The 144,179-nt window shown below is 46.2% G+C and overlaps 1 protein-coding gene across 8 annotated transcripts; it reads right to left on the reverse strand.

The window, feature by feature from the left end:
- Positions 1 to 10,666: 10,666 nt before the first annotated feature.
- PAX2 (paired box 2) lies at positions 10,667 to 94,877 on the reverse strand. Of its 8 annotated transcripts, none has more exons than XM_005153879.1 (11): positions 94,705 to 94,747; positions 90,783 to 90,951; positions 89,363 to 89,560; positions 60,807 to 60,892; positions 58,592 to 58,711; positions 48,467 to 48,500; positions 36,596 to 36,812; positions 34,652 to 34,778; positions 18,323 to 18,424; positions 12,334 to 12,420; positions 10,667 to 10,788 (listed from the first exon to the last, which is right to left on the reverse strand). In XM_005153879.1, the coding sequence occupies exons 1-11, from the start codon at positions 94,745 to 94,747 to the stop codon at positions 10,667 to 10,669; spliced, it is 1,305 nt and encodes a 434-aa protein (XP_005153936.1). The 8 variants fall into 8 exon arrangements, with proteins under 8 accessions (XP_005153936.1, XP_005153938.1, XP_005153937.1 ...); XM_005153880.1 differs by having other exon boundaries at positions 10,731 to 10,807; XM_005153881.2 differs by lacking the exon at positions 48,467 to 48,500 and having other exon boundaries at positions 36,596 to 36,771; positions 94,705 to 94,877.
- Positions 94,878 to 144,179: the final 49,302 nt, after the last annotated feature.

Consider the following 144,179-nt stretch of genomic DNA (forward strand, 5'->3'; position numbering starts at 1 on the left):
ATGATGATTTGACTTTCATGTATGAGTCTGAAAAGTGTGTATGTGGAAACTGCCTTATTAGCTAGGCGCTATAACTAACCATTGCTGGTGTATTAAGGAGGTGCCAAATGCAGGTCTGTAGCTAAAACTGCAGGCTGATGGAGGCTGACATGGAAAATGCTTTCTTCTGTACACAGAATTTCACTTTGTTTGAAATTTCACACCGTGCAGTCTTATACCCTTTGTGTTTTCTGCATAGGTTTTTTTGTCTTCCTTTCAGAAGCATTCAACAGGGTGTGTTTGAAGTTGGTCTCAGGCTGAAAGTCATCATAGAGTCATAAAATGGTTTGGGTTGGAAAGGACCTTAAAGTTCATCTAGTTCCACCCCCACCTGCCACAGGCAGGGACACCTTCCACTAGACCAAGTTGCTCAAAGCCCTGTCCAGCCTGGCCTTGAACACTTCCAGGGATGGAGCATCCACAGCTTCTTTAGGCAACCTGTGCCAGTGTCTCATCACACTCACAGTAAAGAACTTCATAATATCTAATCTAAATCTACCCTCTTCTACTTTAGAGCCATTCCCCCTTGTTCCATCTCTATAGGCCCTTGTAAGAAGTCCTTCTCCAGCTTTCCTATTGGCTTTCTTTAGGTATTGGAAGGCTGCTGTAAAGTCTCTTCGAAGCCTTCTCTTCTCCAGGCTGAAGAAGCCAAACTCTCCCAGTCTGCCTTCAGAGGAGAGGTACTCCAGCCCTCTGATCATGTTTGTGGCCCTCCTATAGACTTGCTCTAGCAGGCCCACATTCTTCTTATGTTGAGGGACCCCAAGCTGAACGCAGGACTGCAGGTGGGGTCTCACAAGAGCAGAGGAGCACAATCACCTCCCTCGACCTGCTGGTTACACTTCTTTTGATGTAGCCTAGGATGCAGTTGGCTTTCTGGGCTGTGAGTGTACACAGAAGCTGGTTCATGTTGGGCTTGTTGTCAACCAGCACAAGAACCAAAACACAAGACTTTGAACCCAAAATGCAGAAACATGCTTTGTATGGGCAGGTTCCACCAAAATGTCGCACAGCAGAAGGCAGTCTTTGACAACTTTGTTATTTGTTTGTATATTTTGTGTTTGTAAAGCTCTGTCAGCCTTGACAGGAGTTACAGGGCCATTTCCAGGTCTTGTGGCATTTGGGCTGCTTCCAAAAGCACTGCACCACAGGGTCCCTGTGATGCAGCGAGATGCTCACTTTTCACTGCAAGAAATGAATTTCTGACTCTCACAGTGGAAGGCGCACAATTCATAATGTAGCTATAGATGTCTGGAGAACATTAAAGTTAGAAGTCAAATGAAAGTTCTTCTGTTTTTATTTTATATACATGTATATAGATATGCATATATACAAAGTGGTTTCTGGCATTATGTACCAATTACATTATTTCCAGTCAGCATTGTGATTTTTGTGTGTACTTGGTTCATGGTTTTCAAGTACAAGGAGATGGGAATACTTATTATTATATGCAATACTTAGAGTACAAGGCTTTAACAAACTTCCTTTGCTTTGCTGCAGACAGCTCCTGAATCACTAAAGTCAACTGTCCTGAGAGTATTGCCAGCTTTTTTTCTAAAGCAGACAAGAATTTATGTACAGACTGTTTATTATGCATATCTTCACTAACTGCTACCTATTTAGTGAGCTAATCCTTTCCTTAATATTTTAAAGTATTTTCTTTTGGATACAAGCAGCACTGTGTAGATTTACTAGATGATAATTTTAAGGGTATTTTTTTCCTTGAAAGTACTGGTGTCATGTTTGCTGTTCCTCAATTTTCGTCATTCCCCAGGTCCTTACAATTTTTCAGTACTGATTGTGTGTCCAGCAAATTCATCTAGTACCTCAGTTATACCTTCAGGTGTGTATTGCCTTTTCTTGCCTACACCTCATTAAAGAATGTATTTATTTTTAAAGAAGGTTGTCCTAATCTCAGAATGTTCAAACTTCTCTTTATTTGTCTTGTTAGAGTAATAATACAGATTTCTTTACTTAGTGTTGCATAATCTCTTACAATGTCATTTTGCTCATTAGGAGACAGACTGTGGTGCTCTTTTTAGTTTTATCACGTAACATTTTCACACTGAGAACTCCCATTAATTATGCAGGATAATTAAAGGAACATAATTCTAGCTGGAATGGTAGAAATGGCTCTTTCATGCAAGTTTTTATTTTTGCAAGATATGTAAGTCCTTGGAAGTTGAAAAAGGTTTGCTATAGTTCCACTATTAGTTAAGGAGACCTACACAGGAGTGCCAGGGTGCATTTCTCTGGGCTGTATTAAGTGTGATGCAAATGAAAGAGACCATCTTAAAAACCTGAACGTACACAAGTCCATGGGACCTGATGAAATCCATCCGCGGGTCCTGAAGGAGCTGGAGAATGAAGTTGCAAAGCCACTGGCCATCATATTTGAAAAATCATGGCAGTCAGGTGAAGTTCCTGATGTCCGCAAAAAGGGAAATATAACTCCCATTTTCAAGAAGGGGAAAATGGATGACCCAGGGAATTACAGACCAGTCAGTCTCACCTCTGTGCTTGGCAAAATCTTGGAGCAGATTCTCCTGAAAGCCATGCTAAGGCACATGAAAAACAACGAGGTGGTTGGTGACAGCCAGCATGGCTTCACTAAGGGGAAATCCTGCCTGACCAATTTGGTGGCCTTCTATGACGGGGCTACGGAACTGATGGACAGGGGTAGAGCAGCTGATGTCATCTGCCTGGACTTCTGCAGAGTATTTGACACTGTCCCACACAACATCCTTGTCTCTAAAGTGGAGACGCATCAATTTGATAGGTGGACCACTCGGTGGGTAAAAAACTGGCTGGATGGATGCATGCAAAGAGTTGTAGTCAATGACTCAGTGTCTGGCTGGAGACCTGTAACGAGTGGTGTCCTTCAGGGATTGGTGTTGGGACCGGTCTTGTTCAACGTCTTTGTCAGTGACATGGACAGTGGGATTGAGTGCACCCTCAGCAAGTTTTCTGATGTCACCAAGCTGTGTGGTTTGGTTGATATGCTGGAGGGTAGGAATGCCATCCAGAGGGACCTTGACATGCTTGTGAGGTGGGCTGATGCCAACCTCATGAAGTTTAACCATGCCAAGTGCAAGGTCCTACAGCTGGGTCAGACCAATCCTAGGAACAGCTACAGGTTGGGCAGAGAAGAGATTCAGAGCAGCCTGTGGAGAAGGACTTGGGGGTGTTGGTTGGTGAGCAGCTTAACATGAGCCAGCAGTGTGCGCTCACAGCCAAGAAGGCCAACCATATCCTGAGCTGCATCAAAAGGAGTCTGACCAGCAGGTCGAAGGAGGTGATCCTGCCCCTCTACTCTGCTCTCATGAGACCTCACTTGGAGTATTGTGTGCAGTTCTGGTGTCCTCAACATAGAAAGGACATGGAACTGTTAGAACAAGTCCAGAGGAGGGCCACAAGGATGATCAGGGGACTGGAGCACCTCCCATATGAAGACAGGCTGAGAAAGTTGGGGCTGTTCAGCCTGGAGAAGAGAAGCTGCATGGAGACCTCATAGCAGCCTTCCAGTATCTGAAGGGGGCCTATAGGGATGCTGGGGAGGGACTCTTCACTAGGGACTGTAGTGACAGGACAAGGGGTAACGGGTTAAAACTTAAACAGGGGAGGTTTAGATTGGGTATAAGGAAGAAATTAGTTACTGTGAGGGTGGTGAGGTACTGGAATGGGTTGCCCAGAGATGTTGTGAATGCTCCATCCCTGGAGGTGTTCAAGGCCAGGTTGGACGAAGCCTTGGGTGACATGGTTTAGTGTGAGGTGTCCCTGCCAATGGCAGGGGGGTTGGGACTCGATGATCTTTAGGTCCTTTCCAACCCTAACTATTCTATGATTCTATGATTATGCTATCTTCTAAATCATTCTCCTAATTGTATTTAACCACGACGAATTTTGAACATCCATTTTGCTTTCTTCTGGCACTTATGTCTGTTTGTCTTAGTCTGTCTTTCACCTCTCACAGAGAATATACATTAGTTATTTCATTTGATTCCAGTCAGTTTAACATCCAGGATCTCATCTACGACTGTCCCGTAGATCATGGTTCAAAAACCATGTAGATGAAGTTCTTAGTAACACGGTTTAGTAATGGACTTGGCAGGCCTGAGGTAGTGGTTGGATTGATGATCTTAAAAGTGTTTTCCAGCCTAGTGGGTTCTGTGATTCTGTTAATCCACTGTTTCATTCTTATCACCTAAATTGGTAGAGAAAGATAATTCTGATACACAAGACTTAAGAATTTTCGAATCCAGTTTTGTTCTGATTTTGAGTGCAAGCCTATCCCTGCGTCACACCCCAGGCCTGTCTCTCTCACAGGCAGCAGACCCTGGAAACCGGAGGCCTCCTACTTCAAGATAGTTGCCAGGCAGTTTTGCTGTGGTGTTGTGAAAATTAAATTGCTTCTACAGACTGCTTGGATTTCAACAAATTGACTTTCACTTTTGGAAAAAGCCCTGTTGGAGGATATTCAGCCTATTCTGTTAGTACTACAAAGGAAAGATATAAACTGAAACAAAAAGAAATGTTTCAACTTTCTTGATGAACAAAAGCTTCATAAAAAGATTTGATTTCATGACAGCACTTCTGCTCAAGCTTTGCTTAAGATATACACACACCAGCAGAAAATGTGGACCACTGGCTTTCATGAGCTGTTGTGAAAGTATTTTTAAATTACTAAAAATTGTAGAAGCAAAATTGATTTAGCCTAGCCTGACTCCTTACTTTGTTTTTACTTCACCTCTATGACCTTAAACTGCATCTGACTTCATAGATAACTAATGCTTAACTGAGAAAAACTCGACTGAATACCTCAGTATTTGGTATGTTTATAGCATAACTTAATATAATGCCTCGCTCTTCATTAGGTGGACGATAAATAACTTGGAAAATGGGTTATAAATTACTTAGCATTTGGTTTTGCCCCCCACTTGACCAAGGCAGATTAAGAGAGAGCAAGTCATAATAAAACATCAGGCTGACACTTCCTTCTGTGAAACTGAAACTGGGGAGCAGAGAAGTGGGGGTAAGAGCTGTCAGCCACCCTTCCCTCACTGAGACCTCGCATGGTGCTCTGATGGGGCATCAGGGCAGAGTTGGGAAGATTTAGAATCCTCCCAGAGGTGCACTGATGTTATTTGTGCCCAGCTGGGGCTATGAGGAAGCATGCACAGAGGGGAAGGGACTCCGGATTATCCCATGTCTTTCTGATGTGGCTACCCAACAGCATTTTGATTTTCTGAACTACCTGGGGACACCTGATGTGTTATGGATCATTGGGAGTCAGTTGAGTGAGATCAATAGAAGAGGGAGTCCTGCTGGCAATGAATAAGAGTGGTGGCTAGTGGGGGCTCAGAGGCTGGATTGCGCTGTACAGTGTTGCAGCTTGTGCAGTGCCTTCCATCACACAGTGTGGTGGTTGTTAGCAATCATAGTGTTGTTTACATGGTGCCCAAAGGGTGCTAGGTGTAGCAAATATAACATCCTGGAGACCTGGAGGGGAATCCACTGGAGAGATAAGAGCTGAAGTGGGGGGGAGAGAGGAAAGAAAAACAAGCCGGAAGCCACAAAAATGACATACAAAAAAAAATTGGTTTTATTTCTTATGTGCACAAAAAGAGAAAAGAAAAAAGTCAAACAGAACTGAAGCAATGAGGAAAAGCCAAGAGTGGCTGCAGCAGCATAGAATGGATGTGACCCTGCACCTGGCACTGGCCCCCTCCCATCCACACTCTCACATCTAAGTTAGCCTGAAGAGCATGAGCAGAGCTGCTTAGGGTTTGAGTTGTCATCAGTTCTGTAATTGTCATTGTTTGGTCCCTCCTTCTGCCTTGCAAGTTTGCCACTGTCCTGGGCTCAGACAAGAAGCACACTGTGGTATTTGTGGGGTCCCTTTGAAGCCCTCATTCTGTCAGTGCCAAAGGGGGCATCTATGATTCTATTTTTTTTTTCCCAGAGGGCTGCTTTTCCTTAGGGATGAGAGGGTGAGGGATTTCCAACAGTTCAGCAAACCAAAAATTCCTTTAGGAAAATGTTTATGTGCATGTATAATACTCAAAAGGAGAAAGAGGTGCAGGGTTTTTTGTTTTCCTTTTGTTGTTTGTTCAACATCCTCACATTCGTGTTGTGATTAATTCTGAAGTCTTACTCTGAGTTTGAAGCATGCAGACTTCTCTCTGTTTCCACAGTAGGGCTCATTGCCACCAACCCTCCCCAACAGATTTACAGGTTACAAGGATGTCAGCTTTAATGCATCTATCCCGTGCAACCCTCCCCACATCCCATTGGGCCAAAAGGAGCTTCAGAGAACAGGACTCAAAAGTGTTGCCCAGTTTTAAATGCTGTGATCCCTGTTGCTTCCAGTGAAGCATGACGTGAGAGATCACAAGATTCTTCCCCTGCAAAGAAATTATGACAGAAGGAGATCCAGTCACACAACATTTCTGCTTGGTCCTTTAGATAAAGCAAACATAGCAGCAAAGCTATGAATGATAGGAGGAGAAAGAAGTGAAGGGAGAGCTAAGAAAGAAGAATAAAGAAATGAAAAATGATTTGAGAGAAAAAGGAAAAAAAAGAAATGTAATAGAAACATTAATTATTATTCAGAATAATACTTAACACTTTGATAGAATTTTCTTTCAGGATCTCAAAGCACTGAGCCAGTGCTAATTAATTCAGCTGCACAATCCCCCTGTGAACTAGGAACTACTGTTATCCCCCTTTACAGAAGATTGGAATTGAGGCATAGGGGGGAAATTGAACTTGACAAAGGTTCTCTAGAGCCACAAGGAGAACTGGGGAGTTTGAGGTCCCAGATACCTGCTCTCGTATCAGTAATGCTGTTCCCTCTCTGGATGGAAAAGTGCATTGGGAATGAACAATAATAAAAGAGAGGGATAGAAACTGAGTGGAAAGAGAGTGTGAGAAAGAAATGGGAGAGAGGGAAGAGGCAGCAGAACAGAGGAGAGATGTGAGTCACAGACTTCACTGGATTTTGCATAGTGATTTTTTCCTTCAATTCTTTTTCATCTTTTCCTGTGAAACCTTTTTAAAAAAAAAATTAAAAAATAAACAATTCCACCTACAAGAAAGCAACTGTTGGCCTATTGGGGAAGGGGTCTTTCCGAGTTTTGGCTGTTCCCTCAGGTTCTGGATTTGTGCTGTGCTTTATTGAACACATTGTTTTGTTTTCAGTGAGCACAACAAGACTTGCACAGTACAGACAGCGTGTTCCTTATCTACAGGATGAGGCGAGGCTGTTTTAATAACTACCATGATGAAGATGGAGATGAACTTATTTACAAGAGGAATTGCCTTCACATTACACACATTATCTTCCTACAAAGCAGCAATTGTTTTTGCAAATAACATAATATTAAATAATTGGTAGAATTTTTGCGTTTCCTGCATAGTCCAGTCTAATGGAATCTATATGAATATTGATGGTTTTCTTCTGCATAATATCACCACATAAATCCCTGTGTCAGCTACTAGACTTTAGCTATAATACTGCTTTACAATGCATCCACCGACTGTAAATCAAAACAACCAACACAAGAAACTCTTTGGCAAATGTAATTCAGTACATTCGCATGGGGGTCTACAGATGGTGGTGGAAGAGGATTAGACTGCCCAGTCCTTTGCATAATTCTGCTTTCCTTTTCATTTTTCTGGTCAAACTACTTGCCGTACTTAAGAACTTTCCAGACCAATCATGCCTGATGGAAATCCTCTTTTACCAATGGAGTTACTGATAAAAGTAACATTCCACCAATGGAATTGGCCCTCCGAGGGTCAAATCAAACCAGCCATGAGTAAGCCAACCATATCCTGCTTTCATACCGGAGCTCATGTCTCAAGTTTAATGAAACACCATTATAAAAATAAGCATTTCTGAGCTGCTAGCTTCTCTTGAGGTGGCCTCTGGACTGCAGTTGTCAAATGTGAGATGTGACAGTCTTCTCTAGCCTCCTCATGAGGTTCTGTTTCCTCATCCTGGGATTTAGTGCCTCTGCTCTGACCACCTGCTGAGTGAAACTTGGTGGTGCACATGTAGAGCAAAGACTGTACTGAGAGACTAAGAGGGAGACTTTAGTAACAGGGTCCAGCATCTATCTGTTGTCTGTGGAGGAAAACAGAAGGAGTGGTGAAAGTGATTTTTAGAATTTATTCAGAATTTTCTTCTCATATAAGATGAGACAACAGGCCAAATTCAGGTCTTAGTGACTGCTCTTTGCAGCAGGTTACTCAGAGGTAATATGTGCAGAATGACACTTTCAATAGATTAGGAGTAACCTTTTTGATTTTCTTCTATACAGGAACAGATTTTAGTTCTATATCTTCTATGTAAACATCTCCCCAAACACCATTATCATTTGGGCACCCCATTAAAGAAGACACAGACCTATAATCGGCTAAAGCCATGCAAGGGCTAAAAGTGTTAGGTGAAGGGGGCCTTTGGGATCAACACAGCTGTTTACTGATGATGGATTTAATACATACAAGTTAAACTTGGAGACAGAATACCGAGTCCACAACCACATCTCCTCTGAGGCTTGGAACTTTGGATTTTATACATAATGTTAGCTGTACAGATTACTCCGCTGTTCACTTTTATGCCCTTCGGGGGGGGTTTGATTCTCAATCCTGTCTTTGTCCATGGACAGTAGCCCATGAGTTTTATCTGAAACCTCTCTAAAACAGCAAGGATCTACTTTGGCAGACTTGATGTCCTGGGGACAGGCTATAGCTGCCTTCATGTTTTCTTTGAGTAGTTTTTAGGAAGTGTCAGTGCAAGGAACAGTTTATGAGTTTGCTGACAATACAGGAGTAATAAGCATTTCTATTGACAGTTAGCCTTTTTCAGAACAGTGTTTGCCAGTCACTTGGGAACCAAAAAGAGTAGAGAATCCCTAGAGAATCATCAGGTGAGCATTTGGGATAAGGGGTAAATATTAGGACACACAATATAGGATTGAAGATGAAAAGATGGGGCTGTATGTTGGGACTGGCAGGTGGGATGCAGGCATACGGCTTTGAATGGAAGCCGATAAATTAGTAGGTGTATGAGCAGATGGACTGGGAAACGAAGGGGGCCCATATAGCAAGGCTATAGTGGTTAGGAAATTAGGTGTTGGGCACAGAATAATGAGGCTGTTATCACCAGCAGTGGGGATCTGGAGAATGGGTGTTGGGCATGTCTAAAATTGCGAAAGTCAGGATGTGGATGAACTGAAGTCGTCACGGGTACAGGGGTTAAGGTAAAAGGAGTGGAGACTAAGGGCTAGGGAACCAAGCAATAATCCCAGCCAATCCTGAATTTGTCCATCTCAGTCTCAGCTGTCCAGAGGGCAATCAGATGGGCCCATGTGAAGCCCCACACTTTCCACCACAGCGCAGCTAGAGCGCAGCTGGGCTTGTTTTCTTTGTTTGCCAGCCAGTGACATGGAAAACGTTTGTTGACTCAGAGTGCTTTTTTGTTGACTGATGTGTTTGGTAACTTTGTCAGATGTGACTTGTCCATACTGCTCCCCAGAGACAGGATTTGGGAAAGGGGGAGGAGGAGGAGGCAACAGGGGTGGAGCTGGCATCCAATCCTCTCCAATACCACCATCCCATTGTAGTGCAAAACAGAAAGGAAACAAAACCCTAGAGTGAAAGAGGAGCATCAGACGTCAGAGGAACTTGTCTGCCATTCAGGTGGCGGGGAGGGATGGGACTTGGAGTTTTATTTTTGTAGGTTTTTTTTAATTATTATTTTGGTTTTTTTGTTGGTTTTGTTTGCTTGGGTTTTTTAGAAAATTGGGGATTTGTTCTTTTTTTTTTCCTTTTTACAGACCTTCATGACAAAGCATAAAAACACAGTTATATTTATATATCTATTTATATATTTCTTCATTTCGTCGGTTGGTTTGTGAATGTTGCTCCATCCTCCTGTCTGAGCTGATTGTGTGTCACAGAAATTGTGGGTGTATGTGTGAGGTTCCTCCCAACTCTGGCCTGCGAAGTCACCATGTGTGAGGTGCAGCCAACTATGGGGGAAGCCATGCTGGAGAGCGGAGATGAGGTGCACAGAGAACCCCTCATGGGGTGCAGATAGGTACTTGGTCCTTTTCTTCATTGCCAGGTGGGCCAGGTCTCTGTACTGCCATCTCTGCTCTAGCCAGACTGTTCCCTCCGTCCTGGGAAACAGGGTGAGCATCACGCGTTGCACACGTTGAAGAGTCCACCACAGAAGAGCGTATCTTTGGGGAACAGTGTTTCGTGAGCGGTGTTCTCCCCTGCCTCCCACAGCCCTCACCACTCCTGGAAGGGGGTGCTGTAAGGCGATGGTTGCCAGCTGCATTGCTTCCCAGTCCCCCTGAAGTCCTGGAAGCCAAGGGGCCTTTGTGAGGCTGCACTCTGCCCAGGAGCCGTGGAGAGCTCCCACAGGAGAAGCCACTTGGCCGCAGGGTATTCCCGGCGTGGGGGGAGCAGAGGGGCGGAGGGCAAGGGGAGGGTGAGGGTCTCAGTCTCATGTGGTGAGCACTTGGTCCGGTGCCTTCGTGGCGAAGAGGAAGGAACTGGACTGTGGGGAGGAATGGAGGAAGTCTTCACCCTTCCCAGGGATGGAGGGAGGTGATCAGACAGGTACAATGTGGAGGCCTAAGCTGTCGCCCTGCAGTTTCATGTGGTTTCCATGGTAACTAGTGGCGGTCATAGGCAGCGGCAGCAGTGGGAGGTGCGGAGCCCCGGGATGTGGCACTATAATAATAAGGGGAACCTGAAAGTTAACACAGGAGAAGAATGGACTGGTTGAAAGGACAAACAGTAAAAAAAAAAAAAATAAATAAAACAAAAAGAATTAAACGAAGAAAAGAAACAAAGGAGAGAGGAAAGGAAAGGAGAGAGGAAAGGAAAGGGAAAGGGAAAGGGAAAGGGAAAGGGAAAGGGAAAGGGAAAGGGAAAGGGAAAGGGAAAGGGAAAGGGAAAGGGAAAGGGAAAGGGAAAGGGAAAGGGAAAGGGAAAGGGAAAGGGAAAGGGAAAGGGAAAGGGAAAGGGAAAGGAAAGGAAAGGAAAGGAAAGGAAAGGAAAGGAAAGGAAAGGAAAGGAAAGGAAAGGAAAGGAAAGGAAAGGAAAGGAAAGGAACAAACCTGGGGGCTCAGCTCTTAATGGGATTAGAGAAATGCAGTAAATGGAGGCAGCTGAGGGTTGCATTTCAGTGGAGAGATGCTACTGCAGCCACTGACTCTGAAGCCCCTCAGTGGGAAGGAAATCTTTCTTCTTCTGACTGTCAATAAGTTATGACCATCAATAAGTTACTGAGAGGGAAGCCTATGAGCATTGCAGCACAAATACTCCACACCTCATCTGCAGCCACAATGAAAGTGTCAGGGCCAGATGTTCTGAGCATACCTGACAACATCTAATTGGGTCACTTATAAAACCAGGACGGGAGAAGTGAAACAAAATTACAGTGTTTTATTGTGTAGGATTTTGGTCACATTTGGCATGGAAGCTCTCTACATGGTTATTGAATGTGTGTTAAATAGTGATTGATTATTAAGATCACATTTACTGAGGTTTAACAGCACCGGAATAAAATGTGCATCTATTCAGCTGTTAAACCTCAGTAAATACGTAGGTAATAATCACAGTTGATTTATTTTACATGTAATGAATCTCTTCCTATTCCCTTCCAAATAAATGTTGTGTTAGAAGTTCCGGACTTATCGGAGGCTTTTTCCCCTCTGAAAAAAACCCTAACTATTTCTAGGCATATTAGGGATGGATATATCCCTTCTAGAAAACTCCACTGTCTATTACCAATCTAGTTATAAAGCCCATCTCCCACCCTTGACACAGTTCCAACTGGTCCAATAGGAAGAATTTCTGTGGGATTTCCAGATCCCCAGGAATTGACTCTGGGTTTAGCTTGAGAGAGGAGTGAAACCTCATCTGGAATTTTAATCATACTTTGAATAGATGTGGATGGCAGCCTGAGAGAATAGCAGAACCTGAGTTTAACTTTTGATATAATCTGCAATAAACTGTGGATGTAGTTCATGAAGAAGCCCATGCTGAACTGGAATTCTGAACCATCACAGGAAAGAGGAATCAGCTTCAGAACAAAAGACACATGAGGTATACACCCATCTACACACTGGACTGGAGAGTGAGGAAAAAGGCCTCTCACATGCCTGAATACTTCAAAGCCCTCTTCAGAAACAAATAAAAAAGAAAATAAAGCAAAGAGACAAACAGAAGGAGCGCGAGGCTGGGGGTGTGCTGTGGGAAAGAGATACTCACTTAGTAATGCAGGGTTGCTGAACCGCCAGGCTTCATTGTAGGTTGTGTACTGAGGGTGGCTGTAGGGGTTGCCTGAGAACTCGCTCCCTGGAAGAAACCAAGGAAGGTGTGAAATACAGTTAAGAGATTTATGTCTACTATTCCATCAAGCTAGCATTGAAGCTGAATTGTATGCCAGCAAAAAAACTAGTGTGTGTAGCTTCCTTGGCTCAGCTGGGATTGTGCCCTTCAGGACACCGTAGTATTTGTTCAGTGCAATGCTGCTTTCCCATACAATTAAAAAAATCATAAGATTGGCCTCTTCAGACTCAAGAAATTAGTTTTAAATAATGAAATTCAATAATACAAATAAATAATTAAAGTGATTTATTTTTTGTTGCCTTCCAACTTCTATTTCCGAGGTTGCAGAAAGATGGCAAAGCACATGCAAGCTTTTTTTCTGCAATTAACCATCAGCTTTCTTTTACATAAAGAGTAAGATTCTGCAGTAAAGTCAAGACAGCAGGCATTGGAGCTTGATGGGACAAGCTCACAATAAACTCACTGGAACTAGAAGGGCTGTTGATGGCAATATGTATTGCTAAGTTTTGTTTGTAGGATACTGCAGGTGATGATGTATTTGTGGAGAAGAGTAATTTCTCCACGAATACAGTGAGAGTAGGGTGGGCTTAAATATAAATCAAAATGAAAAACATATTAATCTTTCCTACTCTCTATATAGATGTTGCTAGGCAGAAAACTGATTCATGTATTGTTAACCCCACCTTTGTGCTTAGTGAGTTACAGAGAAAAGTTGCTGTATTCCAGTTCCAGAAAACACTTTTCTGATGATTACTGCTTTAGGTACTATTCTGAATCTGAAAGGCAAGCTGAGCTTTTTCACATTCACGAAAATGGACCCAAGCCAAAATACTTGTGATCTAACAAGACTCTGACCCCAGATTTGAATGTTGTAGGGTCTTAAATATTCAGTTCTATTGTGCATAAGGTGCTGAGTCTCCTTGTTTTATAGAGGGCTGTGCAGGTCTAAGGAATTATATTTGGTAACTGAGGAGGTGTGGTGCTGCATTCAAAATAAATAAATCTCCCAAAACTTAAAAATTTATTATTTGCTAAATAAAAACATGTCATTATCTGATCATAACTTGATCGTAATTTAATCTAGTACCAAGAGACTGGGACAATTACTGTGATCTGAATGGCATTATGCACTTAAAAGGCAGTGAACAGCATGACTATTAGCTTCTGGTCTGCCCTGAGCAAGGGGTGGAGTTTTTACAACAGAAGTGTTTGGAAAGCACCTGGGGTTCCTGCTGCATACCATGGAATAAGGAAAGAAGGCAATGCAAGACCCACTGGATGCCTGTGATACAATTACTGAAGAAATGTCAATTAATTATACTGTAATCTCTGCAAATCTCCCCTCACTTGAGAGTTAAAGCCAAACCACAGGTTCTCAGATGGTGGAAATGAAGTCTGTTGAAGTCAGGGGATTTGCACTGCTTTAAACTTGAGAAGAATCTGTCCAACAAGATTTTTAAAGATACTCAGGGTAATAGCCGAAGTAGTCAGTATGAAAAGTTACATGTATCAAAAACCAATCACTATCCAAAGTATTTTGGTCGCAGCAGTTTTTAGCTTCAGTATAAAACCTCATTTTGTGTGATAGACCTTGCTAAATACTATTTTAGTGATAATAACTCAGCATATTTCCATATCTAGAAACATCCTGCACTGAAAATTTTGACAGCTTGCTGGGAAGGAATAGGTGAAACCTGCCAAGGTGACCAAGACACTGTGGGATAGGATACAAAGGCAAAAAGCAATGTGTAATCCTAATTAATCTCTACTGAAGTGACTTGCTTGTGAGATACAAAGGAATGAGTTTGCCCCCAATAAGAAGGAAAAAAAAAAGCATCCGAATGAGAATTTCTGCTTTGAAATGCCTCATATAAACACCTTTTCACTGCACAGAGGGAAGAAGTTCTGACATTTCAAGGCTTCTCTCCCACCATCTTCTGAGTTGTCACCCTAAACTGTTTCTAGTGTTCGTAAAGCGTGGGTTAAGGAGAGGAGAAGGAGCCCCAGCTATGGAGAGCTGGGGAGGAGGGAGGGCAGCCACTGGAAACAGTGTTTATTGACGAGGAGTGAAAGCATGCATGCAGCAGGATAATGAGCTTTTGAGCTCAACTGTGACCAAGAGGAACTGAGCTATCGCTTTCCTCGATCACTAATGAAACAAGTGTAATTTCCTCATCAACATTGGATTCTGTTTAACGACTCCCTGCCGTTGCCATCAGCAGCCCTCTGCAGGCTCTATGCTGCTCTGGGTAAACTGCACTTCGCTTTTAGCGGATGCTCACTTCTCCAAAACAGTTTGCAGAAACTTGATGGTCTTTCTGGGAAAGAGGAAGAATAGAGACAGGGAGCAAAGGTGCTCTGTAACCTGTGCAGGAAACCTCACTCAGACACACAGGTTAAGTGTGTAGCACAGTACCTGATTAATCCTTCTCTGAGTGACTAACCCCTGCTTTTTCAAGTGTGTGCTCAGGGACTAGTGGCTTTCATCCATGTCTACAGTCTGGGACCTGCAGTTACAGGCAAGGGCAGATGCAGGATATGTATCTTACCACATCATAAAACATAAACCTCAGAGATACTTGCATGCGTGACTGGCCATGTTGCATGAATGTGCTGCTACTGGAGACAAGCTCTTCTCTAGATTACACAAGTAGAAGCCTAGTGAAAGGTTGTCACTGATAGAGCGGAGCAGCTTTGGTTAGCATTGGTCAAACAATCTTCTCAGAAACAGTTTTCCACTGGAAAATACTGTCTCATCGAAATGAAAATGTTTTGCACAAGCTTGTCAGCTTAAATGGAGTTTTGGGAAGAAAAGTCCTGAAATGATTGCAAATTGAAACAAAGTATTGTGTTTCAACTTTCTTGTTTTGTTTCATTTTGCCTTTCTCATCTCATTTAATTTCCTTTCAATTCTTTCATTATTTTAATATGTCTTGACATCTAGAACATGTTGATATTATTGAAATGTTTCATCCTGATGTCGGCAAATTGAACTATTTCAAGATTCTGACTCCTCATACCAATGCAAGATGAAAACAAATGTCAAAGAATTAGAGTCTTGTATGGATTGGAAATTCTGGTTTCTGACCAGTTCTATTTTTAGCTCTGCACCTTTATCTAGGGAAAACGGAAGCTCTTTCTCATATGCACTCACATCTGGACAATAAGGTTTGTTTGCATGTGAGTATGTTTCTTAAAGATACTCCCTGAATGGTCATCTTGCTGATTTCTTGTTGCCAGTGTAGTTAAAGCACTGGCCTGTGATCTTTCTTAGCCTGGGGGCATGTGACAAACCATTGGCAACATCATATTTGTTTTCTCTATTCAACCTGGAGTTTTAACAGACATTGCAAGCAAGCACAGGGGATTGATCTCATGAGGCCTATATTCAGTGCAATCCGTGCTCTAGAAACCTTTACTAGCAGTATTTCTTGGTATCTGTATTTAAATCTTGGCACGTTTAGTCTTGTAATACAGAAACCATGAGGCATGAAGTGAGCCTAGCAGGTGGCAGGTTCAGAACAAATAAGGGAGGTAGTTTTCACACAGTATGTAGTTAAGCTACAGAACTTCTTGCCATGGGTTGCTACAGATGTTAAAGGCTTATATGGGTTCAAGAGACACCGTTCAAGTTTGTGGAGGTGAAACCTATTGAGGGTGTGTGATAATTAAATAGAAATATGCTAAGTGTCTCTTAGGAAGTCTCTGAGATGCAACTTGTTGGAGGCTGGGAAATCTTTTGGTAAAGTACCAATACATGTTTGCTCTGTTCTTACACCCTTCCTCAGACATTAATTTTTGGCCTGTAGCTGAGGAGATCTGCAGCATGACCCATTAAAGTCAAGTCTTCTGTTCCTTCTCATGATGCCTCTATCTCTCCAGCTTGTTGGCTTCAGTCACATTAGAAGACAGGAATAGAAGGGCTTTGTGGAAAGATGCAGTAACTACTGCAGGATACCCAAGTAGACCACTGGAAAAACTTCTAATTGCATGTTGACATCAGATTTAATGTAAAGGCACCCATTTGACCTGAATCTTTTTTTCTTTGAAGTGTAACTCAAGTTTTTTCTTTATCATCCTATTCCTTTTCTTTTTGGGGGCATCTTTGGGGTTTCAGGGACACTGCCATTTTACAAATAAGTAGCCTCCACCAAGGAGATGAAATACCCTATTCTTGGATAACTGACCCTTGTGATTAGTGGCCTTTTTTGTTCTAGTTTAGATTTCAGTATTATCCTTGTGATGATGATGTTAAACTTGCATAGCAGTCACTGAACAGTTGAGAACAGTCAGAAGTTGGGAAGAGCCTGTTTTTTAGAAGTGCCTATTCAAAGAGTTGGCTACTTTGATGTTATTAATAATTTCTGTATGCTGTGATTTTCTCTAAGTTTTGACATACAATTGACTTAAATATTGACAACTGAGTCTACCTACTGTTACTGTGTGGGGTTTTTAAACTGATCTATATTGTCTTACTGCTTCTGTGATTCTGCAGCCAAACCATCTACCTGAAAAATTTAATGTAGAAGGAGATGCCCTGAAATTTGCCACCTCTGCACCACCCCAGTTCAGCAAGCTGGTCAGCTATACCAAAGGACTAAAGTGGAGATGAGGAAAGGATCAATCCACTATCTTTTCCTGATCTGGAGATCAATCACATCATCTTCGCAGCATAGCCTGAGATTTTGTTGTGCCTTAGGATCGTAAGCAGTAGGTAGCTTGTTAGTTGCGGAATGTGACCATGGGCAATAGCCAGTACTTCGTGGTATATGAACAGTGATTTGTCATTTAAAGACGTTAAGACTTCAACCTGCAAACATTTCTGTCAGTGATATTTTCAGTTGTGTTGCTGCAGTGTATGTTCATATAGCTAGCTGTTATAAGATTTGGATGAGGGTGTTTAGGCTTTTCACTTCTAAGCCCTGGCAAATCATATTGTAGTGATTTAAGAGCTTTCTGTCCTCAGCTTTCTGCTGCTTTGGTTCTGGAGTCATCCCTTCAGTAGCAGAGGTTGCAGAATGGACTGTGTACCTGCTCAATAGCCATCACGACTCACAACCCAAGGCAGTAACAGAAGCAGAAGTCAGTGGTAGATGAAGTTCTGAGTTCTGAGCTACCATGGCTGAGAAACAAAAATCCTGCCTCTTCGTTTATCTGGTGGTGATAACTGTCATCTGAGGAATGGGGAATAGAGCCTGGGGTAATAAACTCTTCAATTGCCCTAGGGTAAATGGTCTTCTCCCTAAGAAGAGGGAGAAGATATTTCTCCAGAGAAATCAGGTAGCAAAGGAACAGTTTGCCTTTAGGTGCAGGATTAGGTAGATAGTTTCTTGGATTGGAGGCACAGTCGTACAAAGAGGAGGCAGATAGGTAGCTGGTTGTTAAAAGGGAATAGTTAAGTTTCTTCTGAAATGCTGTTAATCATTGCTGAGTTCTTAGCTAGTTTAGGCTATGGACAGTGGGTCTCAAAAAATTGCAGGTATTAAATTACCATTGATGATTTTCAGTTTGATGCCTTGGCTTTAGATGGAAGGTAAATTGTTACCCTAAGTTAGTAGATAGATGAATATCCTGAGCCATGAGCAGTACTTAATAATCTGCACGGATTGTTGGAAAATAATTACATTAGTTAATGAATACTAAGGTTAATTAATTACCAGTTAATTGTCACAGGTTATAGATAGCTAGTTGCCCACAGCAGCAGTGAATCAGTTACTAGGGGGAAAGAGACATATTACAAAAAGTGTCATTAGCTGCAATGGTTATAGGCACCTGATGATTTCTTTATGAAAAGAATAGTCCTTTATATCAGCAAAGCAACAGAAAAGCCAACTGTGAAAGCTCTTACAATACTAGTATACTGTTTAAACACGTGTGCAGCATTACTGAAGTCTGGGGGTTTACTTACCAGGAACCATTCCTGCAAGAGTTGAGGTTGGGTAGCTGCCTTGTCCAGTTGGGGGAACATGGGGTGGGTAGCCAGGCAAAGTGGTGCTTGCCATATCACGACCTGGAAAGGGAAAGAATCAGGACAGGGGGTCAATAGGGACAAGGTCTTTCAATATTGATTTGATATCACCTTTTTTCCCAATGTCACATGACTAGCAGCTTGATAAGCAAATGCTGTGCAGACTTCTTTTGCATAAGTGCTGTTCATCCACTGAAAATTCTGGGGGAAGATTGTGGCATTTTCGATCTCACACTGTAAGGATGGATGTTAAAACTTAGCTTTGTGAGGCTGCAAAGAATTTGTTTCATTGTAGATTTTTCATTTATTTTAACTGAATAAAAATGGCCCTGAGCTGCAAAGAGAACGGTGGCATATTCTTTGCCAGAGTAGCTGAAGTCCTGTCTATCTGCAGTGGATGCAGTTCCAAAACTGGATGTTGCTTTAGGGCATGAACAATGTGCAAGGCATTGGAGAGTGATCCAAGAGTTTTCTGTGCCTGTCTCTCTTCCCACCTCTGCCATTCACCTGATGATGATTTTAGGCAAGTCGCTTCACCTCTCTGTGCTGCTTCTTATGCTGCAAACTCTTTGGTGCAAGGGCACACTTAATACATTTTCGCAGTGCTTAGCATTAGATCAATACTAGTTGGACTCCTTCCAGGTGCTAGTGTAATATATACTGTAATAGAATCATGCAAATTAGTTTGAGTCCCACTTCATTTTTATCGCAGGTACAAGTGATATCTTTTCTCCACCAAGGGAGAGAAGGGTGTGGACTGGGTGGATGGTTGTAGTTTATTTTTCATCTCTTAGGAAGTGCAGCTGGAGGCTTCTTGGTTGGTGCCAGAGGCATTTCCTCATTTGGACTTGTTAGCCTGAAAATGGGCCAGCCAGAAGGGCATTTGCTGTTAGTGCTTATTGCATTTAAATGAACTAAAATAATCTCAGAAGCTGCTGGGAGTTGCAAGCCAAAACAAAACCAAACCAAAACCAAAACAAACGAAAACCAAAACAAACCAACCAACCAAACAAACGAAAAAAAGGCTACATAAATTAAGATAATTTTTCTTCCGCAGCTGCTGAGAGATTTATAACTCAACCTCCAATGCTACCTACTGAGATCTCAGCCTATCACAGGCATCCAAAGCTTTCACATTCCCTAGTGACCTGTAGCTCATCAAGAAGTTTGTGCCATTTGTTGTTCCTTTGTTAAATTTGGTCTCTCCTGTCTGTTCTAACTGGAGGACTGGAGTGTGATCACCTTTAGAAGTGACAGGTTAAGTATTAAGACCACTAGAGTCACTTGTAGTATGCTTGGATATGCCAGTGAAAGAAGAGTAAGAGTTGGTTTAGCTCTACTAATGGCAGAGTGATAACTGATAAAGCAGGCTTTGCAGCAAGCATGAACCTTCGCTGGGCAATCAGAAATAAGTAACAGTTACACAGCAAAGCAAAAACGGATCAACATGGAGCATTAACATGAAGGGAGGAAGTTACTCTGGGATGACATAGGCTAACTACCTCATTGCTTTCATAGGTCTTGACTAAAGATTACTGAGGGGATTTGCTCAAGAAAAAAGAAATGCAAATTCATTCTTCCTCCTTGAAGAGTTCCTAATCAGTGGCTGATGTTCCTGTCTCACCTGTGCTTTGATAATGGGACAGAACTACCAGGCAAGGCTCATGAATGAGCCATTTTTCAGCCACTCCCCAATATTGATAAAAATAAATATATAATGCCTCAGGGATTTATATTCTGCACTCTTCTACTCTTTTATCACCTTCATTTCTTTAGTGATTGGTAGCTGTGTGTTAAACTGGATGATTAACACCTCTTACATGTAGGTTATGGTTTTTTTCCCTTCACATTCTTTAAAGGTGAGAAAGTTTTATGCTTAAAATTCATGTTCTTTAGGTTTCATTTATTGACTAGCCTGAGAAATAACAACAGGAGATGAGTGAGAAAACAGTGTTACTGAAAAGTTAGAGAGAACATTACATAGCAGCAGGCAAAATTAATTCATTTTGACACTTCAGTTCAGGTGGGAACACATACACACTCACTCTGCTGCCCGATCTCTGCACACGTGCCCCTGTGTTTTTATTCAGACATGAGCACACAGAGGCTGATGTTCAAAATTCAGTGTAGAAAATTCACTGGAAAGTGATCATCTGTCAAAATCCCAATCTTGAGAAGGAAGATAACAAACAAGTACGGTATCAGCAACATGAATGAGTCTCACAGAGAGACTCTCAAAATGCTGTTACATGCAGGCAGGCCCCTTTCATTACCTCCTGTCATTCATTACCAACAGGTGACAGGATTATTAAATTCTTGTACTCCAGAGCTATGACAAAACTAGCACCTATCCTGCTTATAACATGCTTCCAACTCCAGCCATTCTCTCCTCCCCAAGAGCCTTCCAAGTGAGAAACAGCACCTTCATCTCTATGACATTGTTTGAGCTTTTGAATACTTTCTCCCATGTCTGATTCTCCATAAGGGTCCTAAGGCAGATGCCTCTCCTGAACACAGTGCCTTCTAGCCTAGAGGGTGGTCATATATGACTGCATCCCCAGAGAAATATATTGTTGGAGAGAGTCTGCTATTGTTGGAGGGAGTCTGCTATTAAACAACTTGGCTTAGGAAGTGCCTAGAGCTCAGAGACTCTTACTGGCTGCAGTACAATAGACCAAGACAGTGTAATGAACACAAAAGTCTTCTCTGCTGTTACCTGCTGCTTTCCTACAGGGAGATTCAGAAATGCAAATCTCAACTGACAAGACAAAGGGAGGACATCAGGTCAAAAGAGAAAAATAATATAGGAACATGAAGGAGGCAAAGGTAAGATGTGTTTCTTGAGCATTAGGAACTGTGATCTGCACTAAGACTATCTGTTCTGAAAAAGCCCAAATTATATTCTTTTACAATGAAGTGACAACAGCCTCAATGGTCACCTAAAATGATACCCACCATTTTATCCAAGCCACACCTGAGCTTCTGCTGCAATGTGGCTTCAGTCACCTTGCACATGTTTTTCCCCTAATACCTACCTGAAACCTGTCCTCGCTGCCCACCCTCCCCTCCAGCCTGCTGCTCCTAAATGCTGCGATCTTCTGCAACTCATTTCATCATTTGTCTCCTTCCCTTAAAGGCCACCTACTCTGGGCATGTATTCCTTTGGCTGTAGGGCATTATAGTCTCTTACCTACTCTTCCTGGCCCTGATGTTCAGATGTGATGCCCTTTTCCTTAGCTCCCTGGTCTGCTGTGTGAAGGCACCAGCTCACATTGACACTCTCACTCGCAAGCCAGGTGACTCAAATACTGCTCACAACATACCTATGACAGTGCTCACCAACTGCAGGTGTATTTGTCTCGCTTAGTAGTTTGTACAACCCATGCTGAATGTCCCTGGCAATCCTAGAACTGGCTAGGTTACTCAAGCTGCTATCATCTACCTTAGACTAGCACACAGTACCCTTGCTAACCCTGCAGTACTCAGGGGCATTTTGGCTTTTGAGGCAACACAGGATTTTGCTGTATGAGTATTTCTATAGTAAGTCCCAGACCCATACAACTGAGGCATCCTTCTAAGTAGTTAAAGCTTCTTTTCCCATTTTATTCTGAAAAATTAAGGACTGGCATGAAAACTTTCTGTGACTCTCCATGGAGCTGAGCACACATGCTGCATACCCAGAACTGGAACATGGCTGCTCTGGTTCCCACTTGCACTCAAAGAGCTTGCAGCATTTCCTGGTCTCCCCATTAGGCGAAACTGAACCCCTTTCCTGCAGCATCCCCACTGAGTTTGTGGCCAAGGCCGGTTACCTGCTATCAGAGGCTGGCTGCTGGACTGCCCAAAGTGGGCACCATGATGAAGGAAGGCACTGTAGCAAGGCGTGGACGCATCGTCTGAAAGGGCCATGTGGAAGGGCTGAAGATCAGCCTGCCCAGAGCCGACCGGCGTGGTGGGGGTGAAAGGGGTGAGAGAGGCTCCATGAGGCTCTTGCTTTATACTGAGGGGAGAGGAGAGGTTTTCTGTGGTAGGGTAAGGGATGGACACAGACAGACAAAGGGAACAGGGGGAGGAAGAGGAGGGTGGGGAAGGGAGGAGAGGAAGAACAAAATGGGTAAATGAAAATGGAGTGGTTAAAATCTACAGGGAAATTAATTTAAAAAACAAAATAAAAATAAAAAGGTTAGGAGTAGATCAGAGGAGCCAGTGCTGAGACAACAGCAGTAAATGCACCCGGGGGCTAGGCTCTGATTGCAGGGGCAGCAGGAGATGAGGAGAATGGAGTGCACTGGCAGATGGGAGGAATGGGATGCAGGAAAAGGAGAGCTGAGGGAGGGGACATGCAGGAGAGGAGGGACAGGAGGAAGCATAGGGCTGGGAAGGAGAGGAATGCTCAGAAGCTTCTGTGCTCCCTTTCCTGCTGCTTTCTCTCGTGGGCCAAGGGCATGTGAAGATGCTGCACTTGCACAGTTTGACCTAGGGAATTATACTGCTTTGTCTCTTCCAGCCCAGGGTAACCTTCCCCAGGAGAGCTCCATTATTATGAGCATCTATTAAACAGGATGCCCAGGGTAATGGCCAAAGCTTCTCAAGCCAAACTCCGTAAAAGCTTTGACAAAAAAGGTTGAGGTGGTTAAAGTAAGAATGTGACTGTGTAACTAATAGGTGGGTAGACAGATCAATCAATCTTGTTCACAGTGACACACTTTGGAGCTTTAACCATAAAAACTGTCAGTACTGACTCTGGTTGTTCCCACAGTATAGTGTTGCCAGACAGGTATCTTGAGAGAGAGATATAATGGAAGAGAGGAAATGTGTGAGATGTATAAAAGGTCTTATTTATATTGTTGTTTGCATTGGACCTCCATATTTGACGTACAGATTTGAATAGGCACAATAGATACAGGTTTGCAACTGCTCCTAACTTGGCAGCCAAGGAAGAGGCTTAGGAATTGGAGAGCTCGGTGACCTAAAGCATGGGTACTCCAGAACACCCACTATGGTTGGGTCAGCAGTTATGTAGTCCTATATTTGAACACCTGAACACAAAGTATGGATGATATGATCAGATCCCATCCAAATTGTCTAGCAAACCCTCCACCCTCAGGTAAACAAATTACAACCAATAAAGGAAAGTCATCTCTCTGCCGTGATGACAAGTGTTGCCAATGGCCTATGAAATAAGTTAGTTCTGGTGGTTTTGATTTATACAGAGAAATATAAATGTGACATATAATTAGATCATAAATCTGACTTCATTAATGTAGAACTGGCTTAATTAACTCTAGGCACCTTGTTGCGAGACTGTAGTGCTCACCTAGACAATAAAGGGCTGGGCAGTTTCTATCTGCAGATGCTCTTTATCCTGAGGCATTTGTTTCCTAAAGGTTTGCTACCTGGCAAAAATGATAGTTTGCCATCTGTGTTCTTCGCCAAGTACCTCTTAACCAGGATGGCTAGCAAAGGTCTCTGATTATTGAGATGCCTTTGCAGCAGAGACATATGTTCATGGTTCAGATGATTGGGAAGGATGAGTCCTCATGAAAAGGTGTACAGTTCCTCTTTATTTAGTTCACTTACATGAAGTCTCTGGTATGCTAAGTAAGCATTGTAATTTCTTTTCCTTTTTTGCTGTAGGAAGCTCTGTTTGGCAAAGACCTTTTGTGGTGGATATGGGGAATAGAAACTGGAGTATCTGGTTCTTGTTGCACAGTTAATTAAAACCGCCAAACAGCACATTGGCACCCAGCTTCTGCTTTTTACACCAATATACTCTCCTACAGCCCTACCAGTGAGGCTTCACAAGCTGGTCTCTGTAGATGGAGAGCCCACAGGGCTATTTTTCTCCTGCATTCTGTCATCAGATGGCAAGGAGTGCACGGATTTACCTTAAGGACAGACAGGCAGAGTCACCACCAGCAGCCTAGGAGTGCTGAAGCCTTTATCCAAATAATGTTGATACTAGATAATTTGGATTAATGGATCTATCTGCAGGCAGGGGGGCAGAAGTTCCCCTGGCTTTCAGGGGTTGCAAGTGGAGTGGTATTTTTCAAGGACTATTTTAGTCATAGCTAAATAAACTAGGGATACTCTGGTTCTGGGTATTTTCCAGACTCCTTTTTCATCTCTCTGTGTTGTGCAAGAGGGCAAAGGTGTGGGAGCCGCTGGGCAGGAAAGGGCAAGGAAGGGGATGGACACAGGAAGCATGGGTGGGCAGAAGCAAGAGTGCTATGGGCAGAGGTTAATCCTGTTTGCACAGCCCTCGGGCACACTGGGTTTCCTAGTCCCTCCCCTGCTTTATTTCTCTTTTAAAGCATGGAATTTTCAGCTATAATCCTTCCTAAACCACAGCATTTTTCAGGCGCTCTGTGTAAGTGAAACCATAATCTCTGGTAAAACAGACTGCTTAAGCTGCTGTAGCATTAGGCCAATCTGATCCAGCCCCTGGATTTCCGTTCTGCCCAGCCACCACAGAGAGGATTTCAGCCTGAAAGACTTTCTAAAGCCCTTGCAATGGGAACAACAGTGCTAGGCCTTGCCTTGCAAAGCTGAGAAGGGTTAAGGGACCAGGAGCTATTTGTCCCAGTGTTGTGAGGCTCTTAAAGCCCCTGTCAGGCTCATGGCAGAGATGAGCCCAGCCCTCTCTTGAACACATCAAGGCTTATGAAGAAAAATTCCTTGCACCTTCCACAGGCAGCACCACTTACTCAGTGCGGGGGGATAAAGAAGTGAACAGTAACATGGCAAAGAGCCTGGGACACAGTAATGCTAAACTCTCTTCCCTCTAAGAGTAGTGGAGAGTAGGGGAGGATAAGGTCAGACAGCGAATGATTGCACAACCAAAACTCAGGCTTTTATGTGTCTATTTGTCTATCTGTCCATCTTTCCCTCTGTGCTCTGCAACTGCACAGTCATAACTTATATCCCATGTATCTTTACTGGGGAATGACATTTACCATTTTTTACTCCTTTGTTGTCCAACTCTCCCCTGACTAAAAGCCCCTGAATTCTGTCTCCCATATAGCTCCTGCCACTGCTATGTTGGAATAATTGCCCCAGCAGTGAATTATAGCTCCAAAGTGTGTCAGTGTAGACGACATCAATTGATTGATCTATCTATCCACCTGGGAATGGCACAGTCCCATTTTTCATTTTAACCACCTCAGACTTCAGCTGCACCTTTTTTGTTTTCACCTCTGTTTTTCTCCATTCTCTAATACTTTCATACTTTTAAACTTGCCCTTTATTCTCCCAAGTCTTGCTGGTTCTAGCAAGCTGTGGAGCACTGCTGTACTGGCTTGTCTGTGTCTTGAGGGGCATCCCTCAGTAAGGCTGCATCAGGGAACCCCAGAGTATCTGTCAGTGTCTTATTCTTAAGGCTGGAATACCAATCTGTAATATAATGAGGATGGAATGAGTTTGCAACCCCTTTCCAAAGCAGCAGAAATCTATTCCTATCCCAGGTTCCTTTCTTCTTCTAAATGGCAAACAATATCCTTGTATATAATTGACAATAAAATACCACTCAATGTCATGGGGGGGGAAATTTGAAAAGGGCAGGAGGGTGGGGATATAGCTGGAAACATAGCAGAGGACTATGTTTTGTGCATCTCCTATTCCTCTCTTTCTGACTGTACTTGGGGAGTTATGGCTGTTTTCCTTCCTTTCTAACCCTCTCCTTTTTTATTCTGGTGGAGAGCTAGAACTGGTGATCTCTGGCCTAAATTCCCCCTGCAAATGAAGGGATTTTGGCCAGACAGACTGAGAGGAAGATTCACAGCTTTGGGTTCCTGGAGAGACTCATCTGAGCTTTTATTGTGCTCTCCGCTGCTCAAGGGAAGGGAATTGAAGCAGGGGGTTTGCAGGACTAGATAAGCTGCTTGTTTTTCATTGATGGCTTCCTGGATGATAAGCTACCTGCATCCAGTAAACCTGCATCTTTCAGTAAACAAAGAATATCAAGATGGCACATCCCTGCATAAGGGATGGCTTGTACACACCCACTTAACAACACTGCTCACCATCTTGACAGTGGTTAGCATTCTTCAACTTTTCCTGGTGTAGCTATCAACTATTTGCATGCGCCAGCACCTCACTCTTTAGAACACTTATCCATACAGCATCCCGTAAGCATCAGTTTTATCCATGAGGAAGTGAACCCAGAGAAGATGTACCTATGTTCATGTAGGAACCCTGTGCCAAAGCTGAATCTTATCTCAGGTGTTTTGAATCCCATGCTTGTAGCCACCAATGAAACATCTTTCTCCATATTTGCATTCTCCATTTCTTAGAAAAATTTCATTAGGGCAAACAGAATATGACTGTCTCTTTAACATTCATAAAGTGGTGAGTTTACGCTAGAGCCAGTGGAGCCATATCACTTTATCCCACATGAGAATCTTGTCTCAAATCCGAGATGGCATGCAAAAGACCACGACCACGGACCGACACAGCATATCTTTCACTTTTGCTTTCTGTCATGTCAGAAGAACCACTTTTTCTCTCCTTTCTTAGTTTTCTAGCTTTTGCAAAAGCATTATGCAAGTGGCACTGAAGATAAAGATCATCCTGCTTTTTTACCTTTCTCTGTGATCATAACAGAACTTTGCTAGAACTGAAAAGTGTATAAAGACTAATCTGCTTCTCATTGTACCTTTCTTGTCTTCTTTGTATTCCTGCTGACTGAAGAATGAGTCTTGCATGTTCAGGTTTATTTCGTCTTTCTGTACAGATCCATCCATGTTCTTAGCCCAATATTTTACTTGTGGGTCGTTGAAGGATGTGTTTAAAGAAACAACCTTGGATTGCTTTCCCCTGAGAGTCAAAAGTGTTGTGACCCCACTGATGGCAAGTTCTGAAATCTCTTTGCCCCATTTTTATACAACTGAATTTATAAACCTAGATTTTGTGTCTGATATAACTTAAGGTCAGATCTGTCTTAACTGCTGCTCTCCAGGTAAACTGACCTGCTAAGTCTGTGTGCTACTTTAGAGAGAAAAACTTTATACTCTTTGTACAGAGTAAAACATGGAGCTTCCAGTAGACTTGTAGTCTGGGCTCATTCTTTGAGGCTGAGTGCTGTTAATCACTTGAGAACTCCACTGAAATCAGCTTCAAGTGGCTCTAAGTACCTTTCTTTGAAATGGAACTAATGAAGAAAGATGTACTTTAAAGTTGGGGGATTGGGGATGTGCAATTTGTGTAGCTGGCAGAGAGGTTCAGCCGAGTTCATTTTGTTGTCCTCTTTCTTGAATCCCAGCCTATTAGGTTGGGCAACTACTTCCTGCCTTAAACTGTAGCATACGCTTACTCCTTGGTGGGTTGGAACTTGAATGTTACTTCTTAAAGAAGCTGCTTTTGAAATATATGCTGGGAAATGTAGTTAGAATACAGTAGTTTTTCACACAGTCCTCATTACAGGTATATCTCCAAGGATTCATCACAATGATATTCCACTGATCATAAGGTAGGATAGATCTTGCCAGTTAGCCCATAGTAATCCTAAATCTACAAAGAAGGGCCAAAGATTGCCACAAGGTCTCCATTTCTCTGAAAGGCTGCAGTGGGCAGTTTCAATGGTACAAGCAGCTGGCCTGATTATATCCAATATAGCTGATGGAGATCAAGAGTTATTAACATCTGCTGACAGGTGCTGCTTAGCTCAGATATAAAGCACAGTCTTTTCTCTCAGTGGGCAAAATTCTACATCACACAAATTTTCATCACAGCCATACTCACTGGATCCCTCATTTAGCCTCAAAAGAAAAAGGCAAAAACTGAATTGTTGGGAAGATGATAAAGTTATTTTCTCTAAAAGAGTTGCTTTTGTCTGGCAGCAGAATGTGTGGCAGCCTGCAGTCCTGTCCCTGTGCTAAGGGAAATCAGACTGGGAATGCCAATTCACTGCTATTGTCATTACATGACATTATTGTAATTCACTGCTATTGTTCACTTAAATGCTAATTTAAGGAAGGTGAAGACATTATTTCTTTCAGGCCCATCCATTTCTGGGTTCCTCATTTCGATATGCCTTTGAAACCAGTAAACTGCCTTCTTCAGCGTCATAAAGTTATTTATCAGTGAAACTTCCACTGGATGCATGGAAATAGTTTATGTGATTCCTCCCCCCCCCCCCCCCGCTATTCCTGTTTGTTCTAGGGATCGTTCATCTAATCATCTATCACCCTCAGCCATTTGGTCTTTGGGAAGAGTAGTAACACCTTTTGCCTTTCCAAATTCCAAGACTAGATAAGAAGATACTATCTCTTCTTAGGGGTGGGAAACAGTTGATGAAATATGGAGGTCCTGCAGACTTCTACTTTTGTCAGTTCCTTGTCTTAACTAGGGGAGAGGCTTGCTCACAGAAAATAACCTCCTTCATTTTGATGAGGCAGGACAGTAACAGCCTTGTAGCAACCACAAGAACTATTATCATACTTCACAAGAACTCATATCATACTCATATCGTTTTCACAGCACTGGGGCATCCAGAGACATTCTCAGCAGGCTGTTGGACTGCTGGCAGCAACAGGTCTGCATCTGCAGGATTTGCCATCACCAAAGCCAATCTGCGGCCCATAGCAGTTTATTAAAGGGACTTTCTTAAGCCAGCTCAGTCAAGCCCTGACCAGAGCCGTTGCTCACTGATGTCAGAAGCTAAACTAGATTGGAGCGAGACAGCATAGTGATATAAGTACAACTGAGTGTAATGATCAATTTTAATCATGATTTAAAACAGCAAGCTGGATCAAGTTGGTTTATCTTTGCTCTGTGAGGCTGTTTTCTAAAAGGGTGAATTTTATGGGTGGTAACATATTTTTGACAAATACAAACTTTACACAACATGGTTATTTCAGTTTATGCTAAGTAGATGAACTGCATCTGTGCACGTTTATTCAAGCAATTATGTTGCTTAATATAATTTGTCTTTACATATTATAATATGAGAAAATAGTGAATGATGAGTTCATATTATTATTATTTTATTAGATTACTAACTTTTTACTTGTGATCTGTTTCAAGTTATATTTGGATGGAAATTAGAATTAAATTTAAAACAGTATTTGTAATTATTCATGCCAGTTAAATAAAATGACCACAAGTTCCTGACTTCCTAAACATACTGGAACAGAAAAAGCAAGCTTTTCTAAGAAGGTTGCTTTAAAAATGACTTATTAAATGAAGGAAAGGGGAATATATAAAGAGGAATTTGAACTGATTTCAAAATCCGATTTTAGAACTAATAGATCTCATCCTTTCACACCAAGCTTAATTCAGTCACTGGCAGAGGAAACAAATGCTCCTGCTTTTCCAAATCCTAGTTTGTTTCTTACTTTTGAATGACCTGGTTATTGAACTGAACAAAATTCTCTTTGTTCATTCACTAAGCTGAAATGAAGGAAGTAATATATTTTCACCTTGCAGGAGGCTGGAGTTCTCCAAAGATTGTTTATCATTTCAGAAAAACTTTGGATCCATGTTTGGAGCCAGTGATTTCCCCATCCTTAGCATCACAACTTTCATAGAAATCAGATGCTGATTAAGTACTATTTTTGTCTGTCTTTCATACATAAAGTAGCCTTTATGTCAGTAATTCTGAGGGGGGTATTTTTGCATACATTCAGGGATGAATTAAAAAAGTTAACTTAAACTGAAAAAAATCTGACCTCATGCCAGAGAGGGGAGGTCTGGAGGAAAGTGAGATTGATGGGGTTTGTGCTTTGTTGGTGCCTTTTTTTGGTGTATTGTGAGTTGTCACCAAGACCCTGAATGATATTCATTGCTTTAGGGAAAAATTTGTTTCCCAAAAGGAAAGAAATATTTTTTATACAAGACATGGTAGCTGCTCTGGTGGGTGGTGATGATTTTTAAAGTAACCTATTCCTGTTAATAGGTGCTAACCATAGAACAGAAGCACTCAGAAATCTCCTCACAGGAGGAGAAGGGGACACCAACTCCATTTCAGTCTATGGTGGAAGTTCCTGAAGTGCTTTGTCTGCACTGTTTTTCTTGGGCTTGTCTTTTACCTTATCTTTGTAGATCTCACTGACTGTAGTGGGCTGGCAAGTTCTGTTCAGTCATAAGTGCTAGGATTCAATTAAGGGAAGTTTTTCTTTAAGTTTTTGTAATTTTACAATCCACCTAGTATGTAAATCCTCCCCTATAGTAATCTGTTAATAAGCAAGTTTCAAACAGTACATTAAAAGTCAATTGTGTTTTATTTCCCATAGTTGCTCTCTGTTGAGCAACTTCTGGGCTAGATAATTAATTTAGAACTCTGCTGTCAAACTTTTAATCTAAATCCCTGGAACTCAGAACCTGTTCTGAACACACCTCACTTCTTCCATGCACACCTATTCCAAAATATGTGACTTCTGATGGTGCTTATAGAAGGAACTTAACCTTTGTTCTCAAAGGATTCAAAGCTTCTGTGAACAACCTTGTGCCTTTAGAGGACTCCTGTTGCCAGTGTCAAAATCTTAAGGTTCTCCTCCTCTCACCTCTTGGGTGTTAGCTACTGAGTACCTTCCAGACTCAAAGATCTGTGGAAACTGCTGAATAAAAAGAAAGCTATTGAAGTTTTCTGTATTTACTTAGCCCTGTGTAGGTGTTTGTATTTGGGCCTGGGCTGTTCACCTTCAATAGAAATAATTGAAGAAGGACATCTCTGAACAACAGAGTTCTTGTCTTGGTGTTCAACTGCATGTACTCGCCTTATCTTGGAATGTTCAGGCTTGGATTTTTGCTTCTAGGAAATCTGATTGGTGTCCAAAGATGCTGTCCGAGAAACTTTCAAGGATCTACACTGTCTATCTATAATGGCTGTACAACATCAAGGCAAGATGTAGCTGGTCTACTGGGCTTTGTGTGAAAGAAGAAGTGAGGTGGTGCTCTCAGGCAGCTCTTAAGAGCTTTCTCTCTTTGATACTTAACAAGGAAGTTGAAAATTTGTACATTGTTCTGTATGAAGTACAGCGGGAACATGTTTCCTAGCCTAGTGCCCAGCTAGGCCCTAAGTGTCATCTTGTTCATGGAAATTCCTTGCAGATACTTAATGGGGAGAAATAAGGATGACCTGTCTGCTCCATAATAAACAAATGTTTTTGTTTACTTGCTTTAGGAGGTGTGAGTAATAAATGGACCATCTAAGGTGCATTAGAATAATCATTTGAAAGGGAGTATTTGATATTGGCAGCACTGGGCAAGGCCATGCTGTATTTAAGTGTGGTGCTAAGCTGCGCATTGAATCGATGCCAGGACTTTGAGGAAGACCTTCCTGCACATTGGGGAAGTGGCTGCCTATTTTGCAGCATTTCTAGCTCATCAGTTCTAGGGAGCTCACAGACAGATCAAGGGACTTCAGCAACATCTGCACTTAACTATCTCACTGCATTCTAAGATTTTAAGGAAGGACTTTCTCTGAAGGCTTCACAGAGGGCAAGAACCCAGTGCCAGACAGCTTTGGTTTGGAAAGAGCTAGTGATGCTTTTTTTCTGTCTGGGAAGACTGACCTGAGAAGACTTTCTTATAGACTGGGCTAAATTCGCATCCTGAAGTGACTGCACATGGAGTTTGTATTCTGCATGGGCAGACTTGTTTCACATTTGTTTCAGATACCACCTGGGTTCACAGACTGCTCTAGGACAAGAACAAAGAGGCATTTCAAAGATGATACTATAGCAGCAAAACAGACAGCCAGCAGTTCAGTACTAGCTATTGCTCCAATAACCCTTCCTGGGAGAGGGATCTGGGTGACAGCAAAGAAACCTGCCTGCTCCCAGCCTCTTCCTGAATTTCCTGGCTAGGGTAGATCAGGAGGCAGCACTGGGTTCCTCAGCTCTCTGGTCCTGAAAGCATTATCCAGCCCCACAGAAAACATACCATGAATCATTCATCTTTAATAGATTATGCAAATTGAGGATATCAGATCGATGAAGATCAATAACTGCAACCATTTAATTGCCAGCAAAAACATTTTAAGAATGAGCATTATCTGAAGTCCTTTCTTGGGTAATGGCACCATTAATCCAAACATTGGATCCTGGCCTAAGTGTAAAGGAAAAAATCTCTGTCCCTCTTCCCCTTCTGCCTTCCAGGGTGTTGAGAGTTTTTTTTCCCCTTTCCATTTCCAGTTTCTGAGTTTCCCCATCATTACCACCAGTGAACAGCTCCTGATGCTAATAGTTCTGCTTTTGTTACTCTGCACTGATTGAAATGTCTCATACAGATTGAGATGTTAGTGCTAAGTTGCCACCTGGGAATGTCAAGCTGGGTCTGAAATGAACTTTTCTCACTCTTGGATCCAGATGGATCAGATGGGGATGTTCTTGAGCTGAGCTGGGAGTGTTGCAGGAAACAGAGTGGGAAAGGCACAGGGTGGGAGGACATGAGAAGATTTTCTGTCTCAGCCCACAGCGTCTTCTGTGAGGCCCAATCTGTCTCCTGCTGTCCCCTTGTGAGAGTCTTGTCCAGTGTCCCAGGCCTTCAGGAATTCTGCTCCTATTATTAACAGGCTAGAATGCACCATCTTCACTTAGGCAGAAGGACTAAAAAGAATTATTTTAATGCCCCTCTGAATCTTAAATTGATTTTAGGCACCTCACCTTCACATCCAGCTATGGGGATCTTCCTGCCATGAAGGAAAGACAGTACTGCTCTCCTACTGGCTTTGCCCTCCATAGACCATAAAGTATTTCCTGTAAGAGATGGAGATCTACTAAATAGTAGATGGGTGCCAGCTGAGTTTTGTCTTGCATATGCAAATGCAAATATAATGGAAGGTGAAACAATTTTGCCACAGCTGAGTCATTTTTTTTCTGGTTGGCTACAAGGATCCTGGATCAAGTCTGATAGCAGGAAAAGCCATGAAAGCCTGGGGATGTCACACTTTCTGAACACTCCCTAAATATGCAGTTCACCTTCCCATGGTTCTCCATGATATTTTGCAGACCACACACTTGATCTTCCCTGTATTTGGGGTAACTGTTGCTGATGCCCAGTCCCAAAGTTCCTGGTAGCCAAAAGTTGCATGCAACAATATGCCTTTGTTAAGTGTTTGTTGAACTATGAATGACTGCCTGCCTTGGCCATGAACTGCTTTGACCAGAGGAGCTATTAGCTGGGGCTTTTGCAAGAAAATGTTGAGATACAAACTCCAGTGCTCTTGATTCTTTGCCATCAGAGAACAGCTTTTTGGCCAAGAGGCAACAGCTCATTCCCTTGCTTACAGGACTTTTGCCTCTTTGTCATGAGTTATTTGTCAGCTTACACCATGAGTTTTCCAAAGGGGCCAAAGCAGCTGTAGGAAACAGAGGATATACGAAGGAGGGACAAGTCACTCAGGCTTCACCAGCTGCTTTAGCTATCCAGGAGGAGATGTGCACTATATGGTAACTGTGTGAGCAGGGACCAGTGGCAATTAAAGTCTCAGAAGGAGGTCTGTGGCACCAGAATGTCTCCTCAGAGCTGTAAACATGTACAGGGCAGGCAGTCTAACACCTGTACCAGGATGGCATGCTTGTGGCCTCAGGACAGCCCTGTGCTGCCCAGGCCTTGCATGTGACCGCAGAAAAGAGCAGCCGCTGCAGAAATTGCTTTCTCCTTCTGTGTATCCAATTCCTCTGCTGTCATGCACTCGCTCTCATTTCCTACTCTTCCAGGCACACCTGAGTTTAATGTCCCCACATGTGAGGGAAGGGGGGAAGGTTGTGAACGGCTGCTGTTGGCAAAAGAAATTTGTATGCCCCTTACATATAACATCCCCTGAGGTATATGGGGGATGAGAAACTCGTGGGCTTGAGGAAGAGGGAGTTTAGCAGTCACCATTCAGCAGACTTCAGTATGTAGTTTTCAAATGCCCCTTCCCAATGCCAGTGCTGAATAAAACTTAAGTTATTATTTCTTCCAAAACCAAGTTCAGATCACGGGTAAGCCACGACCCTCTTGTTCTCAGACACAAAGGAAAAATTCACAGTGCTTATTTGGATATATTTGTCCTCCACCAACATCCATCCCTAAGGCCCATCTGGGTACACAAGTTCCCGATGCACGCCTGGGTTTGCCTGCCTTTGGGTCACACCTCTGGGTGTACTCAAAACTGCCAATACTCTGAATGTCAAGCTCCTCTTTAGCCCTTACGTCCTCCACAGTCTTTCTGTCTATTTCCATGTTTGCCACAGAGGGATATCTTGCATTAGCAGAAAAAGCAGAAGCTAATGGTGATGAGGGAAATTAAAAAGCTTGGTTCTGCTGTTTGGTCAGGCAGCTTACCGGTCACCACAGGGTACGTCTGGGGTCCTGACACATTTGTCCCCAGGTCTGGGTTAGCAGAGGTGGATAGACTTGATTTGACTTCATCGAGACCAGGGGTCAGAGCTGGGAGGGAGTACTCATTACCCTGGGGAAGAGAGGAGAAAGACAGCTCGCTGTTGATGCACCGGGAGAATGGGAAGGGTGTACAGATGGGGGGGAGGAAGAGGAGAGATGCAAACCCCTGCACAGATGGAAGAGGAGGAGGAGGAGGAAACAGAGAAGACAAAGTGACAAGAGGGTTGTGAGGGGCTCTTGGGATGAACTATCCCACCCGTCAGTGTGCTGCTGTGAAGGGGAACAGGAGTGAGGGCTCCTGCTTGTTAAGTGTGGGATGACCAAGCCCACATTCAGTGCCTAGGAGATGGCTGCCTGTGCCAGTCCAGGGGAGAAAAAAGGGGAAATCCATGTCCCTTCCTCTTGGCTGAGCCGGGAGGTGTTTGCCCTGATGACAAGAACTGCAGTGACATGACTGGAGCAGGCAGCCTGTAAGAAGCAGCCAGTGTTGGCCCACTGTAGCCAGGCTGTCTGCAGAGTCCTCTGCCTCCCCTCCACTGATACCTCTGTCCTAGCTCTTTAAAAACAAACAAAGAAGCCTCATCCCCTGCCTCTGTCACTCTGTGCATTGGGGTATGAAATTGGGGAGGGGGGAGCCACATGGCTAACAGAAGGGTGGGAGGGGGAGAGCCATTGAATCTGAAAGGGTGTCCTGTCCGAAAGGCTCTGGTAATTGCCTTTTTATTGTGGCAGCCTCCGGACCAGACGCAGGAGCTGGGGAGACCAGGAAGGCTACAAAACAGCAGGAAAAGTTGCTCTGATTAATATTACGTTAAATTAAATCTGATTTTCTGCTCTTTCTGCTCTGTTTTTTTCCATGCGCTTCCCCAGCACCCTCCCCACATCTCCCCCTCCTCCAGCGGGCTCCCCACATGCTGCCCCCTCCCCGCCCCTGTCCCTGCTTGGCTAGGACTGCCTAGTCATTTCCAATTCCTTCTTGTATTGATCTTCCTGTAGAAATCAGTTTTGTAATTAGCTGCAAATTAGGCCTTCTACTGGGGGTGAGCCTGCCCCCTGATTTATCACCAGAGTAATTCGCTGTGATCGGAGAGAAATTAAAATGAACTCAATTAGGCTTCGGATTTGCTTTATGGGCCCTGCTCAGAGTTTCAGGGGGAAAAATGACTGTGCTGGTGCTTAATAGTCTAATGAAAGTAAATAAAGGTTATTCATTGTAATAAACCCAGGGACTCTGGGATGAAGGGAGTCCACAGCCAGCCTCTCCTTCTCTTCCTTTGTTGGTTTATGGCTTGGGGCGGTTTAAAAAGACTTTTGATTTTCATTTTATTAAGACAAACAGCTTTTGGGATAAAAGGCCAAGGAGAGCGGGGGAGTAAGGGAAAGGGGGGCAGAGCTGCAGAAGTGCAGAAAACTAGGTTGGAGATGGGATCAGTCTCAGCTCTGGGCCATAAAGGAAAATGCTCCATTGAAGCCCAACCCTGCAGCTCACTGGTCCCCCATGTGATATGAGAGTGCAGGAGTTTCCAAGCAGGGCTTTGTGCCAGTGAACATGCATGGCAGTGTTTGCATGGTCATGGCAAGAACACACCTGCACACCTCCAGGTGTGTGCGCAGAGGGAAAGGTAGACATGGGGATTTAGGGAGAGCACAGTGTGCACGTATATGGCAAGCTCACAAGGGGAGACAGAGCTCATATATACACATGAATCAGCACAGTGATATATTTAGAACTAGGAGGTGCTGTAAAATGTAAATGTGATGTATGTGCAATTACAGGTTAGGGTGAGAACAAGGGGTGAAGAGGGAGAGAGTGATTTTGGTGAGGGAAATCTCCCTGCCATCATCCTATGGGTGCCTCTTGGTCCCCATACCAGGCTAGGCCCTCACCTGCTCAGATTTGATGTGTTCTGATGTTTGAAAGACGTCAGGGTAAGAAGGACGCTCAAAAACTCGATCTAAAGCTTCCAGCTGCTGCTGGGTGAAAGTGTCGCCTCGAAGGTGCTTCCGCAAACTGTCCACGCTGCTCTGGGAATCTCCGTTGGGAACTGAGCCCTCGGATACATCTGCAGGGCACAGAGAAAACAGGGAGTTAGCACCACCCTGGCTTGGATCAGAAAGGGATGCAGGACAAGGACAGAGTGGGAAAGAGTGGGCCCTCCACCTCCACCCAGGGAGCTGTGCTACTCCTGTGGGAAGAGGAGGCTGCAGGGACCAGAGGGAAGCCCCCTTCTGTCTGCTGGGGCAGCTGGCCTGTTCCCATGGGCTGTGTGGGACTCTGCTGCCCAGGATGAGTAAGGCTGTGGAGAATGGAGCTCAGCTCAGAGATGAGTTTCGGTTCCAGTGATTTTCCGTGTTAAAAATTGCCAAATCTCTATTGCTGAGCATAAAATGGGAGCAAAGCACAGCGATTAGCATCGCTAGAAGGCTACTGGGGAGGCAGCTCACAGAGAAACCAGAGAGCTGAGGATGGACCTGTACTGGAGAGGGCTGAGGAGGCCTGGAATTGAAAGAAGGCTCTCTTACAGCTTGAAAGGGAGTCAGTCTGTATTGTAGCTCCCCAGTCTCAATCAAAGTTTTATCTTGTCTCATAGCCCAGGTAATGGGCACCTAGGGTATAAGGGGATCATCTCATTCTCTCATCCCCCTCAGGTAACACAAATGATCCTGTTCCTGACTCCACATTTCACCAAAGACAAGTCACTCTCTGTGGAGTGTCTGTCCCATCCAGCATACGTTGGTTTCTGTTATGATCTCTATCCCCTTCTCCTGTGTGTAGCTCATGATTTATCACAACCCATATCTCTGTTATAAAATTCCCTCCAAAATGAGATTGAATCTTTGTCTCTGTCAGTCCCCCTTCCTATCCAAGCTGAATTATTGTATTACAAAATCTAGTCCTATTCAGTAAGAATTGGCCTTCCTGGTGTTCCTTTGTCCTTACTAGGAAAAAAGCCTTTTTCTGGTAGAAGCCTTGCATCTCTGTCCCTGCAATAGCTCTCTGACACAGTCCAATCTTAGTGCAGTGCATCCTGCCATGTTCCAGGTGTCTCTCTCTATTGTGCCACACCATGTCTCTTACAGCCCACTTAACCGCTCCCAGGTGAGTCCATTATAAATGCCCTGCCCCATCCAAAGTGAATCTTTTGCTGTGATAAACCATCTTATCACCCACCTGGTTTTGTTGAGGCTTTTTTCTCTGTTATCCCCACCTCAAATGAGGTGCATTTGTCTCAGTTATAACCCCTTTTTATCTGAAATGAGTGAGTCTTCTGCTATTAGCATCTGTCACATCCAAGGTGAGTCTGTCTGTTATAACCTCCTGTCCCAGCTGAAGTGAATCTTCCTTTGTCATAATCCCTCATCTCATCTGAGGCATGTCTGCTCATTATAATCTTCTCCAACTGTGCTGAGTATCTTTCTGCTGTCACCTCTCAGCCTAACTTTGGTGAGACTGGTTATAATACCCTGTCTCATCCATGCTAATATGCCTCCATACCCTCGATGCTGAATCTCTACCTACTGTGCTTCATCAGACAGAAGTGTGACTGTCTTATCACCCTTTCTAACCTAAGATCAGGTTCTCACTCTGTCGCTGCAATTACCTGCTCGGTTTTCCACTATTATTCCTCATACTTCAGCCTTCCTTAGTGGCTTTCAGTCTGTGAATCTCAGAAACTTGCTGTCTGTCATGACAGTGGTTGAGGGACCTGTATAGATCCTTTCCCTCCTTCATGCAACTGTGAGGTGCTCATGGGCACATGACGCTCCCAGGAGCCTGGAGTGGCATTCACTGTGCAACAGCCAGAACCATACCACTCTGCCACTTCGGCTTTTAGCTTATGGATGGTGCCAAGGGGTATTTTCCTGGCACAGTAATGCCTGACTGGTGGCCCAGAGTTATAACTGAGCCTGCTGCCTTCTGGCTATGAGATATATCCGTTTATAGGTGATTATATGATATGATATAATCAATAGTACATTATATACAGTAACGTAGTACAGTACCACTCGCAAGACCATGGAAAATATTACATATTGATTTGTCCCAGGCAGCAGCCTTTCCTCGAACAGCCTTTTCTTTTTCCTTTCCACTAGCCAGAGCAGAGCTGCTCACTGGCACTGATCCCTGGCATTTTGTCCTCTCCTCAGGCATATTTGCATGAGGGAAAATTCTCAAGTTCCTGAAAACTGGAGTTCATGACAGATTCAACTAAGAGAAAACAAAACAGGCTTGGTGGACTGCACACTGTGTGTGTCATTGCAGTTTTTGTGGTTTAGATGGACTGGGCTGTTACTGCAGGGGCTGGCTTTCAGAAGGACTAGGGTAGCTCAATGCTCCCAGTTCCAGTAGGAGCTTCCCTCTGGTTCTCCCTGCAGAAAGCTGGCACAGAACAAGTGGGTCCAGGCTTGGGGAAAAAAACAAGTGTTTCTGAATCAGCCCTTATTGCAACCTGTCTGCAGCCTGTGAAGCTCTTTGTCTTTGAGGATCTTTCCATGTATGTCAGTCAGTGTGCATGACTGTGCACACCACGATGCTAATACGTGTGAGTATTTTTGCAGTAGATTATTCTTGTATTCTTTAGGTTCTGCAACACCGTACATGCCTGAGAAGCCATTTGTCCACAGCGACGGGTTTAGGCTATATTTGATTTTCCAGAATGGCAGCTCTACAACATGCGTGGTGTTTGGGGTGAGAGGACGGGTGCTCACTTATCCAGTCAAACTTCTGTTGATCATCATTAAACCAGGTTTTACTGCAGTGCATTACCCTGGGTGGTTACACAGGTTAGTGCATATGTGCACATGTGTTTGCAGTTCCTGTCTGCCTGCAAAGCCCTGTGCACGTGTGTCTCCTGGGTGTGCACAGACCATGCCTTTGTGTGAAGAAGCTGAAACCACAGCTTTTCCAAGCCGCTGTAGGAGTCTCTTTTCCTTCATTTATTCAGGGGCCCTTCAGTTCTTGACAAATCTGTCACTCTAAATTTGCGAGAGATTATGGTGCTCTCTCCCCAGCACGGAGAGAGGTGATATATGATATCTGCTGCCCCTATTGATTGCCTGATCTGGTGGCAGAGGGCTGGCGAAATGAACTTGAAATGAACATCATGCCTCAACTCATTGTGCGTATAATACACTACTTAATCCCACATTTTTGAGCCGCTATGGAATTCAATTGATCAATCATGTCCCTCTGATAGTACTGTTTTAGGGGTTATTGCTGCTCTGCTCACTGACCTTTCTATTTATTTATTTATTTGTGTCAGCGTATGTGTGTGTGCGTAAGTGCATATGTGTATTTGGGAAACTCAGGACCAGCTGATAAGAAAAGACCTGTGTAGTCAGTGGAAATAAAAGGAAGGGATGAAGGGAGGAGAAGTGGAAGGAATGGGGTTAGATAAGAAATCAGAATGATCAAAGCAAGCAAATAGATAGGGAATGATAGGGAGAGGTGGAAAAGTTGTAAGGAGAAAGACAATGCTTTAGATGGGAGCTCTGGATGTGTAGGGGGGGCTCTGCTATGGCCTTGGCTTTAAAATCTGAAATAGAAGAGAAACTTCTGACAGGGGTCTATAGGCTACCTCACAATGGACCTTGTCTGAACAGCTTGTGGTAGTACTGGGCTTTGTAACGGTAGGGTACACAGATCCCAAACTTCACAGAGCAATAATATGAGCTGTGCATATGGATTTTACTTAGGAAGCAGAAAAAGTTTCACACAGATGATCCTGAAAGACAGATTTATATGTCTTGTGTCGCTAACACTGAGATGTTCACAGTCACGGATCATTATATTTTCTTCAAAACCAAAGGTTTGTAAATCCCCTGTGTTTGTTTTCTGGTGTCAAAACCTATAGAGGATGCATTTTCATTCTTTCCCTGAAACTGCAAGGGACAGACACTTATATCTGGTTTTAGATAAAAATTGAAGTTCACACCTCAGCATATGGCTGTGAGCTGGACTGTCAGGAGAAGCCTCAAATATCATAATACACAAAATATGGGAGCTGACAACTGAGTGGATTTGAGCAAAGGTGGCAGGAAGGAGCAGAGAAGACCGTGGGGAAGACATGGTGTCCATCAAACAGCTGTGGATGAAAGTGAAGGGGGCTCACATGGAAAATCTGGTTTGGGAAAGACTAGCAGATCCCATGAAGAATGCCACTGAGATGGGCAACAGTCACTTCAACTGATGAAGAACAGTGCTAGGAGTAAAAGCTTAAGGGGTGGGGATTTGCCAAGAAAGCAGATGTTGGAGGGTTGCTCTGGTGAAGCAAGGCTTCAGCTGCAGGATGAGTCTGGGGATGCCACCTAAGTAAATGTGCTACTAGTGCTATTAGGTACCATCACTACCTTTCCCAGTTCCCTTTTACTGCAGAGGGAACCTTTGTAGTACTGTGACACAGGGACACGTTTCTCTTAAATCAGAAGCATCTCAACAAACAGCTTGAGAGATTAACCATGGCCTCAGTCACTGCATCCCTTACAAGAGCACACAGTTCCTATCAGCATGATCCCGACTGGCCTTGTGCATGTGACAGGAAACATCTCTCCTCCCAAGGGGCTGCCAAAGGAGAGCACACAGCTCGTGTTCAATGTAAACCTTCGACACAAGACATAGAAATGCTCCACGGGTGTCACAGAAGTATCCTGACAGGTAACAAGGAAATGCTGTGCCAGAGGACATGGAAACAACCTGAACTACCTCTGAGACAGGGAATATGCCTGTTAAATAGCTGCAAAACAAAGTCTCCATCATGTACATGTAGCACAAAGCAGCATAATACAGTTACTTCCCTACCTACAGGTAACAGAGAGGACCTTTGCTCAGGGTGGGATGTGGCCATCTCAACAAATAATTCAGAAGTATTGATGATACAGGAAGACCTTTGTGGCACAGAAACATGTAGGAAGATCATGAGCTGTGCAGGTGGCACACAAACATGGAGGTACAGTTCTCTTTTGGGGCAGGGGCTGTTACCACTCCCATGACATATCTGCCTGCTGCTACATAGGGCCCCAGTGTCAGCTGGGGCCTTGCAGCACTATCAGAAAAAATCACAGTCATAATAAAAGCAAATGTGACTGGCATGAGAACTGCCAGCCAGGTGACACAGCAGAACACATCTAATTGTCAAAGCCTCCAAGGGAAATGCATCTGTCTAAGGCAGCAGTGCTGAGCTGGCAGCTGCAGTGCCATCCCTCTGTGCCAGGGAGACAGCCCTGTCCTCTCCTGCAGCCTGCCTTTGTTACCATCCCCGCTGCGGTGCTTTACCTAGAGCAGCCCTGTCCCACTCTCTGGGTACTCACGGCTACGTGTGCTGCCCTTTCCCAAGTCACCCTTTGTGTTAAGACTGCTCTTTTCCTTTATCCGATTTCCCTTCTCTTTTTTCCCCCTCTGATGTTTTCTCAAGTCCCCATGCAGCCCAGGCCTGTCAGGCAGCTTTCCTGGCCATCCCAGGGGGCCTTTCCCTGCACCGCCAGTTGTTGCAGTTTCAAACTCAATTGTTCTCCTCGGTACTGAGGCAAATGGAGTCATTAATTACCTTCTATCGGCTGGGCCGAGTTCAGAATGCGATCGATAGCCAGTGCTTGTTATTCACGGCAGCCAGCCCTGTGCAGACCCTCACACTGCATTCGGCATGGGTCCAGCCAGGAGCCCAACACTATCAGATCTGGGCTTCAGACCCTGGTATCAAGCTCCTGCTGGGAATAGCAGACCTCCTGCATCCCTGCCTGAGCTGACCCCAACGAAGGGAGACATCAAGGAAAAAGACCTGGCTGAGGGAGCTGATCACACATTTTGAGAAGTGTCTGGTTCTGGTGTCCTGGTCTGCACAAGCTGATCCAGTCTGGTTGTCACAATGTTTCTAGAGACTCTGTGTGCATCCTCAATGATTATTAAACTAATACTGTACTCCCCACTCTAGGGACAAGGGCAAGCACTGGCAGCCCTAATCTGGAGATCTTTTCACCTGTGCAACTTTCTTGCCCTACTCAGTAGGGTTTGGAAGAGGAAGGCTGTAAAATTTGGTTTACATTTCCTTCCAGAAGACATTTTTCAGCCCTTTGGGCAGCATGAAAGAAGGCGTCATCTCCAGATGGGTCAGTTCTATAGTTCAGCATGTAGTAATGCTGCAAGAATTGGCAGGGCTTTGATTGTGATAACTGAATGGGGAGGAGAAAGATGAACCTCGAATTCAGATGGAAAGGATCCCAAATGAGTGCAGGATATTGATGACAGAGCATAGTAGGGGTTGGCAAGGTTCAGCAGTGCATAGAGAGGGAGTGGTACTGGGGATCTATATTGTAGTAGTGAAAGAAGATACAGTACAAGTTCAGGTTATTTACAGTATCCTGAAGAAATAGGTATAATGGGAGACAAATGCTGGAGTAGTATCACCTCAAGGAAGTATATCTGCCTTTGTGAACTCAACAGTTGGTCAGATTCCTGTGTCCATTTGCCTCAAGAGAATCTACAAGCCTGAATTTGAGTATGCTAACTGATGGTATTGTGCTGGTCAGTGTGTCTCTGTAATTTAAGTGTGTCAGCAACATATGAACTGTGTGTATTTGTTACTTACATGCTCAGGCTCAGAGCGGAAAGGCTCAGAAACAAAGGGAATTTACGTTTTGAAATGAGGGTATAGCTCTGATGAGGAATCAGTGAGCAAGGAAGGCTGCTCATGCAGGGAAGTGAGCGTGCCTGACCAAAGAGTGGGATGTGTGCTGGAGCCTGACAGCTGGGGTCTGCAGTGCTTTTAACACAGGGGTTGTGTATGACAGAGCACCTCAGATGAAGCAGGAATGGGCAGTGCAGCTTTAAATGCAAGGCTTACATGAGCAAAATGGCAATGCTCAATGAGAATGTAAATGAAATGAATTGTGTGTGCAAATGTGTAATGAAGTGTGTACTCAGATCTGTCTTGGATTATCATGCGAGCATGCAAAGTGCATTTAAGGAAACGAGTGTGTGTATGCGTATGAAAATCATATGTATTTACTACAGCATCTAAGTGTATGATTGCAAATTCAGCCCAGAGCGTCTGGGAAACTAAGTCTGAACAGATTTAGGTTTGTGTGTTAGGTTTTGTATGTCCGGCCTTACTGAATATATCAGTCAAGGCCTTTCCAGGTGTTAGGATGCAAGCAGCTACCTCAGAGGTGTGTGCAGCATATACTACATACAGCATGTATGGGTGTGCAGATGAGGTGTGGGTTTGGGTAGTCTAAGCTGGTGGCTTCTGTGCAAGCAGTCAGCACAGCTTTGTGACCTTTGGGTAAGCTGGAGGTGAGTGAACATACTCTGCTCTCAGCCAGGTTGTTGGAGATACACAATTTCCTTACCTCAGAAGAGGCACTGGGGATTTATACCATTGTAATGAGGGACAGAGTGTAGGTCCCATATCTCCTGGTAGCACTATTAAGCTTGACTGTTAGCCAGATAGAGATGCAGCTGCCTCCAGCACCCAATACACTTGCTTTGTTCATATTGGCAGGGTAGCAAGCAGCACTGTCATATAACGGGCCAGATCCTCTAGTTAGTGTAAATCTGTAAGTCTCTTGCATTCAATGATTATACTGATTTACACTTTCTGAAAGTTATCAGAAGGGTTACCCTGATTTATGCTGTTGTAGTGTCTGCAACACTGCCTTTAGCACAGAGCCCTCAGGGAGAGCTGCTGCTGCAGGGAAACGGGGCACCAGGAGCTGTGCTGTTCCCTCTGCCAGGGCAGAAGATGTTCTTAGCATCACTGGCATGACTTAGCCCTTGCCTCTCATCTTCCTAAGCCCATTTGTTGGGGAGCTACTTCTTGTCAGAATCCCCCTTGGTGAGCACATAAAAAAGAGTGGCTTTTGTTAGCTCCAAAGGACAGAAGCAATGCAAAAAATTACATCGCATGCAGCCCTAACTATGCTTGTTTAGAGAAACTGCTTGCATTTATGAAGTCTTTGGTGCGGAAAGCAGGGTTGCAAATGACTGCATCAGAGCGACAGTAAAGGCCATTAATTTCCTGTTATGTTTTCCTGTGTTGGGGGCTTTATTAATTTAATTTTACACTGTCGAACAACAGCGAGCGCTGACACTGCCACACTTGGAGGGTTTTTTTTCTCTCAAGCAGTGCTTTGCCTGACATGCAAATCAACACTGCTATGAGGGCTGCTAGAGACAAGGGAGGGAGCACAGAGCTGGGCTGTTCCTATCTAGACCCATATCCTAGTCTCTGGGAGATCCTTGAGGTTCCAGTGGAGCACACTGGCACCTGAGAGGCCACCAGTGCTAGGTCTCAGCAGAACTGGATCAGGCCATGGAGACCTCTAATGCACTGTCTAGAAAATATGAATTCCTACTGGGCTCCATTAGCTTGGTCCCTCACTAACATGCCTCTTAATACCTCCTTTCCTTATGTTTCCCTTGCTTTAGACTTCCCATTCCTTTAATTCTGCCTTATTTTCTCCTCATACACTCTTTTACTTTAACCTCATGAGTCAAAGAAGGCTGTGCCTGCCTCTCAACCAGATGCTAGTGAATCATGTTACTGGAAGCTCTTCTGAGTCAGCACTAAACCAGTGCTCAAGCAGAGTGTTTTTAGAGCTGCCATTTTTGACGTGCCATAAAACAAAGGCTCCAATCATTCAGAGTCATTAAAATTCCCATGGCATTTTTTGCAAGAGTGCAGACATTAACCTGGCTGTCCTGAACAAAATCCAGCCTGAGTGATTACCCACAGCATATCTTAATTCTCCCGTGGTTTCATTTGGACATGGCACAGCAAAATTTCACAGTTGATGCTCTGTATTGTTCAACATCTGCCATGGTCCACCTGAGAGTCAGCCACATTTCAATGGTAAATGAGATCTTAAGAATGGGAAGGTTAATAAACAATATATGGTACAGGATGGGTAATTGCAGAATGCCATGCAATGAAAGAGCTACTGGCTTGCAATATGCAGCAATCTGCTCAGACTGCCACCATGCTCTTTTTCTTTTTGTGTGCACATTCCTATAATAAGTGTAAATCATTAACAGAGCATTTTGCCATCTTTTTGTATGAGCTCATGAAAAAGCCCTTATTGGTAAATGAAGGAATCTATACTGATATGACCTCTGTAAAATGTATGTTGGAGATGTGTTCCAAATTGTAAGAGGTAATCCCCAAACAGGAGGGGGCCCAGTCATGGCTATCAATCAGCTTCATAAACAAGAAGCTGTGCAGAGAAGGGCCATAAGTGTCTTTGAGGGTTAGCTAGGGGAGGTTTTGGGTTTTTGTTTTTTAATTTGCTTGGATTTGGTAAAGTTGTCCCAAACTCTAGTTCTGATCTGCTTGCAAAGTCAACTCTTCTGTTCAGGGCCTACCTCTTCCTATACTAGATGCCAAAATGTAAAGCAAAAAACAACAGCTCCTTTGGGAAACCAAGCACGGAAGTGTACATGTCCTTTATAACAGCCTTTTCTAAAGCATCTAAGGGAGGACTAGGAGACACTCAAGACTTGATGGACATTTCATACACAATGACCACCTCTTTAAGGTTTAATCAGACAACTACAAACCTGTTGCGATGCAGATCCCCTAGCTGTAAAGCAGAATAACATCTCTGAGCTCCCAAAAAAAGGCAGAGCCAGTGAGAGAAAGAAATCCTGACCTACTCCACATCTAACTGGAAATATTGATACCCATGGTCTAGCTCCTGTTCTGGCACCGTGCCCCTGTGTGTTTTCCCGTAGCTATTGACCTGTGTGGGAAGAGGACTTTGTACCTTGAACCTGATGGGATATAAGCAGTAGGATGCTCAGATGGATGAAGAAAAAGCCAGGGAGAAATGTGGAACTAGGCATTATTTTTAGGGCACTTGACAAAACTCTGTCATTTTAAAAGACTTGAAATGAGCATGAATTGTATTTGATGCCTATTCAAAGTGTTCTTTGATTGATGCATGGAAAAATCACCTTCAAAGAATTATGGATGGAGACATAAGACAGACATATCTGCTGTGTCTTGATAGATGCATAGGTATCTGTAACTGCTTCTTTTAGGGTATCTACTGTAAACAGAGTTGTCCTCCATATGCAAGGTCTTAGAGCTTAGCCTAGCCTCTGCAGGCCAACACAAAACGCTGTTTGGTTCAGGCCCTGCTTTGCAGCTACAGAGGTAGCTGGAGGAAATCCAGTAATCCTTGGAAGGGTCTTAAAATGTTCACAAACTGCATTTTTCTTTAATGCAAGTTCTGGTGGCAAAATTGTTGGGATTTTTTTTTTCTCCCTTTCATTTGGGTTGCCTCCGTGCCCCTCATCTATCCAGCCAGGATTCTCACACACTAATCACTTGGTAAGATCTTGTTGCCTCCCCCCTGGGGTCCAGTGAAACAAGGCTGGAGGATCTGATGTTATCACTTAGGGAAGCAAAGAGCTCCTGCTTTCCTTCCAAGCAGCAGCAGCCCTCATTTTGGGAGAAAGATGGGTTTCTCTGTGGCCAAGACTGAGAACAATGTGCTTAGAGTTTTCCTTTAGCACAAGAAGACACCCCTCTATAGGAATAATTTACATCTATGAACAGCAAGCGATGCTTAACACTACATTGACATAGACATGGGTGTGCAGAGATAGCCAAATTAGGAGGTAATTGGTGCACTGGGGGTTGACTGTTGGGCCCCCTTGGCTGCTAGGATGTGATTGTAAAGAGAGACAGAGAGAAATAAAGGAAAGGGAGGGAGCAGAAGCCATCCTCCACCAACGCCTGTCTAAAGGTTGGGATTCCTGAGGCCGCTGTGTAGTGCTGTCAAGGTCAGCAGGTTCGGGTTCACTGAACGGTCAGGATGGTTTGAATTACTGGCACTGCCTGCCGATTCCTCCACTGATCATGATCCGTCTTCCAGCACTGGCTGCAGGATGCTGCTCCCAGCCATGTGCTGTGCACGGTGTGGGGCACAGGGAATGCAAGAGAGACGGTTGTTCTTGTTAAGAGCATAAGTTTTTTGGAAGGTTTAAGAAGCTGAGGCAGTGCTGAGGAAAGACTTATACTCCATGTGCTGAGCATGTAGAGACCAGGTTTCTAGAAATGGCAGTTCTGATCTTGTTTTCTTCTACGCAGAGAAATGCCCCCTGTAAGATTCTGCCCTTCATGAAAGACAGGAGAATGGATTGAACAGGGCCTATTCAACCGTTATGGGGTGAAAAACCTGTTGGTGAACATTTGTGTTCAATTCAATATAGGTAGGATGCTTTGTGAGCAAAGATGAACATGCGACTCTTTAGGTAAACCACACTGGTAGGACATTTTCTCCCCGAGCACACGTAGCTGTGTGACCCAGCTAAAGGACAGGAGTAGCCAGGCGTGTTTCTACAAGGCTGGCTGCAGAGAGGACCAGAAAGTGCTCAGAAAGCTGCTGGCCAGTGTGCACCCCAGCAGGCAGGCTTGGAGCCACTCACAGGGACCTCAGCAGAGGAGGTAGGGAGAAGCCAAGCCTGCAGGGGTGTGAGTATACACAGGCAGGGCTGCTAATGACACACGTGTGTGCCTGGGCTGACATCAGCATGCAGCTGAGTGCCTCTGTGTGTGCTGTACACATGTGCTGTCCAAGCACCCATAGCAGCAATGACAGCAGAAGCATGTGAGAAAGAACATGGCAAGAGAGTGCAACAAAAGGGAATCAGAACAGGACTGGTGGCTGTGTGGAAGTAGCATCCAGTCTTTGACAAGAACATCTCCACAGGCATCACTGACTGGCTTTCAGTGGTGTTGCAGTACAGAGGAATCTGACCCTCTCAGTCTGTGAGGTAGAGTGCTTACTTTTGCTTCTTTTTCCAAGGTTTGTTGTGTACCTCTGTGAGTCTAGCTCCTGGGTGCAGTCAGCTACATCTGCCTATAGCTATGTATACACAGCATTTGTACTCACACTTCTGCATCTGCCTACCATGCATATTTCTATTTCATAATGCTGAGAATTGAGCTGTAAGGGGCTGCCCATACCTGGTGCTCTTGTGCATCACTCCCAGAGCTCACCGCTCACCAAGACATGGAAGAGACCAGGGTTAATGTCATGATGTCTCCTCTATAAAAGGGAAGCTCCCATCTCTCTTCTAAGCTCAACACAGGTATTCTAAGCAGGTTTGCTGTGTGGCCTGGTCCCTGTGCATTAGGAAGTACATTGTGCCTACCATCACCTCTGCTCTTCACTCCTCTCCGACTGTAGAGCAATGGGCTCTGGCAAGAAGGGTCAGGGACAGTACCCAGTATTGTGCTGGTTTACATTAATGAGATACACACAGTGTAATCCAGCAATGGAATCAGCTCTACAAAAGGAGGTAATAGCAGGCTGCCATGAGCAGAGCAGCTCAGGTAATTGGTTTATCTATCTAGAAGCAGTAGTAGCAATCTCTGCACAGACAGAGTAGCAGTAAAGTCTCTTCCTTAAGGCTATTTCCTTTGTCTTTTCAATTGCTTGCACATCCATGAGAGAGAGAGAGAGGAAGAGAGAGAGAGCTAGAGAGAGAGAGAGGGAGAAATGTTAATTTGTGAATTAATGGCTTTTCTCAGCGGAATTGTAAATTCAAATGTCACCTCACAGGGTGACACTACGCTGGGCTGCTGAAGAAGCAATGATAAGATCCCCCCCATCCCCATGCCGACATATACCCATGTCCCTCCCCTCCATGAAAGATAGCTACGGAGTGGAACATGCTACTTTTAATTTGCAATAACACCACGGCAGAGGGACGCAAGAATGACTGCTTTCCAACCCTCCCTTCCACAGCAAGCCGGGCCACATCTTTCCCTTTCCATCTCTACCTCCTTCCACCCCCTCTTCAACCCCTCCCATTTTAAACTGAGTCCAAGACAACACATTATCTCAACTCCCCCCACCCCAAACTAATCAAAGGATGAGCTAAGGGAGGGCTCTTTAGAACGGATGCCTCTGCAACCCTCTCCTCTCCTGCAATAATCAGGTGAATTAATGACCCTGAAGTTAAAGTGAGCACTGATACTCGGGCGTTGTGCAGCGTAGGGGAGAAAGCCTTCATTGTTTTTGAGCAGGAGGCGGGCAGCAGCGAGGGAGATTCATGGATGGAGATTGAATATGCAATTTTCTTTCACCTTGCCAAGAGCTGCCCCTGGGCTGTGCCTGGCCTAAATTTTTTTTTCCTCTTGCCATCTCTGCCTTATCCGGCCCTCCCACCTCCCTTCCATTCTTTCCAGAAAATTACCTTCAAAATTGATTTCCACTTTTACAAACAAATATAATGGGAACATGAGGGGGGGAAAAAATCTTGGGCTGTGATGAATTAGTGCTGTCAGGTGCTTCCAAGTCTCCTTTGTTTTTGTTTTACTGCCCGTTAGGTTCTTTGTTTTTCCAGCAACTGGGAATAGTGCCCCTGCCCACACAGTCCCTATGGTCCATGGCTACCGTCATAGGATATGTCCATCACTTGATGTCATCACTGTGTTATCCCTGCTTTCCAGCACTGTGATGTGAACAGCCACTGCTAACAAACTGCCCCTGCTCTTCACACCAGGATGCAGGGGTTGGACTAGATAATCTCCAGAGGTCCCTTCCAATCCTAGCAGTTTTGTGATGCAACTGATCTCCTTGTGGAGACACTGCAAGTCCCACACTGCTGGTGAAATAGCTCCTACAGCCATGGTGCAGGCCATTGATTTCCCTCCGATCTTCTTCACCCTGCTCTTCCTGTTCTCCTGTGCCTCATTCAGGTGAGTCTCAGTGGAGGTTTCACAGCCTTCCCTGTTCTGATAGATCACCCTGGGTCATTGGCATGTCACCTTGATCCCTGTTGTACCTCAGTGCCATGTCACCTGAATTTCATAGCAGTATTGTGCTTATATCTCGTTGCCATGTCATTTGACCCCAAAATAGTGTCATTTCTGTCTTCCTCTGTCATGGCACCCTAATGCACTGTTATACCAGTCACCAACAACCCTCTAAAATACCATTTGCCTGCACACTGTCAGCTATTCCTGATCCCTTTAGCAGTTTATTCTGTCATCCACTGTGCATTAACCTGGGATCCTCAAGGATCCAGGCACCATGCTCCTTCCTACTCCCATGCTCTTTACAACCATGCAAAAATGCAAGTCACCTCCCTGAGTGCGGGCAAGACCCAATGTACAACTCATCTAGAGTGAGTAAGAGGATGCAGAGAGAGGCAGGCATCAGTCAAGCTCTGGAGCAGGCTCTGCTCAGGTGAAGAGCAGAACAGGCAGAGGCACTGGGAGGAGTTGTTGCTGCCTGACTCCTGCTGACACATTAGCTGCAACAGCCCCTCTCAGAAATGAGTCAAAGAGGAAAATCTAACCACAAATTAAATATCTATAAATAAACAGTCAGACAAACACACATTCATGACACTCACCCAAATAAACTTACAGGAAAGCTCTGCCCATAGGTAAGACTCACACAATCTAGCCAAGAACATTTAAAGACACAAGAATGTGGACTGGGACACAAGGAGGTACTAATGCAGGTTCGTGTCAATTATATGTAATTTCTGAATAAACAAATAACTTACAAAAATATACAGACACTAACTAAAAAAAAACCTGGAACTCCAATTCCTTAAATTCACAGAAAAATTAAATTATGTGAACAAATACACACTATTTACATAAATAAACAACCTTCTCACAAGCAAGAACAACCAATATATATATATATACACAACAAACACACAAATATATAACCCCAATGCAAATACACATCTGTACAAACTATATACAGAAGTGCACAGCACTAACAGGCTACATACTCATATCCAGCAACCACAAAGATACAGTGATACTCCAAGTATGTAACAACACATACACGCAGAATATACATACAAATATGCAACATTCACATATATAATCCAAATGTGAATACAAATACCTAGCATTCATCAAAGTACATAGCACTAATACTGAGCCATACATGCCCAGACATTCATATGATCCACAGAATGTATTCTTCTACTAGGCAATATTATACACAGCTTAACATACACATTTTCCAGGTCTCCATAGGCATGCACAAAAATACGGGTCCAACCTGCCACTCACTCCAGTATACAAGCACAGATAAGGGATCCTAACACAGAAATACAAAAACAAACAGGCGTGCATTTCTAGACACAAATACACAAGCAGAGATGCACACAAATGGAGCTGAAGCCAGACCAGCTTGTCTTCAGTTAGTACAAAACCCTGCCAAATTAAGCAGCACTGTAAGCTTTAGAAGCAGAGCATTCTGTCCAAACTGCTTTCTATGATGTAAGCTGTTAACTCTCCCTTACCTGAAGTGCTCCTGAGCAATGCGTACCTCCACACTCCCAGGATGTGTGCAGACACACATACATACAGTTTCTCTTGCTTACAGATTGACCTCCAGATTTGTGGTGCAACAGCCCACATTTCTTGTAGTGCTGTGCTGCTTATTCATCGTCCTCTCCTTTATCTGGTTTTCCCCTTCTCTCTTTTCCCGCACATACTCTCCCTTTTCTTACCATCCTCCTGCAGTTTGAGAGGTGCAGGATGAGTAGCAGGTACCTTTCTTATGTCCTTCTAGGAGTCTCACCAGCCAGGGACCTCCCAGAGGGAGAAGTGAGTGGCTGCTGAGCATAAACTCCCTCTTCAGTTTACATTTTCATCTAGAACTGAAGGAGTGTTACCCACATTTGTGTGTGTAGTCACAGTGAGACTGGATGTCCCCTGTGACCACTGCTTTGCAGTGATACACCATCGCTGCATGCTGGAAACTCAGCTACACTGCATGCAACAGCACAGTCCCAGGGAAAGTAGGAGGAAGACACTGTGGGAGTGTGAAGCACTCCAGAAACTGCTCACTCCATGTGCGCAGCCATAAACTGCTGGGTGCACACCCTACAACCATGCATGTGATGGTTGGAACAAGGGGTTAGCACCTGGGGCAATGTAACTGCATGTGTCTCCAATGTCATTAAGACTATGGCTGACCTGCAATAAAGCAATTGTATAGAATAACGCAAACAGATCAGCTGTGGTGACAAGAAATCACAGCATGGAACAACACAGCCACAGCACAGACAGCAGTGCGGGGGTCCAAACACATTCTGTTTTCTTCAACAATGCAACAGTTTTGGGAGAACAAATATAAATCTAATATGCCCAAAGATGAACATACATCAGGTGCCATGATATAGTAAAGTGAAATAACTCACTCATACTCTGCGAATGTATGCAGACAGCATGAGAAAATGAGTGTACTTCCCTACAGGGCAGTTAAGGGCTAGACCTCTCTGCCCTAGTACAACTACAGCACTGGTAAAGCATCATCATACTGCAGATGACAGCATAAGCATGCTGTATGTCCTGAAACAACCCCAGTATACTGCGGAACAGTATGGTCATACTTTGTGAAAACACAGTTCTCAACGCAGCGCTGCAGTAACATAGCTGTATTGACTTCACTCGTGGCCAGGTGACAGTCTGTTGTCCATCAATATGTTATGTCAGCTGCAGTAACAACTATATGAATTGCAGTCACAACACAGTACAGCCTGCACCAGTGTACCAACAATTACCACATCAAAACAACATTACTGTATGCAGTGATGCAGACATACCACCAGAAACAATTCACAACCACCTGTGAAGAGTGAAATGGCCTTGAGTGTAATGGGGCAGCATAGCAAGCACTGATACAGTTAATCTCATCGTTAGTATCACAAACCCACAACCTGTAGTGATAGTGTAGTGATAGTTACAACATGATAACCATAGCCACGCTGCCTGCAAACATACTGATGCCACTGACAATGACACAGTCACCTGAAATGTCACAACTACATCTCCGAAATTGTATTATCATTGCCGCTCTGAACAGCACAAATAGGATCATACTTGCAGTGGCACACTAAGCTGCTGTGTATCTGCTCACAACCTCAGACCTTCTTAAACACATTACACAACTTTCTGCACTACTTTCCACTTAAACAACTGAATTTCTTCAAGACAATCTATGTCCTGGGGTAGTATTTAGAAAAATGTGACTTTCGGTACTGGGACAGCTGTAGATCTCCCTGCCTCAAGCTCCTTCTGAAGGAGACATTTCTGCTTTCCTGGTAGGAAAATGAGTCATGGCCAGGCAGGAGAATTTCCAAGCTGAACACTGCCAAACCCCTGCCCTGCAAGTCAGAGTCCTCCCATCCGGAGTGAGGGAAGAAAAAGCCACCTGCAACAAAAGCAGTGCTTCTCAGCAGAGGTGTTGTGGTAATGGCAGAAAATCATGTGTGTAGCACCAATGAGAAGGGCAGTTATGCTGACTGCCCTGCAGCTACATGACTAACAGTGTAAGTGCTCCCACTGCTAGTAGGCAGCACCCTATTCTGCGTAGCACAACCCCTTTTTGCGGTGTAGAGTGAACTACCTGCACTGATACAGCTAACACTCTTTGGAAAACATCACTGTCACAGACCTGACAAAATGTTGGTGACCCTTTACTGCCCTCCTGCACTGACACAATCCTGCATTGCTTACTTCAGTGTAAATCAGTCTGATCATCAGATCCCCAGGTGAAGAAAGGAAAGAAAGGAAAGGAGGAGCTTTTGCTTTCTCAGGTTTGCTCCCCCATCTCCACTGGGGATTCCTTTACTGCAAACAGCCTGAGTATTATTGCCATTTACGGTAGCAATCACTCCATCCCCTCCTCTCCCACAAACCTACTGCTGATATTAGCACTGATCATACTAACAAGCCTATGAGTTTTATTACTACAGATACTAATAATACTGGACACATTATGTCTGCTCCCACCAATAACAGGCTGCAGATATGATCCCTGCTAATGCCAATAATACTGGGGGATATTATCTCTGCCATTGTCAGCACTGCAGATATTATTGCCAGTAATGCTGTCAAATACTTCAGATACTGTCAGGGACCAAGATTAATGATGCTGAGAACGTTACAGCACCAGCCTCACTGGAAGACAAATCCCGAATGAGAATCTGGGTCTATAGAGGAAGTCTGTAGACTGGTATGGAGAGAAAGAGCTATCTCTAATCTCTAGTAAGATTGTTTTGTAAAGAGCCCAAGTTTCACCCAGCTGGAGATCCTGTGGCATACAAGGACAGGTTGAAGTACTGTTTTCATATTTTCTAATTATCTGTCCATCCATCTGTCCATCTATCTATCCATTCATCTCTTTCTCTTCATCTCTTCCTTTTTCTCCTTACACAGTACTCAAGAATACAGTATGAATGATATTTTTTGTTAGTGCTTCCAGGCTATCCCCGTTCTCATCCTTTTAGCTATCAACTAAAGGATAGGGGGTTATGCAACAACAGAAATATTTGCATATTATTTTTCTCCTTTATCCTTCTGGACTTCTTATTGCTGCTCCTTAGTCTGACAATGACCCTGCTGAGCTTGGCTTGCTATCACAGCATATTACAACATTAGGATTGTGAAGAGCCAGGAATTCCTGTTTCCAGCTGCAGCTTGATACTGCAAGACCCTCGGTGGTCTTGGGAAAGTCATTATATGCTGCAGGGCCACTTCTGCCTCTAGAAGATGGTGTGTATAAATGATGGGGAAGATCAGAGGTAAGTAACAGCAGCACTGGCAGTGCTCATAGACTGCATGAAGTGGCACACACTGTGCTAGACAAGTGGTGGTGAACTTTTTTAGCCAAATTATTTATATAATCATAGGAGACCAACTCTCTGCTTTGTCTGATCTGACATGGAAGTCAGAGGGTTTACAACCACTCACCAAAAATGGAAACAAAAGGAATACATAGGCTTAACAGGGCAAATCCTGACCATCCTTCCTAGGCACTCACCTGAGGAAGACACACTGAGTTCTGGGGAAAGACTTGTGATCTGACAGTTCCCTGTCATGACGAGTAGACACTCAGAGCTACCTCCCTGCTAGCTCTCTCACTGCCATAGTCTTCTCAGGCTACCCTTGCAGTTGTAACCAGCAGATTTGGTAGGTTGGGATTTTCCCTCTTCCCTCTAACTCCCTATGAGGGACACACCTGGCTGTCAGTGTCCATCGCTGAGCCCACCTCATGCATCCGTCTGGCTCCTTCTGTCCAACTCGGGAGTTCTGCTACATCATCTTGACACATAATTATCTCTCCTCTTCTTAATCATCTGAGCTACTGTCTAATGTAGGCACCAGCTGCAGCAAGGAGGACCTGGGGGAGGGGGTGTGCTCAGATAGAGGCTCCTCTGTCTTTCTCCCACCCTGTTCACCCCAGCTATCACAGAGTTTGCTAACAAGGTTTTCAAAACCAGGGATTCAGTAGCAGCTTGGTACTTCCCCCTTTCTGCTGAACTGCATTCCTCACAGAGGAATCCTTGCAGCAGAGCTGGTCCAACAGAGCAGAAAGAAAAGAGACAGCAGTGCTGGCTCTTCTGTCTTCTTTAGGGAAGAGCCATCCCCAAAATGCTGGGGAAGCAGATGTGCGTTGGGAGCTCATAAGGGCTTTTCAACATGAGAATAAACCCTGCAGTTAAGAACTGGAACAGAGCAGTGCTCAGAAGCTCTGGGAAATACTGAGCAGGTGTATGCATCAAGCAAGAGCATGAAAGAAATACCTGCACTGGATTTCTTGCCAGGCTTTGCTAATCCCCATCTCTGCTAGTAACAAGAACTTTACTCCCCTCATTACTATAGGGGAGATTTCCCAGGATAGAGTGCAGGTCACTGGCTGTGCAAACGTCTCCATGGACCCTTCTAGCCTTAAGACCCAACCCTGCAAAGTGATGATGTCTTTCAGTATTTCTTAAGGTCAGTGTGAGCCCAGATAACTCAGTCCTTGGCTAGGGGTGTTCAGCAGCTGGCAGGGGGTCCCATGTGAGGTTTCTCTGGGACAGGAATGAGACATCTCCTTGCAGGAAGTATCTGGGATGGCAGGAGGAAGTCTGTTCTCTAAGGTAGTTGCAGCCATGTCATGTAACTACTGCCTAACACTCTAGAGAACTAAAGGCAAGCAACATCTCCAGGATTATCTGATACAGTTTTGATTCATAGTAGGATATATGGGCTCTTGGCCAACAGCAGAGAGTTGCAGAGTATTGTTTGCCCTTCATAAATCAAATCTGGGATGAATTAAGAACAGACAATAGCAGAGAGTTGTTCCTACTGTCAGTATATTATTGTGAAGTGTCACAGTCTTAGATGGCTGCTCTGTTGTTTCTGTGTTTAATTGTACTGCTCCAGAACAGCTCAGGTTCTGAGGCTGAAAGTGACTGTGTGGCTGCATCTAAAATGGCATGATCTTTCCAGGTATTTGGAAAGAATGGCCACCAAAGCCAACTGAACTGCTTCATTTCAAAATGAGATATGGAGGCCCCATGTTGAGAGCTGGTGATCACCACTCTGGACTGTGTGAGAACTGGTGTTCAATAAAACCCCAAATAACTGCCAAGAGATTTGCACAAACATTAAAGAAACTTGTCACTGAGTTTGAAATGTCACTATTTGCTGTATGTGTAATGATGGGAAATGTTGGAGGGGTTTGCAATGTTTGCGCTCTTCTTATTCCTGACATTTTTTGACTTTGATACATTGACTCAGCCCTTCCATTGCTACACTCTTCGCTTAGCTGGGCCCTACTGCCATCTAGCTGGGAAATGGATCTTCCTCTGGGGCCTGATCCAATTTCCAATGACATCAGCAAAAATCCTCTCATTTGTTTTAACAGGAGCTGGATTAGGTCCTTGCCTCTAGTTTCACCTTGTATTAGGGAGAAAGGGATCACAGTGACTGCCTTTTTTCTTTTTCCTTAGGATTACTGTGCTTATTTGGATCAAAAACTTGCAGATGTAAACCTCACCAGAACCAATGCTGAGAAAATCACTAGCAAACTCCCAAAATACAGGCCCTCTCTCAGGAGAACTTTCTCTTCTCACCACATATCACACAGAGAACTCTCATGTTCTCTTTACCACGCAGTCTGGGGCTTACAGCACACACTTCAAACTGAGCCACCAGTGCTGCTAAGAGCTTGTCCCCATGCAACAGGCCAACAACGTAAAACAACATACTGAAGGCAGGGCTGTACTGAGCAAATTGGTCAGGCACTACTCTTAGAAAAGGTCACCTCCTGGCCCTGAATTTTTGAATGTATCTAATGAAAATAACAAGATTTAAGGAAAAAAAGTTTACAAAGCCACCGTAAGAGCACCAAGACCTCACCCACCCATCCTGACTCAGTCTATCTACACCTGAGGCTCCAACTTTTGGCTCATTTCACTTTGCTCTGAGTCCTTCCCAGCAGGTAGGAAGGAAAAGGAGATAGCTTAATCCTAATTCCTTAGAGCCATATTGAAATTCTTAAGTAACAGCCTTAGGGCCACAGTACTCGGAAGACCTCCTGTTCTGCTTTCAGACTGTTGCAAGCATGGCAGTACTGCTGTGGTAGATGCTACCCATTGAAAACTTATAATCACCAGCTAATATAGCTCATGGCATTTCACAGGGCAGGAACTTGTTTGCAAGGGGAATGAAAGATAATTCCCACATTGCTGGTGCTTCTCCAAGACAGCATTTTGTTTGAAACGAGTGAGTCGGGGAAACCATGTTTACCGGCAGTTCAAAGTCTGGGCACCTGCTGGCACCTGGGGAGTTCAGTTCCAGCCGTTTCCAGCAGTGAATGAACTTGGGATCAGCTCCAGCAATGGAGACGGCTCTCTGCCTGCCGAGCAGATGTCTGGAGATGCAGCCTGTCATGAAAGGGCCTCGGAAGAAGAGAATTCCAAGCCAGCAGGGCAGTGGCGGGGAACTGGTCTCTGTTGCTAAAACTGATCTAGCCCCTGGAGCAGCTGCAAACCTTGGCCTGAAATTGGAGCCTGTACATGGGGACAAAGAATATAAAAGGGAGGATGAGCTTCTCCCCTCCCCCTACCTTCATCACGTTTCCTCTTCTCGCCATTCGACCGAGGAATCCCCAGGATCCCGTTAATGGAGTAAGAGCCCACTGGATCATTGGAGGCACTGGAGACGGGAGGGGATGCTGTGCTGGGCACTGGACAAAAGGAAAAGGGAAAAAGGGCCATGAGGAGAGCAGCACAGCACTCAGGGATCCCACAGCTGAAAGCTACACATACCACCAGTCTCATAGGAAAGCCTGGGCACTAAGTAGACTTCCAGTCCCTCACACTGAAAGACTCATTCTACTGAAAGACTCATTCTACTGCTAACATTGCTGCATCCCAGCTTTACCATTCCTATACTATAGCTCAACAGCCTTCCAGTACAGGGCCATTAATAACAAGCAAGTGTATTCCATCAAGAAGCTGACTAAACCTTGTTGTTACATCCCAGTTCAGTGCAGGCTTCCCAGTGCGTGCCATAGTAACGAGTGCAATGGTGCATAGCCCACATTCTCCAGTGGCTTCCTAGTACATCCACATTTTGCCAGATCATTTCCTCTCAGCATTTTTCCACCAGGAGTGCACATGTTCTGTCTTAGCCAGGCCAGCCTCTCATGTGTCCATCCAAAACACTCATTAAGAAATTACCTTCTTAGCACAGGGCTAGAAGCACTTCAGTATTGGCGGAATAAATTAAGTTCTCTACTGGACCAAATGGTGAGTTGGGGATACAGATTCCAACCCAGATTAATAAAATCTAGTGTCTCCTTCTTGTACTAACCAACAGATTAATAAAAATCTAATGTCTCCTTCTTGTACTAACCAGTGTCAACAGGCAGACTCCTCCTGCCATTCAGGGCTGTCCAGTACTGCTCATGAGTTTCCAATATATCAGACATGACAAGTCATACAGGTTAGAAATGATCACTTCATGAGAATCAGGGCTTTCGAGTATAGAACAGGTAGAACTATGCATCCAGTAGGCATGCCCATTATGTCCCAGCATGTCCCAGTAATGGGAAGAATATCCAAAGTTTCTTGCAGGCCACTACTCATCATTCAACTCATAAAGCACTGTCGTGAAGCAGTCAATACCTCCAATACAAGCCTTCCAGGATGGAGCAAAACCTCTCAACAGCATCCCATATAGACCCACACTTCCCAGTACATCCCAGAGCAATGAGACACTCCAGCAGCAGCACTTGCAATCACTATCCCAGCTCAGCCAATGCTTTCCCTAGACATTCACTACTTTTCCAAGAAGAAATAGTATCTGCCAGCTCCATCTGTTGTAGTTAGTGATTCCCAGTCCAATGAGCAAGTCCAGATTAAAAGGGCATCCAGAAATGCTCTTCAGTACTGGCCCATTAATTCCACTGTGCTCCAGAATACAATTCATGTACAGAATTGTATCTGCCAACTCTGTCCCATGTAGACCATCACTTTCCAGTAAATCTTTGTATTCTCCAGTAAATCCTTGTATAGCAGCTAATTCTCGATAACCAACAGTATTTCAGAAAGTGACTTAGGCCACTGTATATGTCAGTATCCCAAAATATTGTATGTTTTTTTCCTGCTCTGAATTACTACTGTATAAAGCTACAACAACATATGCACCATACAGCCCACAGGGTGAAAAGTACCTGATCGCGCACATCTAGCACAGTACCTTTAAACACAATATTTGGTCACTGTATTACAGCTCACCTTGACAAACCCATCTCCCCCAGCAGAAAATGCATTTTCTCAGTGAAATACACCCATAGGATACCTGGCTGCAGAGCCAGAACAATGAAGAACTCAGTTATGAGGCATCAGGAATATCTTACCCATATCTATTCTTACTAACTCTTAGGAATGGACCAGTTCCAGCAAAGAGAGAGAAAAGAAATTGGGAGAGAGAGCGGGAAAGAGAGTCAGAGTAAGAAGGAGACTGATGCTTAAACAGGGTAGTGGTAAATACTTCTCCTTAGGGAAGCTAAGGAAAGAGTGTGAACATGAAATGGATATTAAGGCAGAGCAAACACCTACCCTGGGCTAGTTTCTCTGCCACAATTCCATTCTCTGCAATGTAATGAGGGAAACAAAGAACAGAAACCTCTGATTTCCATTGAGGTTCCTTTCCTCCCACCACCCCTCCTCGCTTTTGCTCTGCTTAGCGTCTGCTTGTCAGACTTTGTTCCCTCAACTAAGCATCATCCTCATTTCCACTTGTCCTGTCACCACCCTTCATGCCATTCTTCTTACCGATAGTATGTCCTGGTGCAGTCACACCTGTCCCGCTCCCATCTGGTGTTGGATGAAAAGGTTGCTGAACTTTGGTTCTGATGATCCTGAAAAAGAGCAGAACACATTCAGAACTCAACTGCAATTTCTCTGTGTGCCTTTGCATACCCGCGATCCCAGCTGAGAACCTGAAAGTCTGGCCTGAGCTCTGCATGCAGCAGAGTCACTTCATTTGCCTTCTCACAGTCCTGACTCTACTGCTTCAATGGTCCAGTTCTCAGGAGATTGTCCTTGCTCTGCTCTGTCATCTTTCCCCGAAACCTGGGTATTCACTGCAAAACTGCGGTGCTCAGGTAACAAGCTAGGATGTCCTTTGTGTTAGCAACTGCATTATCATTTAGGACCTGATCTGCCAGCATGAACACAAGGCAGTCTTTGCAGATAATAGAGCCACTGCTGGATTTACAGGTGATGTAGATTTAATTTTGTTGTGTACCTAAAAAATACCTTTCTGGCATAGAACTGAGTGCTGAATGCTTTGAACTGATGGAAAGCTTGCCCAAAGCCCTTGCCCTTCATAAATGAGAAGGTGGGAGAAGAAGGCATCCGTAAAAAGTGGTGATGGGATATAGTTAACTGGGAAAAAGAAGCTCCAGCAAAGAGGGCAAAAATTGGTCTTTATCAGGAGGTGAATGAACTCAGCATGGGAACTCAGGTAGATGTCTCAGTGAATCACTTGAAGCTCAAGAATGAGAATAAAGTGAACTGTAATTGTCAGTGCTCTCTTTCTTGTTACATTTAATCTTTCACCTCTAGGTCACTGGTTTAAACCCAGCTGAGGTCAGTGGTTAAAGAAAATCACTAGCACCTAGTACTTGACTGTCAGGGTCCCTGCCTACTGGCAGATGTGGGTATCTGTGACTCAGGAACAGCTGCCTAACCAAGGAACTTGGCAAATAAGCCATGACCTGCGAAGGCCATTGAGACCATATTCCTTTGAGATTAAAACAAGCCTTTCCAATTAGGGTGAACACTGCAGATGCTCTTCAGCCTGAGTTTCTGGAACTCTCAGCCCTGCATTATATTAGCTTTAAATTCTCCTCCAAAATCTCTCCAGAAAGTGAAAACAAATTGCTCCTTTCCACCAAAGAGAGAGCTTCCCTTAAAGATTCATTCTAAAGAATAAGTTGGCAAAACTTCAGAGAGCACATGTGTGGCTAGTGGGTGGTATGGAATGGGTAGAGATAGGAAGAGATCTTGAGAGGGCACAACTCCTGAGAGCAAAACCTTCTTAGGAGAAGAAAGGTGTTTTAGAGCATACCATGTCAGTATGTTACAAAACTCTGATACACACATAATGAAGCCTGGGCACTTGTTGGAGTGGCAGAGTGGCTGCCTGGGAAGTAGCTGGAGACAGGGAATATCAAGGTTCTAGCTGGGGATGGGGGTCCAGGTCCTCACCCCATATAGGTCAGTGATAACATATAGCTGCTGAGACCTATACAGAAGGTATCTGAGAACCTCACAGGGCCAGATTCTGAGGTCATGCTGATTTGCACTAGCTGAGGAAGTGATCTGAGAAGTCTGTGCTGGGGCAAATAATACAACTTTTTTCTTCTTTTCTGATTTTTTCTTTTCTCTTCTCTCACATTCCCCCTAAAGCCCCCTGAAGTGCCACTCTGGTTGTGTGAGTTTATTGATTTCCCCCAGCCCAGAGAAACAGAAAAAGGGGATGGGGTACAGGCAAAGGGATGGAAATAGAAAGCTATAAATTATTTGTGACAGGAAAGCAATAGTGCCAGAGTGCTGAGCACAAGTCCCGTGTCACTATTAGATTCCTTTTAGCCTGATGACACTGTAAAAGAGGTTAAGTGTCTGATGGAATCGTACACCTTGGGGGCAGGGGCAGTCCAGGAGCAGAACAAGCCACAGAGAGTGGGTATATCAATTCTCCAGGCCAATAATATTCCCCTCATTGATCGCAACACAAAGTTCAAAAATCTCATTATAGCCAGGCAGACCTGGAACTTTTTAAAAATCAATAGAGTGATATAATGTATGTATACTTTGTATAAATGTATCCATCCATCCATCTGTCCATCTATCCAAAATTTGCCTGAGGGTGCCTAAGTTAACCTACACATTATACTGTGTTATGTTCTAGTGTTGTGTGGCACAGTGAATGGATTAGAAGATCTCCCTGCAGCCTTAGATGTCATATTATGAAATGTCCTGTTAGCACTGAGGTGACATAAGACAGTTCCATTCATACTGAGATATGACATCAGATTTGCCATTCGTACTGGGAGGTGGCATCAGGCAGCTCAGCTTCTGCTGAGGGGAACCATACATGAGCCTAATTATATTGGGATGGCTGATCAGGCTGTGCTGAATAATGCTGCACAAAAATGGCAAAGTTTTCAAAAGCCATTTAGAGTAAACGCAGCTTGTGAAACAATGGTGGTATAGAACACGTGTCCATAATGCTTCTGAAATCCAGGCAAGGGATGAAGAGGAAGGTTCAATTTCCTTCGCTGCTTAGTTTGTGGTCTCTCAGCTGAGAATGCCAGTTAGTGCCAGTTGTGACTGTGTTTGCTGAGATGTGTCCATTAGGAACTGGAATGAGACTCACCATCTCATTTCCCCAAGTAGCCGTCAGCTGGTAATGATTTTCGGTCACTACTGACCAGGGCCAGATTTCATCTAGTGACCCAGAGGTGAAAGGCTCTGTTCAAAAACATTCCTCTCCCAAGAATTAATCTGGTTTTATGTCAAGAGGAAGTGTCTAGAAACAGTGAGCAAAGGGGAGCAGTTCTGGTTTGCAACCTCCAGTGTCCTAGGTCAAATAATTCTTGGCATCAAATGCACAGCAAATTGAATGAAGTCTCAGGTAGAAGGTATTTCCTATGACTAAAAGAAGAGGCAGGTCATGAAGATGCTGTCTCCAGTGGTTCTCCTTTGCCCTGTAGCTGGGACTGAACTCTAGTGTTGTAAGGAAATAGGAAAAATTTCAGGACCCTAACACTCAGTATGGAATACAGCAATGCATTGCTCTGGATCAGATCATTTAGGAACAGTGATAAACAGCAGGATAGCTAGGCATTGCTGCTGCTGCTGCTTTAAGAGGCTTTGAGTGTGTCTGTCCTACACGAGACCACCTAATGAAACAGCAGATGAAAGACGAACAGAGCTGACCTGGTCCTGTAGCAACAGACGCAGCTTAATAATGCTGTCTTTAAACTTGGGGATTGCTGAAAGCTTCTCACCCTTACTGGAGACTGAAATACTCACTAAGCCAGCTCTGCTGCCTCAAACCTCAGATTTCTGGATTATTGCTATGTAAGAGGGAGCAAAGCCTTGCTCACCTCTTGCTGCCTTTGATGGCTTCTTTCCTCCAGACACTGGAGAAAGACAAGCCTTTCTGCAGGATGTTTCCTCAGCCCTTCCCAAAAGCATTAAGCACACAGATCCTGGAACACCAGTCAGCAGTGCTGATTTCTTGAGGTAAATGACAGTATTTCAAATGCCTCTTTTTTTCTCCAAAAGAAATTGTCACTTAGTACTAAATTCATCCCTGCTCTAATTCCATCACAGTCAGTGACTCCAACAACCACATTTGTGTTTAATTAGGGGCACAAACTGGCACTTACTGCAAATTCCCTTTTTTCATTTCTGGGTGAGGTTTTTGTACAGGTTATCTACTTCGAGTTTCAGAGAATATACACTGATTTAATACAATATTTCTGAGGTTTCAGCAACAGGACATTTACAGATCTTCGACTGCAGTAAAGCAACTGAACTTCATTTCACAATCTGAATTTAATGTGCGATATTATCTTAAGTAATGGCATATAATGTCATTACAGTACATAGTATCATACTGTGAATTATACATCCATTCCTGAAATACATGAGTTACCATAGTTGGCTTGTAGTAACTCTTTCTAGAGCTAATACTGCATACAGCTCCAGCTGAAACTAACTGCCTGTTTCCAAATGCCTTCAACTTTCTTAAATGTTCAGCATTAGATCATGAATTTCCAATTTTTGATTTCTATTTCATCATTTTCAGCAGGTTTAACACAATTCCTTTTGCTGATTCTGAATACAGATAGACAGACAAAAAACATCTCTCCTAGTATGACAGTTGTAATAAGCTCAATTAAATTTGATCGAGAATGTAGAGATACACTAGAAGATAAATTAGCTAAGCCATAGTCCTTCCTGAGAAGAACTTTCTTTCACTCTTTATAAATAAGCAACTAAAAAATCATTTATAAATCTATCAAAAAATTATTTGCTGAAAGAATAACAGATCATAGGAAATGCCCCTTGCTTCTTTGACATTTCTATCCAAACTCTCTTACAGCCTGACATATTCTGTGGTTTCTCCTTTCTTACTATTGCTGGCAGAGTCTTTAGACAATATCTCAAATTAAACAAAATTATGCTAGGGCTGATCAGAGGGAGACAAGGTAGGTCTGAACCATCTAGAGCCCAAATCTAGTAATTCTTTTAACCCTGGAAGAGCAGAGTAAAGCTGCACTAAGTGAAAGAGTATTGTGTCCTGCTGCCACAGGGAGACCCTGCCAGATTTCAGAAAGCACTGGTATCCTCACTTTGATCATATTCCTTTGTCATGGATTATTTTTCAGAGTGGAAGGATACACTCAGCACAGCACCAAACTCCTTGTAATTGTTTTGATGTATTCATATTTTAAATGCTCCATATTAGAAGCACATTACAGGACCCCAGGGTGTGCATTACTGGGCAATTAAATCGGTTCTTGGAAGGCTAACATTGCGAAGCCTCAGCCTTTTCTCTGCAGTGTCCAAGGGAGGCTGTGATGGCCAAGGAACACACACCCTGCTGTGCTGCATGACTTAATTGGCGCAGGGCTGCACTGCTGACCCACAGGCTGTGCTGGCGGCAGAGACAAGGCAGCCTGCAGGGGACTTGGTGCGGGGCTAAGTGAAACAGTGATGCCTCCCCTGCATCAGATTGCTTCCTACAAATGGGCTCATGACCACCCTGGTGATGCTAGTGCCAAAGCATGCCCGAGGAAAAAAGGGAGAGCATGAGATGCAAAGAGGCAGCTTTGGGCTCCTTGGTGACAGCCCCTAAGGTGCCAACAATATCCCACCTGCAGATTGGTGCTGAACAAATAGGAGGGAGTCCTATGTTTCTGTTCATGGGTCAAGGTGCAGCTGAATTCACAGTTGAGCAAAAGAAGAGAGGTCTAAAAAGTCTTCCGTGCACAAAGCAAGTTTCATAGCATGGTGAGTCAAAACAACCAAGGGATTTGGGGAGTGAAGGGAGGGAAATAGAAAGTCTGATAGTTAGAGCCTAATCCAACTCAGGGAAAGGGCTTCAGTTCCTTGCTCTGTCATGGACCTCTCAAGACTTTGGACAAATGGCATTTCTCTCTGTGCTCTGTTTCCTGCCTGAAGTGTGAAGATAGGAGCATTGCCATGCCACCTGGGGCACAGTGAGGACAGCTGGAAGGAGGAGTGAAGGGCTCAGACTCTCTAATAACAGGGGCCAAGTAAGTGCTTCAGCGAGCTGTAGCACAGTATTGGCTTCGTTCTCCTGCTTGAAGCAGAAGTGACATGTACCCTGCTGACAGTGGCTGTACGTGAGGGGAAGGTAGGCGAAGGCAACAGAGGCTGTATTTCAGCTGCACTGGCTTTGGTGGTTGCGTTTGAATTTGCAGATGCAGTTGGGAAGATCAGAGATGCAGTTGCCCCCAAAATCTACAACATAATTTCCATTGGTGGGGGGCGGGTGTGGCAGTAGCTTCTCCTACTGCTCTCAAAACCTATCGCAACACTTCGAACCCTCAGAACAATAGCTGACATTGGCAGGAGCAGCAGACTCAGATTCTTTGCTAGCTGGCCTGAGGCTCTGGTGCTCCCTGCCAACACAGCAGAATGCCTTCAAACTGCCATATTCAGAGGCCACGAGCAATAGTCACACATTCAGACGCTCTCCTTCTATGAAAATTGCATTTCTTTCTCCCTATCTTTTGGAAAGGTAGAGAGGAGAAGGGTGATCTTTTGCTACTTTAGTGTACAAGAGTGACTACAACAGATTAATTAGATTGGTTAGGTACACTGACAGTCCTAAAAGGTGCCTGAAAAGGGATCTATTTTCACGAAGCTTTCAAATACATGAGAGGTCAAAATGGAGCTGCTTTTCATATCTCAAAACACAATCCTAGCCCTCCCTAAAAAGATTTGACTCCTTATCTACTGCTAATCTGTGTAGGTCCATCAACTTCATTGGAACTACACAGACATCATGACTAAAGACAGGGAGAAAAAAGTGTCACTTTGCTCCAGGTCAGCCTGCTCATGCCAAACACAAGAGAAAGCCCAGTCCTGCCCTTTTCTCGCACTGCATTTCTTGGGTGCAGTCTGAGGAGAGGCAGGATTCACAGCAGCAGCTTTACTATCAGAAGGGCTTAGAGAGGAGCTAGGATTTTTTGTTGTTGTTTTAAATCAGTGACCCATGATGACACCATATGGTTTTATTTCATTTAATTTGAGCAAAGCATTACCGTTTGGCTCCTAGCATTCTCTGCCCATTCCGGTTCTGCTGTGCTACACAGTACAAGTCCAGACGTAAGGAAGAGGGGTGACAGGAAATAAAAGTGAAGATGTTTGCCTTCTGGGAGGGAGGAGATCTGCCAGGCAGGAGCTGGCCTGCTAACACATTTTTCTGGGCAGTAACAGACAACTTCATGCCACTGGTATTGATGGGGTTGGCAGTGGTCAGCCTCATGGTTATTGACTGCATATTCTGAACTCCCAATATTAGGTTTTAAGAAGCATTTTTCAAATTCACTCAAGTTGATTTGTATTAAGGTGCAAATCCCACCTGGGAAACAAAAGGTGTGATTGAATAGTTGCTGTGCTGTGCTATGCTGGGGCTACAGAGCATTCAGGACCCAGGCTGGCTGACTTAAAGCTGGTTAAAGTATATCTACATGAGCTGCAGACAAGCAGTGACTGCAGCATAGAAATGTCCTCAGGCAGGTGTTTCTACTTTTATTAGACTCAGTTCACATTTGGAAGGCTTTTTTTTTGCAGTCAGGAAAGACAGAAATTCATTAAAACCCAAACATCTAGAAGATGTCATGCGGTTTACAAAATACTAGAAGCAAACTTGATCCTGCGTGTAGATGCTTGACATCCCAAGTTAAGGTGAATTAATGAAATCTTAAAGGACAAAAACAGTTCTGCTGGTCTTGGACATAGAAACACAGTCCTGGGAGGAACCACCATCATGAAGTCCAAATTCTACTACCATAAGCAACCATAAAACAGACATTCAGCTCACAGCACCCATGAAAATAGCCAGCCCAGCAGCTACATTCTTGCCATTCCCCATCAACAAACTCATACTCTCTGCAACAAAAGACCAAAAGCTTCAAAAATGACAAACCACATGAAGAAAGCAGGAGAGAAGCATTGCCGGTGGCTAGGTCCCCTTCACTGACAAGAGATTTCTGCACAAAAATGCCCAGAAATTTTTGAGCTTTTAGGAATTAATCATTTCCTCAGAGTACACCTATACTGCCATATGTATTCCTATACTACGATGTGTGTTTATATTTCCTCAGAGTACACCTACACTACAATGACTGCAGTTCAAAGTGACATCTTCTGTAACCTGCAGACTGGACAGCTTGGTTCCTGCTAGCAGCACTGCTGCAGCAGCATGGAGCTGGTGAAGGGTACAGCTCCATGAGCTGCCAGGACACTGGTGACTACCACGCAGCATGGACAGGAGCTGTCACAACAGCAGCTGTGCCAGCAGGTGAATAAGAAAGACCTACAGAAACACATGGACTTGCCAGGGTTAAATATCTTAATCTGGAGTATGGGAACTTTTAATTGAAAGCTTTGCTTTGAGCCCATTTCCAGTTATTAAAATTCAGGAGTCTGTGCTGAATTCCTTGTGGACATTCATTTTGATTAACAGAAGACATGTGTGTACTAGGAAAGGAGTCTTGAACTGGGAGGAATTAGATAAATGTAGATAACATTCTCAACTCTCTTGCAAGTTATGCCATAGCTGGTATTTTGTGTAAAACCTCAGATCTTGAAGATATGCAATTATTTCAGTTTTCATTTAAGACCAAGGTATTTCTGGCTTTCATGGCTGCAAAGACCCGGTGGAAGTGGGACCTGGCTGCCTCCCAAGGGGCCAGAACTGGAGGCAAAGGAACAAAACCCAAATACATTCTTAGTTACAGCCTTGTGAGTTTTATGCCAGTCTCTTCCTTTTGGAGGGTATCAACTTGAAACTTTTTAACTGCTGGGGTAGGCAGCATTGTGTATTACCTGTGTATTATCTCTATCGTGCACTGCAGGATACACTTATGTGTTTTGGGTAAGTAAATTGTTCCTTTTACAGGGGTGGTGCTGTGTGTGCCTCCCTTACCTGTGTCAGAACTGGTGAAATTTCATGGTGGACCCATACAAGTAGAAGATGTTTTCCCAAAATCAAAAGAAAAACTCTGCTGCAAATGTGTCAATTTAGATCTAATCTTATTTTAACCTTGGGTTTTAAAGAAATTAAAAAAATTGTGAGAATTCAAGCCTTAGAAGAATGGAAAGTATTTTTTCCCTTTAAAATTACCTTCTTAGGGTGAATGAGAGACTGTGATAAAAAAATAAAAATTAGAATAATATATTTAGATTTTATTGAAACAGCAGGTTCCAACTACTCTGAAATGTACCTGTAGAATTTTATTAAAGTTCTGATTCAAAACCACATTGAGAAGTTGAAAAATGTGTTGTTTCATGAGAACATGAATCTTTCCCTTTCTGTTCTAGTCCTCATGCTCTTCGTATTATTTATTCCTTGCTTTATCACACTGCCCAAAGGAGTCAGACACAGGCAAGCACTTCAGGGTGCAGGTGCCCCATAGGCTCCCAGCATAAAGTTGGTGCCCGTCTCTGCAGAAGACAATCTAGTTTTCATATTTATAGGACAAAACCATCTTTTATAATGAAAAGCCAAATCTGTAGCCAGTCTGCTTGGCTCATGTAAGAGAACATGAGCTATATGTTTGCTTGTGTATCTATACTGTGTTTGCAAATGCAATAGAATTTATCTCTTAGTATGTTTTAATTTATCACATAATGTACATACTTGTTTATCTCTGGCTATAGGTCTACATTTGTAATTGTGGCTATATGGAGTTAGACATGTGGGTCACATATTATATATTCAGACCCCATGAAGAATTAATAAATATTTATTCAACCATTACAGTTTTTAACAGAGTTTAAAAGGCAAATAGGCTATTCAGGTCTGTGGCTTGTGACCGTCACCAGCTAGCTATTTGAATGGTTTTGTACAGCACCAAGCACAGTTATTAAAATAGTAAGTCATAACTACCTAGAACTCATCCATAACAAGGCTATAATATCCCTGGTGTAACATCTTACATATCTGAACACTGATACATAATTAATGTGGAACCTTGCTGTGTTATAAGGCTCATCCTGTATGTATATTTGCATAGTTGTATAAGTTTGTCAGTGCAGATCTGCTCTATTTCTAAATTTCGTACCTGGGACTAACCTGATCAGCTGCACAGCTGTGGGTTTCTGTGAGCCTTCAGCAACCTGTAATATCTATCTTTTTCTGTCACTATCATGATGGCTGATTGAGTACGCTGGACATTTGAGTCCCCTTTTCCTGGCCTCTGTATAAATACTGTCCTTGTCCACTGGAGTTAGCAGTCTAAGGGTTTGCCTACATACGGCTGTGCAAAATAACTAATGTGAATTAACTAAATGTGTGAAATTAGAGTGGTCTAGTTAAACTACATTACACCTCTGACTCCCTTGTTTAGAATTAAGGCAGCTTTAATTTAGTTTAGCTTAATTCACTTTGGAAATGGAGTAAACTAAATTCAATTTAGGACACTCAGATTTTGAATGAGCATCCGAACAATGTTTTAATGCTTTTATCCAATGCACTGGCAAAGTTAATTCAGAGTAATTTTCTCACTTGCCCATGGAAACAAGCCTGTTGCCTATTCCTTGTCAATGAAATTGTCTCAGCTGAGACTCCTTCAGCAACACCAAATTGACAACCAGCTCCCAAGAGCAGCAGTTTAAATGATCCTCCCACACACGCAAGTGTTTCCTCATCCCTACACCCCCATGCAGGCAACTTTTCTCCCTGTGAGCTTTAGTGATCTTTAAGACTGATTTGTCCAGAGCTTGACACACTGAGCCAGGCACTAGCTGGGGTAAGCAGAGAAGAGGTCCAGCAGTTGTTTAACACTATCTGAAGACCTGAGTTATAAATAGTTAATTATTGAAGTTTTTCAGTTTAGGCTTTTGCAGTGCAATACCCTATTTCAAATTCAAGATATTCTTTCTGAAAATCATGATGTCCTAGAGAATTTTAGTGATTTATTCAGTTCTGTTATTTCAAAACATTGTCCCCTTAATCTGAATTAAGTGCTTGTTCACCTAATGAATTGGAATACCTCCAGGTGTAAATTAGCATGTATTTCATTTTTTGATCTAACTTAGATTGGGCAAGATCAGATGCAATGAGGATTCATAGGTAGAGGAGTACAGAGGAGCACGGGCAATGGTATTTACGAATGTATACTATCTTTACGTTTTTTCTTGAATATATTGTAGTTTAAGAAGACAGGAGGTAGCATAAAGTGGCCCAAAGATTCTATCTTCCCATTTTTAAAGGGCATTTTCAAAATCAATAATGAAAAAAACAATCACAGAAATAACACAGAAGCATATTTTAAATGCAAAAATAGTAATCCTTTTTAACCATCATTGTGGAAATTCCAAAGTTTTTATCATCTTGCTTAATTGTAAAACCACACTGTAGTTGGTCAAAAGACATATTAGGAAAGGACAGGGGGAAAATACTGTTGAACATTATTTTTATCACAATGCAAAAAAGCCCTTGAAAAATTGCCTGTTAGAAAATTTCAACTCAGAGAAAGCCCATGCCCTAAATCTTTGCTAAAAAGTCAACCAGCCAAACAAAAGCCCAAATAAATCAAAGAAAGCCCAGTTAAACATCCCAAGCCATCAAGTGATATTTGACTAGATGGTTAGGCTATATTTTTGTGTGCTTGGTTTTACGGAGTTAGTGCTAATGAATAAATGTTGTTTGATGGCTGCTACAGTCTCAGAACTTTGAGTGGTAGAAAATCAGCATAGGTTCACTGAAACAGCTACCAGTATAATACAATGAATCAATCCTATACATTAATATGCTTGTGCAGAATGTGTTGGGGGGGGGGCATCCATTTACATGTGGCTAGCTAGAAAGATACAACTGTAAGTAAAATCTAGGTTTGTAGCAACACACCAGTTTGCATAACCTTTTCAGTGTGGATATACAGCTGTATGAGGTTATACCAGTATATCTGTGCATGTATGTGCTTGTGCATTTGTAGGCAGGCATTTGTGTGTGTCTCTGTCTGCAGGTATGTTTCTACTTGTGTGTGTAATCTGGCTGTGGTGCTCTCTGAATAGCAATGAGTTCAGTAAAAGCATGTATGTATTTGTATCAGTGTGTGTGTCTATCTGCATATGGATGGGCTTATGGTGTCTGTCGGTGCATTTATTCTTGTGTGGTTTGTGTGGCCCTCCTGTGAGATAGATGCATTCTTGTGGTCTGATCTCGGTCACTGTGTGTGCTTTCATTCCTGTAAAAGGCAGTGTCCTTCACTGTGAAAAACACTGATCATTGGGAGACCTGGATCCTGATCAAGCCACCCTGCTGATGGGCTCTTTTAATCCACTCTGTGCCTCAGTTTTCCCTCTCATCTTTTACAAAGACTGTGGATGTAGATCGTCTGCCACTATATGGGCTTATGTAATGCCATATGTGGTGGGCTCTGTCTAGCTCAGCCAAAACCCTGGGTCCTCAGAAGATCTTCTGATGCTCTGCCACTGCCTTATGGTAATACCTATCCCTGCATGCCTGCCTTCAAATATTGTTGTTTGGGTGTCCATCTGTGCACACTGTGGCTGGCTATTTGTAGTTTTGTTGAAGAGTTTATCTCCTCCATGTACATACAGAGCAGGGGGAGGTGGAAAGGAAGGAGTTATTAAATGCCAAGAGGATATGCAATAAATCCCATTGATTTTACAAACTCCAACTTGTCTTCAATCTCTTTCTGTTCTTTATCCTGGGGGCATTGCAACAAAACCCTATTTTAAATACCTTTTCTTTCCTTTCCCCCTTCCCCCTCCTCTCACTCTCAAAAAAAGTGTCAATATTTTATTTGGATTTTTAACTTCGCTCCATAACAGTTGTTTGACCTCCTGACTCATGTGAGTCACATAAATTCTGGGACTTTATTCAGGAGCCATGTTCCTGCTATTGAATAAGCAATTTGGGAGGGTGAATTAATGACTTGTGCTGTTGCTGGAAAGTCCCTGAAGAAATATTAAAATTGCTTGCAGACTGAATCAATACTCACTGAACACCCAGCATGAGGACCTGGGCTTTTTAATGGCTACATGCAGCGGCACTCTGCAGAGGAAGGGGAATTCCTGTACACACAACGCACACAGGCACACACAACCACAGCGGTCTTTCCCAGCCTTGCTGGCTTTTTCAGTCATGGCATGTTCTTGTGCACACAGCCTGGTATGTGCTGGTGCCTCCTGTGCCAGGGAAAGGTCTTGGAGTCCAGTTTCCCTGTCTCCCTCTCAAGAAGATCATGCAGGATTTGTAGTAACCAGCCATTTGGGCCTTGTGTTAAGTACTTGGGTTAGAATGCTCTGGGACAGTTTGCAAGCTGCAAGGAGGGTCGATTATTTGTGCCATTATGAGCATATTTTATTTGGGCACTTCACTTTCTTTCTTTCTTTCAGAAGGGCAAATATACTAGTTCTGTGTCTTTTGGGTGTGCTGCTGTGGTCTGGGAAGAGGATTGGGCTGTTTTGCAGAGGCATGTTGTGAGATGGTTCTGTGGTTTTGGGTGCTGAACTGTGTTTGCATCCATCCATAGCATGGATGTGTTGCGTTTCTGATATTCAGCAGGTTTTGCTTTCTTATGCTGGTTTCTGTTATGGTGAGTCATGCACCCCTGTGGTTAAGAGTGACTGCATGATGCTTTTGATCACTGAACAAAGGTGTCACTTCACTGAACCTGCCTATTTCAAAAGCTATGGGTGCAGTCCTATATGGTCCTGAGTGCCCTGGCTGCCCACCAGCCTCACTAGGACATGAGTGTGCTCAATGTGCTCCTCGCCAAGGCTTTTATTCTTTGTTACTCACTAGGCTGACAACAGCCAGATTTTACCCATACCTCAAGTTTTACTCAAAGACCTGGCAAGGGTGGGGTTTGGTGCCAGTGTTTTCAAATCTCCTTTGAGAATGCGGGCCGTGTTTTACCACTGTGGCCATGAATGGCTGGTTTATATTTGCTTGTTGGCGGCTGTTATTATGTATTAACACCAGGGTGGGTGTGCTTTGTATGACCGCATGTCTGTTTCATTGATTCCATTAGTATTATTTTGTAATCATGTATCTTTGTGATTGAGTTAGTGTGCATTTCAGGGCTCCTGTGTATTGAATAATGATTTCAGGGATTGGGTTGTTTGACTGGGTAATGGCCTCTTTTCAGTCTTGTAAGTGAATGTGTCCTTCTCCTGTTTCCCTGTCTAGGCTGGGGCAGGTTCATTTACACTGGGTGATTCCTTAAGATGCTCACATGCACTAAAAGAATATTCCTTTGGCTCCTGAGCTCTCCCTGTCAGCGGGATATGCTGAGGATGCACCGGTCTTGTGTGTGTGTGTGTGTGACACACAGGGTGGCACATCTGGCTGGTTCTCAGCCGCATGCCTCAAATGACCACTTTCTTGTGTGTCAGTGTATAGCTAAAGCTATGTGAACATGTTTACATGTGTGTGCACATTCTGGTGCACTCAGGGGTTTTGAAGAGACTTTTCAGTTATGTTTTTGAATAAGTCTTCATATGCTGGGTTTCTTCACAAATATGTCCAAGAGTAAATTATACTGTGCAGTGTCAAATGGATCTGACTGTGAGTGAAGGGATCTGTAAATGACAACATATGTCTACAGTGAAGTGCACACTTGCCTTTGCAAGAGTCTTCTGTGTGACTTTCTATATTGATGCATAGAAGGGCAGCTGTGTCAGTTAGCAGATGCCTCTGATCTGTGTTTGACTGTCTGGCAGTGCTCCCATGTCTGAACTGACCTAGGTCTCTTATATATGTAAGAAAGAGTAGGGCTCTGTGTCAGCAGCATTTACTGGTAAATATATGTGCTAAGAAATTTTAAATGTACAATGAATCTCTAGGTTTGTGCAATGGCTTCTGACTTGTGTGGATATGGTACGCTAATGCCCTAAGACAGTGTAGCACATTTGGTCCCTTGGAAATGAGCAAGAGAGTTCAGTTATTTTTCAGCTGATGATTATGTGTCATTGCCGCATGGATTTATTTGCTCTGCACAGGCAATGTGTCTGGCATTGGGACTGTTCTGTGCTTCCTCAGCCATCAGGATTTGGCCCAGCAGCAGACACATCCAGAAAAATCTACAAAAAAGGCTGTGAAAGATCCAGGAAACTTCCAGAGCGAGCTCTTATCTGTATCCTCTCACCAAAATATCCCATCAGGGAAAGATCCATGACCTCTCTCAGCCAGGACATCTATATAGCTGTGATTTAGCAAGCCAGTAAGTTTAGCTTGTATTTCTCACTGAGGTTGCTAACAGGTCACTCACTACTCCTCCTTCTGTTAGCTCAAGCCTTGTTACTTCCCCTACCCCTTGTTTGTGCTCTCCCTCTCTTTTCCCCCCATCCTCCTTGGTATTCCTGCCTGCATTTTGACCTTGAACAGATGACACCGTCCTTTGGCTACCCACTGCTTTACCAGCTCCCACCTCTCACAATGGGGCAGCAGCATCAGGGTAGTAGGGGAAGGAAAAAAATGAGGGAGTGAGGAAGGGAGAGAGGTGGGGGGGGAGGGAGAGAGACCTGTTTGAGAATAATTGGAGGCTGTTAAACAGAGGAGCCCAGCATATCACTCTAGTAATGGAAATAAATTCCATTGTATTTGCATTTTAATTTTCCACATAAACAAAGGCCTGGAGTGTGCTGGCTTCGCCAGAATCACCGGCCAGAATTTAATTAGAAATGAAAAGTTTATAGGGTCCTCTTTAATGCGATTAATGCACAGTTAACATTTATCACATACATATGCTGGAATCGCCTTTTTTAAGCAACCACCGGCCATGAAATGAATTTCTTTTCAACTTTTTTAGCATGCGTGAGGAAGGCTGTCTCTGGTGAGGCGGTCCAGTGAGCACACTCCTGACAGCTTGGTAAACTGCAGCCCACAGAGGCTTAGTAGCCCCCATCCTCACTGAGGAAAGTTCAAGGTGGCTTAGAGGGAAGCATGGTCTAGTGGTTAAAGCCTGAGGTTGGGAGTCAGGGGATCTGGGTTGTATTCCCAACTCTGCCACATGCTCACTGCATGACTGACTTGCTCTCAGCATCTGTTTCTCTGGGTGTTAAAAATAAAAGAGAAATCAGCTGGAAGAAGATATCTCAGCCCCAGACCCCTCTGTGTCTCAGGTTCTCCAGAAACTTGCCCAACCCTGTTGTATGGGATCTGGATTGGATCCTGCACTTTACTAACCTGTCAGCTCATCTCCCCATGCCCAAACATTCCTATGCTGTCTGTGGGGACAGGGGAGCACCCGCAGTGCTTGCCTGATGCGAGAAGCTGGGCCTCCTGGAGAGACATCTTTGTATTGCCCCAAGCAGCACTGCTCCATGCGCATGGGTTCGTGTGCACCTCACACTGCTTGTGTGAAGTATGCATCTTCCTGCTGAGGAGCATGACGCAGGAGTGGAACAAACTCTGCTTGTGCGGAGTGGGAGCCCTGGCAGCCCTGTCATGAAGGGACCTCTATTCACGGCTGAGGCAGCTCCATGTTTCTTAAGGGGATCCTCTAATGCTGGTTTGGTTCAAAAAACTATTAAATGTGGTTTGTAAGATACTGGGGATGTCAAGCCTGAACTTCAGATCCTAACATAAACCTAACCAGGAGCAGCTACCACCTTCCTTGTGGTAGGGGTAATTATACATCCCTTATCCTGCGGGGCCCTAAGAGGTCACCCCGTGAGTGCTTACAGAAAGCTTTGGGCTTGTCTGCACAGGGGCTCTAGGAAAAGCAAGTCTAAGTCTAGACAAATTATCAATATCCTTCCCTTGCAATGCCAAGATAAAAGGCCAAAGGTGAACACTTCCTCTGTGAGCACATACCCCTGACAGAGCCAGGAGGGCATCGGGCTTGTCACTTCCCTACCTCCTCCTGGCTCCCAGAGGGGGAGGGGACAGTATCACCACCAGTGATCACCACCATTGATATCACCACCAGATATCACCACCATTGTCCCTTGCTTCTGCCCCTGCCCCTGCTTTGGCTGTGTGACAGATGGGGCTACAGCCCCCCCTGCTCCCACGCTTCCTTTCTGGGCTTGCAGACAAACAGAACAAATAAACCAGGCCCATGGACACAGAGTGTTAGCGTGTTAGGGACACAGCAGGGGAAAGAGGAACATGAAACCTCTATTGATCCCTTGAGGAATGATGTCCCTTCCTTATCTTATCAGATTCTCTTCACTCTTCAATTATAGTCTGTTGAAATTGGCCTCTTAACCCAAACAAGATAACCTGGGTAATGAGGAGAAGAGTGTGAAGGGAGGGGAGGGGAGAGGAAGGGAAGGCAGAGTCCAACACATTAAACTATGGCTGTCATTAGAAATATCTCCTTTAGCGTAACCCCTCTGCCCCCACTGTCCCCAGGTATCAGATGAACTAGGACACATCCAGTCCCTGACAAATATATCATGCCATATACACCCCCATTCCCTCAGATGCACTAGGTACCCTGGACAGGCACACGTTCCAGCATTTGTACACGATGTCTGTGTGTACATGTATCTGTACCCACCCTGCCACACACCTCCTGTGTTCACACACCTCAGCAGATGCCACCCTGCCATATGTACACTCACACATATTTGTATGACTGACACTGCCCATCTCCCCAGCTGCATTCTCCTCAGCACGTTGGTGGTATGGCTGCCATAGCACTTTATCTCCAGGTCTAACCAAAAGAACTGCTGACAAAAAGAGAGGAGCTCTGCTAGGACCCCCCCAGTCATCTGATCACAGCCACAGTTCATCAGTGCATTCACGCAACTGCCTTGCCATCAGGAAGCAGTCACGCAGAATCCTATGCAGAGCCCCACAAAAACAAACAGGCTTCCAAGACATGTATTGTCATGCCTTTGCTCACCTCTATGACTCCCTGCATGTAACTGTAGAGTTACGATGTTGTTTCCATGGATAAGGCTTTTCATAGTTGTTACACAGACCAGTAATACCTACTTGCTATAAGTCTATACTCCCAGCTGGACATGTTGCCCTAGTGATATGCCCATGCTCCTCCTCGTACACATGTCATGGGGTATAGGGCATGTCTCGCCCAAATATCTATTACAGAGAAGATTGTCTGGTGGAACAATAGAGACTCAGCGGCCTATCTGCACAAATGCACCCAGGTTTCCATGCTCAAATTACCTCACTGTGCCCAGAGTGATCCCAGAGCACATGCAAGTGGTGCAGAAGGTGCTTTCATTTTGGAAAGGTGGTGCTTTGAGCAGCACAAGGGCTTCATTTACAGGGCTGGCACCCTCCTCTCACACTCTTCTAAAGACTGGATTTCCCAGGATCACTTTATCCACTGCCTTTCACTGTGCCAGGGGCATTTCCTGGTATACACATCCACCTGAAATGGGCCACATTCCCTTCCATTCCATGTCTTCATGTCCCACTAGCCCTGCCAGTTTTGCTCGCTGGGCACCAAAACCCATGAGGGAGTCACCCATAGGCATATATTTTTCTTTAAATATTTGGAGGTCACAGAAATTCATGTAATCTGCAAAAGGGGTTAGAATTATGGCAGTTATCTCTGCAAATTTATACATATGCTCTCATGTGAACACACCATCACCCTGCAGTTCCCCCCTGCTTTCCAGCTTCTGCACCTCACAAGAATCAGCACACAGCCAGATACATTTCCTGTGTCCCCATCCTGGCTGCCTCCATACACACAGACCCTTGACTCAGGCACATGCAGAGCCCAAAGTTGTTAAAGCCACTTAAGGGAGCTGGATGTCAGTACTGGATGACTCTGCATCTTATTTGGCACAGTGGCCAAGGCTGCCTCATGTGAAAATTCAGTGGTCTGGATTTGACAGTAGCCAAGTAAAATCTGCTTTAGCCTTTCACTCCATCCTTATCCTTTCCTCCACCAACTCCACACAGCTCTCCTCCTTCAGCATCACAAATACTGCCTCTTTAAAACTCTACATTTGCTGTTTGTTCCATAGGGAGAGGGAATTTGTGACATTGTGCAGTTTCTACTCTGCTCATTTGGCCCATTTGTACATAACATGTCCCAGAAATACGCTTCCCCCATGCCCTTAGTATGCAAACGTAATGTCCTTTTCTTCAGAAATCATATTCCTTCCTTTCCTCTTCTACATCTCCTCCCTTCCATATTGATTTTATTAATAAGTGTGTATATATTTTTGTGTGTGTATGATTTATGTATTAATGTACAATTTTCAAGCTCAAAAATCTAAATTTAAACAACCAACAAAGGGCCTAAATTTAAGAAAATATTAAAGCAGGTGCTATTATGTAGCTACATTGCTCTGTGGCCTTACTATTTTAAGGCAGATGACCAAAAATTGTTCTTAAAAGAAGTTTTAGAGAAATATGAGTATGTTGAAAGGCAATAGACCCTTGAAGAAGTGCCCAAATGTTAGTGCCCAAAGACTACCACAATTTTTAAGTGAAAGCTTGAAAATGGGCATATTTCAGCTCAGCTTGAAGAAAATGAGGACTAGGTCCGGGAATTGAAGGGCTGGGATATTAACCCTCCATGACCAAAGAGGGACTGGGTTGTTACCAGAACCCTCCAAACTACCCAGAAACTAGAGGTGGTGCAGGGCATCCTATCTGACAGGTATGTGAGGATTTCTTTTGTGATTTTGTCATCTCATCACAGTCTCTGGTTTTCCTTTTATACTAATGAACAGACATTAATCTGTCTTGCAAAACATGGATACCACCCTCTCAACTGAACTACAGTGATGGGCATTTTGAGCAGAGCTGATAGCAATTCCTGATGCAATTTGCCTCCCAACCAGAGATAGATGTTTAACCCTGTGCCTTGGACCCTGCAGAGAGGGAAGGGTGCTTATCTTGGAAGGAGGAGGAACTGTTCAAAATGGAGCCAAAAGAATAAAAACTAAATTGGCCCCAGGCAGGAACAATTAATAGATGCAAAGTCAGGCATTTCTCTGTATGTATGCATGTGTGCTTGTGCTGGGGGAGTTGCTAGAAGCCTGGGGAACAGTACACTGTGCAGATTTTAGAAAAGCTACAGGAACTGCAGAGCTAAGGGATGACAGCAGCAAGAAATGTCCTATTTCTATTTTTCATACAGGCAGAGACAAGCCACCAGAATCTCCCTTCCTGATTTAACAGTGAGGTTTGGGTAAATGTTTCATACATAGCATTCTCTGGGAAGCCTATCTGTGAACTCACAGTCCGTTAACTCAGGCTTTTGGCACATCACTCTTCCTCCTCTCTGTCAAAACTAGTACACACATAAATCCCCAGCCAGACAGAGGACAAAGGAATATCCTTCCCCAACCACATCAAACTCCCACGTATGCTTCCTTTAGCCTACCAGCATTTTGTGTCACCGTCTATGTACCTGCACAGAGACACATTCCCTGCCATATACTGATCCACTCATGTGTAATCTCCAACCATCAGGCGCGGTTCCCCAAAGGTGTTTATCTGCATTGTGCTCACAGTCCTCCTGTAAATGTCCTATAAAAAAATGCAGTATAACTCTGCTTTTACCTTCCCCATACCCTCCTCTGAACACAAACTTTTCAGATTTGCTCTCTCTATATATATAAATGTACCTTCTATGCTCCTCCTATTCCATCACTTCCTCTCAATGTCTATATGGACAGACATATTCTGTCCATATGTCTCAAACACTTCATGTGTACATCCTGTCATTCTTCACACCTCTACCACAGCTATTCCTCTCCTATGGCTCCAGGATTGAACTGTTGTGTTGTCCATTTCCCAGTGACAAGGGGTCTAGTTACAGGGTTATTGATTGGTTTTCATGCAGACAGATGGATCTGCCTTTGGTCTCCCCACCAAAATCCACCTCTATATGGGTTGATTGTCACTGCTCCAGGGATAGGATTTCACCAGGAGACCACCCTCCATGCAAACATCCTTCACCCAGGCCACAGATGGTAATAAATGGAGTCAGGCTGAGCCATAATAAAAGCAATTGAGTGGGTTACCTGTGCAGACATGAGATTTATACCTCCTCATATTTGATGTGATTGTTTTATTGAGTTCTCAGTGCAGTTAGGATGCCGTTTATTTATTTATTTATATGCCTACTTATCGGGGAAGAGGGGGGAGGCTCTCACAGTCTGGCTAGTGTTCAGCCTCCGTCTTGTCAGATATGAGCCCAAACAAGAGGGCTCTCCGGTTTTGCTGTGGCTTTTACCTAGACTTGGGCTTGGTGGGTGAGCCCTGGCCAGATGTCTCATTTCCTCCGACAAAGATGTTTGTTTCAGGATCCCTGAAACCTTGAGGACTGTCTGAATTATGAGCCTAGTAGAAGCTAAAGCAATGGTGTAAAGAAAGATGTGTGTATATAGAGATTTCCTAAAAGATCCTCTCAAAAGGAATTCCTATGTACGCTGTGCCTGTTTTGGACAATGGGCTGTGATCTATGCACAGAGCTTCTTTATGCTATTGCAATAGAAATAGTAAGCACTGGCGTTGCTTTGACTCTGTCATCACATGTGAGTGTTGAGAAATATTAGCAGGTGCAAATTGATTGGAAATGAATATTTGTAAGTGCACTCTGAGGAGTTTGGAAATGGAGTGATTAGATTTGTGATTTTCAGCTGAGTAGATAGCCATATAAGTACTACAAAATCAGCTCTCTGTTACTGGCACTAGAGAAAATTGGAGGCTAGTGCTGAATATCCTACTGTCTAGTATTTCATCACAAGCCTAACGGTATTTGTTGTGAGTTTGCCAGCTCCTCTAGTCGAGTGATAGCATGAGAACTTCAGTTCTCATTTAATAAAGTATGTTTCCAGTTCTTGGAGGGGCTTGAAAAGGGGCCTGTCAGCTCTCTGGAGACTCAAAGGGCTGCATTGTTAAGGTGTTTTTAAAGTTGTTTAATAGGAGTCAGATGTCCAAATCCCTTTTAAAATTTACGGTAGAAAAGAGAAAACAAATATAAACAAACCCACATTGTATTACAACTACTAGTGATTTTTATGCCAATTGCATGATTTAGGCACTGCCTTGGCATTTTTAAACAGTTGGGAGTGGTAAATATGGCCATGCATGTATGGGGTCGAATAGATTAATTGGGATTACAATGGAAAAATCATCATTCCTCTTAGCTCTCTGTTTAAAAAAATAATTGTTTGGGAGAAAAACTCAAACCTCTCTGATGCTTTCATGAGTAGTATTCATCATCTGAGCCATTTACACACAGATGGGATTTCCTAAAGCCCTAGTTAGCTGTGCGGATGTCAGACCAGTGACAAACACTTTTGGAAGCCTCTACCTTTGCATTTATAGAGACGCTCCCCAAAAGTGGGATCCCTGAATATTTTGCCAACTGTAAGTAGAGAGCCTAAACTCCATTTGAATTTCAACATGCCTGAATTTGAAGACCATGGAATATAAGCAAAGCTCAGCCTTGTCCAGCTGTTTAGAAGTCGTATCTTTTTATTCAAGTAATATGGAAATCTTTTGTTTGAATGGGCTTTAGGATCAAAAGCAGGTTTTCTAGGATATTTGATGTACAGCTGAAAACATGACTTTGTTTTGTATGCATCATGTCATCATATCATAAATGGTCCAGCTGGTCTGCTAGAGCATTATCTATCTCTTTAGCCAACACAAGATTATTTCTTATTGTATGTTTGCTTGTTATTAATGCCATCTATATATGCCATATATATTCCAAGAAATCAGGAATTCCTATGGGATGCAGTTCCACAACTTAATGGACCTCCCTATCAGGGGATACCTTCTGCTACCATTTAAATGTTTCCTTTCTTATTTCCCTCCCTTCACTCCTGGCAATGCTGCTTTGTTTAAACACTAATAATTCCTTTCCTGTTGGAGGAACTGTGTCCTTCAGATCACTGTATTGTTCTCACCACTTCATCATTGCTTGGCCAAGCCACTTATATTTTCTCCTCTTTTCTCCCAAAGTCAAATGAGTTTTTTTACATAATAGTGATTCTGGTAAATGAGGTTTAGCTCCATAAGACTCACTCACCCAGCACTGAAATGCAGCTACCTCTGTGGCAGAATGAAGCAATCATTCACTAGATGCAAAAGCTTGAAAACGTTTAACTTCCAACAAAAATCAAGCTTTCTGTACATCTATGCAAAAAAGAAGGGCTGGGATTTTCAGTTGATAAAGGTACCGATGTGGTTCTGAACTTCAAGGTTCACAGAACAGAGAGCTCAAAACTTCCCAGGCACAACCAATTTTACTTGCTAACTACCTCTGTTGAGCTAATATCTCTGCAATATGAAAACCAGAAAAAATGTGGCTAGCTTATTGTAGTTCCCACCATACAACCTTCCAGTGGCCAGATACGAGGAATAAGACAAAGAGAAATGCTGTGAGCATTCATTTACTCTTTCAGCTGCAGTAACATTGTCTGTAACCTCTGCTTTATGAGCCTGTCCTTTATTTGCAATGATAAAAAGAAGATAATGCCAGGTTTGTGTCTGATGGAAAAGAATCTGAATTTAAAGGAGCATATTCCCTGTAATGAAGCCCTGTGTGACCCGATTGCTTTCTTTGCTCAGCTGAGAGCAACTGGCAGTAGAGGTGTTCTACCTTGAGAGTGTGCCCTGATGCAGAAAACCGCATGGGAACCTTAAATTCAGCATCAACTATGGGAGAGGATTCCTGATAGCATCCTGAGTTTCTTCTGTGTGTGCTGGGAAGCGCCACATTATGAGGCCTGGTGAACGCTATTGGGTAGTGTCACACAAGTTTTCTTCACCCCTGCCTTACAACAGCAAACACATGGTCAGTCAGAGACTAATCCAGTCTAATGGATGGCCAGTCTAATCCCTGGCCTCTCTACTGAGAAAACTGACTCGTAGCTACTAAATACTGATGGTGGTGGTAGGTTTGTGTGACACGTACACACACACACACACACACTTGCCATTTAAAACTGTGTGATTCACCCTGTGTTGACTGTGGACCATGCAGCTGTCACTGGTTTTGGTCCCTATGAATGAGGTGCTATTAGATACTCTGTACTCTTCCAGCTTCTCCCTAGACTCGTTACCTGTCCCCCAAGAATTCCATTTTTTTCTGTGGGAAAGACAGGGTGAGATTCATAAGTGACTTTGGCCAGGATGTCCTTTGGGAAAATTCTCAAGGGAGGCTAGCAAGAGTGACTCAGAAAGCTGTTTGCATAACATTGATTTCTTCCGCATGTGACACAGCCCCTGCCCTAAATCACCTGCTTTTTGCCAGACTCAATTGATTGTCTTGAGATGTTACGTTTACCTGAATTGAGGTTCTGTTCAATTCTTGCATGGGCTAGAGCCTCAGCTGATGTAGAACAACCTTGGGTCCAGTTTTGAACCTTTTCTCATTACATGTTGAACTCCATGGGCATTTTTAGTGAAAAGTCACACTGAGTTTTACAAAGGTAGCTAAATGCGGTTATTTTTATTTTACAGCTGGCAAAGCAGCCTCATAAGGAGTCCGTGTGATCAGCCCAAGATCAACCAGAAAGTGGTAAGAGAAATCTGGTCTCCTAATATGCCATTCTTTGCCCTAAGCTACAGGCCTGCCCACAGCCACTGAATTGGCCACATGAGCAATAGCACTTCAATGTACAAGTATATTTCATCGATTATTACAACCTGAATCGGTGTGTGTGTGTCTTCCCACATGTGTTTTTAAAAAGCACATCATTATCGGAGACTTTAACTAGGAATCATTAGCCGATTGTTATATAATGAAACAGGAAACATCTCCCCAAACCAAGCACTTAACACTGGAAATTTAATGTATATCCAATATCTAAGTGAAGACCGAAAAACACCTAACAGCTTGACTGAGTTCATATATCCACTAAACTCTATTCTCTGCTGGGGGTATTAATTAGGGTTACTCTCAGGAACTCAGGGTCCGAATTGTATCAGTTCAGGTGACTGGCTTCCGTAATACTTTGGCTTTGGCATTCCTTGGATAAGGACTAACCAGGGCTCCCAAGGACAGAACCCAGCCACAGCAGAGCTGAGATAGGGGTGGAGGGGGAGTGGGGGGAGTTTGGCCTTCTGGGCCTGTAAAGAATTCATTAATTGAAGAGTAGCAGGAAATAATGCTTAAACTACAATTGCATCACTTGCTGCATAACCATGAGTGCATGTCGTGATGTGTTCCGTTCCGTTCCCACTAAAGTACCCCACCTAATTCAAAAGATTTTTGTGGGGTGATTATTATCTCAGGAAACCTGTGTTCTTAGACTAACTGTAAGTGCTGCAAAACAAAGGGAAAATTCTCACTGACATCTGCCTCTGAGTTCATACTTAGGAGACCACCGCAAGGCTCACAGCAGTGCCTAAGTCCAGTTGAAATATTCTAACCCAAAGTGACCAAAGATAACTCATTTACATTCATATGACAAATGGAAAAGTTTGACAGGGTGCTCAAGAAGAAAGGTGCTCAAGTGATTTAAAGTAAGCATGAATTGCTTACCAAGGAATTAAGAGCTTGTCATTTGTATGCTTCTCAGTTTCATGCACTATGTATATGTGTGTTTATATAGTGCATGTATGTGTGTATATGTGTGTGTACCTACACACACACAACAGGCTTATACTGTATTGTATCAAATGTATGAAGTGGGAACAGGAAAGCTCGCAGTGCAGAGATAACTCTTCCCTCTTGATCCTGTCAGTTCTGGTGCGCTTTGCTTATTAAGTAGTATACTCTCTAGACTTTTTTGCCATAATTAAAGGAAAATTACTGCATAGCAGAAGACTTACATTTTTTTCCTGGCTCTTGACAGGGTAGTTAAGTCATGGTTTTCACTAGAGTTTGCATCTAGCCTTTATCTGCCTGAGTTTGGTATGACCAAGTGTTTGATAAATCTCAATACTGAATTACATGCCTTCCCAAATGCTTCCTGATGTTCTCAGTGCAATACTGGCATATCAGTGCAACACAGGCACACAGAATTTATATTTTACAAAAATAATTAATAGAAAATAGATTTTTTAAATGTTTTAGGGAGACTCTAAAAGTGGAATTGAAATTGTGCTGTTTCGCAAGCACTTTCCCTAAAGCCTTTAGTAATGTTAGATGAATCTCCAGAAAGAAAATAAAATGTCATTAATCCACTTTCAGAGAATCTTAGAATAACCAAAAGTATTTTGTTAGTGTGTACAAGGGATATCCATTTTGAAGCACAATATTCACTGTCTGTCTAAGGACATAGGTAACTTGTATTTCCATAAATGACTCATTTAAGGTTTCAAGAAGTTAAACTGCTTGTGGATGGGCAGTAATAGTTCTGGACACTGGGCCAATGCAGATTTTGCTTTGGGAACTCCATATTTTGCAAAAACTAAGATGACAGATATTTCTAGAAGGTTGGGATTTTAAATTGTCATCTGTCCAAAACCGCTCAGGGACTTGGAGTGTTAGATTAACTCCAATTTGTTATCGTACTACTGGTAAGGGATGTGCTGTTACAAGAGGTTGACCGAATTCTATATGTCTATTTTGACAATGGGAGAGGAAAAAAATGCATATTTAAATTGTGAACTTAGACCCTCTTTGTGTTTTGTGGGTTTTGTGAGCTGGAGTCACAAAAGTCTCCGGAGTGATGAAGCTCATGCTACTCTCCACGGCACCAGGATTGGGCCCTTATATGCTTGCTATTTCCTATTCCACTGATTTTTTTCCTGGTTCACTGTCCTGTTCTTGCCTAGCACAGACTTGCAAATGTTACGACCTGTGATATGATGGGCTCACTTTCTCACAGATGTGAGTTTTGAGGAGCTCCATACAAAGCTGGGGCCTGAATTTTTAAAAGAATTGGAGACTTACTCATAGGAAGTCAAAATGTTCTTGTGTCTTGGTGACCACACACTCAAATTCCATCGCAGTATTAATCAAACATGGGGGGTCACCGCTGAGCCTCTTTCAATGTAATAACACTTAGTAGCTACGAAGTTCTTGTCCTTCTCAAAGCATTTCATAAGCACAGTCTGACATCTGTTCCCACCTGCTTCTGAGAAGGATCAGTTTTCAGTTACAGGGTGGGGAAACTGAGGTACAGAACCCCAAAGCCCTGCCACAAACTGGTAGCAATGATGGAAGCAAAACCTGCGCTCAGCCTTCTGCCTGGGACATCTCAACCTGGGCATGAGGCTGGGACTTCAGCAGCATTTGGCTGATGACATCCCCTGAGCTAGCTGAAGTAGGCACATGCATCGGGTCTGTAATATGCTCTTCCTCTGAAGAGCCCAGAGCCATTCCTCTGGACTTCTGTACCACCAGCTGAATTCCTCTCAGGGATAGCTGGCTGTCCTTCCACAGCTGCCTTTGTAAGGTGTCTGAATGTCAAACTGTTATTATTTCAATACCTAACTGAGAGAGTAACAGAGACCTGGAGGTTTTTTAGGAGGGTGTATAATTAGCCGATCAGTATTATGTTACCCTGTTCATAACTTAATAACCATTTTAATACAGATGGCACACACAGGGATAATTTCCTAGGGTAGCCTAGCAGTATATTACAGAGACAGTATGTCTGAGGGAATCTTTCTTAGCCAAGGTACATTCCACTAGCTAATTCTACCTGCTGTTTTCAAGATGATTTGGGATAATTCCATATCATTTGCAAAATATTAAAACCCATTTATATAGGATGCCAGATTTAGAAATACACAGTCTGAGTTATTAGACACATTTTGATAAATCTGCCATGAAAAGTGCAAGACAAAAAATACCGCTGTGTTTTCCTGACTATTTATTTTTTGCTTCCCTTGCTATAAAGACACCAGGTTTAAAAAAAAAAAAGATCTGGCTAAACTTGTTATATATCAAAAGGGCCAATATACTGACTTGTGCAGTTCTGTCTATACGGACACTACAAGAGCATGCACACATATTTACCTACACCCTATATACATTAATTTGAGTGGGAAGCACTTTATATTTGGGATTGCACACAAATTTTTGTGTGCTCGTGCTCTGTTGGTGAAGTATTCCGTGCCTACATATGTACCTTTTGCAAATACTCTTGTGTTACTCTGTTTCTGGAGGTTGTATTTCTGAGGGCATAGCCGAGGTATCTGTACATTACATTACACTAAACCAGCGTGATTACTTTTACTGTTTGTACAAGAGTGCTGTGTGTTGTCAGAATGTGAAGATCCGATGTATGCCGTGTTTGCATGTGCAGGCATGTGGACAGCCCTGCCATGTGTTAGTACCTGATTACAGCTATCACCGGCCTTTCTCTCTGGCATCGACCGTTTTTTTCCCCCCCTGTCATATGGTTATTTTTGTCACCTCAAACCTGAGGCCAAAACTCACTCCCTCCACCAGCAAAAGTCGCACCCTAGCATCTGGGGAAGGAGATGGGGGGAAATTGTTCGCCAGTGCTGAATCGATTCTGCTGCTTCCCAGCGCGCTGCGAGGACCGGGATCGGCCGGAGCCGCAGCACCGCAGGGAGCAGCGCTCCCCGCCGGGGGAAGGGGCCGCCGTGCCTGCCGAGCCATTCCCTCGGGATAGAGATGGGGTGTGAAACGGGGGAGAGGGTGCAAGGAAAGCCTTCCCCTTCCAGCGCTCAGCGGCTCGGGGCTGTAGGCACGGCTTGGCAGCGGGTAAGGGCAGCTGCTCGTTCAGAGCCCTGATACCACGGCAAGGTTGGCGGTCACTGACCGCTCGAGAGGGGTGTTAAAAGGGACAGGGGGAAACCTGGCTCCATCACCCGTCACCCCGAAATGCCCCTTGGCCTTGCGGCACCGCCGGTTGTTCGGCGGGGAAATTACTGCTCCCGCAGCACTGCTGCCCGCCCCGGCCCGGGCGGGAGCCGCAATCCGCAGCCCTGCGGCAGGAGCAGCGAGTCCCTGGGCAGAACTGCTTCTCAGCCGCCCAGGCCTGGGATCGGGACTCCTGGCGGGGCCAGGCAGCAGCCGGTGGGCCGGGGGCGGGGGCTGGCGGGCCATGTCCAGCGCTCCCGCTGGGGGCCGAGGGCTGGAGCAGTCTGGATCTAACCTGACCGAGAAAGGTTCGGGCTCTCTGCGCTGTTGACAGGGGGTTTATGGGGCCGTAAAGAGGCGATTGGGCCGCGAGCAGGGCTGCGGGATTGCCCTTACCTGTTTATGGAGGAGACACTGGGGACCGTGTCGTTGTCGCAGATGCCCTCGGCCAGTAACCTGTCCCGGATCTCCCAGGCGAACATTGTTGGGTTTTGTCTCTTGTACTCGGCGATTTTATCCACTACTTTGGGGGTCGCTACTTTGGGTTTGGACCCTCCGATCACGCCAGGCTTGATGCTCCCCGTCTCGTAATACCTGCACAAAGGACGGTCAGTGACCTGCCGTGCTCGGAACAGCCCCGCCGCCCCCGAGCACCCGGTGCCTGGCCGCCCCAAGGAGCGCCCCGCAGCCCCCGGTTCCGCTCCGCACCTTGGCTTCGGCCCGCCGGAGCGCGGTGTCGGGCCGCGGCGGCTCGGGGGACGCATGGCACAGCTCAGCGGGGTGCCCGGCCTCCTGGGCTGAAGCTGGGGAGGTCCCTTCTCTGCAAGGACCGCTACCGCTCTCCTTCCCTCCCCCCCCCCCCCACCTTTTTTCTCCCTCTTTTTTTCCCCTATGTGTGAGAAGCGAGGGGCACTGGGCTGTTTGCTGCCTCTCCCTTCTCCTGCCTTACACGCACACACTCGTTTCAGGCCCGGGCATCGGGAAACAAAACAGAAACCCTCTCTCTGATGCGGCTGGCCGGAGGCGAGGCGCACTGGCCGCGGGAACGAGCCGGGAGGCCGAGGAGGGAGCGCAAGCAGTGCCGGGCTCACACCTCCTCCCCTGCCAAGCTTTCCCGTCTCGGGGCGCTGGCAGGGCTGTGAGTCGGGGACACGGTTTATCCATCCCCAGCCCTCCCCGTGACCCTCGGCAGAGGGTGCCCGTAGCGGGCAGCTGCAGCCCATCTCTCCATATCCATCAGTTCTGCCCCCGGCTCTGGCCAGTCCTTGGCAGGCACACGCAGCGGCCGGGGCTCTGCCGCCTGCTGACACCGCTCTGCAGCCCAGCCGGAGGGCCCGGGCCGCCAGGCCCCCTCAGCCTGCTCTGCGGATATTTCACACCACATTTGGCGCCGATCGGTTACCGCGGGTGTTTATTTATTTATTTGCCCCGTTGTGTGTTTATTTACCCGTGTGTTTGCTAAGGCCGCTCGCGGCTTGTTGCGAGTTGGGGATTTTGTTGTTGTTGTGGCTTTTTTTTTTTCCCTCTTTCGTTTTTTTTCTCTCTCTTCCCCCCCCCACTCCACCCTCGTCCTTTCTCTTTTCCGCCTCCCGCCCACCCCTCGCAAATTGTCAGTCTTCCCAAGAGTTTCCAAACACAAACGGGAAGGGGGGAGCCCGTCTTTGGCGGCTGGAGGCGGGGGCCCTGCTCAGCCCCGGGCTCCCGCGGAGCGGAGGTGCTGGGGCTGCTCGGGAAGGGGAGGGAGGTCACAGCGGAGCGGGGAAGGGACGCACCGTTGCCGTCCCAGGGGAGGAGAAGGAGCTGACTCTATCCTTACCTGCCCAGGATCTTGCTGACACAACCGTGGCTGACCCGCAGCTGCCTGGAAATGTCACAGGGTCGCACCCCCTGGTGAGCCAGCTCCACTATCCTTTGTCTCACCACGTCAGGTAGGGGCCTGCCGTTCACAAACACCCCCCCGAGCTGGTTCACACCCCCGTGCCCTGCTGGGGAAAGAGAAATAAAAAAAACACAACAACCCACGCACACCAGAAACACACAGTTAGTCCTGGGCTCTTCACCACTCATAACTGCAAAATCTCCAGTCACTACAGATGGATGGGGATAATGGCAGGGGGTCGAAGGGGGGAACAGGACATGGGGGAGAGAGAGAAGAAGAGCAATAGGAAGAAAGAGAGAAGAGGAAAAACCAGGGAGAATAAGAAACAGAGAATGAGAAAAAAAAAAGATAACGAGAACAAGAAAGAGAGAATGAAAGACATAGAAAGAAGGAAATACAAAGAGAGAAGGCAAAGAAAAAAGAAGAAAGGAGAATGAGCAAGAGAGCAAGGGAAAGAAAGGAGGAAAGACGGGAAGGAAAGAGAAGGCAGGGTGGATTTCACGAGCCAGGGACTGTCCGCCGAACGCCGCCTCCCTCCCTCCCTGGGCGGGAGAGCCCGTGTCCCTCTCGCGGCCCCCGCCGGAGCGGCGGTTGCTTGGCCCGGAGCGGCGGGAGAGGGGGGTGAGCGCCCCGGCGGCTCCTCTCCCAAGGGCTGGGGAGAGGTGCGCGCCCCAACTCCCGAGCTCGGCTGCTCGGTGGCGCAGGCGGCCCCCGCCGCAGCCCCTGCTCTCTGCTCCCGGGCTTTTCCTCTCTCCTTTCATTTTCTTTCACGATTTTCTATCACGTTGTCAATTAGAGTTACTGGCGAACCCCGCCCTCCCTCACCCCGCGGCATGTCCCCCATGCACCGCGTCCTCTCCCGTTATTTTGGGATGCGAGTTGAAGGGATTCAGAGAGAGAAAGAGAAAGGGAAAGAAATGTAGGGAGTGGGAGGGAGAGAGAAAATATTTTGTGTCCCGCGGCCGGTGTTCGTTTACAGACCCTCACTCTGCTCACTCAGCTTGCGAGCTTGAAAGGAAAAATCCTCCAGTAAAAATAAATTATAATTCTAACAGACTAGTGCGGGTCTGTCTTTTTTCTTTTCTTTTTTTTCTTTTTCTTTATTTCTTTTTTTTTTTCTGTCACACAAACCTAATTCATAGAGAATTTAAAAAGTGCTCCATTTTCCTCTGTTCCCCCTTTCCAGGCAAAACCCCGCTTTCTTTCATCTAGAACTGCTATGATCGCTTTTTTTTCCGATCTGTCTTTCTCCATTTCGAGAAATGACTTGGGGGAAAAAAATAAGTGTGCACCTGCTCAGCGCGGGCAAGGGAACGGAGCGAGGGAATAAAGGGAAATACCTCCTGAGGGGGCTCGCCGGGACCACCACCGGGGCGGTCAGCGGTAGGGACGGCAGCCGCTCGCCCTGCCCGGGCGGGAGGGATGTATGAATGGATGGATGGATGCTCGCTCGCAGGCGGTGCAGCTTCGCTGGCACTGCTACCTGCGCGTCTCTATCTCCGAAGAGCCAGCTGATATAGCTGTGGAGCGCACACTGTATTAAAGCTTTCCTTTCACACAAACCTAACCTTCTGCATCTTCCTCGCTACGAGATCTTTGTTCATTTTGCAGTTTGCTGAAAAATGATCTGTTTGTATTTTCGCTCAGGTTTTTTTCTTTTTTTTTTTTTCTTTTTTTTTTTTTTTTTTTCTCCCCTGCTTCTGACACTGACTTATTGGCTCTGAACTTAGTGGAAACTCTCATTGCCCTGCGATCGATCCAAGTCCTTTTCTCACAAATAGAGTTTTTTCCATCTCCCCCACCCCTGCAGTAACACCTCCACATACACCCTCCCAGCTGCCTCTGCCGGGCGCCGGCTGTGTTCCCCGTCCTTTCCCCAGAAGCAGGGCTTATTCGCTGCACTCTTTTGTTAGTCTTTCTTAAAACACATTTAGGGATTCAGTGGGGAGGGGAGATATTTATCCTCCTGAAACCCGCAGGTGTATGTTGCCGTGTGTTTTCTTCATTTGCTCAGAACCCCTTCTGTACATGTTGCCTCTAAAGTTACAGGACAGCAATTTCTTCGGCAACTCCATGATAAATAATTCAAGGCACCTTTTATAACTCGCATTACAAAGTATTAAAAGGCAACAGATGCAAAAAAGATTAAAAATGAATAATTCACATTCTCGCAGCCCGGATATTTTTCACACGAGTTTGTTTTGCTCTGTCCCGTGGTTTTCTAAGGTTATTTCTATCGGAGCAGAGAGATATTTGTGTGTATTTATATGCCTGTGAGTGCCGATGTCTGTGCACACACACACCCTCTCCCGTACAGATGGTGTTCTGTGTGTGAGGAGCCCGCGCCTGCATGTATTTTAATTGCTCACTAATATCTCGGTCTGTCGCTCTCCAAATACACTTCATGGAACAAATCAAACATTGATTTTGTTATTAATTTTTTAAATCGGAACCCAAAATTGTTCACGAATCTCACCGGAGTTTTATTTTGAAAGCAGCGGCAGTGAGAAGCCTCTTTCGGCTGCATGTTCCGATCGTACCGGAGGCAGAATTACTGCCATCGCGGCTGGAAGCGGGTCGCACCGCTGGAAACTAAAAATCATGTCTAATGCACGAAGCTGTTTTCTGGTAAAGGTCATAGAAAATTAAACGCTACGTTTTAAGCATTGTATCCTGGAAATCATTCATTTGGAAACAGGAAGACAGTTGCCTACATCCTCGTCTGGGGATCTGAGGATGGGTTTGTGTTTCTGCGCCTTCCTTCTCACGGCAAAAATCGGGATTTTTTAAACTTCCAGCATTTCCATTTTTCGGTTGGGTTTGCTGCAGCGGGCAGGGCGTGTCCTCAAAAGTTTCGATGTCAAAAGTTACAAATTGCTCTTAATTATTCATTTCCTGACTCGAGAAGCTCTCTCTCAATCTCGGTTTTCTATTTGTATTTTTTTTTCTTTAATTTAAATCTCGGAAATATTTTCCCTCCTTGCGGTGAAATTAAAATCCCTGAAAATCCTTGTTACAGTCCCTGGCAAAGGAATCTTTTTGCTTTCCTCTGTCCCCCTTTTAGAGAAAGGTTCTTTAAAGTGAAAATATATCACGAATGCACTTCCCTCTCTGACAGGAATGCGTTTAAAATGCACACCGGGGATGTGGTAAATAAACCAGGAGGGACGATGACTTCTTGGGAGCCTCCGAAGCCTCCAGATCTCCCAGCCATACAATTATCCTGTTTTTCCCGCAGTCAAGCCTTTCACCAAACCAGACCAAAGCACGGAACCGCCACCGACCAACGCGCCATTAATTTGAACCTGACATCTCCCCTCTCTGTCACTGCATCCCAAAATCAAAGTGAACAGCATCGGATCGCGGAGTAACCGGGGGTCCAGGGCCGCGCAGGGCTGCGGGAAGCCCTGGCCCGCTGGGGCAGGGACAGCGACAGGGTCCGGCCCGGGGGCTGACAAGAGTCTGAATAAACTCGTGTTGGCTGAGGGGCGATGGGGAAAGTGCCGCTGCGGAGGAGAGGTCTGTTTCGGGGAGAGGGGGGTGTTTCTTACGCACACCCGCAGCACGGGGAGAGCCGCAGGTAGCCCTCTGGCCCGGGATGGGTGTCCCGGACACGGCCCCTGCCCCTGCACGGCGCGGCACGGAGCGCTGCTCCCGGCCCGGGCTGACCAGCACCATCGCTTGGCTGGCGAATGCCCGTCCTGCCTTCTCTCTAAGCCCGGGTTCGGCCAGGGGAGGGGAGGTTGGCGGTGAAGGGACGGACCTGGAGGAGGATTAGGTGAAGAAGAATGGTTGGGGAAGGAGTAATGGAGGCATGAGAAAAGGAAAGCAGCGGAAGGAGCCGGGCTCCAGTACTCACGGTGCATTGCTGAGAAGGGGTCTGCCTTGCAGTGCATATCCATGGGGAGGCAAAGGAAGGGGAAGAAATCGGCTGAAGCCGCCGTGTCGCCTCTAAAACTCAACTTCAATACTTAGGGGAGAAAAAAAATAACAAAAAAACCAAACAAACAAACAAAAAAAAACCAACAAAAACACACAAGGAGAGGAGAGGATGGGAGCGGTGGGGAGCGCTGGCCCCCCTGCCCGGCGGAGTGGGGCGAGAAGTACTTTCCGGGGTGCTTTGGGGCCGGGGCGGCGGAGTCAGCAGAGTCCGTGGGAGCAGGGGGCTGGCGGCGCCGGGGGGCAGGTGGGTGTCATGGCTGGGGGGGCCCGGAGCATCCCCGGCGGCGGGGAGGGGGTGCCGGGGCAAGGGCCGGCCGGCGGCCGGGCGGCAGAAGGCGCAGGAGGACGCGGCTCTCCCTCCTCCTCCCGCGGTCCGGGGCTAGTTCATTTAAGTTCAAAGCGGAGTAGCAATCCCCGGGAAAGCTGCGAGCGGCGGCGAGCCCCCTCCTCTCGGCCGGGCGGAGAATCCGGCGCCCGGCGGACTTTCGCCCGAGGTGGGAAGTGCTTGCGAAGAGCCGGGGCCGGAGACTGGAGCCTCCGCTCCCGGTGTGTGTCTCTCTAAAAGCCGCAGCGCCCTCAGCCCCCCGCCCGCCTCCCCGGAGATGGATGACTTGTCAGACAAAGGCAATAGATTCCGACACTCTCTGATTCGCCAGCGCGCCGAGCCGAGCGCGGCCAGGAGAGGAGAGGAGAGGGGATAGGAGAGAGGAGAGGGGAAAAGAGAAGAGAGGGGAGAGGAGGGCCGGGCCGGCGGCGCTCGGCGCGGGGGGGCGTCGCCTTCGGACCTGGCGGCGGGGGAACCCCGGCACCGCGCCCCGAGCTCCACGGGCCACGCGTGTCTGCTCGGCCCGCGAGAGAGGACCCGAGCCCCGCTTTGTGTCCCTTGTGGCTCTAGACCTTTAACTCCCGTGTTTAACACCCGCACACGCACGTACACGCACACACACGCGGCTCGGCAGTTTCGTGTCCCTTTTCACGCCCCGCTCTTTTCTACGGAGACCTTACTCGGGATGAAACGGGAGCGATACATACTAGGGCTTCGTGGTGTGCGGCTGGGGTGGGAGCCGGGTGGGAGAGAAAGGGAGTGAGGGGGGAGAGAGAAAACGGGGAGAGGGAGAGTAGGGAGAACTCGAGAGGGAAAGACATACAAGAAAAAGGAAAATAAATGGACGCCGGAGAGACCGAGAGAGGGAAAAGGAACGAAAGAGAGAGTGAGAGAGCTTTTCGCCTGTCTCTGACCCGGTAGCTTGGGCCCACTTCAGTCATGTCAAAGTTTCCCCTCGCATGCAGTTGGGGAAGTAACATCGAATCCAACCTCCCTCTCTCCATATCTCTGCTGCCCTTTTTTTACTTTTAGTGCTAGATCGGGATTTTAAAACTATTTCACAAATACGTCTACAGCTAAAATAGATGTGGCAGAGTAACAGAGAGTGTGGGAGCAGCTCCTTCAGAGGGTGATAACCGGGGGTAAAGACACGGGGTATAGAAATTGTCCTGAGCTTAGATTTGGTTTTCAGACTGAGAGTTTACCACCACCTGGAATATACTTTCCTCTTCTCCTCTTTTCCTCCTTCCCCATCCCTCTGCCTATCTGTCACCAGCCCCTTTGTTTTCTAACTGGTTTAAGTGAAGAATCTCCGAGACATCTTTATGAAATATTTTCCACTGTCTCATAAATCATTCTGGCACTTCAGCTGATGTTTTATCTATTCTCTCCCCCCTCCCTCCTCTCTCTTTCCCTTGTGTGCAAAAAGGATGATTTGGAAGAACAAAAAAGAATCCTTTTTGGTTTTGACGCCGCCGAGGGTTACATGTCACGAGGGGCAGCGCTCAGCTCCCAGGGCACAGCCGAAATGCAAGCGCAGCCCCTGACAGCTCTCCACGCAGGGTGACTTTTCCACGGGAGTAGGGCTTCTCCGCCGCTGCCAGGAGCCGCGTTCGCTGCCCCCCAGCTGGAGAAGCCACCTCGCCTCTCCTCGCTTCTCCACTCCCCGCCTTCCTCGGAACTCCCGCTGGACGCCAAGTTTGCGAGCGGCCGCGGGCAGCCCCGCCGCAGGGCCGGGTGCCCCATCATCGCCGTCGGCAGCTCGCCCACCGGTGTCCGCACCCAGCCCGCCCGCCCGCTCTCTTATCAGCCGTCCCCCGCCCGTTCCCCGCCAGCCCGGCGCAGGCCCCGAGCAGGGGCGGAGGGGCGGCCGGGCGCAGGTGCGGGGCGGTGGCGGTGCTCCCCATCGCGGCCCCTAGATGGCGCCCTCCGGTCGGCTTGGCGGCGGCGGGCGCTCGGCGGAGGCTGGGCCCACGCGAGCCCCAGCCCCGCGCACGCACCTGCCGGCGGGGCCCGGCGGCCGCTAGGTCCGGCAGCGGAACCGCTCCCTTGGCCGCTGGCACGGCGGCAGCTCCGGTACCCCCCGTGCCTGGAAACCGCCCTTCACAACTGCCCTCCGCAGACCGGGCTCGGTCGCTCCTCGCCCTGCAGCGCTTCCCCGCCTCCCACCCCAGGCAGCCCCGATCGCCCCGCGCCTTCTGGATCGGGCTGAGTCGAACAGCGACGGCAGAGTCCAGGCTGAGAGGGCGACAGCCCCAGCAGTGCCCAGTGGAAAATGTATCTCCCCGCGCCGTACCTGCCTCCCCCAACCGCCCCTGCTTCGAGGCAACTTCCTCGCTTCCTCCCGCCCTGGGCCCTCAGAAACACTCGGGAGTTCATTTTGTCATCCGCAGAGATGCTCTGGGCCTTTATAACTGTTGATTGTACGGCAAGGAGATAACAGCATGGCGGGGGGAGCCGGCAGACCACAAATCCCCTCCCCAGAATCTGTATTGCCGTAGTTTCCTCACTCCCTGTTGCACTTTCCCCATCTCAGTTAAGAGGAAAGCAGGAATGGCAGACTCGAGAAATACACAACGGGAGCGCTCTACAAGGCAAAGCTTGAGTCCCACAGCGCGGAGGGCACCCGTGAAAATGGGGAAGTCCCGAGCCTGGCAGAACAAGACCATTTTCTTGAGAAAGAAAGGGAGGGGGCAAAGGGAAGGGAAGGAAAAGGAAAGGACAGGAAAATTAAATGAAAGGGAAAAAAAGGAAAAAGAAGGAAAAAGAAGGAAAAGGAAGGAAAGAGCTCCCCGCTCGCCATCCCCTTCCCCCACCACACATACCACAGTATCACCTGGTGCCCCTTCCCACACCATACTTCCTGGAAGAATTGCTTTGTCAACATTTAAATCCACAGAACAATTTCTGTTTGCCTCGATTACAAACACAGGCCTTGCCCCGCGGCCCCAGGCTGGCCCGTGTGCCCGGCCCGACCAGGCAAGGCCGAGACCACGGGCCGAGACCTCCTCCCGCTGCCACGGCTCCACACGCAGCTCCCCAACCTGCCCCACTTCACCAGCCCTGGGTGCTTTTTTCCCTGGCCCACTTTAAACGGCTCTTTCTGTCTCCTTTTCTTTTCTTTTTTCTTTTCTTTTCTTTTCTTTTCTTTTCTTTTCTTTTCTTTTCTTTTCTTTTCTTTTCTTTTCTTTTCTTTTCTTTTCTTTTCTTTTCTTTTCTTTTCTTTTCTTTTCTTTTCTTTTCTTTTCTTTTCTTTTCTTTTCTTTTCTTTTTCTTTCCTTCTTTTTGCACTCTTTTTCGTTTTGCTTTCCTTTTCTTCTTTTTTTTCCTCTCTCCTTTTATTTCTTATACTCTTTCTCAAAGAGGATCTGAGGATCTGCCCCTTCTTCGCTATCCCAGCCTCCCCTCCTCAAGCTGGAAACATTTACACTTCAAAAGAGGCGGCCGCTCTCTGCGGAAATTTCAAGAAAAATAAACTTTCGGGGGAGTTGCGGCGATAGCCATCTCTCGATCTGCTTCATTAGGCGGCTTTCTCCAGCTGATCAAGCCGAAATCTTCTCCATTGATCCTATTTCCCACCCTCGGCCCCAGTACACATAACCGCGAGGTCCCCGAGGTGGGTTTGGTTCTCCCGCACCTCGCTGGGCTCCGGGGCGCTGGTCAAAGAACCACTGCTGGCGGCAGCCGCCTCCTCACCTCTGCTGCCCGCCGGGGAGGGAGCCCCGGGACTGTGCTGTCTGAGATCGTCCTTGGCTACAGAGCTAGGACATGCATTCACGTTGGCTCCCAGTTTCCCATGGGTTGTCTGTCTCTGGTGGCACTGGGAACCAGTTAAAGGCGAACTGCAGCTTGCTACGGGGCCAGAAGTTTTGTGGTTATATTTGTGTTTTGTATTTGTATAACAACACATTGAGGTGCCGCTACCTCCTCTCACACCGCCACTCTTTTTCCCCTTGCCAAGCGGGTGAGCGCTCGCAGCCTAAATGCTGGTAGTTTGGAGGGGATTTAGATCGTAATACTCCCCAGCACCATATTTATAGGATAAATCTGCACTGACCTTCTATATGTATTTTGCTGATCTGCGACAACTAATTTAACCTCGCCTGGGAAAGTCGGGGACGAAATCACTGGTTATAAAAAGATAAATAAACAAACAAACAAAATCCCCCCAAACCAAGCCCAGGGATGTGAGCATTTAAGGGAAGGAGTCAGCGTGTGTGTGAGAGGGGTCTGTGAGGAAAGGCACTCTTTGATAAAACCTTCCCGGGTAACTTTTGGGGTGCTTTGTCTGAGTACAGGGCGATTTCTGCCCTGTACATCCCACTGCCTCTCCCTAGGGAGAATCCAGGGGAAAGGGGTGTCCAAACCAGGATCACTCCTTGACTGTAGCGATTTCGAGGTCTGATCATCCCAGAGAGCAGAGGGTTGTGGGGCAGGGCCGAGGTGCGGGACAGCAGCGTGAAGATGAGGAAGCGGGGTCAAAGCTTCTTGGGCCGGGCACGGAGAGGGGAAGCAGACAGGGCCCTTCCGCCACTCGCTACTCCCCCAGCCGCTCTGCCCAGGAGACCAGGGATTGCTCTTGGTGGCCGAGTTTAACAAATAAACACAAAGTTAGGTTTTAAACGAACAATTAATAAGAAAGAGAGTGCAAAAAGAATAGAAGACCCCCATCCTTCCCCTCCCCCTGTGTCTCCGAGCCCCTCTCCCCCTTTCTCTCCCCCTCTAAGCACCTCTGGTCACGTTGGAGGATGAGTTTTTGGAGAGCTTCTGGTACAATATGGAGCACCACGGGCTGCAATTTCACACTCCACAGCACATTCCCCCTAAAGCTACTTTCTTTTTTTTCCCATCTAAGACCCCCTCATGTCTCCCCCTCTCTCTTTCTCTCGCTCTTTTGTGAGCCATGGGTGGGTTGCATGTCTGGGGGACGCCGGGGCCGTGAGGAGGCCGACGGACGGGCCCTGCCAGCGGGGCGGGGGCCGTGTGCGCCGGGGGGGCCGCTCTCCCCCTGCCCTGCCTGCTGCTGGCTTTTCCCTTCTCCGCATTTGTTTGCCCTGAATGGTAATAGCCCACGTGTGCTGCTCTTTATTCAGTCACCGACACTTTAACCTCTCCTCTTTACAAGAGAGCGTTTGCCACAAAAACGAGACAAGCCGGAGACCTTTTGCAGCCTCATTGAGGGGAAGGGGGGAAAAAAAAGGAGGGAAAAAAAAAGGAAGAAAGAAAGAGCGGGGAAAAGCCAACAATGTGAAGAGACACTTCTGCAACAAAGCTGCCTCTTAGAGCGCTGGGCCGAGTCTCCAGGCCTCCCGGGCCACAGGCACATGGGGACGGGGACAGCCTGGTGCAGGCCGCCCGAGCTCCCTTCCTGCCCGGGCAAGCCAAGGGGCAGCTGACACGGGGCTACCGGTGCCAGGCAGGGCCGCGGTTCAGCCCCTGTCCCCGGGCCGGGGAACCTTCGCTGCAAGCGGAGACCCGGGCCTGGCTCCCAGCGACCCGGCATCGCCCACTCGCCGCAAAACCCTCTCCACGTCTCTGTCCTTTTGTATGTCCCCCGGTCGCTGGGCCCCTCCGCGCCGCTGTCTGCCCATTGCTTTGCCCCGGAGCGATGGAGCCGGGGATGGGGGGTGGTGAGGGCAAGGGGGACCATACTGCTGCTCCTTGGGAGCAGAGGAGCTGGCCCAGATGTGAACCCTCCTGCCCCTCCCGTGCTGCGAGGCTGTGGCACTGGCGAGGCCCAGCTGCCTCTGCCTTTTGCCCTGGGCTGCCGCTGGGATAGAGCCCCCCCCCACCTTCTGCTGCCTCCTCCCCCTACACTGAAGATGTCTTTTTCTTTTTTTGTCCTATTCTAATTTCTCCATAAAACTCCCGATGAGTGAATTAGACGCTTATTAAAGTCTCCTTTTAATCAGCAGTAGTGGGAGACCCTCACTCCCTCCCTCCCTCTCTCTGCCCGTCCAAGGTTAGTTTGCCTCCGGGCGATTTGCAAATGTTAGGATTTACAGTTATCACACGCAAAAACATTTATATAACCCCTAACTATAATATACCCATAAAAACGGGAAGGGAGCGAAAACTGCTGCGGATCAGCGAAAAAACCCTATGGCTTGCCCATTACAGTCCCCTGAAAGGGTAATTCCAGCAGTCAGAGGGGCAAAGTGCGGTAATGACTGCCTGGGATTCGCATCTCCAAAACCTATCGCACAAAGGGACCTGCAGGGAGAAGGGCGGCCCCTGCGCTCCTTTCCCTTCGCACGGCCGGAGAGGGAAGTTGGGAGAGACTTCTCAAAAGCATTAGAAAGTGATAGATACGCCTCGAGTCTCACTTATTCTTCTTTCGCTCTTTTTCTCTTGCTTTCTCTCTTTCGTCTCCTCCCCTTCCACTTCTTCCTTCCTTCCTTCCTTCCTTCCTTCCTTCCTTCCTTCCTTCCTTCCTTCCTTCCTTCCTTCCTTCCTTCCCTCCTTCCCTCCCTCCCTCTTTCCTTTTTCCTTCCTTTCCTTTCCTTTCCTTTCCTTTCCTTTCCTTTCCTTTCCTTTCCTTTCCTTTTTCCTTCCTTTCCTTTCCTTTCCTTTCCTTTCCTTTCCTTTCCTTTCCTTTCCTTTCCTTTCCTTTCCTTTCCTTTCCTTTCCTTTCCTTTCCCTCTCTCCAACTTTCTCCCTTTCCCTCTTCCTTTCCCGTCTTATTTTCCATCCCAGCCAAGCTGAACCCGGACAATTTCCATACACGAATCCACCTTCCCAGAAGAAGTTGCCCCGGTCGCGTTTCTGACAGCGGTCCCCAAGGCCCGGTGAGAGCCCAGCCTCTGCCCCTCTTCCCCCCGCCACGGCCGGTTCTTCGGGCCGGGGGGATGCCCGGGGAGCCGGGTCGGGAAGGCAGGCTCGTTTCCACCGCTAAACAAAGGCTGGAAACACCAACAAAAGATCCCGCGCGGCCCCTTCGCCCGGAGCGAGAGCCGCAGGTGAGGGCCGGGGCTTGCTCGGCCGGGCGGGGGAGGCCGGCTTGGGAGGCACTACTTGAGGCCGGGGGGGGTGAGGGGTGGGTGTTGGCCTCTATGAGAGGCTTCAGGAGGAACACGTCCTAAGTTGGTGGGGAAACTTTCTCCCTCCTCCCCTCTTTCTGAAGTAAGCTGGAAAACTGGCGATTTCAGTTCTCTCTCCGCATGTCCCCTCTGCATAAAGGGGCTCATTCCTTCCCTTCCCTGTCTGGGAGCCGGGAAAGCCCAAGTTCGGCTTCTAATTAGAAAGAGTGGCAGGAAGGGTCATTCCTCTTTAACATCAGCAGTTAATGGCCTCGGAGTTTAGCGCATCTGAGGAAGAAGACGCAAGGGGAGAGGCTGGGGGATGGAGCTTGTGGGGAAACTGAGGGGTCTTTTAAGCATGGTGGAGGATCAGAAAGGGAGATTAAAGGAAGGGCGGAAAGGGAGAATTTTAACTTAAAAAGAGGATCTCTAAGGTGGAGGGGGCGGGGAAGGATTGCACTGTGAGCCGACACCACATTTTCCCTCCGGTTGCCTTGGCTGCCTCAGCCGGGAGGGTTCGGAGAGGAGCATAACCGGGGAGCAACTGCGAGGGACAGCGTCAGGCAGCAGAGGAGGAATGAGCGGAGCCGGCATAGAGGGATGGAGGGAGGGATGGGAGGAGGGAGGGAGCTCTTCCGAGCGGCGGAGCGCTTTTCCTGGCTGCCTGTCTCGCCTTCTCCCCTCTCGCACCTCGGTCCCTTCCCTCCTTCTCTCCTCTCTGAGGTTTGCAAACCCAACGTCACCAATCAATACGACCCCCGGCTCTGTGGGTGCGTGTGTGTGTGCGTGTGCGTGCTTGTGTGGGAGCGTGTTTGTTGATCCTGACCTGCCGGACTTCAAAAATCTGCCGCTTCCGACTCCCTCCCAGCCTGTAAGTTCAGAATTACAACCTTCTACATCTATGCAAACTTTTATTTGTCGGAGAATGCCTTTCTCTGGGAGAAAGAGGAATTGTCACCATGTGATCGGATAATTTCTGACACGCGGGGCTATACCCCTCCCCCAGCGTGGGGAAAAAATATCTCACGTGGATCTCTTTGAACTGTGCACAATCCATAACTTTGGCAATGTGTATGTACAGTGTTATTTCTGCAAGGCAGTTTTCCAGGGTTAGGGGAGGTGGTTGCATTCTGCTAAATGGATCCTTTGTGGTGAGTGCAGATTTATGCCCAGTTTTGATTTATAATTAAATTAGCTTCTAATTTGCAATATGTGTGTCTGTGTTTAAAATGTATCTAATCTGTGAAATTGAGGACGGGGGCACTTTAAATTAAAATCTACCTTTCGCCTCAAGGGTTTATTTATGAAGGGATAGCCGGGAGGACAGCGTGCAGCAGGAAAGCGGGGCTGTAATTTCCATTAGGAGATGTCAATCAATCCTTCTCAATACATCAATTAATAAATCCGATTGGTGCTGTAGGCTTCTCCCCCCCGGGCACTCTTTCTGGCCGGATGGGGAAGTGTGAAGGGAAAGTAAACTTTGGCAGGGAAGTCCCCGCTGGCATCGTCCGGCCCGGCCCCCCCCTTTCCTCCTCCTCCGGCCCTGCGCTGGGCTCCGGGACTGGCTCCAGCCTCGGCTCTGGGGCGGCAGGCGAAGCCGGCGGGACTCTCCCCGTCGGCTCTCAGGCTCTGGCAGAGGTAAACTAACACAACCTGGTGAGATATGGTCGTGCCAGAGGCACGGCACGGCACGGCGCGGCGGTGGGGGTGAGCACACGCGGTTAGAGCCGGGCCTGGGACCCGGGTCTTAGCTGATTTATATTTAAGCTTCGCTCTAAACGACAACCCCCTCCCCACACTCCGTCCCGCCCCATGCAGCCCTAACCCCGGCAGGAACTATCATGAGCTTGTTCGGTTGTTTTCTAGGGAACCGCAGCACCCAGCTTTCAGTTTTCACAATTAAAAAGGGACCGGGGGTGGGGATACTCCTCCAGCCTGACAGCTCCTCCTGGCTCTCTGCTGCTGGCGAGCACCCTGCACCTGCAGACCAGCGGGAACTGGGGGGGAAAGGGGATTTCATTATTACTATTTTTGTAGTTCTTAACGGTAAAATACAGGGATTCCGTGGTCTCCCTCTAATTTAGCAATTACACAGATTCTCCTTTCTTCTTACTGGTTGTTCAGACGAACACCAGCGCGGAGGGTAGGCGCTCGCCGAGGAAGCCCGGGGCCGACTACGGGACAAGGTGGCACCGGGGTCCTCCCATTGGGTCTCTGCCCTTAGAGTTTCCCAGACTCAGAAAAACCCGACAAACAAAACTAATGCAAGGTGTCGCCTCCCTGCCTTCTGAAACCCCGAGCGATGTGAAAAAGATGCTTGGAGGGACGGAGAGCATCTTCAAACTGCTCCGTAGCCATCATCATCATCATCATCAAGCCTGTCCGCTTGATTTAAACCCAGCACGAGAGGGAACACGCTGTCACTGAACGCTGTCTCCTCAGCCTCTTCTTCCCCCCAACCCCAGCCACACGGGTTTTACTCTCGGATCTGCGGCTGCCGCTGGAGGTCTAGGCGGCTCGGCACAAGCGCCTTGTGCGTGTCTGAGCGAGTGGGGCAGCGCTGGGCAAACACGGCTCTGCGAGGGGGGCACGGGCGGCCGGGGCTTGAGGGCCCAACTTCGGGAGGAACCAAGTGAAAAGAAGAGAGAGAGATTGAGAGAGTCTCCCAGGCAGCTTGATCCCATTAGCTCCGTCCTTGGGTTGCATATTTATACGGTCTAGGAGGTGAACAGATGGACTATCAATTTAATTCCATCTTCAACACCATCAGAGATTGATTTTCTACTCGCTTTTAATTTTGCCATAATTAATTAGATCATTACAACTGTTTTCTATTGATCTCCCTATTTAAACCTCAGATGCAAAGGGACTTCGGCAGATCCTTAAAAACACAGAAGGGAAAAGGAACAGAGGGGGTTGCAAACTTTGTGATGTTTTTTTTTCAGTTTCTACTTAGAAGATTTTTTGGTGCAGAACAGTGAAAAAAAAGCCGCTGTGCCTTTTTCTTTTAGGAAGCCTTTTTCGTTGCCTTTATATTTTTCCCTTATGCTTTGCTGAATCTTTGTAATATATATGTATTATATACATCATATATAATAGATTTAATTGATTCGATGATGAAAATATACTCTCACACGTGTACGTGTGTATATGCACCTACACACACAACGTATTTAATACTAAGATTTACGGAGGTGGTGCACACGCATTTATATATGAGGAATGTATCCACAGAAAAGAGAAGTGTTTTTCTGAGGGGCGGGTGTTTTCACTTGACTCCCCTGTGTGTCCCTAGTTGTGCACCTCAATCACCTCTAGATCGGGAATATTTCTCCCTGTTACTCCGCCAGAGCTGACAAAGGATAACCAGAGCTGCAAGCCGGGTGCCCAGAGCCGCCGGAGCCTTTATTTCCAAGCCTTCCCTTCAGCAAGCGCTTGGCAGCAGCACCGCTCTGTCCTGACACTCGGCGAGGCTTGCATTTTAAGCCTCCGTGTGCGTTTTGTCCCTCGAAATCCCCAAATTAAAAGCTCCGTTTCTATACGTAATTTGAGAGAACCAAACCGCGTAATTGTGCTTTTATACCGCGAGCGGCAGTGCCGCGGAAAACCAAACCTGTCCTCTCCGGCGGGGTTCGTTTGAAGCTTTGTTTGCAAATCATAAAATTGACGACGGGGAGAGGGGGTCGAGCCGGAGCCCCGGCCGCCGGCGGGCAGGGCTCGGGGCGCAGAGCCCCCGGCGCGGCCCTGGCCCCGCCGAGACTAGCCAGGCGAGGGCTGCCAGAGAGCCCCGCAGCGGGGCGGGGAGCGAAGGAGCCATCGGAGCGAGCAAAACTCCTCGGGGTGGGGAGGGAGGCGGTGGGAGAAGAGTTTAGGCGATCCCCTGAACTCTCCACTGACGGGAGGGAGCTCCGGGGATGGGGCAAATCGCCAAAACCGGAGCGTGAATCAGGCTGAGGGCGGGTGGCGGCGGCTTGCGCGGCCGGGCCGGGCGGCGGGGGGCGGCGAGGTAGAGCGGCCGGGGCGGCGGGGACAGGGGCCCGGGTCTCGGGCCAGCTCCCGCTCTCGTCTGGAGGCTCCGCTGAGGGTCCCTGCGAAGCTCGCACGGTGACCACGGTGGGGCCCGGCCCTTCGAGGGAGGCTGGAGGAGGCACCCGTTAGGAAGGGGGCTATTTAGCAGGTGAGATGGCAAGTGTTAGAGAGGGGAATCTGGCGAGGCGAGGAGGGTGTGTATGGAGGAGAGCAAAAGCAGGCTGCCTCCTGCCAAAGGAGGGAGTTGGGGGTGACGGTCTCATCCCTCCCTGCTGAATATTCAGCGCCCCCCGCCCCCCTTACCTGCTCTCCCTGAGCTCTGAGCCATGGCTCCGCTGCCTAATGGCCCGTCTCCCCGGGACGGCTGCAAACCAGCAGATCCACCGCGGCCTTTTCTTCGCTTCTCTCCTCCCCGCTTGGGTGTCTTGCTTTCCCCCGCTGACTTTCGAGATCTAGGCGCAACCACCCAAAACTAAACGGTTTAGATAACAACACACACACACCAGAGCACTACCACCACCAAAAAAAAAAAAAAAAAAAATAGCCAGCCACAGAGAAAGAAACGCCGCTCTACTGAGCCGGGACAGGCTAAAAGGAGGGGAAAATAAATAACAATCAAAGCAAATGCAGCGCGTTTGCAAAGCAAATGCTGCTTATAAAAGTGGAGAGGGACTCACCTGCTCCAGTGTACAGGGCTGTGCAGTCGGGGAGGAAGGGGGCTGGGGAGGGGGGGTCTTGGCGGGGGGGGCAGCGTCTGGACTTTGATTCTGCTTCCCCTTGCCCCCTCCCGCAAACTGGCTACCTGTAGGGAAGTCTTGTTGCAACAGCAGATTAATTTGTTGTCTTATTACCATAAAAATGTGCTCGGAGAGGGGGGACGCGGGACAGAGGAGGAACTTCCTCCAAGTTGAAAAGGGAGGCGGTGGGCTCTTGCTGCGGGGGAAGCGGGCCGGGGCGGGGGGGGATACCCTGGGGGGGTTCGCAGCCGCCGGGACCCGGCAGCCTCCGGGTGGGATGGTGAGGCCGGGGACTCTGGCGTTTACTTTTGAGGCGGCGGGGGGCAGTCCTGTGAAGTCTGCCCTGTGAGCGCCTGGCTTTGTGCTTCTGCAAGATTATCTATCTGCCCATCCATTTATCTGTTCACTCGTCTCTTCCTCGCTTCTACGGGCGCGTTTTGGTAAAGGCTTTGTGACAAAAAAAAATACATAAAACAAAGCTCCAAAGAAAAGAAGAAAAATTCCCAGTGCTAAAGACATCACTGAGCGAATATTTTTCTTTCTCTCTTTCTAACCCCCCTCTTCCATCTCCCCATTGATTGAAAGTCTCTCTCAGCTCCAACAAGGAGTCCCAGGAAAAATGAACCATTCTGCTATCGATTCTTCATTAAAATTACATTTCTGCATTTGCTAAATTGGTTTTAAAAACCTTCCCCTGTTATTATTGTCTTGTCAGAGCCGGCGGTGCTGGGCAAACAGTATTTAAAAGCTTGGGACCTCTCCAAGATGAGGCTGTTGGGGGGTTTGTTGGGCATGTGCTGGTTTTTCTAAAGTGTTTAGGAAAATGTTAACAACGCGGACTGGCGAAAAGGATGCCCCAGACAAGAGGAACATTGCGAAAATAAAGAAGGTGGAGGGAGCGCTTTCCTTTATAACACTTAAAAATCATCGATTGTCGCTTCAAGCAAGGGAAGAAAAAAAAAAAGTTTAATTTTAAATATTAAAATGGGACCGCAAGAGTCAATAATGGCAGCAAGGAGTATTTTTCTAAGACGTGGTCTCCAGCCCGCTCTGCAGCAGCCGCCGGATCTGTCTGGAGCGGCTCCTCGCCCCGCTGCAGCCCGAGCCCTGCTGCTGCCGCTTGGAAACCTGCTTCCACGGGGAGATGTTTGAATAAGTCCAGCTGACCCTCAGACGCTCACCGGCTTCCTCCCACCTAACCCCGAGAAACCCCACGGAATCCCCCTCCTCCCTCCCAAACCCGTGTGGGAAAAACCCAGGAGGGACTCTGGGAGATTTACTTCGAATTCTGCAAATCTCTCTCGAAAGAGCAGGGAAGCAGAAATGTCTTCCTGATGTGTTTATCCCCTAATCAGTTCATTAGTTATAAACAACATGACATTAGAAGTTAGGAGGCAGTTGATATTAATTTTTATTTAACTAGTTGATGTTTAATCCGTCACGCCAGGCTGCTTAGAGAGAGCTGCCTGACACAAACCAGTTAGAACTTCATACACCGCGATGATCGTCCCGGCACCGGGACAAACAAACGCCGGCTGGGGGGTGGGGGGTGAGGGCCCAGGAAGCGGAGGGAAAGGGGGAGAGGGGCAAGCCCAGAGAAGAGGGAAAAGCAGCAAAGGAAGCTGGAAAATTCCGCCCCCCTTTCCCCCCCGGAATAAAGACAGGGGAAGGGGGGAGGATCCACCAAAATACATAAGATGTGAATGGGCAGAGAGGGGGGAGGGTGAAAAATCTGGCCAGGAGGCTGAGCCGAGCGGGCCGGGAGGAGCAGGAGCCCGTGCCAGGCACCCCTGCGGGGACCGGGCAGGGACCGGCTGCGGGTCCCGCCCGGCGGGGGGGCAGAGCCGGGGGTCGCCGCAGAGGGAGTCCTCCTCTTAAAAGAGGGTCCCGTTGATTAGGACGGGGCTGGCCGAGGGGAACACATGGTGGGGCCGGGATAAACGGGAAGCGGGCTTCTCCCGCCTTGCCGGGGTGTAACAGTTCCTTTTGGTGTCAGTCTGCGACCCTTAACCAAAGAGCACAAGTGCTGCTGCAGATAGAAGGAGCGAACGATTAAGGAGGGAAGGCTTGTGGGTGCATTTGCGAACACACATCTCTTCCCACCTTAGAGCCGCGCTGAAGTGTTACCTGACTCGAGACTAGAATTACAGACTTTCCTGCAGTAGTTTTTTGTTTCTCCCTTGCAGCACACTGGTACCTTACAATTGGCTGTAGGTGCCTGTTTGGCTATACGGCATCTTTACATATGGCACTCTCTGCTCTTTATCCAGGGACCCCACCAGCATGTGGGACCCCCACCTTGCCTTTGCTTCCGAGGTGACCACAGCATTATCCCAACACCTCTCTGTCCTGTGACGGGACCCCCGGCGCTGCTCCCCCTGGGTGAGTGCTTCTGAACCCGTCACTGTTCCGAACGTATTAGTGTGAGCTGCTATAATTACACCCGCACGTATTTCACAATTAAAGCCTTTATTGGACAATCAGGAAGAAACTGGGCAGTAGCTGTATGCGTTGCTCGCCCTGAACGCCGGTTCCTCCATGCAGCTGTAGCCGTGTGGCTGTGACTACAGCGAAAGTGTTGCTGCCTACGACCCATATTTTAATATCAATTTCCATATTAATTAATCACCCCATCTATCTGCTGGATAAAGGAAATAGTTCGCATTCCGAAGAAAATTGCCTGCTTTCCTGCAGTTAATAGTTAACTTCGGAGTAGAAAGTTCCCAGGGAAATGGGGAGGCGGAGGAGCAAGGCAAGCCCCGGCCTCACCCCGCACCCCGGACACGGCACCCCCGAGGCAGCATTCTGCCCCTCCGACGCGGGCTCGGGGCTCCGCTGCCTCCCGAGTTTGGGGAAAGCAACCGGGACCAGGTGTTTTAAGGAATACACTCCAGATGGGGTTGGGGGATGCAGGAGGGAGGCAGGCTCTTTCCCCATAGACCGAGACAGAAAGTGACTGCAACAGGTAATAGGGCAGACAACAGCGACCAGGGAAGTAGGACACCTTTTAGGGGCGAGGGGAAACGCACGCTGCTTAGCTGTTTGGCTTGAAGTGGGGAGTGAGGAAGTAGGGGCCTTCCCCTTCTTTCGGTGTCTCTTCTCCCTTTCTCCGAGGCAGGGTGCGCTCAGAAGGACAGAGGGGGTATTAAAGAGACGACCTGCTGCGAGGAAGATCCACAGGCAGGGGCTCGGCCCCTGCGCTCCACCCGGCCGGCAGCCGAGCTCAGGCAGACCCGGCCTATTCCGAGGATTTCGGTGTGATCTCAGAAATGCGCGATGTCTCTCCCAGTGCCTTAGTGCTAGGGTACCTGGTGCCCTGTGGCGGTGATGGTGGAGCTGGGGAGAACAGAAGGGAGAGACACAGGAGAAGGAGCGGGCTTCCTTCGCCGGCTCGGGGTTCCCTGCAGAAGCTGTGGGATGGACAGGAACACCTCGAACCACGGAATTTGGAGGGATGCTGCTGGCACGGGCAGAGGCTTCCCCTATGGGGGCTGGGCTGGGGTAGAGCAGTGCTGTGGGAAGGGGGTTGCGAGGACTGTGTGGTGGGCGCAGAGCCTGGAAAGGCCGTGGCCGTCGCCTGACGGGACCCAATGGGCTGCCCGCGGGAGGCACCGCGTGGGCTCCCCCGCCTTCGGGTCTCTCCGGTGGGGTATCGAGGTGCTGGCAGGAGGAAGGGGAAGAAGGGCACGGGGCAGCCGTCAGAGCTGCCTCGTGGAGCTGCCGGCGGGACCAGGGCGGGACGCGGCGTTGAAAGGAACGGGCTGGGCGGGCGGGTCGGGGCCGGCCAGGGGCACCAAGGAGGGCATCTGCGTGCAGCCCGGTCCCCGGCACCGGCACGAAGGGAGCAGAGGGGGTGTTGTGTGTGTGCTCAGCCCCGCTGGCCCCAGGGTCCCGGCGTCCCCGCAGAGGGGCGGCCCCGGCTCTCTTCTAGTTCCCGGCGGGGCGGCCGGGCCGCGCGTCCCGCCAGAGGGGGCAGTGCAGATCGGCAGTGCCGGGCCCCGCCGGGAACGAGGCTTACGGGGCTCCGGCCTCGGCCCGGGCAGGGAGTTGTGCCCCAGCCGCAGCGGGGTACCGCAGTTCTAACCCATCGTTGCGCTGTGGTGAGGCTCACATTCAAGAGAGCTTCCCACGACGTTTACACGTTCCCGTCCCGTCTCCCCGGCCACGGGGCAAGGTCTCTTGGGGTTTGGGCTACCGCAGTCCCTGCGCTGGTCCGGCTCGGAGCCGAGGCAGGACGGCAGCAAGAGCGCTCTCCCGGGGTTCAGGTGACGTCGGTGGGGTCGCTTCTTCCTTCCCCGCGTAGTTCAACACAAGTTAGAGCGAGGAGGGGAGCCGGCAGCGAACGCCCCTTGTATGGGAACAATCCGGGTTAGCAAGGACCAGGGGCTGCTCCAGGTCTTGGGGATGTGGGGAACGAGGAGGAATAAGGGCACACAGGAGGGGGGACACCCGGTCGCCTTTGCCAGAACTGAAGGAAGGGAAGGGGAAAATGGAAAATCACGTTAAAAAGCCTAGAGCCTGGAGACACAGAGCAAGCCCTGTACTAAAAAAAAAGAAGGATGGAAGTAGGCGAGATGATGGAAATCAGGATGGGCAGACAGACCGACATTGATTTTTACTAATATTATCGAAAAAAAGTGTCGAATAAAGAAGGAGACGTCTAATTTGAAGATGAGAGGATGGATGGACAGAATAGAAATTAAAATTCAATGCAAAAAATATCAAGTATGAAAAAAGGGGAAAAGAAAATGAGGGGAAAAAACCCTTCGTACTGTTCATGGACAGAAAGAAGGGAATGAGGGGGAAAGGAAAGAAAAGAAAATGAAGAGGCAAGTAGAAGTAAAGAAATGAGAAAAGATGAAAATGGTTTTAAAGAGCTGTCAAACAGTTGGTAGACATCAGAATTAGAACAGAAAAGCAGAAACATTTATGGCAGCCCGCACCGAGGCGATTTCCCCATTGGCATTTTATGGAGCTCCTAAATCTCAACCTAGCGCTGTGCTGAACTGTAAGAATTATTTTCCCCGCACTTTTCTTTTCTAGGTTCACTTCCGTTTTCCACCGCGGGCCCCTCGGAGCAGGGGGAGCAGCGACCCTGGGCTCCGCACGCCGCTCGTACAGCAAGTGCCTCCCGCCGGGCCGCAGGCAGCAGGTTCACCCCTGTGCGCCCGGGGACGCGGCAGCTTCGGCCCTTCCGCCCCGCGGGTCCCGCGGCTCCCGGCGGGAAGGAGCAACAGTTCCCCGGCACGTCGAGGGACGGGAAGGAACCGCTCTTGGCCCGGAGCACAGCGTCCTCGGGCCGGGCAGGGAGAAGCCGCCCCGCGGCCAGGCCGCCAGGCTCCGCAGCTCTTGCCGGGCGGGAGCTGGGGAACGGCTACGGGAGCAACAAAAGAGAGACCTCAAGGTGCGCAGGAGTGAGGAAGCGAAGTGGCTGTCCCTTCCCGGGCAGCCTGTCCTCACACGCCGCCTCCACGTCGGTGGAAAACTCCAAACCTCGGTGGAAAACTCCGACGCTCCAGGCACTAATAATGATAAGAGGAACAATAATGACAGCAATGATAATGCTTTTCCTTATATTAAAATCTAGTAAATGAATGATCTCCTACACCCTGTACTTCCCTGGTCACCCGATCTCTGGAACCCGCTGAGTGTTCAGAGTGTTTCGGGGGGCGGGCAGGTTTGGGAGAGGAATATTGACGGGAAGAGTAAAAGCCGGGGAAGATGTAACTCGTGTGCCTTTCACCTTATCCCAGGAACACAGCCATTGTCCTTGTGACAAGAATCTCCGTTATGGTCTGGGAGCTGCGGAGAAAAGGGAAGTTTGCAGGTCTGTCTCCGCACGCCGCTGTGCCCCCCTCCTTCTGCCACCCTGGCAGCCCCCGGCCTCGAACCGGTTGATATAAAAGTGTGTGCGAGGGGGATAAAAGTTCCAGTCTCTCATGAGGGGAGAAGGCTGCAGGGGCAGAAGCAAGTTAATTTCCAGCCGATTTCTCATTACTCTTCTTAACGCCTATAAGGGAGAGAAAATTAGGCACACAGCACACGTTTTGGCTACTTCATAAAAAATGCAGATTTGAGAGATGATGTGAAATGTGCCCTCGAGTCAATGATTAAAGATAGCTGACTACAGTTTTTTTTTTTTTCTTTCCTATTTGGAGTTGAGATGAGGAATGCCCCTGAGGTCTGTAGGTCCAAGAAGAGTCCTTTAATAACTGACGGATTGGCCTGAGACTCCTTTTCCCTGCTTTCTTCCCCCACACCGTCGCACACTGCCGGCCGTCGGGGGAGAGATGTGATCGGGGCATTATCTCTCGAGCGGGACACGGTCCTGTCACTCCAGTGGGTGGGTGCAGAGGGCCGCGGCCGCCCCTGCCTTGTCCCACCCATGTCAGTAACTTTCCCTCCCCATCATCCCGTCAGCTGCTCAACTTTGCCTCCAAGCTGGCCAACGGACGCAGACTCTGGTTCAACAGCATCAAAGATTTGCAGTTAAAAATAACGGAGGGGGAGATGGGCAGCCTGGAAAGCTGGTTTTGGAAGTGGAAAGTGTTGCAGAAGGATGATGGCCAGGGACAGCTCTGGTAGCTGATTGCCAAGAGTTAGGTCTTCCCACAAGTTTCCTAAGAAAATTTTGTCATTGAGGAATGCCCATGGGAAAGGGGGACACATACACGTTTGACGAGTCCTGCCAGGGAGAGGTTTAAGGTCAGAAAAAAGGAAAATGTTCGGGAGAGTCCAGGTCTGTCCCATTTCCCTGCCTGGTGGCTCCAGGGCTGGGCTCCTCGATGAAAGCAGGAGCCATAGTACTGGGGTGGGGTGGAGGAGGACAGTCCCCTCCTGAAAAGCGCTTCAGTTCTGACTTTCTCAAAGGCATCCTTCCCTGCGGCCCCCTCTGCAAACTTGGGAGGAAAAGAAAATGGAAAGATGGGGGGGGGGGGGGGGGGAAGGGGGAAATAAAATCAAAGCTTTCCAGCCCGCTGGAAGAAGAAATGTGTATTTCTTTTCTCTAAACACTCCTAATTTTTCAACCCAATTGAAAATAATAAAATGTATAAAGAAAGCAGGGATGCAGTTTTCCAGAGCTCAGCTGCTGAATAACTCCTCATCAGCCGCACCGATTTCTTTGATTAATCCCGAGGTCTGAAGCAGAAGCAGTTCCAGTGTGATACCTTACACGCCAAGCTGCTTCTGCTTTCCTACTTTGTTAGACTCGTTTATGAGCATTTTTTTTTAACAATAATTTCAACTCTTTTCCCCCTTAATAAATCAATTTTTTGAAGCGGTACCTGCCCTCTAATTGCCCTGACTAAACGCCTTTCCTCCACCCCGGGGTCCCTACCCCTGCTCCCCAGCTGGAGGGTGGTGGTGGGCAGCAGGAGGGGGACCGGACCTCCTCCCCCCCCTAGCTCGTCGGTTCCCTTCTGCTCTGCAGCCAGGAGCTTGTAGTTGTCATTTCGTGTGCGAAACGGTGGAGACCCACATTCACTCTCTTAATGGGACTTAATGTAACTGTACACGATCCTTTATGCAACCATATATCTAACGAGTTCTCTATTTGCTAGACGTATTACCAATTCTGAGATTCCCTGCGTAACTATAACTATATATGTTACATTCACTACTACGCGCATACACCCGAAATAGATTCGTCTGTGGAGAGGAATACGCAGCAATATATACGAAATGTATAATACAAACCAGAATCTCTATATCAAAATGAAGAGGCTTTAATTTATCTATATTTTATTGCATATAACCATTTCTTTTGGAGACAGCTAGGGAGCATTTGATATGTGGGGAGATGTACCTGTGCAGAGATTTGAAAGGGAACGCTCCCGTTTGCTGCACAGCCTGTGTTTATGCACATATATCATATGTATCTCTCTTGCTCTCCCCTCTTGTGCATGTATAAAATATCACCGTGATGCTTTAGAAAAGCTGCGAGCTCTGCACAGTCCTTTACCACTTTGCCAGATGATGCTGTTTATAAACCCACACCGCTCTGCGAGGCGCTTTGCACCCTCCGCACTAGTTTACACTATCGAGTCATTTATCCAGCTTGGTTTTCTCCCGGAATTACCCGGCTCGGAGTCAACCAGAAGCACCAAATTCCTGCCCGCCTGATGGATGGGCAGTGTTGCCCTCTCCTTTCAGGGCGAGAGAAAAACAGCTCTGGCAAATACGAACGACCCCAGGGGCTGCTCCCCCCTTCGCCGGGCAGAACCGAGCCGCCCCCCATCGCTTCGCTGCCCCGCGAGTGGGGGAGATGCGGCCGCGGGTGGGAGCGGGGAGCAGGGCTGGAAGCCTGGGGAGCGGCGCTGCTTCCCGCGGTGGGGAGCGCCTGCCTCCCGCCCCGGGGTGCGTGTGCCTGTGCCTGCGTGTGATATTCCTGGGCTGGCTTTGGGCTGCTTCGCAGGAGGCGCTAATTAGAGTGTAACTGCCAGGTCATTGATTTCATGTTACTGGAGTTGTTGTTGTTGTTTGGGTTTTTCCTTCTTTTTTTTTTAATTTTTCCTTTTTTTTTTTTTTTTTTTTTTGTTTGTTTTCCCCATGGCATATCAGTCCAGATCACAGGCAGCAGGAGCTGGGTTGAGGATATCGGATCCTATGAGATCCCCCAAACCCCAGTGAACCTAAAACACGCACACTGCTGGCTTGGGAGTTTCAGCTTCCAGACCCGGGGATCTCCCTGTTTTCCCTTTGTTGCTTTGTTGTAAGTCTCCTTCTGCAGTCGAGATCTGAATGCAGGGAGCATTATCAATGACTTTTAAATAATAACAAAGGGGGAAAATAAAAATAATTAGCCCCGCCTCTTCTAGTTTCAATTACTCTAATTAAAAACCCGAAAGGCAATTCCTAGGCAATATCTAATAATAGAATTAGCAATCGGATCCATGATTTCACACGGGGATTTCTTGCAGGGGTACTGTGCGAGCTCTATTAATAATAATAAAAAATCCTGCTAACCCTCTTTTTAAAATTAATAACTCTGTAATTATAATAATTTTATGTGCCTTTTTATAAGAAGAGGTTAATGTTGCCACAGTCTGGGGATGGGAAGAATGAAGTGAAGCGAAATACTGCTGCTTAAACTGACACCTTCCTATTTTATTAGGAGACATTATTATTATCAGACATCTGCAGGTAGAGAATTAAAATTAAAATCGCTTTCAACAATTCAATACACTTTTTATCAGCCATCTATCTGAAAATCATGAACATTCATCATCGGAGGCATTCTCCCTGAAAACAAGAACCCATTCAAATTTTATACAAATTATCATATTTATCATAGTCTGAAACTCTGGAGTAACATCTCCACAAACTGTCTGCTAACTCCCCAGGGAACTGAATTCCACTCCGCAGTCGCTCAGAGCAATTCTCGCTCCCTCTCCCTCTCTCCCGGCCCTTTCACACTCTCTGCTTCCTCCGGCTCCGCAGCCCCCAGAACAGAGGGAGCGAGGGCGCAGAGAGAAGGGGGGGCAGGAGGATGCGGCGGCAAACAACACTAAAATAACACACAACAAGGCGAAATGCCATCCCCACCTCTTGCAAGGGAAATAAGTTTCGCCTGGTGTAGCGAGACTCGAAAGCCAACCGGCTCTGACTGCCGATTTTGGAAGGTGGCATCGCTTTGTCTTTAGGGTTGACGTCTTTGCATGAGAACATGATTATTAGGAGCAGCAGTAATAGTAATAATAAAAATAGTAGTAGTAATATCTGATTCCACTCCATTTTAATTTATTTATTTATTTAGCCGCTACCGGTGTTTTTCCTTGCAGAATGCAATCGGCGCAGGGAAATATATTGGCTGTTATTTATGTGAGCACTTGGTGCTAGTGACAAATGACACGAATCGGTGCTTCCTGTTTGCGGGTTTGGATGAGACAAATCGCTTCCCACGCTTTGCTAATGACAAAAAGTTCATCAGCGCTGAAGCAGGGGCTGGAGCCGCGCCTGGGTTTATCCCTGCTGATGATTGCGGTTCTCCGGGAGGGACCGACAGCGCAGAGGGGCTCTGCCCCTCACCGTGGGCTCTGGCCCTCGCCGTGGGGCGGCCCCAGCCCCCCCGGCCCTGGCCCCGCGCCCCTTCAGCACCGAGGAAAAAAAGTAGTTCCAATACAATGTTTGTTAACTAGGTTATCTAGGCTGTAGAAGATTTTAATGTTGAATTTTATAGCTTTACCACGCTCTACCGTCCTTGTGAATATTGTAATATTGCATTTTTTACAAGTTACTCTTCTGTTAATGTTCCAGCTAGTAACTTTTATAATCCTCCTCAATGAAATTTTTTTGTATTCTTCCGCACCGTTAACCTCAATGGCGGCACCTCAGCCCCTGGCAGGAGGCAAAGATGAAATGAATTCCTCTTTAATCAGAAATAATAATAATAAAAACACACACAAGGCTCCCTCTGCCTTTTATTTCAGCTTCCCTTTTCGGGGAGGGGGTGACCCTCAGGAGTCTCCATCCCTCTTGCCCCATGCTACAACCTGGGTGTGCTGCTGGCTGAATCGGACTTGGGCCACGGTGGTGCTTGCCCAGCCCTGGTCACCCCACTGAGGATAGAGGCCATGGCCTGAGCAGCCCTGTCCCTCAGCACCCCCAGCCTTTGCTGCTGCGGCCTTCTCAGAGCTACCCACTGAAGGGAAAGTTAGACACTTCCTTTCCTTTTTCTGTAATTCTGTCTGTGCAGTGACTGAGATGCTCCATGGAGCAGCATCCTTAGATCAAGTCCTGCTGGCCCCAGTCAGCTGAGCTCAGCTTGCTCCCTGGTTTCTGTTGACCTCAGCTGGGCTGGAGGAGCCCAAGTCCTATCTGTTTGTTTTGCTGAATGGTCTGCAGTGGATCTCAGAGTTACATATGCAGGAGATGGACTCAGATGGACTTGTAATGAATTATATCTCTTTAGATGTAAACAAGGCTAGAAATCACCATGCCACTCCAAACTCCCCAACCTCCAGATGCCCTTACAAATGGAATAGACTTGCAAGTGCAAATGATCAGTGCCCAGCAGAAAAAGGAATCATAACAGCAGTAATGAACTGAGTGCCCCTTAGCCCAGGGAGTGTATTTTGGAGAAGAATTGGATATTATTATTTCCCTTGGTCATTATTAGCATTTAAGAACTTTGTTCTCAGGCTCAGCCTGAGTCTTGCATGAGTGAAATACTGGAGGGTTTGAATAGCTATTGCAGGGCATAGATAAAAGCTGCCTCCATACCTTACTTATCTACCAGCTACCTCCCAGAAGCTGCCTGGACAGCTCTTGAGATATTGTCCCTGAGATTATCCTAATAGGAATTTCTCTCAGTCTCAGCTCCTGGAGTCAAGTGGTTCTATGCAACTCTCAGCTTTCATGTCTTTTAAAAGGTGTTTTCTTAACCTAAGGCAGTTGCAAGGAAAAGCTTAGCTCAGACTTTAGCAATCAAAAGAGAAGGGATGTAAAGTTTATTGCTAATTTGCTCATATCTCAAACTGTAACTGATTCATGATTGGTACAATGCATGAGGATGACAATGGGACTTGTATATTTTATGAATCAAACCAGCTTCCTGCTTAAAAAACACACAAGCTTTCTGGTCATTGGAGAGGATAAAGTTAATTTTCCTTTATTTGAAGTCTATGACTGGTCAATCACTTACTTCCTATAGTCCAGAGTTAAAGAATAACCTGAAACCAAAACACACATGCTGAAAGCAACTGTTTTGGGGTTTTTTTTATGCTTCAGTCATACTTTTTAGACAAGTATTATAACTTCATTGCTATTGCTTCTTCTTGGTTTTTGTTTTAAGGTGAACAAGTTAAATAGGTGCAAGTTCCTCTAAAAGAATCCCCCACAAAATAGTGCAGGGTTGGATTATTTTAACAGAAATGTTATTAGTTAACTAGTTGATACTCTGGTGTCACCCTGTAAGGCAAAGACATAACACAAACTAGTCTTTGCCCTAAAATCTTGATTTAGGAAAGAATTATTACTCTTCAAAGCACCTGAGAACCTCTTGTGATGCTTTTCAGAGTAAGTACAGAGCAGGTAAGTATGAAAAATGGATAATAGTATTTCCCTATTCCTGGTGAGAAGCAAAGGCAGAAGGAGATGGAAGACACAAAAGGAAAACAGCAGCAGAGCTGGGAACTAAGTCATTGCTAATTTAGTGAAGGACTATTAAATAAAATGTCTAAGCTGTCCCCTCAGGCCTGGCCAAAATCAAGAGCAAGTTTGATAATCTTGTTCGGAGACCAGCAGGTCACACCAGACTTCCTGAATCCTTTGCAGAGGTGCTCTGGTGGTCTCTGGATGCTCTTTCTCAGGGTGTCTCTGTAGAGCAGCATGGACTATACAGCACTCTGTTCTGAGCAGGGCTTGGATATTATGCCAATCACATCTTATTTGTACAAATCTGCCTTCTCCTGAGAAATGGGCCCTGAATGCCCCAATAGGGTTTAATGGCCCTGAGCAGCCTCACCTGGAACCTCCACATGCCCCACACCCACTGGCTGATGAGCTGTGTTCCAGGAGTTCCATTTAAGCTCAGGTGTGAGATTTGATTTGGCTATGCTGTAGGTGTACCTCTTCCTTAGGCTGGACTTCAGGATTGCATTGTAGGCAGCTCATGTCCTGGATGTCCCCTTTGCACTGCTCAGTGCTTGCTTTGCTTGGGTCTGTTGATGGAGCCTGCTGCTGACTCCTGGCTCTGCTTGCTGTGCTCAGGTGCTGTGCCACCCTGCCTCAGCACCATGTTCCTGCTTGGGGGCTGTCCTCAGCCTCAGCTCACCCTTCCTGGGCAGGGACAGCTGGCCCTTATTCCTCCTTGTGAGGTGCCTGTACATGTCCCATGGAGCTGCTGCAGCCCTTTGTGCTTTCTGTTGAAAATTACTCTTGTTTGTGAAAGCTGATGTTGCAGAGGCCCAGAGGCTCTGTTGAGGAATTATTTGGGGGTTTTGCTGCTGTTCATTCATATCCTTGCTGCAGTCAAGAAATCAGAAGGCTAGCTAAAAGCCTGTGCTCTCCAGTGTTTCTTGCCGTCAGAGCTCAATAAATACTTGCAAGATAAGAGTTTAATGTTTTGTGAGTAGGTGGCAGAGGGGCATCTGTCCCTCTTCTGCTGTCTGTGAAATCAGTATTTAAAAACCATATTCTAGGGTCAGTGAAAGCTTCTAGGTCGGACAAAACCTCATGGAGAGATTAAGAACAGTTCCTTTCCCCTTTTTCCCTCTTCAGCTTGTATGCTTTTTTTTGGGTCAAAACCTTTGCAGTCTCTGTGTATTCCTTATAGAGAACTTAAACTGTTATTCTCTCCTTTCCCATTTAATATTTATATATATATATATATATGTCAGTACCATTTATTCATGAAACCTGGGAGAATACTTTGAGAATGCATTGCTAGATGCCTTTCTGGGATGACCATATTTGCTTTCTCATGAGCCCGTATGCACAGAACCCTGTATGAAAATTTGCATTTCTTGACTCTAAACTTGGTGTTCTCTTAGCCTGGAGCAGTAGCCCCCGTATGTTGGCTATCAGCATGTAATGGAAAGTTAACTTGAACTCCTTAATTCTAACAACTGACTTATAGTGGGAAGGTTTTTCCCCTCATAATTGTTCTCCTTTTCCCCAAATCCACTGGTTTAGTTCTGAAAACATTTATACTCAGTTTGAAGCTAGCTCATGACTGCTGAAGCAATTTGGAAGCTGATCTGCCAAAATGTATTCTGTGTAAGTGCCAACAGTTTTGGACTTAGTGTCTTACACTTCTCAGGGGCTGGGTTAGGGCAGAGTTTCCCACTGGAAAGGTCAGAACTGATGAACTGGCAGCTTTGGAGAGAGGCAGGTATTCTTCTAAGCAGGTGAAAATTCAAATCAACACAAATCAGTGATTGTGTTGATGATGTAAATGTGTGTCAGAGACCATGTGGGCATGCCTGGTCTGGTGTTAAACTGGCTAGTTTGGGTATTGATTCTTCTAGTCCATAATAAGTCCAAGCTGGACTCTGAGCTTAATACCTGCTTCACTTGTCAGAAGGGTCTCACATTTGACACTGAGCTTTGCATTGTCATGTCTGTGTTGCTGCCTGTTTTGGCTCCACCACACTGTCACTCTCTGTGGAGGCTGGTGAGAACTGGATGCCCACTGGTGAGTCCAGAAAGGAAAGCCAGCTCTGATGCCAGGAAGCTGGTGGCACAGAGGTGTGTATCAGAAAAGTAAGTGTGGGTGGGAAAGGGGAGAAAGTAAAGCAGGCACTGCTCACTCATGCAAAACAGGCCCTACCACTGCAATTGGCTCTCATGCTTCATCGGGCATGGAGGAATTCGAATGTTGGCTATAAATTCTATGAAGTCAGAATCCCTCTGTACAGCTCCAGAACTATGGACTCCTGGTCCCTTGCCTGGGATCTGGTACTGCTGCAGGGCAAGTATCAGTGGTGGCACTGGAACTTACTCTATGCTGGGCACAGGGAACAGGGGAGAATTTTTTTCTCAAACTGGTTTGTGAGGAATCTTTCATGTGAATGATAGTAACAAATATCTGCAGTTTAAAACTGCTCCATATTTCTGTCATCATAATAACTGTGAAGAGACAAATCATTTGATCTTTACTAAAGAACAACTCTTCCTCTTACATAATTGTCAGCAATTAGTGTTTCAGTAAGGCTGCTTCACACACGCATACATGAATGTGATTTAAAAGTATCTCTTTTTGTGTGTTTGTGTTCTTTTGTAAACATGCTCAAATATGTATGTTGTATGCATATGTCTTGCATGTAAGTATGTCTTAGCACGTGTAAAGGGTATGGGACTTGCATACGGTATCTGTGCTGAGGTGTGTATGAATGCTTGGTTGATGAATGTATAGGGGAAGGAATGTACCCCTTTAAGAGACAGTATTCTCAAATTTGCACACACCTTTATATTGACATGACTATGCCTGGGAGGGAGGTGGGGAAGTGTGTTTCTGTATATCACAATATAGCTCTACCTATGTTATGCTACCTCTAGCATTTGGTGGATGCCTATACACAGGCTGTCTGGGGACTCTTGTATGTGAACACATACATGAGTGTTTGAGTCATGAGTGTGCATGTGTGGGGCATGCATGAATGTGTGAATCTGCACATGGTTGAACATATGTATGTGTGGGAAAGGGAGGGTCAGCAAGCTGCATGTCTTCTGCTGAGTACAAGCATAAAACTGCAGTACTGAGAGGACCTGGGCTGACAGTCTGGCTGGCAGTACCAGGCATGTTTGCAGAAGATGAAGCAGAATAGACAACACAAAAGTTATTTTTGTCTATCAGCTGAAGCATTATAGAGACATCAACAAGCTCTTGTCTCATGCCAGCTTAATTCCTAGTTAATCAGCAGTCTGCTTGGGCAAAGGAAGGAACTCGCATCAGGGGCTGATGATGAGCCAAACTTCCCAATACTGATTTGGGAGCCTGTGAGGAGCCCTCACTATTGCTCTGCCTGCATTTGGCTGCATAGCTACCCACTGGGCAGTGCTGTGGGATAGCTGAATGCTTCATCAGCTGTGTCCTGGTGGGAACCACCCCTGCCTAGGGAATATGGGTTGGTCCTTTGGCTATCCCTCCCCAGATGGTCAGCAGAGGCTTATTCTTCATTATGTGTGATCAGATGCCTTATCCAAGTAAGTTTTAAGTAGCTTAAATAATTCCAAAGCTTCCATCCTCTCTCTTTGGGTCACTTCCACATAAACTGCAAGTTGACTCTTGCTTACTTCACTCCTCTTACATCTAATGAGATCTTCCTCTGTTTCTGGTGCACTGTAGAGATGCTGCTTCTTCTTTCCCTCACTCATGAGCTAAACCCCTATTTGCTTATTGGACTTGTACACTGTAGCTGAGGGCTAGCTTGCTGTCTTTTTGAACCTGTCTTTCCCATCTGCTTGCTGAAAAGCCACCTTTCTCCTTGTTTTTCTTCTGTCTGGTTTCTCCGATGCCACCATAGCCATGTGGGAGGCTACTTGCCTGCTCTGTGACTGGCATGTGTTTATCACAGACCTACAGCCAAACTAATTAAAGCTCTGATTGCACAGATCCTGGCAACCAGTCTGATAGTCACTTTCTGGGAGTGACTGGTCTGGTGTCTGTTATACAAATGTTCACAGAGAGTAACAGGAACCAGCAAATTCTTATCTCTGGCTGCTCAGGATTCAACCAAACAAGTTACCATGTAGTGAAATGAGCTTGGGCATGCCTTGAGTTGGCTATTTCAGGCAGTTTCTATTCATGTCCTTGTTCTGTGAAACTCCATATTGAGAGCAAAATCACTGAGGGCAAACACCCCACATTTTCTCCCCCCTCCCCAAAGGAAAAAAAAAACCCTAAGCTACTATTAATTTCCTAGGTATTAGAAAGCACCCATGGGCAGTTGTCATGGTATTGCTGGTGTTCATGCCCTGTCTGCTTTTGTATTGGGATTTTATCATGATTAAGTATAGTGTGATTCAATCATCAAGCACTCATGTAATTCCCAGCACATGAACTTGCCTTCAGCTTTGCTGGGTGGATTGATCCCTTATCCTTTTGGATGCTGAACAGGCTGAGGTTTATTTCATTCATGAAAGGGAAGTGATCAACAAATTGTGGGTGCTGTGGCCATAGCTGTGGTAGACCACCTTATATGTATTAGACCATAGGCATAAAATGAGTGAAGAGTCTTCACTTTGCCCTGACTTCACTGCTGAGCTGACAAATGAGAGACTTTGATACCATCCAGTATAGTGTTTGCTATGCTTTGCTCTGTATCATTAATAAACTTGTGAATTGGTCTGACATCAAACTCAGCTATTCCCTCCCCTGTGCTGATCATTACCATGTTACCTTACCTTTGTTTTACGGGCCATCAGCCAGGTTTCGGTCCACGTGATGGTGCTCTGTGCAAGCCCATCTGGTGTTGCTTTCCTACTAGGGCTTTGCCAGGCTCTTTTCTCAAGGCTACTGCAGTACTGCTGGACTTCCCACACTCCCCTTCTGTACTGATACAAGTTCATTTGTGTTCCAGACCTTTCCCAGTTCCCCTTGTGGACTGTCTGTCAGTAGTGTTTATGATTGCTACTGCTGTGGAGCCAGGTAGTTCAGCAGAGGCCAGCTTATCTGTGTGCAAGGTACTGTACAAAAACACGGAGCACATGCATCTGAAGACAGCTGGCGTAGGGCCATAACGTGGTTGAAGAAGAAAAGTTGAGAAGAGTTAAAAAGGCACTGAGAAGGGAGGTGGCTTGTGTTGCTTCCCTAGCACACTGACAAAGAGTTCCTTGTCTCTGCTAGAAGGCCAGGTTAAATAATTCTGAACACTTTTCTTACCTTGCTTTTTCCAACCAGCAGCTGCAGGATCAAAGACTGCTGCTGTCTGAAGCTCTTAAGCAATATATTGTTCACTCTGGGGTCTTCCCATGTAACCTCAGCTACTTTGGCCTGGAGAAAATGGAAAGCAGATCCTGAGAATACTTGTGATGGGAAGCAACTGGCCAAAGCCTCACACCAGGGAACAGCTGAGGCTGGCAGGAGGAATGGAAGAAGTGGCCTGGAAATGGGCTCCTGTTCTCTTCAACAGTGCTGTCTCTCTGCTGGGTATTGCTCCCGGCAGATCCAGGCTAGCCAACTTGTTTCCATGGCAGTCATCTGGGCTGCGTGTCCATGCTGCAGCCTAATGTCTACATCTCCTCTTGCAGTTCATAGTGCAGACTGCTGTGTGGTGTTATGGAGCAGTGTGCTAAGAGGCAGCTGCATTATTCTACATGGTCTTTTAGGGGCACGCCAGAGGGGTGGGTATAGATATACGGTGTCCTGCACTAAAATACTCCAGTTACCTGCCAGGATCAAATGGGACATGCTTTCCTGTTAGGCTTGAGGGAAACTGGTACAAATGAAACCTCAGCAGTGTGACTGGTGTGTGTCATTTACTGATTTTCTGAAGTTTGTTGTTATTGTTATTTTGGTTTCACTTCTCCTGCATCATCACCTACCCACCTAAGTACAGTGCTTTTTTGTTCTGCAGCACTCGCTCTCACTCCTTTTTGTTCTACCTGCCCAAGCTCAACTCTTGCCCCCATCCCTGCAAAATGTCTTATTGAATCTCTTCACCTAGAGCGCTGGATATTTGAGATGTCTATAGTCAGCAGAGCCAGAGATGTAGTCAAGGGAGGTTCATCAGACCTAAAATTCAAGTTACTCTCTGGAGCAGTTCTTGGGCTTACAGGCTGAGTCTGTGCCAGTGAAACACCTAGGATAGATGAGCTGGAGGGCTGTAGAAGACTTGAGAGAGACATGTCAGTGGGTCAGAAAAAGCCACAGAAGGGAGGTCAGAAGGTCTGAGCAGAGCTAATCAGATCTGTTTCCCAGAAATTCCTCACAGATCTCCCTGTTAGTTCCACAGTGGTAGATATGTTTATGGTCAGTGCTGAGCAAGTGATATTGAGCAAGTGCATATCCCATCCCTGTTCTGTCCTGCCTGGAGTCTCTAATAGCAATGACATGAAGAGTGAAGTGCCACAGAGGAAAACATAGCTCTGACTCTGGCACCCAGCAGACTGTGGCTATAGCTGCTGGAGAAAGAGTTGAGGTTGATAGGAAGGGTGGTGACATTTCTGCCTCTCTAGCCTCATACTAGGACTTGGCAAATGTGCCACGTATTGTGTTTGCTCATCTCTTCTTAAACTCATCACCTTCATTATAAATGACGCAGGAGATGTTTGTTTCCAAGAAGTGGGTGGGGAAGGCAGAAGAGACTTCTTTCAATGAGAATGGCAGGTGGGAAATGCCCCAGTGTATCAGCTTTGGTCCTGTCCATCTCTGTGTCAGATTGAAGGAAACCTGTAAACACACTCCAGCTTCTCTGACTGCATCTGAGTCACTCTGGGTTCTGCTCTGGGGAGTTGTTTACTGTTTGGGAAGTGGTCTTTCCAGTTCTCACTCTCTCCCTGCTGCATCCAGATATGGTCCAGGACTCACTTCCCTCCGTCAGCCCTAACAGTGATTAATAAGGACACACATTTCCTGGGTTTTGCACCCATTTTTCTTAAAGACTTGCCTGCCAGTGTGAGGAGACTGAGATTATAAACCACTGCTGGCATGTGAAGGGCCTGGGGGCAGCAAGTCTTGGAGAGGCTGTGATGCAGTTCCAAGCATGGAGAGAGCACAGGGCATCTTACAGAGACAAATTCTGCTGTCAGCTGTAGGCTTCCTGCAGCTGAAGTGAAACACTGGAATCTATGGTTCATTGTTATTCACACTGATACCTTCTCAGAGGTGACAATCTTAGCAGTAGCTGTTGTAATACTTCTGGCTCTTGTAAAGCATTTCTTCACTGTCTCAAAGATCAAGAAAAGCCAAGAAGTCAGAGCATCCTAGAAGATTTTCCATTGGACTTGAAAGTTTCTGCCTTTAATGGTTTCTGTGAGATGTAACCTGCCTTCTGTGAATCAAAGAGGCTAAGTGGATATCCTTCTGCTTGCCTTTCTCAAATGGATCATGGTCCAGGCAAGTTTTTCCTCATAATCATTGAGAGTCTGATGCACGTACAAAGCTCAATGCCAGCCTCACTATAAAAAGAAATCACTGACAGTAGCAGGGAGTTTTCTTGGGATTTTGGCTGCTGCCTGCCTGCAGTAATGTCCAATTGCTGAGCAATTTCCATTCACCTCCATAATAAAAGCAATGTCTGAATCACAAGTGTATTTTGCATTCTATCCTTTTCTTCCCAGCCCCATCTCACAGGAGAGTAAATGCCAGCACTGTCCTGCTCCCATCTTTAATGGCTTCTTGGAACACTTTGGTCTTTTGGCCATGTATGTAATATTTAGGCCTAAACTAAATCTAGGATAGGAATAGGCAGGAGGTTTGGATCCTGTCTGTGGCTTTGCTCAGTGTTGTAGAAGATAACAGCTGAACTTACTCTGTGTTATTACCCTTTCTTTAAGAGAGTAGTGACTGTCCCAAAGATGTTGTGACGGGACCTCCAAAAAGGTCTTGTTACTGCAATGTCAAAACCATGAAATCCATATAAGTAATTCCAGAAGTATTGTTGTAATGCTGCCAGTCAAGCACAGCCCTCTCCTAAAGAGAGGCAGCCCCATTCTATGAAGTTTTATGTTGAGGAAACAAAAATCAATGTGTTCTGCAGGGCCATCATCCTTAGAGAGATGCCTGGTTCTAACCAGATCTGATGCCTCATCTCTCTTGCTACAGGGATGACAGTTCTGGTTATCACTTGGTTTTGGGTCAGAATATTGAGATTTAACAGTCCCATTGTTTACCAGCATCTGCTGAATCTTTACAGTAAGGAAGAGACTTGGTGCCTCTGGACTTCTGTATTTTACATTCTACTTTGCTGTGGAGACGGGTGACTTGGCTCTCAAGCCTAGGGTTTGAGTAAGGGTTAAGATCAAGGCTTGGGAATCATGGGCACTGAAGTCCAATGCTTTCTGAGAACGTAAGCTGAGAGTAACATGAGGGGGAGTAAGCTGTTTTCTTGAGAAAACACTGAGTTGTTCTAATGTAACGTTACAATGATATTGAGGGTTATGGCTAATGGGAACAGAGTCTGTGAAAGTAGACCCTGCTCTGAGAAATCTGAAACAAAAAAATACATTTCAAATCAGTCACTGTAATCCTTTCTTATGGAAACTTCATTATTACTGCATTCAAATGAAAAAAAAAAAGAAAGGAAAAGCAGGTTCAGGACCTGTTTTTTAGCGTTCTGAAGTACTATGGAAATTCTGAAGTTCTGTGCTTCAAACTGTCTCCCTCTGATAGGACCCAGGACCTTGGTGCAGGGAAAGTAGCATGATCTCTTTCTATCAGCAGTTGATCTTCACTCCTGCCTTCCTCCTTCTCCTTGCCTGACATGCATGTGCTTTCAGCTGAGACACCTAGCAGCAGGATGTCTTGATGAACTAGAGCTCCTGGTGCTGCCCCAGGTCCTGTGGGGACTTAGCACTTAGCTGGAAGAGGCAGTGTTTTCAAGGACAGCCAGTCCTCAGCCTTTTAGATGAGCTCTACTCCAGCTGCCATGGGGCAAGTTCAGTCGCCAGTGCAGGGTGCAGAAAACAGCCAGGAAAAGAGGGAAGAATCACTGTTTCTTTCTGCAGCTGCAGCAGCCTGTGCATACATGAAGGAGAGACAGAAGAGAAAACGGAATGAAGGCAGAAAGTGGAGAGGATACCAGTTAATAACCTCTGAAACTGGGGTTAACCACGTTGCTTCCAGTGTTGGCCACATCCTGCTTACAGCCAGGCTTGTGTGAAGCTGGTGTGCTGGTGATAACAGCCAGAATGCACCAGCTCACAAACAAACAAGCAGAGAGAGGAATAAAGGAAGGCAGGAAGACAGATGCCCCTTGGGCAAACACTTGTTAAATTGACAAACTTGTAGAAAATGATTAAGGCTCTCGCTGTTCCTGGTCCAGAGGGGCCCTGAGCTGCTGCCTGGAGCTAAGATACAAAGGTAGTTCCTTGGGAGCCTACAGTGGACAGGACACAGAGGGAGGTGAAACAATTACTGCCTGTCTCTACGGTGCAGTCTCTTGTCAACTGTTATTTATGTTTCCCCAAATGTTGCAGTCTTTTTACAGGGAAAGCAGGCCCTGCCAATCTATGGCAAAATAATTGCAACCACCTTTCTCTCCCCCTCTCCCTCCCTCCTCTCTTTCTTTCCATGTCTTCTTCTCTTCATCTCTGATTTATCTTGGACTCCTTTGATAAAGAATTGTGTGTAACCTCTGCTGGGAGTTCAGATCACTCACAGACTGGTAGGGATGAGCACTCTTTTGTGCCTTGGACCCTGCTGTGACCCCTGCTGGAAGCCACCTTAAGACAAGAGACCCATGCCACTATGGCAGCACCCACTGAAGGCATTTTGTGCCGTGCTTTGTCTTCTCTCTATAAACTTGCCACTGAAGCAGTCTAAAAGTTCTTCCTTGTCTTTTGCAGCTGAAATATACTCCCACGAACTTCGTCAAATGATGTACGCACAGTGCCCTGCACTGACCTCCCTGGGATTAAGGGGAAAGAAAGGGTGGTTGAAGTATATTAAAGCTTACTTTCCACCCCTCTTGAGAGGCTGTCCATGCTGCTGCATGTGACACCTGTTGCCCTTGCATGTGATTTTCTTTGGAGGTCCCCATCTGGGAAGCAGAGTCAAGCCAAGGACCTTAGAGTGGGACAGTTTGCACTAATAACTGAAACAGCCAGGGCTGAGCCTGTAATTGCATAGTACAAAAGGGTGATACAGGGTTAAAAGTGCACTGAGGAGTTCCTGGAGATTATCAGGGATCTAGTGTCTTCCAGCAGCCCCTGGGGTTTAACAGAGCAGCTTACACTCTTCTCTGTCAGTGGTACCACACAGCCCAGACAACAGGGTCAATGGAAAGAAGCAGAGACTTTTGCCATCTCTTTTGGCCTTTCTGAGAGCAGGGATACTTTCAAAGAAAGCAATCAGCACTTGGGCATGATTTCAAACTTTGGGCTTCCCCTCACTGACTGTTCTGTCAACCTTCCCCCCTGCTTTCCTTCATTATATATATGCACAGAGTCTGTCAGGAAAGGGTTAAGTGCTGCTTACCCCAGCCAGCTTTGCGTATTTAAAGTGAGTAAAGGTTTAATTACCAAATGATGACAGTGTCATATGGTTTTGGTGATGGCGCGTGGCATTCGATGAATGCAGAAGAGGGGAGGATGTGAGAAAGACACTGAGTGGCAGTGGGGAAGCGAGGAAGCTAAAAATGCCAAAGACAGTAAAACATCTGTAATTTGCAATTCGCTAGTGTTCGCTGATTGCTCATGGATTAAAGATTAAAATCTATTCTCTGGCAGATGGGGGAGAGAGAGAGAGGAAATTCTTACGAGCATGTTTTGCATCTGCATTTCATTCTGCTCCTCTTTACAATAATCACGGATGAGGAAATAAACCCAGATCTGGGCTGGCAGGAGGCGGGGAAAGCTCACAATATAGGCAGGACTCAGTGTGTGCTTCAGGAAATGCCAAGCAGAGAGGAGAAGCTGACATCAGGGTTGCTCTTCTTGGTGCCTGGGACTCTGTTTTGGCTGCATGAGGATGAATGTTCCTGTGAGGCTCAGAAGAGCCAGAGCAAAGTCTTTCTTCTGGTTACCCCAATTCTGCGTTGGGGGTTTCTTTGATAGGAAGGGGACGTTAGCCATCTGTCCTGTCTCAAGGGATGACTGAGTCTGGCTACAGCGTCCATGATGTGATGTAAACGCTTGCAGGCAAACAATACAAGTAGAAATAATGTTTGCAAGTATAAATCATTTTTATAACTTCAGCTAATCAGAATCTGTCCCTTTTATGGGCATGATGAGCTCGCTCTCTCCCTCTCTCTCTCTTCCCTCTCTCATTCTGACTCTCACACAGGGTTTCTCAAGTGTGCAGGACATTAAAAGAAAAATGGATAATAAAACTGCAAATGCAGGGCCTGCTCCTTAGAGGGGCTGGGTACTCATGACTCTGGTTGGCTTCACTGGGATTAGCGTTCATGGTGAAGCCCATAATTTGAAAGGTACAAGGCAACCTTAGGACCTGCACACCCTGGCAGCCTCACGGAGGTTAGGGAGCTCTCCCACTACAGTGGCACAGATGCTGTTTCCTGCCCATGAAGTGCTGCTGGCTGACCTGCCTGAACTGCAGAAATTCTGTTCCTTGGAAGGAATAGGGATTGTATCAAGTGACCAGGATAGCAGGACGGTGTTCACTGCTCCTGGGCCCTGCTCCTGGCCCTGGCCCAATTCTTTGGGTAGTTCTGCTTGCCAGGGAAGGCAACTTCTCCCTGCAGCAGTATAAGACAGTATTGGTGAGGAACTGTAACTTAGTTCTGCTTCAGCTGCCCCCTGCTTCAGATGCTGTTGGCTTAGCTTCACCCACACTAACAGTGATTTTTGTAGGAGTAAAACTTTGTTGGATGTCTTTGGAGATATTGCACAACCGTGAAGATGGTACAACCTATCAATGAGAACAATCATTCTGCAGATAGTATGCCTTTATTATACAAGCATAACTATATGTAAATTAATTTTCATATACTCACCTCCTTCTTTATGTGCATACAGAGTCACCCTGAGATCCCAGTCCTTATCCAATGAAACCACGTCCTCCTGCCATTCAAGTATTACCATCATTTTTGGTGCGTAGAAATGGGGAGGTGAACATGCCAAATGGAATGTAGACTGGGATGGGTGCAGTTCAAATGGATATTTGTTGTGATAGTGGGAAAGGGAACTGGTTCAAATGTCTTTGGGGTCCCCCACATCACGTCCCTATTCCATTTCAATGTTCCTACCATAACTGTGACCTAGTTCCAAGTCCCCCATGCTGCCTTGGCTCTGTGGCCCACTGAAATAACCCCATGCGAATCCATAGCAACCAGGTAGTTTCCTAACCAGTACCCAGGTCTCTGTAAGGTCTAAAGACACACCTTGATAGGGGGAAGCTGTAGGTTCTGAGAGCTACTGGTGCACTTAATTGGCCTGACAAACCTCACCTGGGACCCACACCCTTCTGTCCATTGGGAGTTTTCATTTCATCTAAGGCCTAGCCTTTCACTCTTCTTTAACACGTGTTTTAGGCACACCCATCTTCAGGTCTGTCTTGCAGAAGTGTCTCAGACCACATTTAGCTTTGTCTTCAGTCCTATTGATAGCATCATCTCACAGTGCTCCTGACTGGGCTCCCCAGAAGTACCCTGAACTTAATTCAAGTCTTGTCCAGGGATGCTGATGGGCTCTGTTCTGGCAGTCTTGTTCAGAGTGCAGTTTTGCAATGTCTAATGAGAGCTGCTTCTACTATGGTTGCCTTTGGTTCTTGGCTTATCCTCTGACATGAAGCAGCTCTGTTCTTCATGCTCCATGTGGTTTTTCAACCTACTCTGACTGGAGTGCTGGGCTTGCTCTTTCTACCAGTTGTAACTATTGTAACTATGGTTCTTTTATTTAAACTGTCCTTTTCTGGTTAGTCAAAAAAGACATCCCCATAGGCCTGGTCAGTAGGAACATTTACCCCATTCCAGACATCTCCTGACAGTATTCATTTTCTATTTTCCATGTGTTTTCAGCCCTACTCCAACTGCTGTCTTGTGCTTTCTCCTTCTCTTACCCTTAGTTCAGACACAAACCCTATCCCTTCAGGTTCAAAGTGACCAGGTCTGGCTGGGCAGTGGCCGTGGGGCTCTGTTTACAGCTCTGCAGAAATTTTAGAGTTACAGTTGGATTCTGTTAGTGTTTAAGGGTGGGAGAAAGGTGGGAGAAAGGTAAAGCATAGGACAGTATTGCTGTGGGACTGTTAATGGGCTATCAAATATAAGCTGGAGGTACAAGAAAAACTTAGCTGGGATATGTATCTTGCCTGGGCAGTTCTTGGTACAGCTTGCTTACAGCTTAAGAGAAAACTCAGGGCTCAGAGTTGAGAGACTAAAAAAAGCTGAGCTGTAGTAGGATGGGGTTGGAAATGTTCTGCTGAAGGAAAGTGGATGGTGCCAACATATGTAATCTAATAGAGTCTGTTGGTTTTTTTTTGTCTGGGGAACAACTGGTAAGTGTTGAGGGAGTGTTTAAATCTTTACTAAAAAAATTAGGTTTATATTTACATTTGATAAATGGGAAGGAAGGTGCCATAGGGACAAAAGAGTACACACAGGAGGAGGAAAAAACTCTGTAGCTGTGGGCAAAAAAGGGAACCAGCATTTGATTGAGAAGAGGAAAGTGATCTCTTTGAATTGGGTCGCTGCTGTTGGACCACTGGGAAAGCCGTGTCTCTGTTTGCAAGTGATCTGTTCCACCAAGCGAAAAAGATGAGGCAGAGCAGAAGAAAAGCTGAAGAAAGATCAATGGGAGGAGGGGGACAGCATGGCAGATTTAATTAATTACTGCATATTAAAATGTTTGTTTACAGTAACAAACAGCTACAAGAGGTCTGATGTTAATTAATTTACAGCATTTTTCACCAGTCCCTTTGCCGTTGCTGGCAGTCAAGGAGGTAAGGCTGTGGCAGGTAAGATATTCTCTCTTTGGATTTACAGCAGCATCTCGGAGGTGAGCTGGGGAGGCAGCGCAGTTCTGACTGGCTGCCTCTGCACGGCGCAGGATTCGGGGAACCTCGTCCAGCAGTAAAAGGGCTGTTGTTTTCCAGCCTGGGCAAATGGTGCTCCAGTATAGCTTGGGAGCTGCTTGGGTACTGGTGGGGGCTTTGACAAGAAAGCCAGGCTTTTTGGGATGGGTTTTTGGTGTTGTCTTGGTCATGCTGCAGGGGCAAGGCATGCTGTGAGCTTGCAGCTAATTTGATTGCTGCGGGCCCTGCAGCTCCACAGGAATCTGGGCAGCCTCTGTGGTATTCAGGACTGTGTAAGGTTGGCATGCAGAGGATTGCTGTCTCCTCCAAATGTGAAAGATTCTGGGGTGGCACATGTCCTTCCCCAAAGGTGGATGTGGTCAGTCTTTATTGGCAGTTAACAATTTGTTCCAAGCTGGGATCATTTAGGTATTGATGGGTTAATAGCAGGGGAGAGCAAATTTGGAACAGAGTTTTGCAGTTGGAGGGAATATGCCTGATGCTGGGCATCTTTTTTTGAACAAACCAAAGTTCAGGCTCGAAGGAAATCCACATGTGTGTTTCTCCAGCCCAGTGTGGCTCCTCTGCCTGCCCACCTTAAGCTCTGATTTCCATCTTTACTTATATGGCTCTGGAGGGTAAAGGAGAGATGGTATTTGTTTTAGCACTGTTCCAGTGGTGCTGGAAGTGTGGCTAGATGCCTTCAAAGTGCGTGAGAAGGTCTATGGGAGCTGAGAAGGTGGGTCAGGTCCTAAGAGCAATGTGTGAGCTCTGCCAACAGAGGGGAAAACCTCTAGGGTTATTCATAAAGCTCTCTCTGTTGCTCTGAAACAGCTGGAGTGTTTAGCAAAGGTCTGAGAAAGCCCTTTCACACACTGCATAATGTGCTTATGGATGGGCAGGTAATTAAGCATGGAGAGAGCAAGGCTGAGCTTAAAACCTCTGATCCTGGTTTCACTGGTGTTAACACTAGCAAAGAAGCAGTACAGGAGGTCTGGATTTCACACCTGGCTGGTTCCTCAGGCTGATAGAGCTGTGCTCTCTGCTCCTGAAAAGAGCCCTTTGTAAATGCAGCTGTCTCATGCTCCTCTTGGTAGCTCTTTACAACCATGACACTGTTAACACCATGGAGAAGGTAAGTCTAATCTTACCTCACTCCTACCAGTGCTGAAGGCCTTCAGGCTGAAACCCCAGCTGGAATAAATCAGTCTTGTTTCCTAAACTTCACTGAACCTCAGTTGTGCCAGCTGTGGGAGACTGAGCTCTTGTCTTCCAGTGGCCTCAAGGCAAAAAAGTTCTCTCCCACTTTTGGAAGTGCCTCATCTGAGTTTCTCTGTGTGACTGCAGGTGGGCTTTGTTCTTATCTACTTGTGGACCTTTGCCATAATCCCATAATTGATCTTTGTATTAGCCCTGATATTGGCCCTGTCATTTTAATTGGCAGTTAACACTTGTAATTGGTCTTGACTGTATCCCTCAGGCAATTAGCTCTTGTTGCTGTAGTTCAGTTCCAAGTCCTTGATACCTGGTGTTAAGAGGTCCTAACACTGGCCTATGTAAACTGCCCTCAGCTGTTTGTAATTTGACCGCTATAACTTTGAACATGAGCCACTCTGCTCCCCCCGATCTCAACCATACCCTGATCTCAACATTAACACTCCTTGTAATTCTCCCTTTTACTGCCCTTTGCAATCAATCCCTGTAACAGGGGATCATAACAGTAATTGAATGATAATCAGCAGAAGACAGCACTCTAGCAGGGAGATGTGCTGGAGCACAGGACCTAGAAAAACTGGGTTAACTTTTCTTTTTCATGAAATGTTCAGACTGCTTTCTGTGTGTGTATGCAGGCAGTCTTAACTGAGTGAGTGCTTTTGTGCATCTCTGTCGTGGTATTACATAATTCCTACAACCCAAAGAGAGAATGCAGATTGTGGTGGGTCAGGAAGTGATAAGCAGTTTCTAGGTGCTAAGTGCGGCAGGGTGAGAGCAAGGTCTTCTTTTGGTTAGTGCCATGTTGTTTCAGAGCTAAGCCTGCAAGGCAGCAAAACCTTTGCTGAGGAATGATTTCTCAAACTGTTAATGGGCTGAACATGGCTGAACATCTGGGGAAGACACCGGAGCAGCTGCTGCTGCTCTTTAGCTTTCTCTCTGCTTTGCCTTTAACCAGGAAAGTGCCAACAGACGGCAACAAATGGGAAAAGTGGTGACTGTCAGGGAAGCATATCCCTGCGCTGTATGGAGAAGTCACACAGCCCTATGAACAAGATCACAGACCATAGCACAGTGGGTGCATGTTTGCAGCTGCTTGTTTCAATGAGGAGACTGCTAAGGCCCTATAAGAGTCCTGTAGACACATGTGGCTTTTTGTCCATCTGAAAATTTGTGTTGTGGCCGTTTGCTGTTTCCATGGTTAGTCCATGCTGCAGTATTAGGAGCACATAAATTTAGTGACCTCAGGTGTCTTACATAGGAATGAAAGTTCTTCAGAAGTTGAATCACTCCAGTAGAGATCTGAGCATGTTCCTTGTGCAAGGAATACTCAGACAAGGAGCTGTCTGTGGGAAGCCCTTCCTTTTCAGATCTATGAACTGGAAATGTTAAAGTTGTAACAGCTTGTACTCACTATGAAAAATACCACCAAGTTGGTGGCAAAGTGAAACACAGAAAGCTGCTTTGTTGTGGATGCTTTAGCATGGCTCTCCTGATGCTGTGATGTGGACAGAGGATTTGGAGTCCCTGATTTTAGTTCTGTGTGTTGTGTGAGCCAATCCAAACCATGCCACCTCTGCATCCAGCTTCCTCATTCTGTCTTGTCTGTTCATGGTGTGACAGATGTAGCATATGGGGCCCTGAGCTCCAGCTGGGCTCCAAGTACTATTGCAGTAGGTTTGTTGCAATACATGCTGACTAGGGACAGCGGAGTTATTCCATTTAGTTTCTGACACATGGTGGACAAAACAGGTCAGGAGGTGGCTGAATATCTCCATGTCAGCCATGCACCAGTGATTTTTATGGGGTGGTCAAATGCTGGAACAGGTTTTCCAGAGAGGTTGTGGAGTCTCTGTCATTGGGGGTACTTAAAACATGACTGGACACAGACCTGAGCAACCTCATCCTGTTGACCTTGATTTGAACAGGGTGGTTGAACTGGACAATATCCAGTCCCTTCCCACCTCATCCAGTCTGTGACTTTTGTGTTATGTAAGTCACAGAGGTGTAAAGAGATCCTGGAGGGTCCTTCTTCTGGTACAGGCACTGTGGAGCACAGCCCTGAAGCTATCTCCCAGCAACCTGAAAGTCTCTGACATGGGGAGCTGGGCAGCACTGTGGAGTTGTAGGTGTCTCTAGGACCTGTAACATGGTCTAGGAAGGATGCTGTACTTCAGAGAGGCCTTTAGGTGGACAGGTAGCAGCCATGGCTCTCCTCCCACCTGGACTGCAGATGCTGTGCTGTCTGGAGGGCCAGCACAGCCTCTTATCCTATGGGGTTTTTTTGTTAGTAACTGTATGTATGGATAATAGTGGCAGCTGTTCTTTGGGAGACCTGGGTTACTCCCTTCAACTAAAATAACACGGTTAAGTAACAGCCGAGAGATGCCAGAGCAGGGAGGAGACACACCGTTTCTCACGAGGGTTGTGGCTGCCAGCTCTGCATAGCTCCCACACCACTGTCTTGGAGCAGTGGTGTGTTTATTTTCTTTCTTAGTGTGTGTTGGTATTTCACTTTTTTCCTGACGGAGACAAATGATTTCTTTAGATCTGAATAATAAGTAAGTAAAATAGATGTGCATGTCGAGTTGGTAATTCTGACTCCATTTCAGGCACATTGAAAACTCAGTCTGGAAAGTTTGTGTCAATTTTGACTTACAGGGGTTGTAGTGGATTTTGTTACCCAGTCTTTGCCTTCTTTTGTTTTGCTCCTTAGGCTTCTAGTTCCTTCTAGACTGATTTAGCACAAATAGGATTGAGAGCCAACTCAGCCAGTGGCTAATGTGCCATGCATTGAAGATGCAGCTGGAAACCAGAAATGGGCAGAAAGGCCAGCCTCAAGGTCTCAGCTGGGAGGCTTCTTTAAGTAAAAGAGAAACCTTTCTCTTTAAGATCTCATTGACTCACTAGACGAGGAACAGAGGATTGAAGAAAAATGTGGGCTTCTATGGGCTCACCACATAATTACAAGACTTAGCAGTATTTTTGTCATCTGAGAGTGTATCCAGAATATACCTGGTCTCAGCCTCCTTTCATTGCAAATTGTTGAAGCAGGCACTATATGTCATTACTGATGAGTGCAGAATGTAGCAGAGTGGGGACTTTGGCCTTCCTGGGAGCCCCTAGGCACTGAGATCATACTTTGTAATGAATAACAGCATATGGATACGGGGTGATCTTGAACAGGGTCTGATTGCGCTCTCTTGCCTGTATCTCGTCTGTGAGGTTTTTATACAAAGTCAGTGAACTGCACTGATTTGCATTAGTGGAGTGTCTGGTCTGGTGCACTGACTCCGGGAACACTGCGCCTGATTTACACCACTGCAAATCTGATCATAGGCTAAGCAGGCGCAAATGTACATATTTGATGTAGACCTCTGCCTTCCCTCAGAGTGCTTTTGGAGTAGCTTGCCAGTATATTTTTGACTGTAAAGCCTCTAATTCTTCTGTGAAGAGCAAAGCAAATGTTATTTCACCAGGGGAACACAATGTCTCTCTTGATAGAGGCAGCCTGTATAAATCTGTGGTAATAATACCAATAATAATTATTATTATTGGGTAATCTCCTGTTCAGGATTCTGACTGCGCAGGCAGTTCCTCTGCATTTTGACAGCCTTGTGGCCAGTAAGAAAGCATTAAAAATGATGTAAGCATTTAGCATTTGTGAACTTAACTCTATAAACCTGATGGAGTGAAGAGAATCTTTTTGTTCTGTGCTGAGCTGAGAAATATTCTGGCACTCTGGACACCTGCCATCTTCCCTCTACTGCTTCTTCTACATCCTGCTGTGAATCTGCAGTATCTTCTGCAGTGGCAGCAGCTGGCAGGACTCCGGTGCCTTTACCCCCCTGACAGCTTTCTGTATTTGTGCAGCACCTTGCACTACATGGCCCAAGTTCCTGTGCAGAGCTCCTTAGGGCTCCAGCAGTGAATGTGGTAAATAATGACAATGAAATATGTCAACAGTGAACAACGCGACCCTGTAAATCATTGACAGCTAAAGCAAGTGTTTCCTCTTTGGAAAATACTCACCCTCATGTCTGTATTATTCTTTCATCTCTTTATTGTCTTTCCCATACTCGCATCAGACAGCAGCCAAACAAATCTATGGGGTAGATGTATCAGAGCAGATCCACAGTCTGAGTGGAGGTGCTGGGGTGTCAGGAGAGCCATGCTGATTTATGCCTTGTCCCTAGGACACCCTCCTGTAACACTAAACTGGGTGTATAATTCCTGTAATCACTCAGTAGGCATATTTCTGAGAATGAGATCTGAGCCAACAGCAGAAATCTAATTCAGGATCTCAGACGATCTTTCTTTCTTCTAACTGGTGGCCTTGGGCTCAGAGTGACTGACTCACACAAGGAAATGAGTGTGACCTGTACATTGTTACTGCTATGTGTGCACGTAAGGGCAATTGAGTTGGTTGATATCTGATGAAATCACTGATGACTTTTTGGTGACCTCTGATGGAAAGGTCACATTTCAGACCAGGACATTTTTTTCCTGCACAGTGGTCTGTCATAAACAACAGCACCTCATTTCCACATGCTGGCTCTGCAGGAAACAGCAGCATTCCAGCATTCCCAGACTTGCCTGTATAAAAGTTGGGACCTGAACCTTGAATTAGCTTAAATCACTGTAGCGCCTTGGGAATCAAGGGAGCTTTACTTATCTCCACCAGCTGGTTCCTGAATGTAAGGGCAGGCACTGAATACTGTGGGGTTTCAGTCTCACCCCCTGTACAGGGATACTGCTTATGCTAACTTTGGATCAACAGAACATTCTTACTGGTAGAGAATGTACAACTAGGATTCAACCCCTTTTTTCTTTTTCCAAGGCTTGAAAATGTTGGTCAAGAGTGCAACATACGTGATCTCTTTATGACTACGCATATCTGATTGGTCTGCAATTTACAGTAGCTAGTAGCAAGTGAAGAGAGTATTGCATCACATGCTACCTGGGCCAGCCCCAAAATACAACCACTGATGTTTAGGAAGAATCAGGGAGTAGTTGGAAAGATGAGTTAGGGGAAGACTGAAACCTGTCCCTTCTGGTTTCCCAAACTGGGTCTGTGTGCAAACTTGAAGGCTGTGGATCACACAATGCAGAAAATAGGTGAGGGTTGGAAATATCAGCCTTTGAGCTGCAGGATATAGAAGGAGCCAGAGAACCACACAGATGAGAATATATAACCTGCAGCCTATGGCCCATAGAGTGAGCAGTCATGCCCCCTGTGTTTGCTTGTCATATGGCTGACCTGTCTTTCACTTGGGAACTCTGTAGTATTAACAGAGTGTGTGTGTGCATATGTGTGTGTATATATATATGTATGTATTTAGGAGTTGCCCTACCAGTATTGTTTTCCATGATCTTACTGGACCATAATACCAGCACTTTCTCTGCTTTACTGTCAGCAAGGACCCAGTTATCCATACTGCTGTGTGTAGTATGTGATTGTTGAGCTGGGGCTGCTTGGCATATTTCAGAATTAGCCTGCTCTCTGGTCCTTGCTGAGGCTTCTCTCTGCATGCAGGATTAGGGAGGTGGTGAGGAAGAGCACTGACATGCCAATGATGACGAGGGATGAGCCTACAGTTGAGGGAAAGGATTAGGCTCAGTTGATTTCACAGCTGCTGTAGTCATTGGTGTTAGCAGAGGGTTTGCTTAATTCCATTACATGTTTTGGGTTGCATCATCATATGTTAAAGGCCAATTGAAGTAGCGTATGTGCTTTCCCACCAGCTAAATACTGGCTTTCACCTCATGCTGCTGCTCTGCACAGCACTGCTGCTATTGTATGTACTTCTACTTGTCTGCACCTCCCTTGTTGCCTAGGATGGATTGGCAGGACAGGATGTGGCTCTCCTACCTACCTGGACACTGCAGGATGAGCAATCACAAACCTCCAGTGGTGAAATGTGTTTTGAAGTGTCAGTGAATGGCTCTGAAAAGCCCCTTTCACATCCTGCACAAACAAATGAAGCTCCTTGTGCCATCAAAGTAAGATTGATAACTCCTCTGACATTTCATATTCAATATTCTGAATATTGAGAGGTGTGGGTTTCCCTTGAGACACCAACCTTTCTGCTTCTCTCCCCCTTGTCTCCAGAGAGCCTGCAGGAAGGCTGGGGGGAAGGGGGGAGATAAAGAAAAGGAAGACTTGGGGTGGAGAAAAAGAAGAAAAATGACACACAGGAGCTTTTTGTTTTTTTGACTTCATCAGCAGCGAGTCTCTCATTTCGTAGCCTGGTAAATGGGATTGTGCTGCTCAGCCACGATGAATGATCCTGTTTCCCTATCCCCCGCCCCAGCAGGGTCATCGAAATAGGCTTCAAAACTGAAATAAAAATGTTCATGTTTTTGTGGGCACTAGAACCTGTGATCTGCTTCAGCTGGGAACTTGTGAGAGGTCAGAGGTGGGAGGAGATAAAAATAAAGGGAGCTCAAACCAACCTGAAGCAGACTTTATTTTTTGTCTTTATAGTTTGCCATGAGGAGGCAATCCAGGTATTTGTCTATCCAGATAACCAGAGATTGCTTAAAGAATGAGAAGAGTGGAAAAGCTCAGTTTCTGATCACATGGGGCAGTGTTCAAGGCCAGGTTATATGGAGTCTTGGGTGACATGGTTTAGTGTGAGGCATCCCTGTCCAGGGCAGGAGGGTTGGAACCTGATGATCTTAAGGTCCTTTCCAACCCTAACTGTTCTATGATTCTATGATTTCTCTCCTCCCTGCTCCTTTTTACTACCTGAATTTGTGAAAGGAAGTATTAATGGTACCTGGAGCAGTTATGTATGCCCAGAAATGTAGTTCTGGACATATCTTTGCCAGGTGGGAGTTGTCCTAACTCAGTTAACTCTGGATGGGTTAGCTTTGATCAGATTTCTGCTCCAGCTGTGCAGATGCTAAACGAAAGTCCCTATATGGACCCTTTGTAATACTGTTTTCTGTCCTATTACTCCTGGAAAAGAAATATTCTGCATTTCATGGTGTAGCATGTTAATATCTCAGTTGATGTCACCCTGTATGACCTCTGTGTCTCATCAAATTCACCTCAGCAAGAACATGGATGAAAAAGCCTCATGTAGCTCTGCTCTGTCTCATTTTCTGCCTCAGCCAGCCAGATGATGTGGCCTAAATTCCAGCTAGTCAAGCTGAAAGAGGTGGACAGGTGTTTTCAAAGGTTTTAAATTTCCCAAAAGAAATGTGATGTGTAGCAATGAAATTTAGTCAGGATGGCCATGGTACTATCTTGGTCCACGTTGTGTCCGTGGATTCATAGTATATCAGTGAAGGAACCCTGTAATACTGAAGTTTATGATGGGCTTCTCTCCAAGATGCTATCTGACCTCCACTATTTCCCTGAAGGTCTCATGCAAGTGCGTGTGCTGGTAGTCCAGAGGGCAAGCCTATGAGCAGGGAACATGCAGAGACATCTCAGAGCAAGAGATGCTCTCTTGGCAGCTCAACAGAGTTTCCAGTGCTGCAGCTCAAAAGCTGCATGGTGCAGATTGTCTTCTCTGCTGCTGAGAGTTGTTTTGCAGTTGGAGCACAACTAACTTGCTCTGCAGTAGGTTAAGCTGGCCTAATCCCCTTAGCATAAAAGAAATATGTTGTCCAGGGAAGGGGGTGGACTGCAGCATCTCCCGTGCAGGAAAAACCTCCCTGTACAGGCTACGGCCTGGGGCAGTCAGTCTTTGCTTGCTCGTAGTAATTCACCGTCTCTCAAGGGACCCATTGAGCTTATTTAACAAAGGTCAGCTAAATTTTCTAGTATCCTGCTGTGAAAGCAGGATTAGCAGAAATCTTACTTACCCTTGGTGTCTAGCTACTTGACTGTTCAAACTGCCATGTTGGCATAAGTTCGAAATTGGTGTGGTTGCAGTGGACATTCTTAAAGCACCCACTGCATGATGACTTGTAAGAGGTTGCAGCTATACAGAGAGAGCTTGATTTGCTTCCTCACTTTTCCTGCCCTGATTTTCCATGGCTGAGGCCGCCTAGCTTTCTGAGTCACTCATGGTTTTCATCAGTCTGTATGATTATAGGCAATTTGGGCCAGTTCTGTGCTTAAAAAGGACTTGTTTTCAGAGGCACTAGAAACAACCATGTGTAGTTTCTGTTTGAGGGATGCTCCATGAATTGAGTTTGTCGGTTGCATTTTCAGTGCTGCTTTTCATGGCCCCCTGGCCCTATCTCACCTGGGGGTCTGTGGTGCTAGGTGCTGTGCAAAGCATGACAGAAGGCAGCAGTCTTCATTCTCAATGGATGTGGCTGGTTTGCAAGGATGGTATTCTGGTTTTCTCAAGCAGGGATCTGTTACAGCCTCTTCCTGCTCACTCCTATGAGATGCCTAATTTACCTGTCCCTTTCTCTTTAATTTTGCTGTTGAACCTGTGTATCCCATTTCTGGGATCTCCCAGTCACACCAAGGAACAGCATGTATTTCTAGCTCACCATGTGCAAGATCCATCTCTTACCCTCCTGCCCCAGGTCTGGCTGTATAAGCAGACTGTTGGCAGCTGCTGGAGTACTCAGCTGGTCTGCAGCCTTAATGGCAGCAGGAGCATTTCCACACACCACCTAGCCATCAGTGAGGTTATGGTACCTGCACTATGTCTTAGCTGAGGATAAGTAATGATGAAAAGCCTGGGAGCTTTTGCAGCTTCCGCAGGACATTGTTGGGGAGCTTGCAGCAGACCTTGAACTCCCAGTCTTCTGAAAGCAGCGGCAACAGTGTCTCAAGCACAAGGTCATCCTTCCCTTCACAGCAATGGCTGCAACAGCTGACTACAGATGGCTAAATGGTTTGTGGAGCAGACACAGAAGGCAGAGGGGATCAAGACAAAGCAAAGGGAGGTGACACTGGGTGCTGAGATGAAAACCTCCCAGCCCTATGCAGTTAAGGCTGGAGCAGCTCCATCCTTCCCAGACTTCTACATGCAGTCCCTGAGTGTAGCTGGAACTGTCAGTTCTGCTGATATGAATTGAAAGCAGCATGGCAAATGGTGTTTTCTAGCTGCTCTAGTTATCTCTCGAGAAGGAGACAAGCAGCTGCCTATGTGTGATTCTGATCATCCGTCTCAGACAGGAGGGCAACTGCAACTTCACCTGTTGGGTTTCCTTCTGTTGATGTGCCATGACACTCAAACCCAATGAGGCTGGGCACCATGAAAGCTTAATCCTGGCACAGCAAAGAGGCAAGTTACTACCTTCTGAGCACTAGTCACCTGCAAGGTTCTTCTTTTCAACCCTGAGACCTATTCCTGCTGTAAAGAGACTGATGATGTTTCTACCATGGAGGAAGGAGTAAAACTTTCTAATTTCCATGTGTGTCAAGATCTAAAAATAAATCAGTCTGCGTGTCATGGTTTAATGGTTCCCAGTCTCATCTATACCATGAAATACTGTGTAGGCTCTGAGCCAGATATGCTTTGTCTTTTGAAGGAAAATGCATCATGGTGGGTGTCACCCTTGTGTCATGTCCCACTGATGCCTCACATGTGGTGCCTGGGCTACATGTAAAAACCTGTCTTACTGTGATTCACTAGCCAAGAATGTTCTGTGCATCTTTGCTATTGCCAGCACTTTTATTTCTCCTCCAGTGCTCTCTCATCCTCCCTCTGTACAGGTGGCTTGTGTCATGTAAGGTCTTGATTTCAAGCATGGACCCATTCAATAGTGTGTGTTATCTGAAGGTGCAGCTTGTATGAAAATATGACACTCTGGTTTTATCATGATGAAAGTTAGGTCCTGTGTAACAGATATTGTTTTGTTATTGGCCATTGGCTCACCAGAGCCATGGCTTCTCCTCCCTGTCATCTCACATACCTTGTTCAAAAGATCACCTGTTATGAAAACATTTCCCTCAGTGGGAGAGGGAGATGAAGAATATGCAGCTCTGAAGATACAGCACAGATTCCACTACCCATAATTCTCACTGGTGTAATTTTTGGCTAGGGTGTACATAGACTGAGGTATGGGTTGTCTGAA

Source organism: Melopsittacus undulatus, chromosome 4 (genome assembly GCF_012275295.1).
Source record: "Melopsittacus undulatus isolate bMelUnd1 chromosome 4, bMelUnd1.mat.Z, whole genome shotgun sequence".
Taxonomy (NCBI): Eukaryota; Metazoa; Chordata; class Aves; order Psittaciformes; family Psittaculidae; genus Melopsittacus; species Melopsittacus undulatus.

Excerpts from the sequence above, each read along its gene's own strand:
- PAX2 (XM_005153879.1), bottom strand. The coding sequence starts at position 94,747 with ATGGATATGCACTGCAAGGCAGACCCCTTCTCAGCAATGCACC. Across the intron at positions 34,779-36,595 it reads AACACATCAAATCTGAGCAG|GGTAATGAGTACTCCCTCCC; the intron begins GTGAGGGCCTAG and ends TCTCTTCCCCAG. Across the intron at positions 18,425-34,651 it reads GACGTACCCTGTGGTGACCG|GTCGTGATATGGCAAGCACC; the intron begins GTAAGCTGCCTG and ends TTCCCTTTCCAG.